This window comes from Archocentrus centrarchus, chromosome 8 (assembly GCF_007364275.1).
Source record: "Archocentrus centrarchus isolate MPI-CPG fArcCen1 chromosome 8, fArcCen1, whole genome shotgun sequence".
Classification (NCBI taxonomy): Eukaryota; Metazoa; Chordata; class Actinopteri; order Cichliformes; family Cichlidae; genus Archocentrus; species Archocentrus centrarchus.
Window position 1 is genome coordinate 311,049 of NC_044353.1, and position 108,635 is coordinate 419,683.

Sequence of the window (108,635 nt, forward strand, 5' to 3'; positions counted from 1 at the left end):
GCAAACATCCAAACGTACAGGAATTATGGCTGTAAATCAGCTCATGTGACAAAAATGGACCTGAATGAAATGAAATGTGCGGCCCCCTCAGCCTGGTTTTGTTGGAGCCCTTTTCCTGATGATGCTGATGGGGGATCATCTCAGGGTGAATGGCGGTTGGGTAAATAAAACTTGACAGAACTAAGAAAACATGGCAATCTGAAGCTGATGAGATGAAACCAAAAGCAGACGTGTGAATGTCAGATAACCTACACATCACTTCCTGTTCACATCCACCTTAGAGGTCACAGTCTGATTCCCATTTCTCCTTCATAAAGAACTTCCAACTCTGTGACCACCCTAACATGAACAGAAGAGATGCGAGGACAGCTGATCTGGTGACCTGGTGGATGTTATGAGGTTAACCACTTCAGGCCACCTGAGGACTGTACTGAATCAACTTCAGCACCAGGTAAGTGCTGAGCTGCATCCCCTTCAGTCTGCATATCTGCTGCTTATCGGTGTTGTGTCATGGTCCTGGGCTGTTTTCCCAGTGTTTTGTATTTTTTCTGTTGTTATATCTCTAGTTGTGTTTCTTTCCTTACGGTTTAGATTCTCAGTTTGTTATAGTTTTTAATTCTGCTTTAAGTTATAGCTATTGCATTCCATTCCTGCCTTCCTTTGTTCTTCCTGCGTCTCTGTGTTCCCGCATCTGTCTGTTTCTGTCTTTGTCCCTTGTCTCTTGTGTATTCTGTTCCTTGTTTTGTCAAGTCTGTGTTTGTGTCTTGTTTGGTCACTTCCTGTTCTATTTTGACAGTCCCTTGTTCCCTGTGCTTTGTGTTCAGTTTTGCTTCTTTTGTGTCATTAGTCTCATTTGGTTCACCTGTTGTTCCTTGCTGTCTCCACTCTCCCCGATTACCTTGTGTGTATTTAAACCATCAGTTCTTCTCCGTTCCTTGTTGTGTCATAGTCTATGTTTACTGCATTTGGGTCCAACACTGCCAGCCACACATCCTAACCCTGACATGTTGAGGATACAATCATTTTCTTTGTCGATCAGTCCCTTTCTCATCTAGAGAACAATAGGGATGAGAATTGTGTTCTTTAATTCATCCAGTGCTTTAAATACAATACACCTATCACTGCTAAAGGAGAAGATGAAAGGAGCTGGAATCATCCCGGACATTCTCACCACCAAACTGCACACCCTGGGCCTCCCCCCTCTCACATGTTCCTGGATAAAGGACTTCTTAACCAACCAGCCCCAGACTGTGAGACTTGGCCCCCATCTCTCCTCCACCCGCACACTGAGCACTGGCTCCCCACAGGGCTGTGTGCTGAGCCCCCTCCTGTACTGCCTCTACACCCATGACTGCAGTCCGGCCCACAATAACAACCTCATCGTCAAATTTGCTGAGGACACCACAGTGGTCGGACTCATTTCAAGGGGAGATGAGGCAGCCTACAGAGAGGAGGTCCTGAAGCTGACAGCCTGGTGTTCAGAGAACAACCTGCACTGAACACCATGAAAACCAAAGATCATCATCGACTTCAGGAAGCACAGGACTGACCCAGCCCCCCTCTACATAAACGGCGAGCATGTGGAGAGGGTCCACACCTTCAGGTTTCTTGGTGTCCTCATCTCTGCTGATCTCTCTTGGTCAGATAACATCACACTTCCTTCACTTCCTGAGGGTCCTCAGGAAGAACAACTTGGACTCAAACCTGCTGCTGACCTTCTACTGCTCATCCACTGAGAGCCTGCTGACGTACTGTATCACAGTATGGTACGGCAGCTACACTGAGGCAGACAGGGGGAGGCTTCAGAGGGTAGTCAAGACAGCACAAAGAATGGTTGGCTGCCCTCTCCCCTCCCTGATGGACATCTACACCTCCCGGTGCATCAGCAGAGCCAGGAACATCATCAAGGACAGCTCACACCCGGGCTTTGAACTGTTTGACCTGCTGCTCTCTGGCAGGAGCTACAGGAGCATCAAAGCCATAACAAACAGACTCAGGGACAGTTTCTTCACCAGAGCAATCACCACCCTGAACTCTCACACTCACCCACTGTAACTGTGCAATATTATATTATTCATAGTGAACAATATCTATCACTGCTATATTGTGTAATTCCAATATTCATTCACCAAGTGCAATACTCCCCATCTTCATTATTATATGTATACACTAATTTTTTTACAACATTTTTATACATTCTCTTATTTTCTGTATTTTTAATACATTTTATTTTCTGTATATATTTTTATACATTTTATTTTTCTGCATATTTTTATACATGCTGTTTTGTTTTCAGTATATTTTTTAGATTATATTAGATATTATATTTTTATTTTTATTTTTATTTTAGAAAGTTTGACTTTCTATTGCATGCACTGAACAGAAGTGGCTTTCCAATCTCATTGTACATCCTGTATAATGACAATAAAGGCATTCTATTCTATTCTATAGTTGGTGTGGACCGCCACCTGACTGCATGGATCATCGACTACCTTACTAACAGACTGCATTACGTAAGACTTTATGACTGATGTGGTAGTCTCCAGCCTAGGGGCTGCACAGGGTGCAGTGTTCTCCCCATTCCTTTTCACCTTCTACACATCAGACTTCAGATATAACATGGAGAGTTATCACTTCCAGAAGTTGACAACTCAGTCATTGTTGGGCATCTATCGGAGGGCAATGAACTGAAGTACATGGAGATTATTACCAATTTTATTGAATGGTGTGGAAAGAGCCATCTTCAACTCAGGTCCTTCTGAATGTGCAGGACATTGTTCGGGCCCTTTCTTGACAATGTAGTAGCATCTGCAATCCTCTGGTCTGCTGGGGATGCAAGAGTTCAGAAAAGGACATGAAGAGACTGAACAAACTGTATAGGAGTCCTGGTACTGTCAAGGGCTACTCTCTGGACTCCACTGAGGAGGTGAGAGGAAGAGGTTGGCCAAACTCACATCCATCCTGGTGAATCCCTCTCACCCTCTAAATGACACAGTGAGAGCATCAAGTAGCTCCTACTGTGTCGTTTAGAGGGTGAGAGGGGATGGACAGATTGTATTTCCATCTGAATCTGATACACAGTTCAGCAGATAGCACCTTTGGTCTGAACCCGCCCATTTTTCTTGGGAGCAAAAGTATTGACCATGTGACTGCCAGTTGTGTTTGTTGCCCAGATGTGTCCTGTTCCATTGATTATTCAAACAATTAATAGCACTGAATGGCTATGCTCAGTTTCAGACTTCGGTTTTGCCTGTGCAGACTGTGCAGTTATAGTTAGAGGAGTAACCAACATGAAAAGCAGAGAGGTGTCTGTGGGTGAGAAACAAGCAGCTGTAAAGCTGCAAGAAGATGAAAGATCAATCAGAGCCAGGAACAAACATTAGCCATAGCCAGTATAACAGTTTGGAATGTCCTGAAGAAGAATGTCATCACAGGTGTAATAAGTAACAGATGTGGAACAGGTAGACCAAGGAAACAACAGCAACTGATGACAGAAACATCAAGTGCCCTAAAGAAAGACCCTAAAAATGCTGTTTGTGACATCAGCAACAACCTCCAGAGCGCACGAGTGAAGGTATCACAATCTACTGTTCACAGAAGAAAAGTACAGAGGCTTCACCAGAAGATGCAAACCACTAATTAGCAAGATGAACAGAAGAAGAACGAGCCTCAGAAACTCTCGGACAAAGTTTGATGGACTGATGAGACAAAGATGAACCATTACTATGGAGATGGAAAGGCTAAAGTTTGGAGAAAGAAAGGATCTACTCATGATCCCAAACAGACGAGCTCATCTGTGAAGCACAGTGGAGGAGATGTCATGCTCGGGCTTGCATGGCTTCTTCTGGAATGAGCCCGTTAATCTTCATTGATGATGCCACCACAATGTCAGCAGTACGATGAACTCAGAAGTCTACAGAAACATTTGTCTGTCAGTTCAAAGAAAGATGGAACCAAACTGATTCATCATGCAGAAGGATAATGACCCAAACACACACACAGGAGTTCACGTTTTAAACTGGCCTAGTCAGTCTCCATACTTAAACCTTATAGAGAATTTTAGCTGCTAAAGAGGAGAATGAAGGGAGTAACCCCCCACCCGCCAAAACAAGCAACAACTGAAAGAGGCTGCAGTGAAAGGTTGACTGATGTCAGTGGGTCACGGGCTTTATGCACTTATTGCAAGCAAAGGATTTGCATCTAAATTTGAGTCTTATTCAGTAATCTAGTTTAAGTTTATATGTTCCAATACTGTTGTTCACAAGAAAAATGGCTTCAGACCAAAGGTGCTATGTTCTGAACTGTGTATCAGATCCAGATTGAAACACCTGAAAATAAAAGCTGAGACATCGATCTTTTGTCTCATATACATTTTTTGATGTCTGACTCAAATGTTTTCAGTCGGCAGGAAAAATAGCCACACTGTTCCAATACTTTTGCAGCGGAATTCATTTTTTAAATTTTATATTATTTATATATCGCTAAATCACAACAGTCACCTCAAGGGATAGTGTACATGTTTTTTTAAAAATTCCTCACTCACCCTGTGGGCGGTCTTTGTTCTTCAAGCTCGGATCCTCTACCAGAGGCCTGGGAGCTTGAGGGTCCTGCACAGTACACTTGGTTATGGCGTTCCATGTATGTCCTGCCTGCTAGCACCTTTCACCCTGCTGTTATGTGCTGGATTGTCTCAGGGGCATCTCTGCACAGCCTGCACCTGGGGTCTTACCTTGTGTGGTAGACCCCAGCCTCTATCAATCTTGTGCTTAGAGCTTGTTCCTGTACTGCCATGATTAGTCCCTCTGAGGGAGGTCTGGGAAGGGGTGAAAACCATCACAGGCCACAAAACAAAGACCAGAGCTGTGGGGGGAACAGTGGAGAGGGCGAATGAACTGAACAACTTTTTTAACACGTTCAATCAGCCCCACACTCCCCCTCACACTAAAGGAGGTGATTCAAAATATGAGACCTGTAAACTCTCCCACAGACTGTGTTCCATCTCGCCTTTTTAGAGAGGCTTTTGATTCAGTGGGACCAACTATACTGGCTCTAATTAACAGTTCTCTTGCATCTGGTTGTGTTCCAGCTGCCTTTAAACATGCAGTTGTGCAGCCTCTAATCAAGAAGAAGAACCTTGACCCTGATGTTCTTTCGAACTACAGACCTATATCTAAATTACCATTTTTATCCAAGGTCCTTGAAAAAGTTGTTTTTAAGCAACTTCAAGCATTTTTAAGTGGACATGGAATGTGGGAAAAGTTTCAGTCAGGTTTTAGAATGCGTCACAGCACAGAGACGGCTCTTTTAAGAGTTTTTAACGATCTGCTTTTAACTGTTGACTCTGGTAGCCCCGCAGTTTTAGTACTTCTAGATCTGTCAGCTGCCTTGACACTGTGGACCACGAGATCCTTCTGTCCCGCCTAGAACATGAAATTGGCATTAAAGGCACAGTTCTGACTTGGTTCAGATCTTATCTTACTGACAGGAGTTTCTCTGTCCATCTAGGAGACTGTTTTTCTACTGCAGCAAAGCTTTCTTGTGGAGTGCCTCAAGGGTCCATTCTGGGCCCAATTCTTTTCTCATTGTATATGTTGCCTCTAGGGTCAATTTTTAGGAAACACAATATTTCTTTTCACTGTTTTGCTGATGACATCCAGGTGTATATGCCCGTCAAACTGAACAGCAGAGATCCATGGGAACCCCTGCTGAACTGTCTAAGTGACATTAAGTCCTGGATGAGAAACAATTTCCTAAATCTTAATGAAAGCAAAACCGAGGTCATATGCTTTGGTAAATTTGAAACAGCAACTCCTCTGGCACTCCGAGTCATTTGGCTCCTCACTGTCGTGATGCTGTAAAAAATCTGGGTGTCATTTTAGATAGTAGTTTTAAAATGGAGAAGCAAATAAGTGCTGTTACTAAAATCAGTTTTTACCAACTTAGAGTCATTGCCAAGGTAAAACCTTATCTCCCGCAACAGGACCTGGAAAAAGTTATTCATGCTTTTATTACTCCCCGCCTGGACTACTGTAATTCCCTGTATTTTGGCATAGATCAATCATCTGTGCGCCGCCTGCAGGTAGTCCAGAATGCGGCAGCTCGTCTTTTAACTGGTATAAAAAAGCATGAACACATTACCCCGGTCCTGTCATCCCTTCACTGGCTCCCTGTCCATTTAAGAATCAATTTTAAGATTTTATTGCTTACTTTTAAAGCCTTAAACGGACTGGCACCTTTGTATCTGTCTGAGCTGCTTCACTGTCACACCCCTGTAAGAGCTCTGAGGTCATCGAACCAGCTGCTCTCACAGAGGCCTAAAACCAGACTAAAACAGAGAGGTGATCGAGCTTTTGCAGCAGCAGCACCAAAGCTATGGAATGATCTACCTCTCCATATCCGCACAGCTCAGAAGATACACACATTTAAATCTTTATTAAAAACACATTTTTTTCCCTTGGCATTTGACTGCAGTGCTACCTCCTTTTAGACGATTGCTTCATGGCATTTTATGGTATTTGTTTTAAATGTTTTTAGTTGTTTTATGTTATTTATTGTCTTTTAATGTTTTTATTTTGTTTATTTATTTTTATTTATTTATGTATTATTATATATATATATTTTATTTTATTTTTTATTTATTTATTTATTTATTTTTATTTAGTATAGTCCTTGGGGTTATAGTTCTTGTACAGCACTTTGGTCAATGTCGTTGTTTTAAATGTGCTTTATAAATAAACTTGACTTGACTTGACTTGACTCACTGCAGCCATTTCGCTCCTTCTTCCTGCACCTCCTCTACAACATAGAGTCCTCCGAGCATTACTGGGGACCAGGTCAGGAGTCAGCTGAGGAAGCTTCGTTCCAGGAAAGCAGTGGGTCCGGACAATGTGTGCCCCTGATTGCTGAAGACCTGAGCTGCTGAACTGGGTGAACCACTCCAACGCATCTTCAACCTCAGTCTGCAACTGGGGAGAGTGCCCACCCTCTGGAAGACATCCTGCATTGTTCCGGTACCGAAGAAGGACCGACCTAGCGAGCTTAATGTCTTCCGAATGGTGGCACTCACCCCACATCTGATGAAGATGTTGAACCGCCTGTTCCTCAGCCTCCTCAGATCCCCAGGTGCAACACAGCCAGGACAATCTGCAGTTTGCATACCAGGAAAGTGGAGGATGCCATCCTCTACCTGCTGCACCGAGCACACTCTCATCTGGATAAGGGACGTGGCATGGTGAGGATCCTCTTCTTGGATTTTTCAAGTGCCTTTAACACCATCCAGCCCCTTATGCCTCAGGATAAACTGAACAGGATGATTGTGGACCCCTGCCTGGTCGCTTGGCTCTCCAGCTACCTCACCAACAGGCCGCGGTATGTCAGGCCGAAGGACACCATGTCTGACACTGTGATCAGCAACACCGGAGCACCCCAGGGGATGGTGCTGGCACCCTTCAGACTTCTGCTACAACTCTGAGCTGTGTCACATCCAGAAGGTTGCTGATGACACAGCCATTATGGGGTGTATCAGGGATGACAGAGAGGAGGAGTATATGAGCCTGGTCGGGGACTCTGTTGTCTGATGCCACAGGAACCACCTGCAGCTCAACACCTCAAAGACCAAGGAGCTGGTCATTGACTTTAGGAAGTCCAGACCAAGGTCACAACCAGTTCTTATTGAGAGGGTTGAGGTGGAGGCTGTAGACTCCTACAAGTACCTTGGACTGTGGTTAGACAGCAAGCTGGACTGGACATGCATCACAGAACATCTGTACAGGAAGGGGCAGAGCAGGTTGTACTTACTGAGGAGGCTGCGGTCTTTTAACATCTGCAGGAAACTCCTGGAGATATTTTATTAGTCCATCATAGCAAGTGTCCTGTTTTACACCGTGGTGTGCTGTGGGGGCAGCACATTCAGGAAGAACAAACTGATCAGGCAGGGCGGCTATATGGACGGCGTGAAACAGGACTCTCTGGTGATGGTGGCCTATGAGGACTATGGACAAACTACTGGCCATTATGGAGGATGCCAGTCACCCTATGCACAGTGTCATCAGCAACCACAGGACCCTGTTCAGTGACAGACTGCTTCTTCCCAAGCGTAGGACTAACAGACTGAAAAACTCCTTTGTCCCTCATGCCATCAGACTGTAAAAATCCTCTCTGGGGGGGAGGAGGGGTAACAGAAGGACAAAGGGAGGAGAGGTGCAGCAGCCTCAGCCTTTCCACAACACAACATAAAGAAATACTTGTCTGTTTTATTATTTATTTATTTATCCATATGTTTGCTTATTGTGATTTCTGCTGTGTTTGTGTGCCTCTGTTACCTGTAAAAGCTGCTACTGGAACTTTAAGGGATCAATAAAGTTTTATCTAATCTAATCTAATCTGTGCTGTCAGTCCAGCTTTGTCCAGTCATTGGTAGGATTTTTCTATATCAATATAATTAAAAATTTGGAACCAAAAATATTCGCATCCAACCTGTACAAACTCACAAAGACAAGCTTCCCCTCCTATCCTAAATTCCACATATAGATACAAATGGGATGCTGCTGAAAACAGCTGTACAGACATTCTGTACTCTGCTCATGATGCATATTAGGCTTAGCTAACTCACCTGTAATGTACCATCATCATCAGTGCTGTTTATACTCACAGACATGACTGATTCTGAAGCCCCTCCACTGTCAGTCTCTCTATCATCAGTATGTATCATGTATGTCAGCTGCATGTGCACTAATATGTTTCATTCTGATGAATGAGTTCATGTTTATAGAGAAATCATAAAACTGAAAAGTTTAACAGAAAATATTAAAAATATTTAAAAAATCAGATGTTTAACCCTCTAACACCCAGCAATGGCCGCTGATTGACCTGTTACCTGCCCTTACTTACCATGAACAGCTGGTTAACACCAAGCGTATCACCACTAAGACGTCAGATCAAACATACCTTGAATTACCATAATTATGTGACCATTTGTCCTATTGGAAAAATTCAAATGGTTTCTGAAAGCTTGGAAATTGCACTTCACACCCTATATAGGGTTATTACTGTAATTGTTGCTGGGGGTCCACAAACTGCAGGACATTTGAAGCACAAGGGTTAAACAGATCTTTTTGAATATTTTCTAATTTGTAACTTTATGCTGCTGCATCAAATTGATCATACTACCTCTGCGCACTGTAAATACCAAATCCTTATTTATTTTATTTTATTTATACTTCTTATTTCTATCTTGTATTTATTATTTTGGCACCTAGAGAGTGGCTCCAACAAAATTTCATTGTATTGTGCAATCACAATAAAGATATCTTATTTTAAGATAAATGAGCAGAAATTCATCTTTAATATTAAGATTTAATGACAAATTGTAAATGATTCAGGGTTCAGTGTGTTGTTGACATGTTTTTAGCATGTTGTTAGCATGTACCTTCTTCTTCCCACCTCCCGGCACATGAGTGACGTTCTCCAGAGAGCCAACTTTGGACTGAATAGCTTTAAAGTCCACCTTCTCTGACTTAATCTCCACCCTCCCTCCACCTGAGGAGCAGAGCAAACAGATCAGCCTGATCTTCTGATCAGAACTATCCTCTTTTTTATTAATTGATTCACTGATTGAGCAGCTCTCTGCTGGAACCACAGCTCTGAATACAGAATAAAACTTTAGATTTTATGAACACTGACCTCCCCAGGTGTGTCATGTTACCTGGTTTGTGGTGAATGTTGTCTTTAGAGCCACACTTTGACATCACGTTACTGAGATCCAGCTTCTTGTTGATGATCTGAACCTGCAGACAGACAGGTGAGTGTCAGGATCTACCTGTGAGTCATGTTTTCTGCACAGCAGGACAGAGAGACAGGTTTGTGTTACCTTGCCCCCTCCAGGTGAGTGCTTGAGGTTCTCCGTGGACCCGACCTTGGACTTCACGTTGCTGAGGTCGGGCATGGGGTGAGAAGGTAGGGGGGGCGTTCGTCCACGAGCAGACCCGGGAGACCTGGGGGGGGTCCGGACCACTGCCACCTGTAGAACAGCACCAGCAGAACCAGTTTAACCAGCAGTGCCAGTCACTATAAGAACCAGTGATCCAATTACAAACCAGTACAACCTGCAGGAACCAGTGAGAATACTCAGAACCAGGACTACGTCCAGGTTGGTGTTAGGCTTCCCCATCGGATCGTAGCACAAACCCGTGGTTAAAGTTCTGCAGTGATGTACAGTTCAGATGTACTTTTACTCAAAGCTGACTCATTTCAGCTCCACTTTTTATTCCTGGACTCCATCAGAGAGCTTTGCATGATTCATAGCTCAAAATAATCTTTCTTTATCTCACACTGGGCCTTGATTCAGCCCCTCATCTTCCTGTGTGAGATGTATTAGCTCCTCCCTTTAAGACAGCTTTCTTCTGATTGGCTGCCCCTCACAAACAGAAGGCTTGAATAGCAGGTGGGAGAAACAGTTCAAGGGTGTTACCAGGTGCTACCACACTGTAAACCCAAATTTTCTTTTACATAATAAGTCAAGCTATTATTACTAATCTTTTCATTATTTTGCAAAAGGCGGGACCATTACTAAACAAAATGTGAACTGTAAACTACTCAAAACGAGTATTTGCTGTACTAATGGTTCTGAGTGGAGACAACTCTCATTTACATGTTTTTACCAGTTTTGGGACGGGGCTTGTCAGTGCACACCTGACTGGTGAGCCAGTAGGTAGCAGTAATGCACCTTTAAGTTGTTTGCCAACTCGAAGAAGAAGTTTCTTCTGACTGTTGTCTGCATGTGAAGAAGTGGGGGAAATCAGCGTTAGCGTCTTATGGTAAGTGCACAAATTTGAATCCGTTATCATAATAGTTGTATTCGCTGGGTAAAATAACATTTTCGGGGTGCTCATGTTAACTGTAATCTTTCACTGCAGTGTCAACTGCGTCATTTTGCCCAACATTATAGCTAGTCTATCATATTTGTTAATCTTTTGGGACTGAATGGATTAGTAGTTAATGCCTGCAGCGTACAAAAGGCGACTTGCCTCGCACAGATAGCTAATGCTATCAGCAATTGGTAACGTTAGCTTTCTGTTGCGTAAAAAATAATTTACCACATGCTTTATTTTTTTGTAACTTATACAGTGAACACGCAAAGCAAGGGCTGTTGCTGTGTTAGCTCGTTCAATTCTGTTTTTTTCTACCACCACATTTGATTTGTGCGGATGCCGCGAGGGGGCAAGAGGATGTTTTTTTTTTTTTCTTTTGCATTCCCTCGCAAAAGTTGAAACGTGACGTCGCGCGTAAGCTCTAGCTCCTCATCTCCCTACTGGAGGGCAAAAAAAAACTCCTCACCAACGATGACTGCCGTTACTTTTAGCTGTCATGTTGTCAACATGACGCGCTAAATGTACGCGTGATATATAAAAGAAAAAGGAACGCAGTGTTTTGCTATTAATTATCAACACTGACAACTAGAAAACAAGGTCCAAGGGTATTATATTTCACAAGTCAGTAAAAAGTTTTGATTTAAAAAAATACTCAGGCAGAGGGAAGTAGGTCAATTATGCTAGCTTGACTTTGACAACCTTAACATGTAGATGTGTTGCGGAATTCGGCGAGTTTCGGTTCAATTAAAACAAGTATATAAGGTGACTCACACACCCACTCTGACAGATCATTAGTAGAGCAGGTTTTTTAATTAGCTAGTCAACCACATCATTTCAGGTGACCACTTATTAATCATTGCAAAATAAACATCAAGCCTGAAAACATAAACGGACTGAATGTTCTGTTCTTTGTGTGAGAAACGTGTTTTTGGTGTTGAATCTGGTTCTATTCCCCAAAGTATTGCGAAGTAAATGGTAAATAGACTAGTTCTTATATAGCGCTTTTCTACTCAGTCAGAGCACTCAAAGCGCTTACACAACATGTTTACATTTACCCATGCACTCACATTCATACAAGCACTTCCATGTTTAAACTAAGCTAAGTGCTTTTTTAATTAACTAGCATTCACACACATTCATACTCCGACAGGATGGTCGGAGAGCAACTTGGGGTTAAGTATCTTGCCCAAGGATACATTGGCATGTAGCCTGGAGTAGCCAGGAATCGAACCGCTGACCTTCCGATCAGTAGGTAACCTGCTCTACCTACTGAGCTACAGCCACCCCATGCAATAGAAATAAAAATTGACCCATGTCTCCTCACAGGCTCTCTAGATTTGGTCGTTACTTGAACAAATTTATGTTTCAGTCTAATTTTTTTTCTACAATACAGGTTATGGAGATTCTATTTCTATTTACTGTTCTAACTGTACTAAAACTGTGGTTTTTTTTTTTTTTTTAACTTGGAATTAAACACTAAAACATATTTTCTGTTTTACAGGTGGCTATCCAACATGCTGTGGAGCTGTAAATATTGTGAGGTACGCATAACTATTCTGTATTGTCATTTGCTCTCCAGTTGTACAGCACACTAATTTCTTTTTCTGTTTTTTTAAGATTTGTTTGGAATTCAAAAGGATTGTGGGAAAAGACCTGCTGCAGGAATTGTATTCTGCTCTTGATGATCACACTACCCGTCTTATTGAAATTTTTAGAGCCAAGAGGGGCAACGTGGGTGACCGTCTGGCACAGCTTTTGCAGCAAATGCAGGTAATACCGGGAGAAGAAAACAAAGCACAAATTGTCTGTGTCTATGAGAGACTTTTTCTTTTAACGTATTCTCTATCCATTTTCTGTCTTACAGTCACTGGATCCCACTGAAAAAAGAACAGTCATACTAAGAGGGCTTCCTCATCTACTCGGAGACAATCCCACTGAGTTCTTCAAATCTAGTTTTGTAAGTATTCATTTTGTTTGTAATGAGCAGCTTTTATAATTTGATATTTATTGTATAATTTGCACAAACCAAAATTGACAAGCAGTCTATAGTAAGTACAATACATAAACGAGCTTATTATTCTGGATAGACTTCTACAACACCTTTTCTGCATCCACTATACTGCAAGTTCTAATCAAAATATTCAGTTATTAGAATAGAAATAATATGTTGGAGTTTTACCAGAGCACAGAATCTGCCGGTCAAAGATAGAAGTCTGCGTCTGAAAGTCTAGCTGTAAGCTCGTTTTTGTAATACTTGTTTTTCTGCTTCATGACATTGTCAGTGTCATAATGCAGTTTAGATATTATTGTAACCTTTTTCCTGTAGCAACATATCCCTGTTTTTTTTTTTTTTTTTTCCCCCTTTACATTGTGTGTTTTCATTTTTTGGACCCCTGATAGTGCATGAGAGACGTTGGAATGAAGGAAAGGGTCTGTAAGGATTTATTTGAACAGGACAGGAGCCTTTTTAGAGTTTTATTTTAATAACATGATCCTGTGTAATGTTTATATGACTTCTTAAGCACTCACTTGATCTGAAAATCTAATACCAATTACCATTTCTCTCAAATAAACCAACCTGTGCGGAAAGGTGGATGAAGTGAGTGAGCAGTTTGCCCACTGTCTGCTGAATAGGATATACAATCTCAAGTAACCCTGACTAACCCTGTGTTTATGTGCAGTGATGACTGTGATGGTCCCGTATTAAATAATATTATGTATAAACAAGTAATTTAAAAGTTTTCCAGTGTCAGTCAAATAGTGACCGAATGGACCAAGAAGATCCCTCAAATATTCCGTAAACCAATATTGATTTTGCAATGTTTAATGTTAGAAAATTTGAAACGCTTGACCAAGTAGTAGCTATCATGTCAGCATAAATTGCATTTCATATAATTCTTGTTCTATCATTCTTCATGGCACTCTGTTGTAGTTCAGTAATTTTATTCACTAGTAATAGTTGTATTTCTGGCAATCATCTTTTGTTTAATTTTAGGATGGTGATGAGTCCTTTGGCCAAATGGACGTTGGGATGTTGTTGGTGAATCCTGAAGGTGTCTCTCCCCCAACATCAGATCTTCACCCGGCGAGCCTGAAAATTGTCATTGAGGGTGAAGTTGTTGTGGAAAAGCTGAAGAACCTGCCAGAAGCTGTGGGTCTCCTTTTTGGGCTCACATATGGACTCCACCTAAACTACCCAAAGAAAATCAGAAATACCCTCCTGTTCATTCAACAGGTATTTTTTCATTTGGGAAGTACTGAGTTGAAGCCGAGAATTCAGACACTGAAAAATCAACTACTTGTGTAAGTGGTGCAGGGTTTTTATTTTTGGTTAGATGGAAAAAGTTATTTTTTTCTCATTCTTATTTAGCAGCAAGAAGTTTGTTTTTAATGCTGAAGTTAAGTTTGTAGCTATCTTTCTTGCTCCAGCCTCTGACGGGGACGGTCGCATTCTATCTCTCTCCCTGCCCTCCCTATCTTTCCTGCTTGCTGCTTGCTGTGAGAGCGTCTCTTGCACACTGTTCGAATAAGAATAAGATTAATATGGATTTGGCAAACTGGGCCTTCAAGACCATGGATCGAATTTTTTCCACTATGAGATCTGGGAAAGGGGAGCCTGCGTGTCCGAGTGGAACAGACCCGGTTGGATACGTCATCGACTCTTGGAGCTCGTGGAGACCTGTGTGCTTCTCGGCCCTAGAGGTGGAAGACGTGGAAGACGCTTACATATTTGGCTATCTGGTAGCGGTATCTTTTCTGTTTGGGCTTGGAGGATACCTGATTTACTGTGAAATTAAGAAAACCTGGACGGCAGTTCGACATCTGCAGAGGCTGCCGACCCAGGTGGATGGGCTGACCAGAATGGTACAGACTCAGCCTCAAAGCCTGATGAACCTGAGCCGTAGACTTGGGGAGTAGCAGGTGAGAGGGGTTCGATCTGGAGATAAGGTACAGTTCTGCTCAGTGAGGACGGTAACTAATGAATTGGATTATTGGATTTATTGAATGGTTTCCCAGTGAGACTGAAGGCTGTTGAAAAAACAAGCAGCCTGTTCCAAAACAACATCTGCATTATCAGAATTCGGCTCCCTAGCCGGCCTTGGCTGGCAATCATATCTCTCCAGAACTATGTGTGAAGGCCGCTATCCCCCTCAGCCCTCTCTGTGATTTGTGAAGCTGGATCTGGTGTACCAAGGCTGCTGATGAACTTCCATCACTATCAGCAAACTGTTTGCCTGGGAGCTGGCATCTGGGCTCCACAATGCCCCCACCCTCTCGTCTCCGTCTGCGTCCCCTCCTGACCCTGACCCTACCCACCATACTGCTATCCCGGCTTTATATGTGCAATATGCTTTTTGCTGAGGTGTTTTTTGGAACCTCGTAAGGTGTTCTTTATGAACACAGTATGAGATGATTTTTTGAACCTAACTATCCCAATGTATCTCTTTCTGTCTCTCTGCTAAAGGTAGCGCCGTTGAGAAACGGTTGCATGTCCTCAGACATCTGTCCCCCCCCCTGTCTGTGTTATGTTTTTGTTTTGGATGGATGTTCTGTTAACTGCAATTTCCCCGTTTGTGGGACTAATAAAGGCATTCTTGATTCTTGATTCTTGATTCTTGATTCTTGAAAATACAAACATAATTCATTAAAATGTGAACAATTGTTGTAATGTATGGGTTGGTGAAGTTTACAGACTGAAAAACTGTCATACAGAAACTTTTCTGTTCATTATTACTTGTTTTAATTGTTATGTGCCACCATGCTAGTTAATTTATTTTAGTCTAATCATTAAGGATTCAAAATAAAAGAGCTATACAAAGTAGGGATGCTCATTCTTCTTAGGCAATTTACCTGTTTCTGTCGAAGCCATTCAAAGGTTCCATGCTAGGCTTTTGACAAGATTAATGAATGATAAATGCTACCTCAGTTCATAATGTTATGCAAGCATGTTCCCCTTTGTACAAGATTTAAAATTTTTAAATTTCACACTGATTCCAAAGTAAAGCACTTTAAACTGATTTAGTTTTGTATTAATGTTTAAAATGTTACACACATTGAAATGTTTACGCATATTTACATGTTTAAAATGTTACTGTTGCACTATTTTACAATAAATTTATGAAAAATAAATTGAATTGTCATTTTTATGTGGAGAACAACAGGTAATATACAATTTTTGTGAAATATAAATTAAACAAATTGATTATGATTACAATTTCCATTTAATAATTCTAACTGATAAACATGAGTAATGATTACTGATACACATGATCAGTGGTTAAGTTAATTACTCGTAAGCATTAGTTTTAAAACATTGAATTCTTTAGTAATGTATTATCTTGGACACAAGACTTTATGTAAAGAGAGCTTGATTTTTTTAGTTTTTGATTTTGTAAAAACTAGATATCCCAGTGCAATCACTTACCACGTGCGGCTTTAGTAATGATTACTAATTTGGGTTTACAGTGCATAGGGGCTAGACAGGAAATCAGAATACTAAAATAATACATTGGCTTGGTGGCGCTGTCACTTGGTGTTGGCTCTCACTGCGATATTGTATCACTTTCTGTTCCGGAGCGTGAAGCTAGAGACACCTGTGACCATAGTCAAATGTCTTCCAGGGGCTAGAACAGGCGACATTCATGGAAATTTGAAACTGCTGGCTAAGGCTAATCGTAGAATTGTTAAGATCGTTATTCAGGTCGGCAGTAATGACACCCAGTTACATCAATAGGAGGTCACTAAAATTAATATTGACTCGGTGTGTAACTTTGCAAAAACAATGTCGGACTCTGTAGTTTTCTCTGGGCCCCTCCCCAATCAGACCAGGAGCGACATGTTTAGCTATATGTTCTCCTTGAATCGCTGGCTGTCTGAGTGGTGTCCAAAAAACGACGTGAGCTTCATAGATAATTGGCAAAGTTTCTGGGGAAAACCTGGTCTTGTTAGGAGAGACGGCATCCATCCCACTTTGGATGGAGCAGCTCTCATTTCTAGAAATCTGGCCAAATTTATTAACCCTAAAACCTGACTACCCAGGGTTGAGACCAGGAAGCAGAGTTGCAGTCTTACACGCCTCTCTGCAGCTTCTTTCCTCCTGCCATCCCCCCAAAACCCCATCCCCACAGAGTCGGTGCCTGCTCCCAGACCACCAAAAAACAAAGCTAAAATCAACAAAAAACTATTCAAGCATAAAAATTCAAAAACAAGAAATAATACAACTTCATCAACTGCACCAAATAATAAAACAATTAAATATGGATTATTAAACATTAGGGCTCTGTCTTCCAAGTCCATGTTAGTAAATGATTTAATAATTGATCAACATATTGATTTATTCTGCCTTACAGAAACCTGGTTACAGCAGGATGAATACGTTAGTTTAAATGAATCAACACCCCCGAGTCACAGTAACTGTCAGAATGCTCGAAGCACAGGTCGAGGAGGAGGAGTAGCAGCAATCTTCAATTCCAGCTTATTAATTAATCAAAGTCCCAGACAAAGTTTTAATTCTTTTGAAAAGGATTCTATCTGATTTCTCAGACTTTTTATCTGATTTAGTGCTCAGTTCAGATAAAATAATTATAGTGGGTGATTTTGACATCCATGTAGATGCTGAAAATGACAGCCTCAACACTGCATTTAATCTATTATTAGATTCAATTGGCTTCTCAAAATGTAAAGGAGCCCATCCACCACTTTAATCATACTCTGGATCTTGTCCTGACATATGGGATAGAAACTGAAGACTTAACAGTATTCCCTGAAAGCCCCCTCCTGTCTGATCATTTCTTAGTAACATTTACTTTAATGGATTACACAGCAGTGGGGAATAAGTTTTATTACAGTAGAAGTCTTTCTGAAAGTGCTGTAACTAAGTTTAAGGATCTAATTCCTTCATTGTTATGCTCTTCAGTGCCAACACAGTGCAGAGCAGCTACCTAAACTCTGCTCCCAGTGAGGTCGATTATCTCGTCAATAGTTTTACATCCTCACTGCGTACGACTTTGGATACTGTGGCTCCTCTGAAAAGGAAAGCTTCAAAGTGCCTGACTTCATGGTATAATTGTTAAAAGGGAGTTTTTCCTTCCCACTGTCACCAAGTGCTGCTCATAGGGGTTGTTTTGACTGTTGGGTTTTCTCTATATTATTGTAGGGTCTTTACCCACAATACAAAGCACCTTGAGGCGACTGTTTGTTGTGATTTGGTGCTATATAAATAAAATTGAATTGAACTGAATTGAATTAAAATACTAATGAGAAATGAATCCAAAATAAAAAATTATAAAAAATAGAATAACAAAATAGAAAATACTGGGTTTGATTGTAGAATTTTCTCTGTATTATTGTACCGTTTTTACCTTACAGTATAAAGCACCTCAAGGCATCTTTGTTGTGATTTGGTGCTAAATAAATAAAAATGAATTGAATCTTAAGACTTTTAAAAGGACTGAAAGAAGAATTCATACTCTAAGTAAAATGTTAATGCTTTCATTTCCTAGTTTATTTATTTTAATGCTTTAGTTGGTTATTATTTTTGAGATTTTGAAAAATAGATTTTTTTGGGTTCGATTCCATCTTGGCCCAGGTCCCTCCCTCTCTCTCTGTGTGGAGTCTGCATGTTCTCCCCATGTCTGTGTAGGTTTTCTCCGGGTACTCCGGTTTGCTCCCACAGTCCAGGTTAGGTGAATTGGGATTGGTTTAAGACGGTATCAGAAGATTTGAAATCTGTTTGTGACTCTTTTAATCTTACTCAGTTGATCAACTTACCCACACGGCCAAACCCTAAAAGCCCTGAGAAGTCCACCTTGATTGACCTGATCTTGACTAATGTTCCTCATAAATTCTCATCTTTGGGTGTCTTTTGCAATGACTTAAGTGATCACTGTGTTGTTGATGTCACTAGAGATACCAGAATACCCAAAGTTAAGCCTCGTGTAATTTATAAGAGGAGCTTGAAGCATTTTAATGAGCAAGCATATCATCATGATTTGTCTGCTGTTGACTGGATGAAAATACATCTGATCCCTGATGTAGAAACAGCTTGGACATTCTTTAGGTGTTGTCTTATGGAAATTGTAAATAAGCATGCCCCTTTCAGAAGACTCAGGGTTAAGGGGCGAGAGAATCCCTGGTTTTCCCCGGGATTAGCAGACATTATTCACGAGCATAATCTGGCCTGGGCCAAGGCTAGAGAAACTGGCTCCATCAGTGATTGGTCTGTTTTCAGACAACTAAGAAACAGATGCTCTTCTTTAATCAAGAAAGCCAAATCAGAATATTATTTGTCAGTCACCACTGAGAATTTAAATAATCCTCAGAAATTTTGGAAAGTCATAAATTCCCTTTCAGTCAGCAAGGACTCCCAGACTCTACCTTCCTTCGTTCTAATGGATTCTGTTCCTGTCTATGACACGATGGAAATGCTGAATTGTTTCAACAAGCATTTTATTTCTTCTGGCTTCTTATTTGACTCGGTTAGAGCTAATTAAATTCGATTTTATTTATATAGCACCAAATCACAACAGTCACCTCAAGGCGCTTTATATTGTAGGCAAAGACCCTACAATATTTACAGAGAAAACCCAAAAATCGAAAAAAAAAAACCCTATGAGCAAGCACCTGGTGACAGTGGGAAGAAACCTCCGGCAGAACCAGGCTCAGGGAGGGGCAGTCAGTTGGGGCTAGCAACCAGCAACCTTCTACCTCTGACTGTCAGTCTCTTTCTGATACTTCTGACCTTTGGCTGTACCAAGTAATTTTACACTGCTGTACTGCTAGTTTTACTGCAGCAAAGTGTGTAGACTTCATCACTACAAAAACAGTTTTCTTGTGTCTGCGCATTGAATCACCTCTCTCAAGTGTTCTCACCTTCTTCACCTCTCTGTTGGGAGTGGACGATCGGCTGGCAGGAGAACGACTTCCTGGACTGTTGACGCCATCTACGGACTCTGATAGACAGACAGACAGACACAGGTTAATGGGTCAGACTGGTTAAGCTGGTGTGATTGGTTAGACTGGTTCAGTGTACCTGTGCTCTTGGCTGAGATCATCTTGGCTGCTCTGGCACCTCCTGCTGTCCTGGAGGCCTGAAACACAAAAACCGGTGAGACGGGTGAAGACCGATACACTTGAGATCTGTATGACAAAGTCAGTTCAACATCATCAGGAAGTCTTTTGAATGGCCTTCAATAAACCAGAATCTGTAATGACTGGTTCAACTTTAGAACTCAGCCCAGGTTTTCTGAATCTAAATGGGGTGGAGTTAGCAGCAGATATGGACAGGCATAGAGCTGCATGTTCTTCAATATAAATTTGAACTGATGTGAGGACACAATAATAAAGACCGAAAGATATCCACCCAGAAAGAAAGCTGGAAGCAGTATGCTAATAAATGCATCTGACATATATATTATTAATACAATCTTCAATGAAGCACGGGCTGATCTGACTGTGTTTAGGGTTATTAGGGTTATTGTGGCGTCTAAGATTGTTTTTACTCTTTTAGCTACTTCAGCCTTGCTGACTGAATCTAAACGGCTCAAAGTGATCAATAAGATTAATAAGTGTCACACTTCAGGCTGACTTCTGAGAACTGACGGTCTTTATCTTCAGATCTGAGGTTGAGGGGTCTTCCACCAATGGTGAGACAAACTGATTGGTCAGTAGGCAGAGCTTTTGCATGAATTGCTCAGGAGTAGGTCAGACACTCATGGCTGGTTACCATGGTGCTTAAGAGCAAGGTTTGTAAACTGTGATATTCAAGGTAAAATTTTCCATTGTCTGAATATTTCCCAACCCTGAGTTCCCATACCTCATTATCATGTTAATGAGGTGCCAACCTCTAGGAATGCCTGACTATTGATCCGGGGCGAGTGTGCAGATTTACCTTCATTGATTCTTCAGAAGCTTCCTTCACAGTCGCTTTTTCTGTAGGAGAAGAAATAAAGGTTTCCGTAAGACCTGAAAAAAATGTTAATGACTACTAATAACAATTGGAAAAATGGTGTCTGTAAATAAGAACGATCAGTTTTCATTGATCAGTATTTCAGGTGACTGAAGTGAGTCGGACTGCTGCATCCTTCTCTGCTTTCCCTCAGGCAGCTGTTGCCTTCAGCTTGCCGATGTTTGCGCCTTGGCTGTCGTGCAGGTGTCTCAGACTTTCCTTTCTAACTTCCTGCTTGATAAATCAGCCTCCTCATCCACCACGTACGATTTTTAGTTATCATTTTAATTCTTTTTTCTTTTAGGCACCATGGTGGTGTCGTGGTTAGCACTGCTGCCTCACAGCTAGATGGACAGCTAGAAGGGTCTGGGTTTGAATCCACCTTTGCTTGGGCCTTTCTGTGTGGAGTTTGCATGTTCTCCCCGGGTACTCCAGTTTCCTCCCACAGTCCAAAGACATGTAGTTAGTGGGGTTAGGTTAATTGGTGATTCTAAATTGCCCATAGATGTGAATGGTTGTCTGTCTCTCTGTGTTAGCCCTGTGACAGGTTGGTGACCTGTACAGGGTGTACCCTGCCTCTCGCCCTATAACAGCTGGGATAGGTTCCAGCTCCCCCACAACCCTGAACAGGATAAGCAGAAGAGGATGTATGGAATTCTTTTTAAAAGTTGGAATTTTTCATTTGGAAAAAAAAACGAAATTTCTAGGTTCTGCCACATGTTTAAGTCAATGAGTAAACATGTAAAATAATCCAGATTACGATGTTTGCTATAAGTGAGCAGCCTCAGCTCATTGCCACCTGTTTTGTTTTTTATATTCTCATTGCAGGCTCTACTTCCTGCATCTCACATCATGCAGGATATCCTGAATTTTAACATGGCGGTTACAGGTGCACTCATGTGTTCCACCAATCAATGTTCACTTAGGGGACGTGGCCACTTTTCTTTCAGGAAACTTTTTACCCAGCTATCCAACTAGAGTGGAGTGTCAGAGCAAATATGACATTGACCAGCTGTCAGATTGTCTCAAATTAAATTCATAAAATACCCTCAACAAGCAAAGAAAAACTGTGGGTCTTCAGATGAGCTGCACTCTGATACATATATATTCTCACCTCATGCATGTTTGCATCATAGCAACAAAAGAGTCTGGACCAATCACAGCACTCTTCAAGTCCTTCCTCTGTGGGTGGAGCTAAAAGAGAGGGATTCACTTCCTGTAGGTACAATGATGTGACACCATCAGGTAACCATAAGGTGCTTACGGTTACCTGATGGTGTCACATAATTGATAAGAGGTGACAATTTAAATAAAGTTTGACCAGGTGAGTCTTCCATGAATTTCTCCTCAAACCCAAGCTTCCCTCGCCTTTAGGTATTGATCACATATTAGTGATCGATTTTTACCAACCTTCCATCATGTTCTGCGCTTCATGGGCGGGGCCATCTTTGAGGGAGGCAGAGTCTCCATCCATCGTCACTCCTACAGAGGAGCAAGAGGACAAAGTGGAGAAGAGAGATGAAGAAAAGCAGAGGAGTCAGTGAGCATGCTCAGAGAGTAAATCCTCCATGATGATGATGCAGCAGCAAAAACATTAAAGTCTGATTCTGTTCAGTCTGCAGCTACGCCTGAACCTGCTCTTCCTCCTCCTCCTCCTCCTCTTCCTCCCAGAGTTCATTTTCCTCCGTTAGTCTGCGGGCTAACAGCAGCCTGCGGGCTGATCCGGTCATCGAAAACCCGCAGCAGCCGCTCCGAACCTCCGAGAATCAACAATCAGGAGGATGAAGAGATTGAAGAAGAGGAGAATGGTAGCGTCCGGCTCTTACCTCGTGGCTGTTGATGTTGCTGCTGCTGTCGGTCCGTCTGCTGCTCCACCCTGCGCCGCTCTGACAGGGAGGGGTAGCGGGCTGCTGCATGCCGGGAGGAAGCTGCTGTTACCAAGGCAACCCGCTGCATCCCGTGGCAGGGACGACGGAGGATAGAAAGTCTCGTGTTCTCATGCCAGGTGTCGCATGATGATGGTAATGAAGTCTGTGTCCTCCGCGTTTATTTTATTATGAATAAAGCGAAGTTGTCGGAGGAGCAGCAGATTTATTTATGAATGCATTTGTACACGTTTGTGTATAAATACATTCATAAACAAACAAACAAAAGCAGACATTATTATTTTAGCTGTGGATTGTTTAAATAAACTATCCATTCCCTTCATATCAGAGAGAGCCCTGCTATGCATCCATCACCTGAATCACAGCATGCAGGAAGCAAATATACATAAAGCTTCTTGCTGTCTTAAGGAGCTCTGACTGCACCACAGTAACAATAACCACAGCTGTTTCACAGACATCCAATAACATTAAGGTGAACTCAACAATAACCTGATATTTGATCAATTTGATCTCCAGAGTTTCCTCAGTGTGTAGGTGTGTTCGAACAGATGAGTTCCTGACCTGCTGACAGATGTGTAACCAATGCAAGTTTTAGAGATAAAACTAAGATGTTAACGTGATCAGCTTCTCACCTGCGGTACGCTGACAAACACCTGTTCACAGGATTTTCAGGTAAAGACTGAAAACATCTATTCACAGGTGTTGCAGCTGTCACTCTACAAGCCTCAGGTGTGATGGTCTGGTTTCCTCCTGGTGAACCTGTGGCAGGTGAGGTTTCAAATGTTCCTGAGTTTTTTTCTCCAGCTACAGATCACGTGATGTTTCCTGTTTGTAATGTTCTGAAACTCTGAAATTCATCGGCTGTACAAGTGTGTGTTTCCTATTCTCTGAGGACTACCACAGGTGAGCTGAGCAAAGGTTACTCTTCATGTAAGAAGCAGAAGTAAATGAAGAAAATGGTTGTCCATCTGTTGTACCTCCAGCTTGCAGTGAAACGGTTCAAGGCCGAGTGTGAAGCGGCTGCTATGGTAGTTTGGGTATCTGACTAGGATGGCTCCTGGGCGCCTCTTGGATGAGGTGTTCCTGGCATGTCCTACTGGGAGAAGGCCCCAGGGCAGACCCAGGACATGCTGGAGAGACAAGTGGAAGAAGATGGATGGATGGATCTGTTGTACCTTTGTGTTTCCTGTGTTTTCTTCAGCTTCAGCTTCTCACCTGTAGAATAACCTGCTGATGACTCACAGTCACCTGTGGGGAAAGAAAATGTGAGAAAACAGCACAGCATTGGCTCCTGTACAGCAGATGGAAGCAAGAGAATCTAATTTTTATTAGATCATTTTTATTTCTCTCACCTATTTGTGAGGAGCTCCCAAAGACTCCGGTTTGTTGATCCTATAATGTTCATTGATCTGCCAGCTCTCACCATATCCACCAGGGGTCAGAACAGGTAAGCTTTTTGTGACAATAAAAAAAAAAAACTTGTTATTTGTAGGTTTTAATTCAATTCAATTCAATTCAGTTTTATTTCTATAGCACCAAATCACAACAATCGTTTCAAGGTGCTTTCTACAGTAAGTTCTGCTTTTGTATTTGTTTGTGTGTGTGTGTTTGTTTGTCTGTGTGTGTGTGTGTGTTTGTTTGTCTGTGTGTTCGTTTGTTTGTCTTTAGCTTCGGTCCCATTGGTCCCCTCAGTCCCTTCGTTCCCTTTAGTGCCCTCAGCTTCCTCCTCAGCTTCGGTCTCCTCAGCTTTAAGCCCCTTCAGCTCCCTTAGTGTCCCCAGTCTCACTCAGCCTCTTAGTCCCTTCAGCCTTAGCTCCACCAGTTGTAGTCTCTTTAGTCCCTCCGGTTCCCTCAGTGCCCTTGGCCCTTTCAGTCTGCTCTGTGGTCCTGTCAGTTAGCGCTGCATTCTTTTCACTTTGCCGCCGCCGCCGGGATCACGGTCAGCCTCCTGCCTCGCATCGCCGCTGCCGCTGGCATTGTGGTCGACCCCCAGAACTGTTTTGGTTTGTGCCGTGAACTTTTGGCTTTTTGGCTTCATTCCATCTATTCTCATGGGCAACGTAAGATCTTTACCCAACAAGATGGAAGAGCTGACAGCGCTAACCAGACTGCAGTGGGAGTACCAGCAGAGCAGCCTCCTGCTGTTCACGGAGACTTGGCTCACGGACCACACACCGGACTCCGTCGTAACATTGGAGGGCTTTCAGCTGGTGAGAGCGGACCGGAGCATGAGGGAGAGTGGTAAGAGGAGAGGTGGGGGACTGGCGATGTACGTTAATGAGAGATGGTGTAACCCAGGACACATCACTGTGAAGGAGCAGTGCTGTACCAAAGACATTGAAATGTTAGCGGTTAGCGTTCGGCCATACCACCTGGCCCGGGATTTTTCACGTTATTGTGTTAATTGTTTACATCCCGCCCTCGGCCGACGCTACAGCAGCCTGTGAGGACATAAACACCACCGTCTCTCAGTTACAGATGGCACATCCGCAGTCCCTGATTATCATCTCTGGGGACTTCAACCATGCCTCACCTTCTTCCACTCTCCCTAACTTGACTCAATATGTTGACTGCCACACGAGGGACAATAAAACTATAGACCTGCTGTTTGCCAACACAAAGGAGGCTTACAGCTCATCACCTCTACCCCCGCTTGGCCACTCAGACCACAACCTGGTCATTCTTCACCCCACCTACACCCCCATTGTGAAGAGGAAACCCCGACCAAGAAGACAATAAGACTGTGGTCTGAGGACTGCAGTGAGGCCCTGAGAGACTGTTTTGAATGTACAGACTGGCAGGAACTCTGCAGGCCTCACGGTGAGGACATTGACGCCCTCACCCACTGCATCACAGACTACATGAACTTCTGTGTGGAGAACACTGTGCCAACCAAGAAGGTACGGTGCTTCTCCAACAATAAACCGTGGGTGACCCCAGAGCTGAAGGCCCTGCTGAACGAGAAGAAGAGGGCCTTCAGGTCTGGAGACAAGGAGGAACTGAGGAGAGTGCAAAAGGATGTGAAGGGAGAAGTGTAAATAAGCTGCACACTAGACATACCATAAATATAACAATTCAAATAGAAATATAGCATCAAGTTGCATATTGCAGAATTAATCTTCACAACAAGGTGAAGGTGTTGAAATAACTCTGTACAGCAGACAGAAATAAGACTGCATAGTAGAGAGACAACAAAATCACATGCCAATGATTTACTGGAAAAGAATGTGTGTTTTGGTCTGATGTTTTATGTCTACAGGACCCAGATGAGGCCGTTAACAGGCGACAGTGAAGGGCACAGAAGAAGGAACTGATAAGTATGCTGCATGCTTGCATATTTCAATAACTGTGTAACTGTGTCAAGTCTGTGTATAAAAGTTGAACTAAGATAGAGAGCGGGGTCAGACTTGTGTGAAGCTGCACTGACTGCATCAGGCAGCTCCGACAATTCTGAACCAGATTAATTTGTAAACTGTTTGAAGTGGCTTTATTAAACTTAATAATTGGACTCCTTATTCTGATTGTCTTATGTCATTCCTGTTCGATGAAATGAACACGCAGAAACCTAAAGGCTTAAACAACAGCAGCACACACACTCTTCTTCTTATTTTAATTCCTTCAATTGGTGACGCCCGACGTGATCGAACAGTAATGTTTTTGATTTTCAGATGTTTTTATTTGTTTTTTGAGTTTCTTGGGAATAAGGAGTGAATTTGGCCACTGATAATCCCCGCTTCGAGGTTCCTTGTGACAGTGCTGACTTCCAGACTCTATCAGTGACCAGGAGATCTCCACCTAAAGGTTGGCAGAGACATTTTCTAAATATCTGCATATTGAATTGTATCAAATTATGGTCACTGGTGGTATGACAGGAGGAAGGTGTAATTCGAGCCATTTCATACAGGTGTAAAAGTTTAAGAGAAAAAAAAAAGAGTTTAAAAGAGTTAAAGAAAAAGAGTTGAAAAGAATAAAAGAGTTTAAAGAAAAATAGGCAAAACGAATAGCAGGTGATGAGTCTGGGTGGGATACTGGCCAACCCACTGAAAATACCTATTCATGGGGTTTTCAGGTTTAGAGGGCCTTTGGTTTTTCTGAAGTGAACTGGCCATTTGTCTTTTACCAATGTCCTCCTGGTAGAAGGGTTAACCAATCGCGCGTCAGATTATCACTCCCGGTAGCGTAGACGAGAGTAACAGTTTATCGTTATATGGTTCTTTGATAAGAATTTTCACTTCAGAAATCCATAAAAGCAACTAAAACCCTTTAAAAGCCTCAAGAGATTTTTATAATAAAACATAAAAGAGAATAAAGAAAAAGTAAAAGAATACAGAGAAATGAAGAAACAAGAGATAAAGAGAAAAAAAAGTTTTGTAATAAAAATAAAAAAAATCCTAAAAAAGAAAAATATAAATGGTACCCTTGTTAACATTGTTTTTGTTGTTGCAGTTTGGACTGACTGACTGACAAAATGACTGATGACACTGGGTGTAGAAAAGGGGCTCCGATTAAAGAGGGTGAAACTTCAAAATAACCGGTGATATAAAATTATTTTAGAGTAAACCTACAAGCACAGATATTAAGCTGAAAGCTAAGTTTAAAGGAGAAATCTCTCCATCTTAATCAGGTAAAAGTTGATCTTGGGGTCAGAAATTCACAAAGCTATACCAAAATTAGGTCACTTGGGAAAGAAAAATCTATAATAATAATTAATTTTGAAAAAAAAAAATCTGATGGATGCTTGAATGTGTGTCTGTGTGTGTAAGGAGGCCTCCACGTGTCTGTCTGTGTGACTGAGTACTGCTGTGTATTTGTATTGTCATGTGTGTTTCAGAGAGAAATAGGAAATAAGGACAAAATATTTTGAGGTGAATTTCTTTGCAGAGTATGGTGTCATTTGTTGTTTAAAAAGGAACAGAGTTTAGAGGAATAGGACAATTTTCCAGTGGTCAATATTAGCTGTTTTGTCATAACTGTGTGTGTAGGAAAGAAAAAGGAAAAAAGGAAAAGAAAATGGTGCCAAGGTTTTAGCATTGCTGTGTGTGTGTGTGTGTGCATTTTTATCTCAAGGATGTGTGCGCGTGAATCTAAGTGAGAGTCAGAGACAGAAGTCGTGCGTGTGGATGAGAGCTATAGCTCTAAGTTTTTTCTCTTCTTTTCTTTCCTTTAATTTGGATAGATCTGGTTGAAGATAAGGGTATGCTGGTCAAAAATTCTCGGAAGGAAGGTTTCGCTTCCGATACATATGAGAGATAAAGCCAACCACAGATGGATAAAAAGAAAAAAAAAAAAAAGGAAAATCATAAAAAAGGGAGTCAGGAGTTTATTGCTTTAAAAATAAATAATGAATAAACAAACCCAGTAAAATAGATGCCTTGAAAATCTCAGTTGAAGTATTTTTTGCAAATTATTAGAGGTCATTTTTCCAGAAGATTGTTGTTAAATTTCAAGAAACATGAGAAGCTCAGTTTTAGTAAAACCTCAAAAGAAACGTTAGAAAAAAATTGTGCATGTAAAGACTTTGTGAAACAGCTGAATTTGAGACCCAAAACAAAGTGCCAAACTTTGAGCTGCCGCTCTGCTACAAAGCAAAATACAGAGAACTAAAAACTTATTTGTTTGCCCATGTAGGATAGAATACAAGTTTTGATTTACTGTTTTGTGCATTTACATTTATTTGGTAAATTTGTTTAAAGCTAAGATTTAGAGAAAAGCAGAGAACATTTGAATTTTGAATGTCTGACCAATTTGATATTGAATCAAGCATTAAAGGAAAAAATCTCAGAAGTTAATAATACAAACATCAGTATGCCCTTTAGATAAATAAGCTAAATTAAGGTAAATCTTGAGACAAACAGAGTTTGTCTCAAAAGGAGGGATATGAACTAGGAGAAAAGTAAAGATTTAACTAATGAAAATCTCTCAGTTTTATTCTAACAGGAGCCTGAACAACAACACCGGCGCTGCAGGAGACTGAACAGCTGCTAATAAAGAAACTGGTGCAAATCGAGGTGTTCAAGCTCATCCTAAGATCTCCAGAGCAGACTGACAGCTCCATAAACTCATATAAAAAAGGCTCCTGGTGCTCAATGAGGAGGCCAACCATCACACAAACAGGTGACCTGAGAGTCCTTGACCGATGATCTTTGTGCACAAGTCTGAGCCCAGAAAGAGGGTCATCAATAGGAGACCTTTTTTGACGTGAGGATTGATAACAACAGGTTGCAATCAGTCACAGGGTCTCAGTGAAGAACCAGAGCACATTAGAGGGTCAAAGGTCAAAGAACTCCCAGGCAGAAAGCAATTGATTTCAAGATTTTAATTACAGTTATGCTAACCCGCTACAGGGGCCAGAATTTTGTGGTTTTAAGAGTATAATTTGTTTAATGCTTCCTCCAACACTAACAATTGTTTTCTTATAAATTCCCATGAGGCCTCAGGGGGACACGCCCTGAATTCAGTTAGACCAAAGATGACAAACCTGCAGTGAGCTGCATGTAGGTCAACAATGGTGTTGTGAGTATGACCTCTGACCCTAAAAGTATCTATGTTTTGACTAAAGACTGTCCATAACATTTTTATTTTTATTTTTATTTTTGTTTGTGGTGAAAATCCCACTGCAGGGGTTTTAGATTTAAAGCACAGAATTACACAAAGTGGAAAAACATAGTTAAAGCCTTTATTTCCTGCTGAACTAGTAACAACTGCTGATGTTGTTTTAGGTCAAGGTTATGCATTTTTCCCCTTCACAATTTAGCAACTTGAGGTTTATGAAGCCAAATTTTTCTGCAATAATTATGCTTTCTTTGGGCTACAGGACCCTTAAAGAATAAATATAATTTTGAGTCCGGTAGAATACTTTTGAAATGATTTTGATTGTTAATCCTTCTAAGATATTTTATTTCCTCAGATTTTCATGCCAAAGGAGTCAGAATTGAACAGTAATTTTACAGGTACAGACAAAGTTATCCAAGAGCTGTTTAAAACTAGAGAACTTTAAAATGATTAGTTTTAGATATTTTGAGAATCATCCCATGTTTTGTTTTTTGTTTTCTTGTGTTCTTTTTGTTCCACTCTAGCTTACATAGAAGGTGTGTCCAATTTAATTTTCTGATGAGTTTGAGACCAAAATGCAAAAGTTAACTTTACAATTGGATGAAAAATGAGACAGCTGACACTGAGCTTATAAAAAAAACACAAACACTTGCAATGAAGAAGCAGCTTACACACACACACACACTCACTCACACACACACACTCACGCACACACACTCACTCACTCACACTCACCCACTCATAGACAGACAGAAGCTCATATTACCTTTTGCTTAATCTGACATTTAACTCTAGGTGCATTAAATCAGGTTCACTTTTGGTGGATTGAATCCACTTACTTAGTAAATTAGCAACTAGTAGCATATGAAAATTGTAAGGTCATTTTTCTCAGGCTGATTAACAAATAAAAGATTTATAACTAAAAGCCATTGAATAAATAGATCTTTAGAATATTTATGGGCATTTTGATGTCCTGTCTTAGTTTGTGCAAATTTAATTATTGACCCACAGACCTGCAGGTATTTTGTTTTAACTGACAGGGAGAAATTGGAACTTCTTTCATTGGACTTTTTCCACAGGTACCTGAGATCATACCTGAGACATTATGAGCCTTTAACAGGAACTACCAGGATGATGGCCAGATGTGAACAGCTGTGTCTAAAGAGGTGCAGGAATGCATCTCAGGGACGAGTGCTGATTACTGTGGTCTGAACATCATGGCTTTGGTGAATATGAGCAGCTGTGCTGAAGGCTGAAAGAAGGCTGCATATATAACTATTACCTGTGCACTGATCAGTGATTATTTCTTTATGTTTGCAGTAAGATTTTCATCATGGAACTGGATTTGATCCTGAAGGGATGCAATCCACATTTTAATGAATTTGAGGAAAATTATTAGATAGTGACTGTTTCATGTTACTGTTTGTCATGTGGGCCAATTAATATGCTCTTCTTATACAGGACGTCTGTGTTTGTAGTCCAGTCCAACTTGTTATTGAGATGAACACCCAGGTACTTGTAAGAGACCACTGTCTCAATGTCCTTTCCTTGGATGTTCACCGGTGCTGTAGGGGGTGGCTTCCTCCTGAAGTCTATAACCATCTCCTTTGTCTTGCTGCCGTTGATTTGCAGTGTGTTGTTCTCACACCAGCCAACAAAGTCACTGATGACCCCCCTGTATTCCTGGTCGTTCCCATCTGATACACATCTGATGATGGCCGTATCATCTGAGAACTTCTGTAGGTGGCAATGGTCTGAACTGTACCTGAAATCTGAGGTGTACAGACTGAACAGAAAGGGTGAGAGGACAGTGCCCTGTGGCGCCCCCGTGCTGCAGACTACTACATCAGACACACAGTCATGGCACCTCACATACTGTGGTCTGTTGGTGAGGTAGTTGATGATCCATGCCGTTAGCTGACTGTCCACTCCGGCTCCCTCCATCTTCCCTCTCAACAGTGCAGGCTGGATGGTGTTGAAAGCACTGGAGAAGTCAAAGAACATGACCCTCACAGTGTTCCCCACCTGCTCTAGGTGAGAGAGGGATCTGCTGCAGCAGGTAGATGGCGGCATCGTCCACCCCGATGCCGGGCTGGTAGGCGAACTGCAGGGGTCCAGCACTGAGCTCACCAGTGGGCGGAGGTGGTGCAGGATGAGCCTCTCCATGGTCTTCATCAGGTGAAAAGTCAGGGCCACAGGTCTGTAGTGGTTAGACTCCCTGGGCTGTGCGATCTTTGGCACTGGAACTATGCAGGAAGTCTTCCACAGTTCAGGAACCCTCTCCAGATTCAGGCTCAGGTTGAAGATGTGTAGGACCACCTGACAGAGCTGGTCTGCACAGTCCCTGAGCAGTCTGGAGCTGATTCCATCTGGACCCGCTGCCTTCCTGATCTTCGTCTTCCTGAGCTGACTTCTCACCTGATCAGCTGTGAGGTGGATGTGAGGCTGGGTTGGGGGTGGGTGATGGGGCTTGGCTCCGCTGTGGGTGCGGGTGAGGAGAGTGCAGGCAATGATGGCATTGCACCAGGAGAGAGGGGGGTCAGCATAGGGAAGGGGGCAGATGGGAGCTAAGGGGTGGGGGAGGTGGTCAACGACCCAGAGTCAAATCTATTGAAAAACAGATTCAAGTTGTTAGCCACCCCCGGTCAGCAGACACTGTGGCTCCTCCATTGTCCTCAAAGTGGCCAGAGATTTTTTCATGTTTCTCCAGACTTCTCGGACTTTATTATGTCGGAGCTGTTCCTCCATCTTCCTCCTGAAGCTCTCTTTGCCTCTCCGGATCTTGTATTTTACAATCCTTTGCACTCTCCTCAGTTTGCCTCCTTGTTCCAGACCTGAAGGCCCTCTTCTTCTCGTTCAGCAGGGCCTTCAGCTCTGGGGTCACCCACGGTTTATTGTTGGAGAAGCACCGTACCTTCTTGGTTGGCACAGTGTTCTCCACACAGAAGTTCATGTAGTCTGTGATGCAGTGGGTGAGGGCGTCGATGTCCTCACCGTGAGGCCTGCAGAGTTCCTGCCAGTCTGTACATTCAAAACAGTCTCTCAGGGCCTCACTGCAGTCCTCAGACCACAGTCTTATTGTCTTCTTGGTCGGGGTTTCCTCTTCACCATGGGGGTGTAGGTGGGGTGAAGAATGACCAGGTGTGGTCTGAGTGGCCAAGCGGCGGTAGAGGTGATGAGCTGTAAGCCTCCTTTGTGTTAGCAAACAGCAGGTCTATAGTTTTATTGTCCCTCGTGTGGCAGTCAACATATTGGTCAAGTTAGGGAGAGTGGAAGAAGGTGAGGCATGGTGAAGTCCCCAAGATGATAATCAGGGACTGCGGATGTGCCATCTGTAACTGAGAGACGGTGGTGTTTATGTCCTCACAGGCTGCTGTAGCGTCGGCCGAGGGCGGGATGTAAACAATTAACACAATAACGTGAAAAATCCCGGGCCAGGTGGTATGGCCGAACGCTAACCGCTAACATTTCAATGTCTTTGGTACAGCGCTGCTCCTTCACAGTGATGTGTCCTGGGTTACACCATCTCTCATTAACGTACATCGCCAGTCCCCCACCTCTCCTCTTACCACTCTCCCTCATGCTCCGGTCCGCTCTCACCAGTTGAAAGCCCTCCAATGTTAAGAGGGAGTCCGGTGTGTGGTCCGTGAGCCAAGTCTCCATGAACAGCAGGAGGCTGCTCTGCTGGTACTCCCACTGCAGTCTGGTTAGCGCTGTCAGCTCTTCCATCTTGTTGGGTAAAGATCTTACGTTGCCCATGAGAATAGATGGAATGCTCGGTTTGTACCATCTCCTCCTCTCCGGTACTTCGCTCCAGCTCTGCATCCCTCCTCCGACGCTGTAATTCCTTCGGAATCTCGGGTCGCTCCTCCGGAGGTACCCTCCTGTTGCACAGGGCTAACAGCTGATCCCGGCTGTAAACAATAGAGTGGCTCACCGGTTCTCCAGATGAAGTGGTGAAGAGTCCCAAAAGAGTATAAGGAATGCCACTACTCTAATGAAACTTTGCAGGTCCATGGCGGGTTTGATATCTAATATAACTACGAAACTAAGAGTCTGAAAGAAAAACTTAAAACTCAAGAAAAACACACAAGAAAGGAAGTAAACTGGGAGCTGCAGTAACAGGCTGCCTACCGTGGCCCCCCCCCCCTTCTCCAGCCGTACAAATCCGAGGCCTCTATGAGAGATAGTCAGCAATCAAGGACAGAGCAGAAGAGTGACACCACCCTGAGCAGCTTCTCACTCAGCAGAGGTGGTTGGATGGTATTCAATTCAATTCAATTCAATTCAATTTTATTTATATAGCGCCAAATCACAACAAACTGTCGCCTCAAGGCGCTTTTAAAGGCACTAAATCAAAAAACATGATTCTCACCATGCCACCAGTATCACCCAGGTGAGAGTGAGCACACTGCAACAGGTAAGTAACTGCATCATCCACCCCCACATGAGGCTGGTAAGCAAACTCAAGAGGGAGCATGTTTTACCTGCAAGGTAAGGCAGGCCAGAACCAGTCTCTCCAGCACCTTCATTACATGTGACGTCAAGGCAACTGGTCTGAAATCATTAAGGCCTGAAGGGGTGGCTTTCTTTGGTACCGGAAATAAACATGGTATCTTCCACAGCACTTGTACCTTTTCCTGCAGCAGACTCAGGTTGAATAGATACTGCAGGGTGCCAGAAAGCTGGGCAGCACAGGACTTCACAGGACTGATGCGATCAGGGCCTGCAGCTTTGCCTGGATGTAGTCACTCCGGCTGTCTCTTCACCTGGCCAGCCGTTACACTTAGGCCCAATTTACACGACACCGTTTCCACTGGAAACAGGGTCGTTTTGATGTGTTTCAGCCTCCCTTGAAACGGTGTTATGTAAACGGGGCCTCAAGCCCAGCATGGAGGAGGAGGGGTGGTGGTGGTGGTGGATTGTTTGATGGCTGAGGAGGTGTTATGATTGGTGCTGTGTGAGGAGGGTCAACAGGGTGTCCAGTACTGAACATGTTGAAAAACTGATTCAGCACATTGGCTCTGTCCAGGCTGCCCCCCTGCTGCTGATCATCTTTTGGATGGAGGTCTGTGATCAGCTTCATCCTCCTCCACACTTTGATGTTATTCAGCTGGAGTTTGGTCTCCAGCTTATCCCTGTATACAGCTTTACACCTTCTCAGCCATGCCTTCAGTTCACACTGTATCCTTCTCAGCTCGTCCTTGTTTCCAGACATGATACCCATCCCAGCCACCTTCTCTCACTGAGGGCAACTTGAGACTGGAACAGAGTCCAGGCCATGCGTTGAGGTGAGCCCGACTATATCTAACTGGTATGTCTCAAACCTCAAGCACTAGCTCAGGCACCTTCCCACCAGACAGGTACATTCCATGTCTCAGTTGCCAGTCTCGATAGCAGGAGATAGGTCCGCCAGGGCTCTCCGCTCTTGGCTGCTGGCCAGTGCACATTGCCCCCGACCCCTATGGCACCTGGCCTAGTATGAGCTACAATGTTCTTAAAGCGCGTGTGCGCACACACACACACCTGATTTCAGTCTGAATAAATGTCTTCATTTTGAACTTTGTGTAAAATCATGTGCTGTGAGTTGACCTGATTCTGTTAGGTCACATGCTGTAAATGCCTCAATCTCTTTCAGAGCTAGTCTCAGCTAATTTATTGAACTGACCACTTTCATCACCTTCCTCACTGCCCACCACCCTCGACCCACTACAGTTTGCATACCGGCCAGACAGATCCACAGATGACGCCATATCCTTCCTCCTCCACAAGACCCTTTCACACATAGACACTGGTAAGGGGAACTATGTGAGAGTGCTGTTTGGTAGATTACAGCTCAGCATTCAACACCATAGTTCCCTCCAGGCTGGTCTCTAAGCTGCTGGACCTGGGCCTGGGCCCATCCCTGTGCAGGTGGGTTCACAGCTTCCTGACCAGCAGACCACAGTGGTACGAGTGGGTCACCTCACCTCATCCTCCCTCACCCTCAACACTGGATCCCCCCAAGGCTGTGTGCTCAGCCCTCTGCTGTACTCACTGTACACCCATGACTGCGAGGCCACGTCAGAGTCCAACGTCATCATCAAGTTTGCTGACGACACTGCTGTTGTGGGACTAATCTCTCACAACGAGGAGACAGCCTACAGGAGAGAGGTCTCCCGCCTGGAGAACTGGTGCCAGGAGAACCACCTCCTGCTCAACATCAGCAAAACAAAGGAACTGATCGTGACTTCAGCAGGAAGCAGCAGAGGGACTACCATCCACTTGTCATCAGTGGTGCTGAGGTGGAAAGAGTGGACACTTTCAAATACCTGGGAGTGACCATCTCACAGGACCTGTCCTGGACTCATCACATAAACATCACTGTGAAGAAGGCCAGACAGCGTCTCTACCTCCTCAGGCGGCTGAGAGACTTCAAGCTCCCACTCAAGGTGCTCAGGAACTTTTACACCTGCACCATCGAGAGCATCATGCGTGGGAGCATCACCACCTGGATGGGAAACTGCACCAAGCAGGACTTCATGGCCCTAAAAGGGTGGTTCGTTCAGCTGAACGGACCATCAGAACCACCCTCCCAACCTGCAGGACATTTACACCAAGCAGTGCAGGCTGAGGGCCATGAAGATCCTAAAACAGCCCAGCCACCCCGGACACTCTCTCTTCTCCCTGCTCCCATCAGGCCGGCGTTACCGCTGCCTGAGGGCTAAGACTGAAAGGTTGAAGAAGAGTTTTTACCCACAAGCCATCCGTCTGCTCAACTCTGAGCCCTAACTGGACCATTATTGCACAATGTAAATATTATAATTTATAAAAGTGTGTATAGTGTATAGTATATAGAGTATAGTGTATATTGTGAATTACTTTTTTTAATTTTTATTCTTCTTATTTATATGTGTGTGTATATATGGTTGCAGGTACAAAATACATTTCACTGTGCATTGTACTGTGTATAACTGTGCATGTGACAAATAAACACTATCTTAATCTCTTAATCTCTTAATGTCAGGGTAAGAGAAGATCCTGGGTATGTTGAGCGTCAGGTGTGTGCTCACCTGTCAGCTGAAGAGACAAATGTCCTGAGGGGGAGGTGTTTATTTCAGAGTTAGACTTTACACTTCAACAGGTGGAGGCACAAACCATAGATTATAATCTCAGATTAGATACAGAGCACAACTTCATCAAGCTTCTTCCAGGTAATAATGCCACTGATCAGACTAATGGATCAATATCAATCACTCTCACATGCACGCATCACATGCATGCGTACATGCACGCGCGCACACACACCACACACACACACACACACACACACACACACCACACACACACACACACACACACACACTCAGTAATGAAGATAAGAGGAGCAGTTTGTGTTTCATCCTGAGAGTTTCCTGCCACACACATACAGACAAGTACCAACTACTCTATGTATGGTTACTGTGGTTACTGTTACTATGGTTAACAGTATCAGTGACAGTCTGATCAAAAAATTGACCGTGCAAACTTGCAATACAACAGTTACAATTAGAGATCACACACAAACCCCCACACACCACACACGCACAGACTCAGACTCTCACCCACACACACAGATTCAAGATAAACTCCTGGATTTGTTGCTGAGTTTCTTGCTGACGGCATGCTCACACCAACATGAAGCAAACGTTCTCGTGATGTGATGATAAAGATGCCGTCTGATGGTAACTGTTGCCAGTGACATGACCACATATCTGTTCTCAAAGTCGGTTTGACTCCGCCTCCTGCTGTCGGCTGTTATGAGGCTGTGTGAAGGTGCGACCCCTGTGTTTGGGGTGAACACGGCGCTAACGTGAATGTTCTGGTCTATAGGCCCTTTGTAGGCAGAGCCTGAACATTTAAAACGTGACAAACTGATGCGTTAAAGTGACAGCAAACTGTCCTGATGTCTCAGAGATCACAGGAGCTCACACTTCCACAGTTAATTATTATCTCTGGAAGCCTTTTCAATCTGCAGCTTGTCTCGTCTTCATGTCCCTTCAATGAAGGCTGGAGCTGGGAAAGCTGAGAGGCGAGGAGCTCTTAATGCTCATTTTTGAATAAACTTTTTGTTTTTTAACAACTGACCAGCATCCACATCAAGCTGCTCTGAGGTCGGTCACACATGTGAACAGATGCACAGATATATGTGGAAACCAATGCAGCAGCATGTAAAGAAATCACTGATTTATGTCTTTGAGCTTTCCCTGTTTTATCAACACAAAAATTTAGAGTTTAGTAAGAAGAAACTTTTAATACCTCCTTCAGGACGTTATTTTATTCCAGGTAAACGTCCTAGAAAATTTCTGGTCTTGTTTTAAATTTGTATCTTATTTATAAATGTCTGAGTGTGATTAAACTTAATGTGGAGCAGCAGGTTTGATCTTCGATGAGATAATCCAGTTGCACAGGTGGAAATAAATCAGAGGTCATCTTCAAAATCTTCATCAGTGAGTTACAGCCCTCCTTGGTGGCAGCTGCTCTCTGCAAAGTTTTAACTGCAAGTTTCAACCCAAATTGCATCAATAATGTCTGAAAGATTCAGTCAGCCAATCAGTTTCCCACTGTATGTGTGTGTGTGTGTGAGAAGAGCAGAAAGCTGGTGATCAGTAATACATACAGTAACAGCTAATAAATAAAACACCAATCAATATATATATATATAAATATAAATAAACATATTGGTTATAGAATACAGTCACACTGCCTGATAGGAAGACAGGAAGCAAACTCATTTGCTGAGTCCAGTGATTGGTCAGAAGGTGAATGGGGTGGGGCCAGAAAAAGCCCACTCTGTCTGCTGAATGACTGGCATTACAGATCTATGTCTTGTTCAATGATTGGCTGTTCTGATTTGATCCACTGAGCCTCATGAAGCATAAGATATCTGATTGGCCAACAGGAAACACATTTCAGACTGTGACTGGGTGACTTCAAGTCTGTCAAAGGTCAGAGGTTTGAGGACTGTTTGATGCTGTGGAAGGACACCCTGCTTGGGGAGGTAGGCAGGGAGGTGGCACGCACAGCCCGGCTCCTGATCGAATGACGATCCTGCCAGCGAATCCAACGCTTCCTGACTGCTGAACGCACCTGGACACATGAACAGGTAAATAGAACAATCATAATGCTCGTGTAAGCATGATTCAAAAAAGATGTGAAGAGAATCCAAGAGGAACCCTGAGGAACACAAGTTACCTCGCTGTTCAGGAAGCAGTAAAACACAGAGACGAAAAAGCCCTGTGGGGACACGGAGAGTCAAGAAGTTAGCTAACAGAGGCTAATGGTCTCACCACTCTGCAGCCATCTTGGAACACCTCCAGGCAGTTACTTGGACAGTTATTCTCTCCATATATTCAAATATGTAGACTGCTTTTTTGGATTTGCATAATATTTCTAAAATTAGAAACATCTTTTCTCAGAGTGCTGCTGAAAAGCTAATTCATGCATTTATCACTTCTAGGCTGGACTATTGTAATTCATTATTATCAGGCTGTCCTAAAAGCTCCCTGAAAAGCCTTCAGCTGATTCAAAATGCTGCAGCTAGAGTACTGACAGGGACTAGAAAGAGAGAGCAAATTGGCTCCCTGTTAAATCTAGAATAGAATTTAAAGTCCTTCTCCTCACCTACAAGGTCTTGAATAATCAGGCACCATCTTACCTCAGAGACCTCATAGTCCCATATCACCCCAATAGAGCACTTCACTCTCAGACTGCTGGCTTACTTGTGGTTCCTCGGATACTTAAGAGTAGAATGGGAGGCAGAGCCTTCAGCTTTCAGGCCCCTCTTCTGTGGAACCAGCTCCCAGTTTGAAGAACGACATCCCCTGTATTTTTGAAATTAGGCTTTATGATAGAGGATAAAAAATAACCTTTATGATAAAGCTTATAGTTAGAGCTGGATCAGGTGACCCTAAACCCTCCCTTAGTTATGCTGCACTAGGCCTAATCTGCTGGGGGTTCCCATGATGCATTGAGTGTTTCATTCACCTCTTTTTATTCTTTTTATACTCCACTCTGCATTTAATCATTTGTTGTTATTAATCTCTGGAGGGTGTGTTATTTGGCACTATATAAACAAAATTTAATTTAACCATTCTGAAAGACTGTCAAAGCTAACTTCAGTGGAATTTAAACACTGCATATACAGAAGCTTCAGTTTAAGGCATTTTACCCTGTAGGTTTAACTAATACCTCCATCTCCACTGGGTTAGCAGCATAGGTTTCAGGTTAGGATCTTTTGGATGCAGTCTCTGGGACTTTAGTCTGAGACTAGCTTTGTCCCATACTAAAATGTGTTGAAGCCTTACAAACGAGACTTACAAAGACTTACAGATTTATCTGATCAGCCCCAGAGCACCCTTGGACTGGCATTGGTGTTGGAATATTGAAGTTGAAGTGCTGCCTGGCTCCACTCTGAGTACACCACTGTGGGCCCTTGAGCAAGGCCCTTAACCCCCCAGTTGCTCCCCAGGTGCTTTCTAGCTGCCCCCTGCTCCGCATGTTGTGATGTGTGTGTGCTGCATGCGTGATGGGTTAAATAGAAATCAAATTTTACTACATACATGTGCATGTGACAGTAAAAAGTTTATTTTGACAGCCCCTTGTTCCCTGCGCTTTGTTTGGTTTTGTTTCCTTTGTGTCATTAGCTTTATTTGATTCATCTGTTGTTCCCTGCTGTCTCTGCTTTTCCTAATTTCCTTGTGTGTATTTAAACCCTCAGTTTTTCACTGTCCTTTGTTACGTCATTGCCTGTGTACCCTGCCCACTGTGTGCACATCCCCTTTTCAGTTCAATGTTATTTATATAGCACAAAATCACAACAAACAGTCAGCTCAAGTCACTTTAACGTTGTAAGGTAAAGACCCTACAATAATTACACAGAAAACCCAACAATCAAAACGACCCCCTGTGAGCAAGCATTTGGTGACAGTGGGAAGGAAAAACTCCCTTTTAACAGGAAGAAACTTCCAGCAGAACCAGGCTCAGGGAGGGGCAGTCATCTGCAGGAATTAGTGTTTCAGCATCTCTCTGAGACAGGATGTTTCTAATTTTAGAAATATTGCACAACGCAATAATCCAGTCCTAAATATGTGTTTAATACATGTAATGAAGGACATTTCATGGACAAAAATGACTCCAAGATTTCTCAAAGTGTTATTGGAGGCCAAGGTAATGCCATCCAGACTAAGTATCTGGTTAGACACCATGTTTCTAAGGTTTGTAGGGTCGAGCACAAGAACTTCAGTTTAATCTATGTTATTATCTAATTTAGAAGCAGGAAATTAGGGGTCATCCAGGCCTTTATGTCTTGAAGACATTCCTGCAGTTTAACTAATTGGTGTGTCATCTGGCTTCATGCATAGATAAAGCTGAGTATCGTCTGCATAAAAATGAAAATTTATGCAATGTTTTCTAATAATACTCCATCCATCTATCCGCTTCCACTCATCCTGTTCAGGGTCGCGGGGGGGCTGGGGCCTATCCCAGCTGTCATAGAGCGAGAGGCAGGGTACACCCTGAACAGGTTGCCAGCCTGTCACAGGGCTAACACAGAGAGACAAACAACCTTTCACACTCACATTCACAGCTATGGGCAATTTAGAGTAGCCAATTAACCTAACCGTAGTAAGTGCATGTCTTTGGAATGTGGGAGGAAACTGGAGTACCCGGAGGAAACCCACGCAAGCACGGGGAGAACATGCAAACTCCACACAGAGAGCGGGAGAGGCCTGGGCCAAGGTGGAATTGAACCCAGGCCTTCCAGATGGTATTCTAACTGTGAGGCAGCAGTGCTAACCACTGCGCCACTGTGGTGATAATAATAATAATAATAATAATAATAATAATAATAATAATAATAATAATAATAATAATAATAATAATAATAATAATAATAATAATAATAATAATAATAATAATGTAAACAAAATTGGTCCTAGCACAGAACCCTGTGGAACTCCATAATTAACCTTAGTGTGTGAAGAGGACTCCCCATTTACATGAACAAACTGGAATCTGTTAGATAAATATGATTCAAACCACTGCAGTGCAGTACCTTTAATACCTATAGTATGCTCTAATCTCTGTAATAAAATGTTATGGACAACAGTATCAAAAGCTGCACTGAGGTCCAACAGGACAAGAATAGAGATGAGTCCACTGTCAGAGGCTGTAAGAAGATCATTTGTGACCTTCACCAATGCTGTTTCTGTACTGTGATGAATTCTGAAACCTGACTGAAACTCTTCAAATAAACCATAATTTTTTTCTCTAATGCAGTGGTTCTGAAATCCAGGCCTCATGGCCCAGTGTCCTTCAGGTTTTAGATGTGTCTCTGATCCAACACACCTGACTCAAATGGTTGAATTACCTCCTCAGTATGCAGTCAAGTTCTCCAGAGTCCTGCTAATGACTTCTATATTTGACTTCTATATGTTGAAGCAGAGACACATATAAAACCTGCAGGACACTGGGCCACGAGGCCTGGATTTGAGAACCACCGCTCTAATGTTTAAAATTTATTTGTAAAGACATCCATGAAGTCGCTACTAGTTAACGTGAAAGGAATACTCGGCTCTACAGAGCTCTGACTCTTTGTCAGCCTGGCTACAGTGCTGAAAAGAAACCCGGGGTTGTTCTTATTTTCTTCAATTAATGATGAGTAGTAAGATGTCCTAGCTTTACGGAGGGCTTTTATATAGAGCAACAAACTCTTTTTCCAGGCTAAATGAGCATCTTCTAATTTAGTGAGACGCCATTCCCTCTCCAGCTTTCGGGTTATCTGCTTTAAGCTGTGCATTTGCGAATTATACCACGGAGTCAGGCACTTCTGATTTGAAGCTTTCCTTTTCAGAGGAGCCACAGTATCCAAAGTTATACGCAGTGAGGATGTAAAATTATTGACGAGATAATCGACCTCACTGGGAACAGAGTTTAGGTAGCTGCTCTGTACTGTGTTGGCACTGAAGAGCATAATAATGAAGGAATTAGATCCTTAAACTTAGTTACAGCACTTTCAGAAAGACTTCTACTGTAATAAAACTTATTCCCCACTGCTGTGTAATCCATTAAAGTAAATGTAAATGTTACTAAGAAATGATCAGACAGGAGGGGGCTTTCAGGGAATACTGTTAAGTCTTAAGGGCCCTTGAGCCTGACTGTTAAGGCTGCTTTACATTTTGAGAGAAGCCAATTGAATCTAACAATAGATTAAATGCAGTGTTGAGGCTGTCATTTTCAGCATCTACATGGATGTTAAAATCACCCACTATAATTATTTTATCTGAACTGAACACGGCAGCACGGTGGCGTAGTGGTTAGCACTGCTGCCTCACAGTTAGAATACCATCTGGAAGGCCTGGGTTCGATTCCACCTTGGCCCAGGCCTCTCCCTCTCTCTGTGTGTAGTTTGCATGTTCTCCCCGTGCTTGCGTGGGTTTCCTCCGGGTACTCCGGTTTCCTCCCACATTCCAAAGACATGCACTTACTGGGTTTAGGTTAATTGGCTACTCTAAATTGCCCATAGGTGTGAATGAGAGCATGAATGTGAGTGTGAAAGGTTGTTTGTCTCTCTGTGTTGGCCCTGCGACAGGCTGGCGACCTGTACAGGGTGTACCCTGCCTCTCGCCCTATGACAGCTGGGATAGGCTCCAGCCCGCCCCGTGACCCTGAACAGGATAAGTGGATGGATGGATGGATGAACTGAGCACTAAATCAGATAAAAAGTCTGAGAAATCGTACAGAAACTCTGAGTAAGGACCAGGTGGACGATAGATAATAACAAATAAAACAGGTTTTTGAATTTCTCAATTGGGGTGGACAAGACTAAGAGTCAGGCTTTCAAAAGAATTAAATCTTTGTCTGGGTCTTTGATTAATTAATAAGCTGGAATTGAAGATTGCTGCTACTCCTCCTCCTCGACCTGTGCTTCGAGCATTCTGACAGTTACTGTGACTCGGGGGTGTTGATTCATTTAAACTAACATATTCATTCTGCTGTAACCAGGTTTCTGTAAGGCAGAATAAATCAATACGTTGATCAATTATTAAATCATTTACTAGCAGGGACCTGGAAGAGAGAGCCCTAATGTTTAATAATCCACATTTAATTGTTTTATTCTTTGGTGCAGTTGACGATGCTATATTATTTATTATTTTTGAATTTTTATGTTTAAATAATTTTTTTTGCTAATTTTAGGTTTGTTTTTTAGTGGTCTGGGAACAGGCACTGTGTATATGGGGATGGGGTTTTGGGGGGATGGCAGGAGGAGAGAAGCTGCAGAGAGGCGTGTAAGACTGCAACTCTGCTTCCTGGTCTCAACCCTGGGTAGTCAGGTTTTAGGGTTAATAAATTTGGCCAGATTTCTAGAAACGAGAGCTGCTCTACCCAAAGTGGGATGGATGCCGTCTCTCCTAACAAGACCAGGTTTTCCCCAGAAACTTTGCCAATTATCTATGAAGCCCACATCGTTTTTTTTTTTGTTTTTTTTTTTGTTTTCCACACGTGTCACATTATGGGTTAATGCCAACCCTAGATTTTGTATTTTGGACTTTGTTAAAGCAGCATTAGAACTGCCTTCAAGTTTAGTTTGTCTCTTGCATCCTGCATTTGGGTACACCCCTGCCAGCCATACAGCCACATATGAGAGTCTGTCTCCTGAATCCAAACTGGGAGCTGGTTCCACAGAAGAGGGGCCTGAAAGCTGAAGGCTCTGCCTCCCATTCTACTCTTAACTATCCTAGGAACCACAAGCAAGCCAGCAGTCTGAGAGTGAAGTGCTCTATTGGGATGATACAGGACTATAAGGTCTTTGAGATAAGATGGGGCCTGATTATTCAAGACTGTGTATGTGAGGAGAAGGATTTTAAATTCTATTCTAGATTTAACAGGGAGCCAATGAAGAGAAGCCAATATGGGAGAAATCTGCTCTTTCTAGTCCCTGTCAGTACTCTAGCTGCAGCATTTTGAATCAGCTGAAGGCTTTTCAGGGAGCTTTTAGGACACCCTGATAATAATGAATTATAATAGTCCAGCCTAGAAGCAAAATGTTCAAATATTCATCAAGTCCAGATGCTGAGGATGTAGAACCTACAAGAACTGTGTTTCCATCAATGTTCTGACTAATTACTAAGCCAAAGGTTCAGTTTAAATCTGTAGCAGCTTAGTTTAATCCAGATTAAATCTTTAATGATTATTTTAAGAACAGTTTGCAAGCTGCTATGCACGAAGAAAGCTTAGACATTTTAGTTGTGGACTAGCCTTAAATCTCATCTGTGGAACTGGTCTGTTGCATCTTGATCCTACTGTCTAAAGGTTTAAGGTCAACAATGTACTGTAAGTAGATGCTATGCTAATGCTAAGTAATGGATGAATGGTTTGACTTCCAGTGAAGGAAGCTGATCCTGATCTGACTGCAGAATCACTGAGGGTGGAGCTGAAGTCTGGATTTCTATCCAGGTCCTTTTAGAAAAATAAATCTCATTTTATTTTTTCCTTTTGCTTTCCTCCATCAGCTCTAAGCTTTCAGTGATCCACACTGAGGCATTACAACACTCTGATAAGTGATTCAATCTGTGTGGTTTAATCTGCTTTTAGTCAGAGTGGATCATTTCAGTCTGTCTGAGCCTTTGTTAGTGCTGTGAATCTCAGTCTGGAGGAGATTTCAGTCTGTGAACCTGGAAGGATTCAAGGATGGAGTTGAAATAGATGAAGACAATTTGAGCAACTTCGTCTTCTCCTCCGGGGTTCACGAAGAAAAGCATGTAGGTGATTCCTAACAGAGGCAGCAGTACCAGAGTTGCCTTCACCGCCTTCCTGTAGCAACAGAACACAGCAGGAAGTCAGAAAGGAAACAACATGATTACCCACAGGAGGCCATCTTTACTTTCAGTGAACAGGGAATGTACAGGTGCTACCAAGTGAGAAAAACAACACAAACCTTAAAAGCTGGAAACCTGAGAGCATTTTGGTTTGAATCTCCAAGCAGACTGTTTATGTAATCACATAACCATGAGCAGAGGTAAAACAAAGAGTAAAGAAACATCCAGTTTACATCACAGAGGAGCTTCTGAATGTTTAACTCTAATATGAAGCCACCCACACCTTAAATCGAGTCCTCAGTTCAGTGGTTTCTGTGCAAAGACAGTTTACTGCAGGAGCTCATTTTCCAGTCTATGTTCAGCTAACTCCTTTAACAGACTGAATAATCTGTACCTTTATCTGACAGCTACTGCTTCCTGCCAGGTACCTGCACCGTGCTTTCACCTGTCTGTAAGAGGGACACTAGAGGCCTGTAAGGAAATAGGTGATTTATTTTAATCAGAATCAATCAGGCACAAATTCCTGATTCAGATGTTTGAACGGTCTGAAATAAGCCTGCCTGGCCGTCACATTCTCACCTGTTGTGAAGGTGGATGCTCTGTTCCTACCTGTACTGGATGGTCTCTGAGGTTGTTGATGCCCTCAGTTTGGTCATCAGGATCCGGACGATGTTGAACAGGAAGACAAAGTTAATCTGAGGAGAAGGGGTTTATAGTTGGTGACATTCACAGAACACAGCTGAAGTAAAGCAAGCCACTAACACTTCCTCGACCAGCAAGCAGGTGAATACCTGCTTTGTTAGGTGTCATAGGATCAAGCGGTAGCTGCTTACTCTGGGTCTGGAGCTCTGCTAGCTTTGTGTCAGCAGATTACCTCTGCAGGTGTTTCAGGCACATTTGTGACCTTTCTCATGGTAAATCTGAAGTGTGTGCAAATCTCTGAGAAACTGAAGAGATGATGCTTGTGTCCAAAACATCAGCATCAAATCTTTGCCAGGATTAAAGGATAAGCACACCACGTTTTTATTTTTTTCCTGGCTTTTGTGTTACTCAGATTATGTATTATTTCAATAAAGATGATTTACATTTATTTTAACCATTTCACATTTTTTTACAAGCAATTTTGTTTGTCTGAATTGCCATTTGCTACAAAAATGTAAAAACCCTGCCCACATGCTGATGATGTATTCAACTGTGGATGCTGGACTATATCATCTTCAAGTTTCTTGTGTTTTTGCAATATCTATTGCGATATATATCCTTCTTCCTGCTCTTGTCGGAGACGGTCGCACTATCTCTCTCTCCCTGCCCTCCCCATCTCTCCGCTTGCTGCTTGCTGTGAGAGCGTCTTTTACACACTGTCCGAATAAGAACAAGATTGAAACATGGATCTGGCAAACTGGGCATTCTCCATCATTGATCGAATTTTTTCCACTATGAGACCCGGGACAGGGGAGCCTGTGTGTCCGAGTGGAACAGACCCGGTTGGATACGTCATCGACTCTTGGAGCTCGTGGAGACCTGTGTGCTTCTCAGCCCTTGGAGTGGAAGACGTGGAAGACGCATATATATTCGGCTTTTTGGTTGCGGTATCTTCTCTGTTTGGGCTCGGTGGATACCTGCTTTACTGGCAAATTAAGAAAATCTGGACAGCGGTTCGACATCTGCAGAGGCTGCCGACCCAGGTGGAAGGGCTGAGCAGAGCCGTACAAACTCAGACTCAAAGCCTGGTGGACCTGAGCCGCAAGATTAGCGAGCTCGCAGGCGAGAGGGGTTAGATCAGGAGATATAGTTCGGTTCTGCACAGTGAGGACGGCAATCAACGAATTTGGAATATTGGATTTTCGAATGGTTTCCCAGTAAGACTGAAGGCTGTTGGAAAAACAAGCAGCCTGTTCCAAAACAATATTTGTTATCAGGAATTCGGCTCCCCTGCCGGCCTTGGGTTGGCAACCATATCTCTCTCCAGGGCTCTGTGTGCGGCTGCTCTTCCCCCACTCCGCGTTGTGATTTGTGAAGCTGGGTCTGGTGTATCACGGCCGCTGATGAAATTCCACCACTATCAGCAAACTGTTTTGGCTGGATCCTGGCATCTGGCTCCACAATGCCCCCACCTCTCGTCTCCGTCTGCATCCCCTCCTGACCTGACCTCACCTACCGCCGCTGTCCTAGCTTTACATGTGCAAATGCTTTGCTAAGGTGGTTTTTTTTGGACCCTGGTATAGTGCTCTTTTTGAGCACTGTACCAGATGACTTTTTTTTAACCTAACTTCCCCATGATGTGTTGTTTTCCCCTCCTGCCAAAGGTAGCGCTGCAAGTCGGCTGCATGACCCGAGGACACATATCCCCCTATGTGTGTTGTGTTTTTGTGTATTCTTGGATGGTGTTCTGTAACTGCAATTTCCAATGTGTGAACTTGTTCACCCACATGGCAATAAAACTTCATTCATTTATATTTGATTACACCCATTCAAAAATGGAAAGGTGGGGGCACATGTTGTGCTGCTTGGAATTGCAACAAGTCAAAGCTAAAGGACAATTTTGGAGTGTTTGAGTTCCCAAATCGAGACCCAGATCGCTGTTTACCTCATAATGCCGGGTGTGGAGCATCCACATATATTTACTCTGGAGGATGCTGTGAAACTTTGGGAAAGGAGTCTGATATGGATTGATGAGTGAGAGCCGCTCACTTCTGTCCGATGACAGTGATGCTAAGGGTAGTTGTTGAGGATTTTCCGGACTTCTGTAAGTAATTGTTACCGTTAGCCATTGTTACTAAAACTGTCATTAGTGGGCAGAAAAAAAAACTGCTTCTACTCATCAACTGATGAGCCACATCATCAAAAATAACATTGTTCCTAGGGGTGATTTACAATACATTTATGCAAATGCAGTACATTGGTAATGTGCTTATCCTTTAAGGTGGACTGGCTGTATTTGAGGTGGACTGACTGTGTTCCTACCAGCAGGACCAGGATCATGGGGCCTTGGTAAATATAGTCTGTATAAACTCCCGCCCTCTTTCCAAACCAGCACCTGTCAAGCAAAACACAACCACTAGTTACATGACTCCTCATTTTTAATAGTGCAGCCATTTTATTTACCAGAACACAATCTGATCACATGACTTACTTCTCATTATCATAGTACAGCTTCCCGAAAGCCCAAGCCACAATGATGGGGAATGGAATACCTGCAGAAAGAAAGGCAGTGAGACAGGTGAGCAGAGAGAGCGATAGGCAGACAGACAGGTGGAAAGGTTAACAGGCAGACCAACCCCAGCCAATGCAAATAAACATCCACTTCCTGAGTTTGTCCGTGGAGTAGGTGAGAACAACAGCTGTGTGGAGGTAACACCCTTCACCGAACATCCAGAAGAAGTTGGTCACATGGAAGTAGTTATAACCTGCCGTCACCAGCCTGCACCACACCTGAAGGGGAGTGGGGTGGGGTGGGTGGGGGCAAAGTCAGTGTCATAGCCAGCATCTCTGTGTGTGTGTGTGTGTGTGTGTGTGTGTGTGTTTGTGTGTGTGTGGGGGGGGGGGGGGGGGGGGGTCACCTGGTTGCTCTCTGTAACGGCGGGATTCATTGTTAACTGGACAATGAACCAGGTGGCATTCCTCAGGATGAAGGCTGAGATCAGATTCCAGTGGATGATGTTCCTCAGACAGCGAATACTCCTAACACAAAAATCCTCTTCAGTATTCAGAGTGAACTACCTGACTATTCTTCAAAGACCTCCACAGTTTCTGTTTCAGATGGCTCTATGGTTGTGTCAGTCTGGATGAATGCTATAAACCATTAGTTCCCAACCCCTGGACCCCGGACTGGGACCGGTCCTTGGGTCATTTGGTACCAGGTTGTACTTAAAGAATAAATAACTTTTATTTCACTTTTGCTTATTGTCTGAGTCTGAACCATGTTTTGTTTTGAAAAATGGGGGATTCTCTCCATTACATCTGTCTATGACTCCGTTTTGACATTTGTCAAGACGCTTGTCTTGGTCATGTGATAGTCACCGATAAAATTAAACCCACAAGCTTCACTAGTTCTGGTCTAACGAAATAGGTTGTTGACTTACATAATGTTCATTTGAATATTTGAGTGCTGAACAAGACTAGAAAAGTGCCATATAAGAACTAGTCCATTTACAATTTATATCTAGCAACAGCAGGGACAGCAGTGAGGCGGACCCAGCCATCAAGCTGACTCTCTCCGGCGCTCGACACCGTGGCTTTGCAGCCACTCTCCATGTGAAATCAAAGTTTGTATTGGTGTGTGCCGGCTGATAGTGAGCTCAAACCCAGCCAACCCACAAGCTAGCAAAAATGAGTTGCAGAGAAATAAGCTCAGGGCTCACACTGATTCAGTGTTATGGTTGACATTAGACGCCAACCTGGGCCACTTGAATCCAACTGAGGGGATTTCTGTTTTTGTGTATCTTATTTTGAATGCATGTTTAAACATTATCATGGCAACCAGAGGGTGATGTGGGCAGAGAGGATCTTATGAGGATGCTGCTGATAGAGTTGCATATGAATACACAGTGGATTCACATTTATTATTATACTTAGAAAATATCACACGTTTGATTATTGTCGTATTGTTTATTTTGATATATTTATCCACCACACCTTAGAGGCCAGTCCGTAGAAATATTGTCTAACACTAAACTGGTCCGTGGCTCAAAAAAGGTTGGGGACCACTGCTATAAACCACATTAGACATTTTCAGTGCATTGTCAGCAAACTGCTTCTAAATCATTACTGCCATCTTCTGATATTAGTATATTACATCCTAACAGGCACTCATAGAAACAAGGTAAAATACATATTTTAACACAAGATGCTGTCCTATAAATGATCAGATTAATTTTTATATTCAACAATTCTGATCATCCTTACACTGTACACACAAAGATGCAATTGAAGGCCAGACTCTCCTCTTTAATTCATGGGCTTTAAAACTTGTAAAGATTTAATGAATGCAGCCATTTTCATTCTCTTAATTTTTGTAAATAATGGGATATTTGGGTGACACTTTGATATCCAGTTCAGCCTGTTATCTCATTATTTCATGACAAATGAAGAAGATCAAAGGTCTGGAGTTGGTGTCAAGTGTTTGATTTGCCTTTGGTTCATCAGAACTCATTATGGGCTTCAAAGAGGAGTAGAGCTGCATGAAGGAGGTTGCCATTAGACTGAAAAAACAAGCCTCTAAGAGAGGGAGAACGGTAACATGAGGAGAGAACATGAAAAGGTGTGGCTGTCCATGGGAGACGACAGACTGAGGATGGTCCCATCATCCTTTCCTTTCTCACAACTTCCAGTCAGGTGAAGATGATTCTCCAGGAGGACGATGCCTCATTTTTAAGTGTAGCACAGAGAGAATAATCACAGTGCAAATCCAGAAGGTTCAAAGCATTCATCAGACTCAGGAACAGAAAAAGTAAAGTTTTAAAAAGGGCCAAGAAGCTCTGACACAGCATTCTTTGGGGACACTCAATACTCTGAACTTCAGTCATCTGCTGAGGGTTTCATTTCTAATGAAACAAAACTGTTCAGACTGTCAGTGTCCTCATGGACCTGACTGTATCGAAGCTAAATACTAGATGTTAACTGAGCTTTGTTTAACAATGCTGATGTATTGCACACAAAACACAGCTGGAAAGAAACTGAATGTTTTCAAGTGGGAAAAAAGACATAATCACCCAGAAACTCTAATCTTTCCTCCCCCACAACTGGACATCACCTGATCTGTGTAGGTTCTCAGTCATCCAGGTCATGGCATTCTCAAGTCCTTAAAAAGAAGGCAATGGAACTTCTTTTTGGTTCACGAAGAGATTTTGCCTCTCCAACACGCTTCTTCAGTACTTAAGGTTGAAGTGCTTTTGGAAGTGGTCCTGAGGGTTGTTGAGCCACTATTGATCATGTTAATTGTCACATGAGTCAAGGTGTGAAACAAGGCATGGGTCATTGCCATCAATGGGGCAAAAGTGTGAAACCTCTATGAGACATTGTCCCACCGCACCATGTGACCTACTGAGGTCACCTGAGGTAAGGTGCAGCGTTAATTTCGTCGACGAAATATTTTCGTCATAGTCTTTGCCAACGACCCTTTTTCCATGACGAAAACGAGACGATTACTAAATTAAAACCACCTGAAAGGATAAAAAACAATGAAGATTTGTCAAGACGAAACCATTTCCAAAAGTGTAAATTGATTTTCTTGCGAAATTAATGACGATTAATTTCATTATCCTTTTTATCCTTTCAGGTGGTTTTAATTTAGTAATCCTCTCGTTTTCGTCATGGAAAAAGGGTCGTTGGCAAAGACTATGACGAAAATATTTCGTCGACGAAATTAACACTGGTAAGGTGTGAGTGGGGGTTGAATGTCCTGGGGAGGGATCCCAAGACTGCATTGTAGGTGGCTGTTAGCTGGTATCTTAAGCTAGGTGAGTCTGTTTTCAGCAGTGTTCATTCATAGTGGACATAGATGGCTTCTTTTATTCCTCTAAATCCATCTGTCTTCTCAGTCCAAAATGTGAACACTGACATTCTCAAAGAGTGACTTTTGACCTTTAGGTGCAGATGTATAGCTGAGTCTTGTCCTGTCGAGGTAGCTCTTCTATGTTAAGGATTAAGGAGGTCCTTCCACCACCCAACTATAGCCTCAGTTGAAGTCAGCAGCACCCCACCCACACTATGGACCATGTGAGTAAAGCACTACAGTACTTTCACCTCCTGAGTCACAGTTTGAAATTCTTTTTCCACGATCTCACCAAACTCGTCCCACACCTGAGTTTTTGCTTTGGCCATCGCCTGATCCATGTTCCACTTGCCCTACCGGTACCTGTCAGCTGTCTCCAGAGTACCAAAGGCTAACCAAGCCTAGGACTCCTCCTTCAGCTTGATGGCTCCCTTTACCTCCGGTGACCACCATCTTGTTCAGGGATTACCACAACAGCAGGCACCAACCACCTTGTAGCCACAGCTCTGAGCAGCACCCTCAACAATGGAGGTGCAGAACATGGTTCACCCAGAATCAATGTCTTCTGCCTCCCTGGGAAAGCTGTTAAAGTTCTGGAGTTGAAGATTTCGCAGACTGGTGCCTCTGCCAGGCATTCCCATTGCACCCTCACTATACGTTTAGGCATGCTGGGTCTTTCCAGCATCCTCCCACGCTGCCGGCAGGCAGGCCATTCCTGCACACAGATGCTGCAGTAGTTTGTGCGCTTCGGCTTACGTGGCCAGACAAGGACCCGCCCACACTCATACGTAAAGGAGCAGTTCAGAGAAATGTGGGCCCATTCTTAAGCGTTTCGCCAATTCATTGGGAACTGCACAAGCACTAGCACGTGAACCGGCTCCTCGGCGGTGGGAAAGTAGCAACACTGGATTTGGTGTTGTCTTACGGACTTAGAGTCTGCATCACAGAGATACGTAACTGTGGTATATTGGACCATTTTCCTGTTTTATTTACAGCAGTGGTCCCCAGCTCTGAGATAAATCGAGTATCCTCTGCATGTCATGTGCGCATGGTTAACTCTTCATGTGCTGCAGATTTTACAACTTCTTTTAAAAACTCTGACAAAAGAAATTTGGACTTTTGCTTGAGCTTGAGTACTGAGGACTTTACTAACTGTTTTATGTCTACTTTCACTGCTGTACTGGACTGTATTGCCCCTTTTACAACCAAACGCACTAAACCTTCCTCCCAGCGCTGGCTGGATGAGACAACCAGCGCTTTTAGACATGAGTGCAGACGCGCTGAGAGAAGGTGGAAAAAGGATAAGCTCCATGTCTTCTTAGAGATCCTGCGTAACTGTTTGTTGAAATATCAGAAAGCAGTCAAATACGCAAAGTCTGCTTACTTCTCTAACATTGTTTCAAGTAACAGTCACAGGCCTCATTTTCTTTTTAATGTTTTTAATTCACTAGCTGATCCCCGCTGTAATGAAACCAAGTGAACGTCTGTCCTGCACTGTGCAAAAACTTTAAGAAAGTTTTTGTGGAAAAAAATTTCTGCTCTCAGACCTTCATCACCTCAGGCTGAAACAGACTCATCTGCACCTCCTCCCAGCAGAGCTGTCTTTGAGCAGTTTGAGCCTGTCAGACTCTCCACATTAAAGAAGGTGATTCAAAATATGAGACCTGTAAACTCTCCCACAGACTGTGTTCCCTCTCGCCTTTTTAGAGAGGCTTTTGATTCAGTGGGACCAACTATCCTCGCTCTGATTAATAGTTCTCTTGCATCTGGTTGTGTTCCAGCTGCCTTTAAACATGCAGTTGTACAGCCTCTAATCAAGAAGAAGAACCTTGACCTTGACTGTTTTTCTACCACACAAAGCTTTCTTGTGGAGTGCCTCAAGGGTCCATTCTGGGCCCAATTCTTTTCTCACTGTATATGTTGCCTCTAGGATCGATTTTTAGGAAACACAATATTTCTTTTCACTGTTTTGCTGATGACATCCAGGTGTATATGCCCATCAAAGTGAACAGCAGAGATCCATGGGAACCCCTGCTGAACTGTCTCAGTGACATTAAGTCCTGGATGAGAAACAATTTCCTAAATCTTAATGAAAGCAAAACCGAGGTTATATGCTTTGGTAAATTTGACCCCTCAAGCAACTCCTCTGGCACTCAGTCATTTGGCTCCTCACTGTCGTGATGCTGTGAAAAATCTGGGTGTTATTTTTGATAGCAGTTTTAAAATGGATAAGCAAATAAGTGCTGTTACCGAAATTAGTTTTTATCAACTCAGAGTCATTGCCAAGGTAAAACCTTATCTCCCGTAGCAGGACCTGGAAAAAGTTATTTATGCTTTTATTACTTCCCGCCTGGACTTCTGTAATTCCCTGTATTTTGGCATAGATCAATCATCTGTGCGCCACCTGCAGGTAGTCAAGAATGCGGCAGCACGTGTTTTAACTGGTATAATGAAGCATGAACACATTACCCCGGTCCTGTCATCCTTTCACTGGCTCCCTGTCTGTTTTAGAATCGATTTTAAGATTTTATTGCCTACTTTTAAAGCCTTAAACGGACTGGCACCTTTGTATCTGTCTGAGCTGTTTCACAGTCACACCCCTGTAAGAGCTTTGAGGTAATCTAACCCGCTGCTCTTGCAGAGGCCTAAAACTAGACTAAAACAGAGGTGATTGAGCTTTTGCAGCAGCAGCATCAAAGCTATGGAACGATCTACCTCCCCATATACGCACAGCTCAGACAAGACACACATTAAAATCTTTACTAAAAACACATTTCTTTTCCTTGGCATTTGGCTGCAGTGCTACCTCCTTTTAGTCGATTGCTTTTTATGGTATTTTTATGGTATTTGTTTTAAATGTTTTTATTTATTTTATGTTATTTATTGTCTTTTAATGTTTTTTATTTATTAATTTTTATTTGTATTCATTTTATTTTATTTCATTTTTTTGAGTATAGTCCTTGAGGTTATAGATCTTGTGCAGCACTTTGGTCAACGTCGTTGTTTTAAATGTGCTATAAATAAACTTGTCTTGACTTGACTTGACTTGACTTGACTTGACTTGACTTGACTTGACTTGACTTCTGTCTGAGCTTGGAGGATACCCGATTTACTGGGACATTAAGAAAATCTGGGCAGCAGTTTGGTGTCTGCAGAGTCAGCAGAACCAGATGGATGGGCTATGCCGAGCTGTTCAGACTCAGAGCCTGTTGGACCTGAGCCCCAAGCTGGATGTGTAGTCCAGCTGTGAACGTGCTCGCAGGCGAAAGGGATAAGATCTGGAGATAAAGTTTGTTTCTGTATAGCAAAGAAGACTGTAACTGCAATTTGGACCATCGGATTTTACTGTATGGGTTCCGCAGTGGAACTGAAGGCTGTTGAAAAAATAACGAGCAGCCTGCTCCAAAACAACATCTGCAGTATCAGGAATTCGCCCCCCCAAAAAAAGCTCTATTTGTGATATGTGTGATCTGGATTTGGCGTTCCAGGCCTGCTGACGTCCATTATCAGCGAACTGTTTTGGCTGGGAGCCGGGCTCTGGCTCCATGATGCCCTGACCCGCTCATCTTCGGTGGCACCCCCCCACCCCTACCCAACCTGTATTGCTATCTGGGCTTTAAATGTGCAATATGCTTAGCTAAGGTGTTTTTTTGGACCCTGTTGAACTGTTTTTAACCTAACTACCCTGTTGTGTGTTTGTTTCCTTTCTCTTCTTAAAGGTAGAGCTGCATAAAGGCTGCATGACCTCAGACACCTGTTTTCCCTGTTTGTTTTGTTGATTGTGTTTCTTGGATGAGCGTTCTGGAACGTAATTTCATTGTATCTCTTGACATATAATGACAATAAATTCTTTTTGATTCTGTCTTTGTGAGGAAGCTCATCAGCATAATTAACACTCACCCTCTGTAACCTGAACAATCCAGGTGTCCTCACAGCAAACCAAATGTGTGAAATGGCTTCAGACAGGTGTACAGACAGACAGGTTACCTGAGCCTCATGAAGAGTGTGAAGGCGAGCAGCAGTGCTCCCAGAGAGATGCAGTGACCCATGTAGTTGATGATGACGGCCACCTGATAGTGAACTTTACTCTTCCTCTGAAAGAGGAAGGAGAGAAGGAAGAATGATCCATCAGATCAAGGCAAGGTAAAGTTTATTTTTATAACCAAAGTGCCCAAAGTGCTGTATAGATCATCAAAAACATGCAATAGTCATTAAAACAATCAGAAATACAATAAAAACTGGTAAAACCCTAGGTTAAATGACAGATATATAAAAACTGTGATAAAGCCAGAATACTCCACTCAACTAGTCTCAAATGCAAGTGAATATAAGTATGTCTTTAGAAGTACTTTAAAATGATTAAGTGAATGTGCTTCTCTTATACGAGAAGGAAAGTCATTCCAAAGCTTAAAGGCTCTATCACCTTTGCTTTTCAACTTGGATCTAGGTGTACTCCATAATTCAATTCAGTTCAATTTTATTTATATAGCTCCAAATCACAACAAACAGTTGCCTCATGGTGCTTTATATTGTGGGTAAAGACCCTACAATAATAAAGAGAAAACTCAACAGTTAAAATGACCACTTATGAGCAGCACTTGGTGACAGTGAGAAGGAAAAACTCCCTTTTAACAGGAAGAAACCTCCGTCAGATCCAGGCTCAGGGAGGGGCAGTCATAAGGTGAATGAAAAGAAACAGTGCATTATGGGAACCCCCCAGCAGCCTAGGCCTATAGCAGTGATTCTCAAATCCAGGCCTCGTGGCCCAGTGTCCTGCAGGTTTTAGATGTGTCCCTGATCCAACACACCTGAATCAAATATAGACGTCATTAGCAGGACTCTGGAGAACTTGACTGCATACTGAGGAGGTAATTCAGCCATTTGATTCAGGTGTGTTGGATCAGGGACACATCTAAAACCTGCAGGACACTGGGCCACGAGGCCTGGATTTGAGAATCACTGGCCTATAGCAGCATAACTAAGGGGTGGTTCAGTGTCATCTGATCCAGCCTTAACTATAAGCTTGACCAAAAAGAAAGCTTTAAGCCTAATATTAAAAATAGAGAGGGTGTCTGTCTCCTGATTCCAAGCTGGGAGCTGGTTCCACAGAAGAGGGGCCTGAAAGCTGAAGGCTCTGCCTCCCATTCTACTCTTAAGTATCCTAGGAACCACAAGTAAGCCAGCAGTCTGAGAGCGAAGTGCTCTATTTGAGTGATATGGGACTATAAGGTCTTTGAGATAAGATGGGGCCTGATTATTCAAGACCTTGTTCAGCCTTAACTGATGGTCTGTAGACGTCAGGGCCCTAGACGGAATATAGGGTCTCAAAAGATCCCTTAAGTAGCCAGGTGCAAGACCATTAAGACTCTTAAAAAAGTAGTAAATTTTTAAATTGGATCTGAAAATAGACTGGGAGCCAAAGTAAGGAGGCCAATATAGGTATAATATGATCACACCTTTAATTGCTTGGCAACAGCCGCGCTTCTGCATTTTGGACCATTTGCAAGTTGCGAAATAATAGCTGATCACAGCCAACATAGAAAGAATTACAGTAGTTGAGATGAGAAGTAATGAAGGCATGAATTACTCAAAGTACTGTGGCGGGAGGTAGGCCTTTATTTTACTAAGGAGCCTTAAATGAAACAAATTCAACTGAACTACATATCTAATCTGCTTATCAAAAGTACTATCAAAGATAATGCCAAGGTTCCTTGCAATAGGATGGCAATAAGAAGATAAAAGGCCAACTGCACTATCATAGCCATCTAAAAGGTGGGTCAAATAAGATCATTTCTGTTTTCCTTTTATTTAGTTTGAGAAAACTCAGGTCTATGATTCCATTGACTAAAACTGAATTTAACAGCTTCACGTTTTGATGTGAAAATGGATCAAAAATTTATGCTGAGTCGAGCAGATTACAACTCTGTTTACAAATGTTTACAAACGTTCAGCAAGCTGGTGAAGACACCAGTGCTGCAGCTATGGATTATTGACTGTAAATAATTTACATAGCCACCATGACATCACCTAGGTGGTTTTGAAGATCTGAAAATCTTGAGCATTTTCATCATCTTATGAGCGAGGGATAGATCTGACTGAGGAATTGAGTGATGCTGTATTCTCATACTTGTCAATCACTGCGTAGCACCGCCTTGCTTCCTGCCCTGCTTTCTGCCTTGCTTCCTGGTCCAGTCCTGACTCTAACGGGACCAAAATATCCAAAATGAACTTGATGTTCTATTCAATCCAACTTAAAACCAGCAACTGAGACTATAAACTCAGAGATCAGCTGAGCAGGAGGCTCATTTTCCCACAGGCGTCTACACAATCAGACTTCAGAGGAGTCGCCACCTGATGGACACTGAAAATAATTCAAGTTTCAACATTGGCTTCCCTTTTCAGCTACAGAAGCTCATCTTTATTAACAGCCTTCGTTTTGATGTGTAGTGTATATAATGATGATCAATTTAATCATTTAATTTTTCTGTTATTGCATCATCAGAACCACAGCGACAACAAAGAAATCACATCTGTCTGAGTGATGTTTCCCTTGCAATGTGTTAGGGATTATTTTTTACTCAGTGAATAAAGGACAAATGTTTAAAGTAAACTCCAATAAATTAATTAATAAACAGTGGATCAACCAAATAATAAACAATTAAATAATACATTAGACAGAGAGCAACAGATCAGAAAGTACTGACTTCTTTGTTTCAGTGCATCTATCTCGAGGACCGGCCACAGAACGTACAATTAGAACATCACCAACATAACCATGTTCTGTCATTAATCTGGACAAGCTTTCTCTGTATTGATTAAATTAGAATATTAGGAAGAAGATGTGCCTATGACTGAGAGGAATCTGGGTCATGAAAAAAACAGCTTGAACAAGACTGAGTGACGAAGGTCAACTCGTAGTGCCCAGAGATTGTTTATGTTTAGATAAGAGAAGGCTGTGAGTATAAAAATGTTTTGGTTAGACAGGAACACGGGCTCAGAGAGAGAGAGAGAGTGCACACTCTTACTCTGAGTCCCCACATGGCCATGTGTGTATATTTTCTGACTCTTTGAGACAATAAATGTCTTACTTTTTTAACTAAAGTGTTTCAGGTGTCTTCCTTCATAAAAAACCTGTTTACCTGTCAAATGCGTTGTTGTAATTTTGGTTATCAAAAGCGATGCTAAACATGTAAACAAAACAAGTGTTTGTGCTCTGATAATGAAGAGTTATGTAAATTTCATCCTCAGCTTTGTTTGTCTGCAAACTCTCTCTCTCTCTCTCTCACTCACACACACACACACACACACAAATCCTTATTAGTTATGGTCTGTGACTGGCCAGCAGCCAGCTCTGCTGGCCAATCACAGAAGAGGAGGAAATGGTGACAGATTGTCTCAGTGGGAGTTGCACACATGCATGCAAGCATGCACACAAACACACACAAACCCCATGACATAACATATGGACATACAGACACACACATGTTTGTCTTTCTGTCTTTGTGAGGACCTGGGTCACATGCTGACTACTTCACAGGACCTGGACCTGGTTCTCACCTGGACCTTCAAAGAACTCCGCCCAAAGGGGACCACACACACACACACACACAGGCTCCAGATGGTTCTCACTCTCTGAGGACTTGTTCACACTGACGTTTGATCACTCATCTATGTTCTCACACTTGTGACTGATTGGTTCAGCTTGTTCAGTGTTTGTGTGTGTGCGCACATTTCAGCAGGAAACATGTTAAAACAGAACAAAGGTTAAAACTCAATACTGCCAGGAATGAAATCCTGTTTAAAAACTTGACCTGCTGCTGTGCTTCCAGAACTTCTTGCCAACTGATGACACACCTGAGCTGTGTATGAGGCAGTGTTTCTGGCCATCCAAGTAAGTTCAGGTGTTTTCAGGCTTCTCAGCTCAATGGTAATTGGTGCTCTGGAGCAGGTTATGTTTCAATTTAGAGATCCAGAGGTTTGAAATCACATGCTACTGACCATTCAGTTGTCTGAACAATGATGCCATCATTCTTGAGATTGCTGAGCTCAGAGTGTAGCAAGTCGGATGTCTGAAGTATTCAAATAGTGTTGCCTCATTCAAATATTACCTAGGCTGAAAACTAAAGTAGATAGAAGTCTCTGGAGCTTGAAAAAGGCGACTGGACTTCTTTTTGTTTCTTGAAGACGTTTCACCTCTCACCCGAAAGGCTTCTTCAGTTCTCAACCAAATGGTGGAGAGACCCAGGTATTTAAACCCCTGTGGGCGTAGTCCCCTGGAGGTGGTTATGACCCTCTATTGATCATGTGCGTGAACACATGTGCCCAGGTGTGAAGGGGGCGTGGGTCATATTTAATCAGTGGTTTCAGTTGAAACCAATTTAGGACTCCGCTCCATTGTTTCCTGTGGCCTATTGAGGTCACTGGAACAAAGGTGTGAATGGGGGTTGAGACGTCTGGGAAGGGAGCTCAGGACAGCACTGTAAGCGGGGGAAAGTTGGTGACGTAATCCACCTCCTCTGTTCAATGATGGTTGTTCACAGTGGACATAGATGGCTTCTTTCACTCCTCTTTCAAACCATCTGTTTTCCCTGTCCAAAATGTGAACATTGGCATCCTCAAAAGAGTGCCCTTTTTCCTTCAGATGCAGATGTACTGCTGAATCTTGTCCTGTCGAGGTGGCTCTTCTATGTTGTGCCATTCGTTTGTGAAGAGGCTGTTTGGTTTCACCAATGTAGAGGTCCGAGCACTCTTCACTGCACTGAACAGCATACACTACATCGCTGATCTTGTGTTTGGCGGGTTTGTCCTTGGGATGAACCAGTTTTTGTCTTAGGGTGTGACTTGGTTTGAAGTATACTGAGATGTCATGCTTGGAGAAAATTCTTCTGAGTTTCTCTGACAAGCCTGCCACATATGGGATGACAATGTTGTTCCTCTTGTCCTTCCTATTCTCTGTAGTTTGTGTTTGGCCTTCATTCCTGTGCATCTTAGCTGATTTGATGAAGGCCCAGTTGGGGTAACCGCATGTTTTGAGGGCTTTCTCAATGTGTGTGTGTTCCTTATGCTTCCCTTTTGTCTTAGAGGGAACACTTTCCGCACGGTGTTGTAGGGTCCTGATCACCCCAAGTTTGTGTTCCAGAGGGTGGTGGGAGTCAAAGAGGAGATACTGGTCTGTGTGTGTGGGCTTCCGGTAAACTTCAATGTTGAGGCTTCCATCTTCCTCAATAAGCACCGCACAGTCCAGGAATGGTAACTTGTTATCTCTGGTGTCCTCCCTGGTAAAACGTATGTATTTATCCACTGAGTTAATGTGACGAGTGAAGGCTTCTACTTCTTGGGTTTTGATTTTGACCCAGGTGTCATCTACATATCTGTACCAGTGGCTAGGTGCCATCCCTTTGAAAGAACCAAGAGCTTTACTTTCCACTTCCTCCATGTAAAGGTTGGCTACAATGGGAGACACTGGGGAGCCCATGGCACATCCATGCTTCTGTCTGTAGAATCCATCATTGTATTTAAAATATGTTGTGGTAAGGCAGAGATCTAAAAGTGCACAAATCTGATCTGGGGTGAAGCTGGTTCTGTTCAGTAAGGAATCGTCTTCCTGTAGTCGTCTTCTGACGGTCTCCACTGCCTCAGTTGTGGGTATGCAAGTGAAAAGTGAAACCACATCAAAGGACACCATGGTTTCATCTGGATCCAGTACAAGATTCTGGACCTTGTTAGTAAAGTCTGTAGAGTTTTCAATGTGGTGGGGTGTGATGCCAACAAGCGGTGATAAGATGGTGGCGAGGTGTTTGGAAATGTTGTAGGTAACCGAGTTTATACTGCTGATAATGGGTCGAAGTGGGACTCCTTCTTTGTGGATCTTTGGGAGTCCATAAATGCATGGAGTGGCTTCTCCAGGGTACAGGCGGTAGTAAGTGGGGCGGTCAATGGCTTTTTCCTTTTCAAGTTGTTGCAGGCAGCAAACAACTTTTTTCTTGTAGTTGCTTGTGGGATCACGTCTCAAGACCTCATAAGTATTGTTGTCACTGAGGAGTGTAGTAATTTTGTTGTGGTAATCCGATGAATTCAGCACAACCGTGCACCTCCCCTTGTCGGCTGGCAGTATGGTGATGTTTTGATCCTTGCTTAGGGCTGTGATGGCCTTCTTCTCCTGAATGGTGAGGTTGGATGGAGGAAGTCTTGCACTGGAGAGAGTGCCTAAAACTTTCATCCTGATCTGTTCTGCTTCAGGATGAGAAAGTTTGTTATTTCTTATTGCGGTTTCTGTTGCTGTGATGAGGTCTACTATAGGAAGCTGTTGTGGGGCTATGGCAAAGTTGAGTCCTTTGGCTAGCACATTTTCTTCTGGTTTGGTGAGGACCCTGTCTGATAGGTTCTTCACCCACTTTCCTTGGTTTCCATTGCTTATCGTGTCATCCTGTTTGTTAACAGATGAATGGTATGCCTTGGTTTGCAGAGTTTGAAATTTACGTAGTTGTCTTTCCTGAAGCAGAACAGATCAGGATGAAAGTTTCAGCCACTCTCTCCAGTGCAAGACTTCCTCCATCCAACCTCACCATTCAGGAGAAGAAGGCCATCACAGCCCTAAGCAAGGATCAAAACATCACCATACTGCCAGCCGACAAGGGGAGGTGCACGGTTGTGCTGAATTCATCAGATTACCACAACAAAATTACTACACTCCTCAGTGACAACAATACTTATGAGGTCTTGAGACGTGATCCCACAAGCAACTACAAGAAAAAAGTTGTTTGCTGCCTGCAACAACTTGAAAAGGAAAAAGCCATTGACCGCCCCACTTACTACCGCCTGTACCCTGGAGAAGCCACTCCATGCATTTATGGACTCCCAAAGATCCACAAAGAAGGAGTCCCACTTCGACCCATTATCAGCAGTATAAACTCGGTTACCTACAACATTTCCAAACACCTCGCCACCATCTTATCACCGCTTGTTGGCATCACACCCCACCACATTGAAAACTCTACAGACTTTACTAACAAGGTCCAGAATCTTGTACTGGATCCAGATGAAACCATGGTGTCCTTTGATGTGGTTTCACTTTTCACTTGCATACCCACAACTGAGGCAGTGGAGACCGTCAGAAGACGACTACAGGAAGACGATTCCTTACTGAACAGAACCAGCTTCACCCCAGATCAGATTTGTGCACTTTTAGATCTCTGCCTTACCACAACATATTTTAAATACAATGATGGATTCTACAGACAGAAGCATGGATGTGCCATGGGCTCCCCAGTGTCTCCCATTGTAGCCAACCTTTACATGGAGGAAGTGGAAAGTAAAGCTCTTGGTTCTTTCAAAGGGATGGCACCTAGCCACTGGTACAGATATGTAGATGACACCTGGGTCAAAATCAAAACCCAAGAAGTGGAAGCCTTCACTCGTCACATTAACTCAGTGGATAAATACATACGTTTTACCAGGGAGGACACCAGAGATAACAAGTTACCATTCCTGGACTGTGCGGTGCTTATCGAGGAAGATGGAAGCCTCAACATTGAAGTTTACCGGAAGCCCACACACACAGACCAGTATCTCCTCTTTGACTCCCACCACCCTCTGGAACACAAACTTGGGGTGATCAGGACCCTACAACACCGTGCGGAAAGTGTTCCCTCTAAGGCAGAAGGGAAGCATAAGGAACACACACACATTAAGAAAGCCCTCAAAACATGCGGTTACCCCAACTGGGCCTTCATCAAATCAGCTAAGATGCACAGGAATGAAGGCCAAACACAAACTACAGAGAATGGGAAGGACAAGAGGAACAACATTGTCATCCCATATGTGGCAGGCTTGTCAGAGAAACTCAGAAGAATTTTCTCCAAGCATGACATCTCAGTATACTTCAAACCAAGTCACACCCTAAGACAAAAACTGGTTCATCCCAAGGACAAACCCGCCAAACACAAGATCAGCGATGTAGTGTATGCTGTTCAGTGCAGTGAAGAGTGCTCGGACCTCTACATTGGTGAAACCAAACAGCCTCTTCACAAACGAATGGCACAACATAGAAGAGCCACCTCGACAGGACAAGATTCAGCAGTACATCTGCATCTGAAGGAAAAAGGGCACTCTTTTGAGGATGCCAATGTTCACATTTTGGACAGGGAAAACAGATGGTTTGAAAGAGGAGTGAAAGAAGCCATCTATGTCCACTGTGAACAACCATCATTGAACAGAGGAGGTGGATTACGTCACCAACTTTCCCCCGCTTACAGTGCTGTCCTGAGCTCCCTTCCCAGATGTCTCAACCCCCATTCACACCTTTGTTCCAGTGACCTCAATAGGCCACAGGAAACAATGGAGCGGAGTCCTAAATTGGCTTCAACTGAAACCACTGATTAAATATGACCCACGCCCCCTTCACACCTGGGCACATGTGTTCACGCACATGATCAATAGAGGGTCATAACCACCTCCAGGGGACTACGCCCACAGGGGTTTAAATACCTGGGTCTCTCCACCATTTGGTTGAGAACTGAAGAAGCCTTTCGGGTGAGAGGTGAAACGTCTTCAAGAAACAAAAAGAAGTCCAGTCGCCTTTTTCAAGCTCCAGAGACTACTATGACCTGGATGACTGAGAATCTACACAGACATAAAGTAGATAGAACTTTAGCAACAGTGGCTCCCCGGCTCTGGAAGGCTCTCCCTCTGTGCGTGAGAGCTGTGGATTTGGAGGTGTCTTTTAAAAAACAGCTAAAAACTCACATTAGGTTAGTTTTTTTTTCCTTCCAGTTTTGCTCTGCTGTTGTGAAGCACTTTGTTATATTTGTCTTGAGAGGTGCTATATAAATAAAATTTTACTTTACTTCTCCTGTCCCTCCTGCACTTTCCTGCTCTGTGTGTCAGATGTTTAGTTACTCCTCGGCCTCCTTTAGCAGTAACGATACTTGTAATAAATGTAGCCTTTGTGTAGCTTTTCAGGCCACTCTCAGTGAATTGGAGACTTGGTTTTTCATGATGAGAAATCTGGTAGCTAGCTAGGCCTCTGCAGTTGGTGTGGATCATGGTAGCTTAGCCTTCGTTAGCTCCCCCCAGCAGATCCTGAGCAGCAGGGAAACAGGCCGGCTGGGTGGCTGTGAGGAGGAAGCGTAGTCCTAAACAGAAGCCCCTGGTACATCACCAACCCATTCACGTCTCTAACCATGTTTCCCCACTCAGTGACATACCCACATTCACACATGACTATCCAGGGTTGAGACCAGGAAGCAGAGTTGCAGTCTTACACGCCTCTCTCTTCTCTCCTACTGCCATCCTCTCAAAACCCCATCCCTATAGAGATGGTGCCTGCTCCCAGACCACCAAATAGCAGCAAAAAACTATTTAAGCATAAACATTTAAGAAGAAAAAATAATACAGCTTCATCAACTACACCAAAGAGTAAAACAGTTGAATGTGGATTATTAAACATTAGGTCTTTCTCTTCCAATTCCATTTTAATAAATGATTTAATAATTGATCAAAATATTGATTTATTCTGCCTTACAGAAACCTGGTTACAGCAGGATGAATATGTTAGTTTAAACGAATCAACACCCCCGAGTCACAGTATCTGTCAGGATCCTCTGAAGTACAGGTCGAGGAGGAGGTGTAGCAGCAATCTTCAATTCCAGCTTATTAACTAATCAAAGACCGAGACAAAGTTTTAATTCTTTTGAAAGCCTGACTCTTACTCTTGCTCACCCTCATTGGGAAACTCAAAAACCTGTTTTATTTTTATTATCTATCATGCTGTCTTGACTACCCTCTGAAGCCTCCCCCTGTCTGCCTCAGTGCAGCTGCCGTACCATACTGTGATACAGTACGTCAGCAGGCTCTCAATGGATGAGCGGTAGAAGGTCAGCTGCAGGTTTGAGTCCAAGTTGTTCTTCCTGAGGACCCTCAGGAAGTGAAGTCACAGCCTTATTGATAACAGCTGTGATGTTATCTGACCAAGAAACATCAGCAGAGATGAGGACACCAAGAAACCTGAAGGTGTGGACCCTCTCCACACGCTCGCTGTTGATGTAGAGGGGGGCTGGGTCAGTCCTGTGTTTCCTGAAATCAATGATGATCTCTTTGATTTTCATGGTGTTCAGTGCAGGTTGTTCTCTGAACACCAGGCTGTCAGCTTCAGGACCTCCTCTCTGTAGGCTGCCTCATCTCTCCGGTTGGTTAAGAAGTCCTTTATCCAGGAACATTGACAGGGAGGAAGCCCAGGGTATGCAGTTTGGTGGTGAGAATGTCCGGGATGAGTGAAAGCTGAGCTGTAATCCACAAAGAGCATGTTAGCGTAGCTCTGCTGCTGCTCCAAGTGGCTTAACACAGAGTGGAGAGCTACAGTGATGATCGTTTCTTAGTGACATTTACATTTACTCTAATAGATTACACAGCAGTGGAGAATATGTTTTTAGGTTTTTAAGGTACTGCACTGCAGTGGTTTGAATCATATTTATCTAATAGACTCCAATTTGTTCATGTAAATGGGGAGTCTTCTTCACACACTAAGGTTAATTATGGAGTTCCACAGAGTTCTGTGCTAGGACCAATTTTATTGAAACTATACATGCTTCCCTGAGGTAGTATTATTAGAAAGCATTGCATCAATTTTCATTGTCATGCAGATGATACTCAGCTTTATCTATCCATCAGTGTTAATTTCGTTGCCGAAATACTTTTGTCATAGGTTTTGCCAATGACCCTTTTTTTCATGACGAAAACTAGACGATTACTAAATTAAAACCACCTAAAAGGATAAAAACGATGACGATTAGTCAAGACAAAACCATTTTCAAAAGTGTCAATTAATTTCGTCATCGTTTTTATCCTTTTAGGTGGTTTTAATTTAGTAATCGTCTAGTTTTCGTCATGAAAAAAAGGGTCATTGGCAAAACCTATGACAAAAGTATTTCGGCAACAAAATTAACACTGCTATCCATGAAGCCAGATAACACACATCAATTAGTTAAACTGCAGAATTGTCTTAAAGACATTAAGGCCTGGATGACCTCTAATTTCCTGCTTCTAAATTCAGATAAAACTGAAGTTATTGTACTCAACCCCACAAACATTAGAAACAGATACTTACTCTGGAGCCATTTTTGACCAGGATATGTCCTTCAATGCACATATTTAAGATAATATTTAAGACTGGTTTATTTCATTTATGCAATATTTCTAAAATTAGAAACATCATGTCGGTGCGGCCCTTGTTCCACCAACCGGGTGCCAGTGCCAGTATTTGAACCATTCAGCGGTTTTTTCCACCGTGAACACACTCAGTGCTCGGCCAAAAAACAGGTTCAACTTGGGCCCCACAAGCTAGCTGGTCTCATTGCAAGTGGAAGAAGGACGTAACTCTGCCATCTCAACATTAATTTTTCTACCGCCATTTCACTGCATGGTGTGTATTACATGAGAAATGCAATGCAATTTTCCCAGCTGTGAATTAGGTTGGGCTCTAAGGCTGAACTTGCTGCTTTGTATCCATTCATATCACAGGTAAAAGGACGCAAAGTGCGCCCTTGTTGTGTTGCTCGTAATCGTTGTCTGTGTTTACCTCATGCCACACACAGCTGCTGCTGTAGTTTGGTTTGCAGTGTAAAATGTGTTCGCAGCACAAGAAACGGGAGTGTGCTCTCCTACATTTGTCCCTTTTGGCTTCCATGTCCAGGCAAGGACCCACCCACACTCATACTTAAAGGATCTGTTCACAAAGTGCAGTGGAAATGGAGACCCGTTCTTCGCGGGTTCATTGAAACCGACACCAGCACTGGCACGAGCACCAGCACCTCAGCAGTGGAAATGTAGTAAGGGTGATGCTGAAAAGCTAATTCATGCATTTATTACTTCTAGGCTGGATTATTGCAATTCATTATTATTGGGCTCTCCCAAAAGCTCCCTGAAAAGCCTTCAGCTGATCCAAAATGCTGCAGCTAGAGTACTGACAGGGACTAGAAAGAGAGAGCAGATTTCTCCCATATTGGCTTCTCTTCATTGGCTCCCTGTTAAATCTAGAATAGAACTTAAAATCCTTCTCCTCACCTACAAGGTCTTGAATTATCAGGCCTCATCGTATCTCAAAGACCTTATAGTCCTGTATCACCCCAACATAGCACTTCACTCTCAGACTGCTGGCTTACTTGTGGTTCCTAGGATACTTAAGAGTAGAATGGGAGGCAGAGCCTTCAGCTTTCAGGCCCCTCTTCTGTGGACAGACAAGTTGTACAAAGTAGTCTGAGGTCATCGTACAGTCAGAACCCATCTTTGCCCTCTGGCTCTGTGATCCATTATTGATGAGAGTATCAGAGAAAGCCATTATCACCCAACATATGTGTGAATATGCACACACACACACACACACACACGTCTTTTCCTGTCCCCTGTGCTTTGGGACATGTGTGTCCTCAGTCTGATATGTGTTTGTCTTTAAGGTGGAACAGAACATCAAGTCCAGTTTTTAAGGTGGAAGTTATTTTTCTTCTTTCAGCTGTCACTGTTTTAGTTTAAGTCCACAGACTGAAAAATAATGACAGGAAGATGGGCAGTGCTGCTGTGATGTCAATCATTGGTCACTGAAGCTTTGAGTTGAATTTTTTCTCCATTGTTATGTTTTTAAAGTGAATGTGATGAGTGAGACCCTAAACCCTCCCCTTTGACTCTAAAATTATCATGTTTGATTCCATCCATTCTGAAACCAGCTACTGAGACCATGAACTCATTTCCTCATAAACTTCTATAATCAGTCAACCTGTAAAATGGGAACGATGTCCAGAGGGGCCAAAATAATATTCCTTAATGTGGGCAGTTGTTCCTGTCTGCAAATCAGATCATAGACATGGTTGTGCTGTGTTTCTGGTGCATTACTGAAAGGTTAGATTAGCTATTGAGGCTAATGTGAGTTGTTTACACATAAATAGAAAAACATTCATAAATCTATGAAACAGAAAAAGAATTCTTCAACCTGACATTCATTCACTTATCAGTCACATTAACCAGAGATTAAAGATGAATAAAAATGTTGATCAGGTGATTGGTGGATCTCACCAGGATGATGATCTCGGTGCACTGGCTGTAGTTTCCTCGAGGAGCCCAGCTGCCATTCACCTGACACTCTCTGTACACCCGGTCTGAACACACAAACATCAACCCTTGAGTTACTTTCAGTACAAGTAACACACGAGTCACATGGCGTAAACCTGTCCTTAATAAAGAGATGACCAGTCAGCACAGAGCTGCAGGTGAAAAAAAGGTAAGAAGCTGATGTTGCCTGTGCTCACAAAGTAATAATGACAAATTTTGACCTGATGAACTCAGGTGTGTGAGAGCCATAAAAGCCATTATTAAAAGTTTAAAGTCAATCTCAAATCTATCAGGTAATCTTTTGGGGGCCATTGCTGAGAAAGCCTTTTCACACACAGTCTGGTCCATGTAACCGTGTCAACCAGACCACACAAAGTTTTTATTAGCCAGCAAACCCTTTATTCAAATCAAATGATGCATAATGATTCCAGATTTAAAAGTACGACCCAGCCTTCTCACTGATGGAGGGTTTAATAAAACCCAAAACATCCTGAGGCAAAAGCAGACATAATCACTTTACTTTGTTCTTGAGATTTTACAGGTCTGAGCATCACATCATTTTAAAATAAAAATAAACAGTAAAAAGTATCTGATGAGGTCGTTAACCTGTGCCATCAAACTGCTTGCACATGAACATAAACTCATGAACATAAACTCAGTCTTTTGGCTTTGATCCTCTTATGTCAATAAAACATATCATGCTGCAGCATCCTTCCTGTCTGTGGATCAGAGATTTCCTCTGTTCTCGCTGCTGTGGATTCAAACATCAACATGATGCTCACACTGATTTGGGCCGTGGTCCATCAGTTTGAAAAAAATAGATTTTCGGAGTGACGCGGTCTGTCTGAGACAAGCTGCAGAGCAGAAGTGGCCTTTAAATTAGGGACAGTAGTTATCCACTCTGTGACCTCCACACACCAGCTCATGGATCAGGTTCTCAAAAGGTCAGAAACAGAACTGGATCTCCTCAAACATCAATATCAGAATCAATCAGCATCACAGAGAACTGATCAGTCTGAAGGAAACACAAATCAACTTGACTAAAGTGTAACCATGGCAACAACTGAGCTGCCATCAGATTCTCAATGCCCCTCCACCCCCCACCCCTTTATCCTTGGTTTACATCAGGCTGATTACCTGATGAAATCAATACAGTTAATGAGCAATGACTAAGTGATGGCTTATTAGCCTGTTACCCAATCACAGGCCTGAGGTTGGACTACATCGTAGGAGAGAAGGCGAGAGTTCTTCTGTTTTTGAAGAAATGATGACGATGAAGATGCAGTGAAACATGAGCTCCAGCTGGTCAAACACACACACACACACACACACACACACACACACACACACACACACAGAGATGACTCACACTATTAAGTCAGATCAACAACTAAACCTCTAATTAAACAAGATATTTATACCACCCACACACACACACACAGAGTAGATGCAATAAAGACAGTTAGCACAGAATAAGGAGTCAGCTCCTCCTCTTGAGGTGGAGGCTGTGTACGTCAGTGAGAACAGAGTGTAGAGATGTGATTGGGTGACACTTAATTGGCAGCTTCTAATTGGTTGCAGATAGAGACGCACTGAAGATAGAGACATACAGAGTATATACTGTGACTACCACACCCCCTGGAGAAGAGAACATTCAGGTTAATGAAACACCCTTAGTGGCTAAAACAACTTGTTATTAAACAGCATGTTATTAAACAACATAATGTAATTCAAAACAACAGTATGTTGTTAACCAACAACAGTGTGTTATTAAAAAAGAATAAGTCTTAAAGAACAGTGTGTTGTTAAACAACAGCATGTTGTTAAAAAAGAACAGCATGTTATTTAAAAACAACAGCGTGTTATTAAAAACATGTTGTTAAACAACAACAGCGTTATTAAACAACCACAGTGTGTTATTAAACAACAATGTGTTATTAAACAACAACAGTGTGTTATTAAAAACGTGTTGTTAAACAGCAAGTTGTTAAAAAGAACAGCGTTTTATTAAACAACACAGTGTTAATAAACAACAGCGTGTCTTTAAAAAACAACAGTATGTTTTTAACAGTGATGGTTACAAAATAAAATAAATGAAAGAAGCTGAAATTACAGTTCTTAAAAATACATGCAAAACGTTACAAACATACAAGACTTACAAAGATTATAAACAAAGTCCAAAAGTCTCTGATATTTAGGAATTTGGGAAAATAAAATGATCTTTTATCACTTTTCATGGTTGGACATTAAAATGAAAGATATTCACATATTGTTAAAACAGAATTTTTTTAATGTTTTATCTCAAGCTCTGGCTGTGAAGTGTGTAAATGTCACTGAACGTGACATTTACGAGGTGGATCTGAGTTTTAAGGTGTGTTTGGAGTTAAGAACCTGATTCAAGTCAACAACAGTTTAAAACATGGATTTTACAGCTCCACTTCCTCCCACTTCACAACAAAGACAACATTTCCCATTTAAAGGGGCTGCCATCTCACATTTTTGGAGCCACAGTCTGGACAGTAGTGACTTTGGGTGGAGTCACCTGCTGGAATTATCCTGAACACAGATCAGGATAATTTTACTGACTCATTAAATTAAGGTGAATATTTTAAAAGACACATCCCAACGTAACATCTAACAGCACTCTGTAACTTCTGTGTTACCTAGATTAGCAGTTAGCATACTGTGTTAGAGGCTTGTTGTTAGCTAGTTGTGTTTGTGTTTGACGAATTAGCTAGTTTTTGGTCTCCTCATTTTGCATCAATGGCATCAACACTCCACAGAGGCCCAGAGTTGCTGTAAATATCAGAATAATCTGGAAATTAAATGTTGTACTTTTAACATATTGCTGAGGATGATACAGAAAAACTGAAGATGTCTAGGACTCTTTGTGAGGTCTCATTATTTGTTCCTGGTTTGTTTGTATTTGTATTCCTGCATTACTGCAGAATTACATTACTGTTTACTGCGAAAAACTTGATGTTGTTCAGTCATGGTCATGGAAAGTAAAGCTGGACCTCCTCTTTCTCCCTACACCTAGCTGCAGTTCCCGATCTGAGATATGCAAGTTTCTCTATGACTGCAGCTGCCAATCAAAGCTAACATCATGACGTTGCACTCCAATTTTACAGCATCTAGTAATTTAAATCAAACCTATGAGAAAGCTTTTTTTGTTTTATGTTGACTCCTAACCCATCCACTAACATGAAAGGAAAAGGGTTTATGACCTATCCTGCAGCCAGACACCAGGGGGGGAATACAGACATTTTGGCTTCACTTCAGGAAGCTGTTAGGTTGTCGATGTTTTCTACAATCATTGGTTCTAGTTCACAGTCTTTAAATTAAAAAGGAACACGTGAGCAGATGTGGTACTCTGGTACATACTGGTGGTGTTGTAGTGGATCCCGTTGAACTGCTCAGGACAAGGTCTGGAGACCAGCTCTCCTGCTGCACTACGAGGCCAACAGGTTCCTATACCATCCACAGACAGGTCACAGTACACACCTGTACAGAGAAAGCGACAGGTGAGAGAGAGATGCAACCAGGCAAAGACAGTGCAGAGGACTTGTTGAGACACACTCACCTTTGTTAAATACACATTAAACGTCCCACAACTACTTCACAGGAAACTCCTTTCAAGATTCATGCTGGAGTATTAAAAAAAACAGGTCCTGAGGTACTTCATGATAAAGAACTGCAGTTACTCCTGTACTGCTACATTATGATGAAGAACTGTAGTTACTCCTGTACCACCGACTGGCTTACCAGGAGCATAACTCCTCCATATGTGTCAAGAACTGGGTAGTTCTTGGCACTTAAGTTTTTGTCCTTGCTAGTGCACAGTGTGCTGAAAAAGTCTCATAAGTTTGGCCATGAATAGCAGAAAGCACATGGTTTAAAAGTCTTTCCTTTGAGGTCATCTCCTGTGAATGCAATCAGAGTCAGAATTGACTTTCAGGGAACCAACCAAACATAGCCACAGAGCTGTCACAAGGAGACAGCCTCAAAGGGGACCGCAGACCAGTTTGATCACACCTCATATTTCAAGGGTTGACTCCTATCTGCAGTAAAGATGGTCTACTCAAAGGTATAGTTAAATTAATACTGGGTACTTCTATTTAGGCCAATCTGAGGCATATAGAAACCTTCATGAAGTCCTGTGTATTTAAGGTAACCTTAGAAAATCATGGGTACTTACTCCTCTGTATTTATGGGTATTGAAGTATACTGCTGTTATGAGTACTCCAGTTTTGTGAAGTTATTCTTAGGAACCTAGTGGTTCCTGTTTAGTCTGGATAGTTTTTAGGTATTAAGAGTAAATAGTTAAGGCAGTCTAATGATTTTAAAGATAGTAATATCTTTATGCATATCTTTTAAAAAGAAAAACTAGAAGAACTTTTTGCATAGACAGCACTTACTTGGGTAGTGCTGACTGGTTAAAGTACCTGTGCACTGGTGGTACTTATAACCTTCACAGTCATTGGTCAGATTATATTGGTGATATTCTCAGGAGGAGTTTCTGGTTTGTCCAGGGAAATGTAGTGCACATCTATGGCTGGGAAACAACAGCAACTTTATCTCTATAGTCAAACCTCTACTGTCTGAAAATAATGCACAGGTATACAGTACCAGTCAAAAGTTTGGATGAATGGGTAACTATGTCCAAACGTTTGATGGTACTGTACTTCAGAGTACAACCATGGTGAAAAGCATAGTGCCTCATCCTGTTCGTGGGCTGTTGTTTATCAAAGGTCAAAGGTGAAGTCTCTTATACACACCTGAGGAGTTACTGATGGCGAATGTCTGGTTTAGTAGGGCCAGGGTCCTTGCTGACAGACATAAATGGAGACGAAGGTATCAGGAAACAGCACTCTGGTTTGACTGAGCATGTACTGAGGAAATCCTGAGACAGGAAGTTACCTGTGAAGTTGGTCGACAGCAGGATCAAAGTTTCGCAGGACAACTTGGCCGGAGAAACTCGTCCACTCATCACCACGCACACAAAGACAATCTGAAACCAGAGCTTCATTTTAGATGGATCACATAACCAGCAGTCCTCTGAGTTCAGCACCAACAGCTGTCAGTTTATAACTAACCAGCAGTACTATGGCTAATTGGCCATCCCACCATTTTAAAGCAATTTCTATATATTGCTTTTATTTTCTGATGGGATTACTGGTCGGTATCATATGACAGTAGAGCTCATTTTAAGTAGTCTGTGAACTGTTTTCAACTAATGGAAATAACTGTCATGCAGAGTTCAGGGTTGTTGAATAGATTATAGAGAGGGAGGTGTTGTTATTAATTTTGAAATCCATCATAATGGTGAGCTGCTGAATGAAGGAAGCTCTTCACAGAATAGAGTCAGTCCTTTGAGCTTTCCAGACTGAAAGAGGCAACAAGGGAAAACAACACCTTCAACAACATGTCAGAAAACATATTCAGATTATACCCAGCTTTATCTATCCATGAAGCCAGATGACACACATTAATTAATTAAACTGCAGGAATGTCTTAAAGACATTAAGGCCTGGATGGCCTCTAAGTTCCTGCTTCTAAATTCAGATAAAACTGAAGTTCTTGTACTCGGCCCCACAAATCTTAGAAACATGGTGTCTAACCAGATACTTACTCTGGATGGCATTACTTTGGCCTCCAGTAACACTGTGAGAAATCTTGGAGTCATTTTTGACCAGGATATGTCCTTCAATGCACATATTAAACAAATATATAGGACTGGTTTTTTGCATTTATGCAATATTTCTAAAATTAGAAACATCCTTTCACAGAGTGATGCTGAAAAGATAATTCATGTTGTTATCAAGTTGTCCTTAAAGCTCCCTGAAAAGCCTTCAGCTGATCCAAAATGCTGCAGCTAGAGTACTGACAGGGACTAGAAAGAGAGAGCAGATTTCTCCCATATTGGCTTCTCTTCATTGGCTCCCTGTTAAATCTAGAATAGAATTTAAAATCCTTCTCCTCACCTACAAGGTCTTGAATAATCAGGCCCCATCTTATCTCAGAGACCTCATAGTACCATATCACCCCAATAGAGCACTTCGCTCTCAGACTGCTGGCTTACTTGTGGTTTCTCGGATACTTAAGAGTAGAATGGGAGGCAGAGCCTTCAGCTTTCAGGCGCCTCTTCTGTGGAACCAGCTTCCAGCTTGGATTCAGGAGACAGACACCCTCTCTATTTGAATCCTAGTTCCCCAGTGTTTTCTGGTGTATAGTGTCTAGTTTGTGTCTTTGTTTCTTTGTCTTCATTCCTGTTTTATTTTTAGTCTTCTGTTCCCCATGTGTTGTCAGCTTTACTTCCTTTGTGTTATTAGGATGATTGTGTTCACCTGTGTTCCCAGCTGTGCCCACTCCCCTCATCAGCCCTTTAGTATTTAAGCCCTGAGTTTCCTCTGCTTGTATTGCATCGAGCTGCTGGTCATTCATGGCTCATTCAGGTGTTTTCTTCCTTGTTACCGGTTGGTGTCTGCCTATGTTTTGGCAGTAGAATGCGCTGAAATTCCTGAGCTCTGTTTTCATTAGTGGACATGCCTCCACTGGGTTAAATGAAAAACTGACTCTGGTGTTCTCAGAGCATTTTGTCAGCTCCTTCTTTCACGTGCCTTCCACTATAGCAGGGATCCTCAAATCCAGGCGTTGAGGTCCGGTGTCCTGCAGGTTTTAGATGTCTCTGCTTCAACACACCTGAGTCAAATATAGAAGTCATTAGCAGGACTCTGGAGAACTTGACTGCATACTGAGGAGGTAATTCAGCAATTTATTCAGGTGCGTTGGATCATGGACACAGCTAAAACCTGCAGGTCACCGGACCTCAAGGCCTGGATTTGAGGATCCCTGCACTATAGGATCCTCTCTGTTTGGATTTATAACTTGTATTAATAAAGGAAAGCAGCAGACAGGCAGGTAGACGGGTTGTTTGTGCAGACTCTTTTATATTCATGTTTGATATTAGACAGCATATCCTCAGAGGAAAAAAAGTTAAAAATGAATCAGGTAATAAAACTGGAGCTCAGAGGGAATCTCAGCAAATCCCTGTTTGCAGCCTGATCTCAATATTCAGCTTCAGTAGGCCAGACGGTTAGTTCATCACAGGACAGCTCCCACCTGCCTGCAGCTCCTCTCTGACTTTAACTCCAACATTCACTCAGCAATTAGCTCAGTAATCGATGATCAATCAGCTGCTCAGTCTGCAATGATGTGTTGTCTGTTAATTATTCACTAATGTCACCAATTCATGATTCACTCAGCGTGACTTAAATGTGTTTGGCATTCAGCACTGAGAGGCTGACACACACACACACACACACACACACACACACACACACAGTAAATGTGTCGTCCGCAGAGATTTACTGTTGTGTCTCTGAGCTAAAATTAGATGGCGAGCTGAGTGCAGTATGCACTCTGTCTTCTAGGCGTGAATGTTTGGATCTTGGCAGCGTTCTCAGCAGTGGGAGGAGTTACGTCAACGTCCTGCAGCTGCTGCAGAAACTGTCCTCTTTATCTCCACCCATTCTGCCTCAGGAGATCGGTCTAGTCTGCATTAATCCAAGTCTGAAACTGCCTCCATTCAAACTGAAAATGCAATAGATTCAGTCCTGTCTGTGTCGCTGTGCTGCAGACTGAGCAGAAGCTGCTGAAGGGATGTTAATGTTCAGGAGGGACTTCAAGAACTCTGCTGACCTTAGCTCAGGAGGTAGAGCAGGTCATCTACTAATCTGAAGGTTGATGGTTTGATTCCTGGCTCCTCCAGTCTGCATGCCAAAGTATCCTTGGGCAAGATAGTGAATACTGATGAGTTCATTGGAATGTGAATATTAGATATGTAGAAAAAAAGGTGAATGAGACGTGTTGTAGGAAGTGCTTTGAATAGGAAAGCACAATGTAAGAACCAGTCTACTTATTCCAGTGGTCACCAAAAGGTCAACACCTGAACAAACACCTATAGAGCTGAGAACATTCCATTATGGTCTCAGTAAAGACAGCAGGAGTTCATGCTGGTCCCAGTAAATTTTCAGACTCACTAACTGGACCTTTAGTGTAAATAGGTTTCCAGGGGAATCATTTGAGCCCATCATCCCAGATCAGAGGGTTATCAGCTCTCAGGAAGCTGGGGACAAGACTTGTATTTCTGAATTTTTTTGATTGGCCGAGTAGCTTTTACAGGCTTGTTTCCATAAGAAACAAGCCTGTAAAATCAGTTTATTTACTTTCAGGTCCACCTCAGAAAATTATACCTCCCACTACAGACCACTTCAGCAAGACGCTGATGCTGGTCAGCGAGCTGGAAGGTGAATGAATATTCATTACTTTTTGTTGGTTATTTCATGGTTTGCAGTGTGTGGGTGTGTGTGTGTGTGTAAATACACTTGTAATCAGACTAATCTGAATAATCTCTTCTGCAGTGTAGACACAAAGGAAACTTTTAGACATTTTGTTTTGTTTTGGTGGAAATGAGGCACTGAACCTGCAGCTGCACTCTGATTGGCTGCTGCAGTGAAAGGCACAGTGATGTTTTCACGGTGTGTTAACACTTCTGACACAAAGGTTGGCAAAGGTTAAAAAAATCAATTCAATTTAATTTCAATGAGCACCAAATCACAATTCTATTCTATTCTATTTTATTCTTGCTTTGGGTTCGACTTGTGTGATCAGTGTTGATGATGCAGACCTCACAGAGAGCACAGCCCTGCTGGAGTTTCTGTGGGTGGATGTGGACAGAGGGAGACGTCTCAGAGACTAACAGGAACAAACTGTCTGGGTGTGATACTGCCTGCAGACTGACCTCAGAACAGATCAGGTGGAAAATACTGTGGCAGACACCTGTGTGTGCGAACTGATTGGCTCAGAGGTAATGGTGGTGGGTCCATATGCCTATGGTATGGAGCCTTTGTGTGCTCAGTGTGTCTGTAGAATTGTATATTCAGAGAATAACACATTGTGTTGTTGCTGCTCTGACATTCATGCTGTCGTACACAGCCCAGGAGTAACCTGTGGTTTCCTCTGTGTGTTCACATGAAAGAGCCGGTGTGGCAGCATCTGACCAATTATTAAGTGTTTTGGCAGCAGCTAATTTTACAAAAAAAAATAAATAAAAAATTAAGTGGTCCAGACCTTTGACCACCTGAGAACATTTGGAGCATCAGGAACCCCAGAACAGGAGAAAGCAGACTGCTGAAATACTCTAGAATCCAGCTAGGATCCTCTATCAGACAGAACGGGACAACATTCCCAAAGTCCAGCAACTGCTCTCCTCAGTTCCCACATGTTTATGGACTATTGTTAAAACAGAGGAGATGCTGTACAGCAGGAAGCACAGACCTGTAACAACTTTTAGAGATTGTGTGTTCCTGCCATCAAATTCAAAATGAGCTCAGATTTTTCTTACACTGGAATATTTCCTCAGTTTAAACATCTGAAATGCTGTTTGTGAATAAAATCTGGGTTTGTGAGACTCGCAGATCATTCCATTCAGTTTTTATTTACATTTTACAAAGCAGCGCAACTTTTTCTAACTGACCATTGTCCATCACACAGCAATGAAGGTCAGTGAGTCACAGACAGCTGGATGTCTACATGATTTTCAGCTGTGACTCATGAGGTCGACACATTTAACTTTAGGTTTTACTCACTTTTGATTTTTGTTCAGATATCAAGAGTTCAGGAAATGTTACAGTTTCACATCATGAACTGAAGGGTCAGAGGAAGGAAAAAAAGAGAGCAAAGAGAGACAAAACAAGGGACTGAAGAGAGGAGGCACAAACTGATGACATGCAGCAGTGGTGTATGGGGAGTGGAGAAGAAGTCCTCCTATAGCTGTATAACTAAGCCATGGCTCAGGGTCACCTGATCCAGCAGTATAAGTAGAGATTCCTATACTTTTAGACCTCCCTCTCCCAACCCCCTCCTCCAGCTTATCTGAGGGAAACACTGAGGCATTCCTAAACCACCCGAGAGGCATAATTTCTCCAGCATGTCCTGGGTCTGCCTCAGGCTCACCTCCAAGAAACTGAACCACCTCAACTGTCTCCTCTGGATGTGGAAGAGTACTCTGAGATCCTCCTGATTGACTGGTAGAGCGTTGGTCAGACTGGTTTTAGGGACACCTTAAATTCTATTTTGGATTTAACAGGGAGCCAATGAAGAGAAGCCAATATGGGAGAAATCTGCTCTCTCTTTCTAATCTGAAGGCTTTTCAGGGAGCTTTTAGGACAGCCCGATAATAATGAATTACAATAGTCCAGCCTATAAGTAATAAATGAATGAATTATCTTTTCAGCATCACTCTGAGAAAGGATGTTTCTAATTTTAGAGAACTTACAGAAGCGTGTGCAACACCAGAAACATGAAATCTGTCCACACTGAGGAAAACAACTCTAACTTTAAGACTCAGAGACTCAGAGGAACAGAGGGCAGTGAAGGCAGCACAGTAGCTCCTCATTGACCTAGTGTCTCAATCAGTGATTGATTGGTGATCAATGATAAATGATCAGCCACAGAAAGAGATATTCAAATTCAACAAATATTTCATTAAGACAAACAACTATGCAGCTTCTTCTGTGAAACTGCTCTGAGCTTTGCTTTAAGTGAGCGCCTCTGCTGTTGCATTCAGGACAATAATGAGTATATAACAAGCTCTCCCTCTGCTGTGTGTAAGTCTGATTAGATGTCTTCTTGTTGTTGAGCTCCTTTGATTTGAGTCTTGATCCGGCTCTCTACACTTTGGTATGAAATATTTTGTGTGGATGACTAGTTTGAGTCAGACTGTAAAGCTGGAGGAGAAAAGGGGAAATATAAAGAATCAGAGACTCATTATGAGCTCATCATCAATCTACATCAGCACAAAGAACTTCATTTCAGTCTCAAGGAAACCTGTCACCCACTGACACAATATAAAAACCTTGAAGTAAAAAACAGCAAAAGCATTTCCTGCTGCGGATGCACATGAATGATAGAGTGCAGGATCTGAAAGAGCTCACAGCCTCAACAAAGCTGAGGCTGTGTTTAATTTTATAGAATAGAATAGAACTTTATTGTCATTATACATACAATGAAATTAATCATTATACAACAAATTATATAACGACATTCCATCATAATATAACAAAATTGCGTTCAAAACAACCATCCAGAGAAGAACAGACAAGACTAATATCATCAGGTGAACAATCTGATTGGCAAAACACTCAGAGCGTATTAGAATACCCGCCACAAGCTTCCATCAACCTTCCGGACTGTTAATTTGAAAAAACAAACTTGAGTTATTCTTAAACCAGTTTAAATGGAACCTTTGCAATACTGTCACCAGCAGAGGATGCTGTCCTTTCTCACTAACCTGTAGGCTAAGACATCATGGATGTCTACATGCAGATGCAGCATCAGGGTTATGAGATGTGCTGCTATAATATAAAAATATAACGTGATCTATAATCTTTAATGTGACTGCGTGTTAAGTTTGTGTAGGTTCTTGGTCATCCAGGTCATAGTAGTCTCTGGAGTTTGAAAAAAGGCGACTGGACTTCTTTTTGTTTCTTGAAGATGTTTCTCCTCTCATCTGAAAGGCTTCTTCAGTTCTCAAACCAAAAGGTGGAGAGACCCAGGTATTTAAACCCCCGTGGATGTAGTCCCCTGGAAGTGGTTGTGACCCTCTATTGTTCATGTGCATAATCACATGTGCCAAGGTATGAAAGGAAGCGTGGGTAATTTCAAACAGTATTTTTTTTTTTGGGACTTTGCTCTATTGTATCATGTGACCCATTGAGGCCACTGGAACAAAGGTGTAAATGGGGTTGAGACGTCTGGGGAGGGAGCTCAGGACAGCACTGTAAGTGGGGGAAAGTTGGTGACATAATCTACCTCCTCTGTTCAATGATGGTTGTTCACAGTGGACATAGATGCTTCTTTTACTCCTCTTTCAAATCATCTGTCTTCCCTGTCCAAAATGTGAACATTGGCATCGTCAAAAGAGTGACCTTTGATCTTCAGATGCAGATGTACAGCTGAGTCTTGTCCATGTTGTGTGTTTGTGAAGAGGCTGTTTGGGTTCTCCAGTGTAGAGGTCCGAGCACTCTTCACTGCACTGAACAGCAGACACTACATTGCTGATCTTGTGTTTGGGGGGTTTGTCCTTGGGATGAACAAGTTTTTGCTTTAGGGTGTGACTTGGTTTGAAGGATACTGGGATGTCATGCTTGGAGAAAATTCTTCTGAGTTTCTCTGACAAGCCTGACACATAAGGGATGACAATGTTGTTTCGCTTATCATTCTTATTATCCCAAGTTTGAGTTTGACCTTCTTTCCTTTGTGTCTTGCTTGATTTGATGAAAACCCAGTTGGAATAACCACATGTTTTGATGGCTTTCTTTACATGTGTGAGGTTCCTTTAGTTTCCCTTCTGCCTCAGAGGGGACGCTTTCTGCCCGGTGTTGATCACCTCAAGTTTATGTTCCAGAGGGTGGTGGGAGTCAAAGAGGAGATACTGGTCCATGTGTGTGGGTTTCTGGTACACTTCAATGTTGAGGCTTCCATCTTCCTCAATAAGCACTGCACAGTCCAGGAACAGTAACCTATTATCCCTAGTGTCCTCCCTGGTAAACTTTATGTATTTATCCATGCATATAAAATGCATAACATAAGTTTAAAGCAGGCTTAGGCTATAAAAAGATTTCCCAAGCTTTGAACATCTCATGGAGCACTGTTCAATCCATTATCCGGAAATGGAAAGAGTACGGCACAACTGTAAGACTGCAAGACAAGGCCGTCCACCTAAATTTACAGGCCGAACAAGGAGAGCACTGATCAGAGATGCAGCCAAGAGGCCCATGGTGACTCTGGACCAAATGCAGAGATCCACAGCTCAGGTGGGGGAATCTGTCCACAGGACAACTATTAGTCGTGCACCGCACAAATGTGGTCTTTATGGAAGAGTGGCAAGAAGAAAGCCATTAAAAAATCCCATTTGCAGTTTGCCAGCAAACATGTGGAACAAGGTGCTTTGGCCAGATGAGACCAAAATTGAACTTTTTGGCCAAAATGCAAAATGCTATGTGTGGCGGAGAATTAACACTGCACATCACTCTGAACACACCATGCCCACTGTCAAATATGGTGGTGGCAGCATCATGCTCTGGGTCTGCTTCTCTTCAGCAGGGACAGGGAAGTTGGTCAGAGTTGATGGGAAGATGGATGGAGCCAAATACAGGGCAATCTTGGAGGAAAACCTGTTGGAGTCTGCAAAAGACTTGAGACTGGGGCAGAGGTTCACCTTCCAGCAGGACAACGACCCTAAACATAAAGCCAGGGCTACAATGGAATGGTTTAAAACCAAACATATTCATGTGTTAGTATGGCCCAGTCAAAGTCCAGACCTAAACCCAATCGAGAATTTGTGGCAAGATCTGAAAACTGCTGTTCACAAACGCTCTCCATCTAATCTGACTGAGCTTGAGCTGTTTTGCAAAGAAGAATGGGCAAAAATTTCAGTCACTAGATGTGCAAAGCTGGTGGAGACATACCCTAAAAGACTTGCAGCTGTAATTGCAGCAAAAGGTGGTTCCACAAAGTATTGACTCAGGGGATCTGAATACTTTTGCACACCGCACATTTCAGTTTTGTATTTGTAAAAAATGTTTTGAATCATGTATAATTTTCTTTCCATTTCACAATTGTATACCACTTTGTGTTGGTCTTTAACATTAAATTCCAGTGAAATATATTTACGTTTGTGGTTGTAATGTGACACAATATGGAAAAGTTCAAGGGGTATGAATACTTTTGCGAGCCACTGTATATACATTGTAAAAAATAAAATAAGAATATGAATATACACATAATAAGAATATACACATAATAATGAAGATGGTGAGTATTGCACTTGGTGGATGAAAATTGAATATGGCGCAATTTAGGGGCAATATAAGTATTGCACAGGTTGTTGCACAGTTACAGTGTTAGAGTTCAGGGTGGTGATTGCTCTGGTGAAGAAACTGTTCCTGAGTCTGTTTGTTCTGGCTTTGATGCTCCTGTAGCTCCTCCCAGAGGGCAGCAGGTCAAACAGGTCAAAGCCAGGGTGTGAGCTGTCCTTGATGATGTTCCTGGCTCTGCTGATGCAGCAGGAGGTGTAGATGTCCATCAGGGAGGGGAGAGGGCAGCCAACGATTCTTTGTGCTGTCTTGACTACCCTCTGAAGCCTCCCCCTGTCTGCTTCAGTGCAGCTGACCTTCAGGAAGTGAATTTGCTGTTGAGCCTTCTTGATAACAGCTGTGATGTTATCTGACCAAGAGAGATCAGCAGAGATGAGGACACCAAGAAACATGGGACTCATCTCTGTGCTTGTCCTGTTAGAATTTAGTGCAGCTTTGATACTGATGATACTCAGATTTATGTGCCTTTGAAATGCAAGGAAGCCAAATCTGTACAGGCTCCTACTGACTGTCTTGATGATATTAAAGCATGGATGTGTCTAAACTTACTGAATTTTAATGAAAAAAAGACAGAGGTGATTGTCTTTGGTCCCACTGTCCCGGGTGGGTCTTGCCCCGTGGACGTGGGTTCATTATTGCAATATGTAAAGCCATCTGTCACACATTTGGGTTTTATTATGGACAAGAGCTTCAAATTGGAGGATCAGATCAGGGCAGGGTTGAGATCTAGCTTATTTCATCTGAGGCAACTGGCAAAAATAAAAAATGTTCTTGAAGAAGCATTTTGAAGTAGTGATCCATGCTTTTACTACAACTAGAGTGGATTACTGCAGTGCTTTATATGTTGGTGTTAGCCAGTCTGCTCTAGCCCGTCTGCAGCTGGTTCAGAATGGTGCTGCACGTCTTTTGACCAGATTGCGGAAGAGAGAGCACATTACTCCTGTTTTATCCTCACTGCACTGGCTGCCCGTGTGTTTTAGAGTTCATTTTAAAATCCTTTTATTTGTTTTTAAGTCATTACATGGCCTTGCCCCACCTTATCTTTCCGAGTTGCTGCATCTACATACTCCTTCCCGGTCACTCAGATCAGCTGATCAGCTGTACCTTGATGTGCCGAGGACACAGTGGAGGCTCAGAGGAGACAGAGCCTTTGCTGTGGCAGCTCCTAAACTCTGGAATGCTCTGCCATTAGACATTAAACAGGCCTCTTCATTGGCCAAGTTTCAGTATGCTCTTAAGACACACATTTCATTTGGCCTTTGATTAGTATGAGCTGCTGTCTATTGAATTTATTACTTTTTATTTCATTTAATTTTTAGGGTAAGATTATGCTTTTTTCATTGGTTTTAATTGTGTGTATTATTTATTTATTCTTAGGATAATCTTTGGTCAGTGGTTGCTGTTTTAAAAGTGCTTTATAAATAAACTTGGCTTGGATTGGCTGTTGACCATAACATTTTATTACAGAGATTAGAGCAGGGGTGTCAAACTCCAGGCCTCAAGGGCCAGTGTCCTGCAGATGTGTCTCTGCTTCAACACACCTGAGTCAAAGACAGAAGTCATTAGCAGGACTCTGGAGAACTCGCCTGCATACTGAGGAGGTAATTCAGTCATTTCATTCAGGTGTGTTGGATCAGGGACACATCTAAAACCTGCAGGACACTGTCCCTCGAGGCCTGGAGTTTGACACCCGTGGATTAGAACATACCATAAGTATTAAAGGTACTGTGCTGCGGTGGTTTGAATCATATTTATCTATTATACTCCAATTTTTTCATGTAAATGGGGAGTCTTCTTCACACACTAAGGTTAATTATGGAGTTCCACAGGGTTCTGTGCTAGGACCAATTTTATTTACATCATACATGCTTCCCTTAGGACAGGGGTGGGCAACTCCAGGCCTTGAGGGACGGTGTCCTGCAGGTTTTAGATGTGTTCCTGATCCAACACACCTGAATCGCATATAGAAGTCATTAGCAGGACTTGACTGCATACTGAGGAGGTAATTCAGCCATTTGATTCAGGTGTGTTGGATCAGGGTAACATCTAAATCCTGCAGGACACCGTCCCTCAAGGCCTGAAGTTGCCCACCCCTGACTTAGGAAGTATTATTAGAAAGCATCGCATACATTTCCTATGCAGATGATACTCAGCTTTATCTATCCATGAAGCCAGATGACACACATCAATTAGCTTTATGATCAAGCTTATAGTTAGGGCTGGATCAGGTGACGCTGAACCCTCCCTTAGTTATGCTGCTATAGGCCTAGGCTGCTGGGGGGTTCCTATGATGCAGTGAGTGTTGCTTTTTATTCAACTCTTTTTACTCTGTTTATATCCCCACTCTGGATTTAATCATTAGTTATTATTCATCTCTGTCTCTCTTCCACAGTGTGGCAGATGGCTGCCCCTCCCTGAGCCTGGTTCTGCTGGAGGTTTCTTCCTGTTAAAAGGGAGTTTTTCTTTCCCAAGTGCTGCTCATAGGGGGTCGTTTTGACTGCTGGGTTTTCTTTGTAATTATTGTAGGGTTTAACCCTAACCTTACAGTATAAAGTGCCCTGAGGCAGCGGCTGTTGGTGTAATATAAATAAAATTGAATTGAATTGACTATGGCTGCAACGATTCCTTGAGTAACTTGAATACTTCGATTATAAAAAAAATACTCAATACAAATTTGTCTCCATGTCATGGCGATGTGTAGTTGTAGGCAGAGCATATGTTCAGCGAGGCGCGCAGGATCGAATTGTACAGAGGTGAAGGGATGGAGATTTACTCAACCACGCTGTGGCACCTGCAGAAAGATGTCGCTCTGTCCACGCTGTCCAAAGACCTGACAGACATGGACAAGAACTGTCCTGAGGTAAGAACCACACCTGTTGGTGAGAAGCACTTTACCTTGCAACATAAAGCACCTTGTGAAAACTGTTGTGATTTGGCTCTATATAAATAAAATTGAATTGAATTGAATAAAAGTCAGACGACAGATGAAAGTTAATTTCTCTGTGCATCACTTTCATGGAAACATGTTTAAATAAATAAAAAGAAGATTAATCCTCCAATCAAAATGAGGCAGGAGGTGCTACCACATAAATAAAGATGGAATTTATCACATGTGAGTCATGTGTTTCTGCTCTGTGGGAGTTCAGACTGCACGCAGTCTGTTTTATGGGAATAAATCTGCTGCTTTCTCTTATTTTTCTGTTCAGCTTTTCCACATGTTATATTTAACATGCTTCATACTCTTCATTCAGAACAACACAGTAACACAAAGCGGCACCCGGCCTCCTGCTCTGAACCAAGGGAGTCACTGCAGTAGGTAAGTAAGTAAAAATGTATTTGTATAGCACATTTCAGTGGCAAGGCAATTCAAAGTGCTTTACATCATAAGATCATCAAACAAATATTCAGTAAAATCATTAAAAGCATTAAAAACATAAATCAAGTACACAGCAAATCATCAAAACATCAGAATCATCACACCAAATCATAAAAAACCATCAAGCAGATACACATGATAATCATAATCATGTTTAGAGCAGCTTTCACCCGGATTTGTTTGCGGACTACTAATCAACAGCAGCTCTAAACAGGTGGGCTTTCAGCCTTGATTTAAAGGAATTTAGTGTTTCGGCTGTTTTGCAGTTTTCTGGGAGTTTGTTCCAAATTAAAGGTGCATAAAACCTGAAAGCTGCTGCTCCATGTTTGTTTCTGATTCTGGGGATACAAAGTAGACTGGAACCAGAAGACCTGAGTGTTCTGGAAGGTTGATATGACGATAGTAAGTCTTTAATGTATTGTGATGCTAAACCATTCAGCGATTTATAAACTTATACAAGTATTTTAAAGTCTATTCTCTGAGCTACAGGTAGCCAGTGTAAGGACTTTAAAACAGGGGTGCTGTGCTCTATTTTTCTAGTCTTGGTGAGAACATGAGCAGCAGCATTTTGGATTATCTGCAGCTGTCTGATTGATTTTTTTTTTTTTGGCAAACCTTGCAGGCATCTTACCAATATTAGTCTGCTCTACAAACACTTAAACCATCTTTACATGGAGGCTGCGGCAGCAGCAGATTAGCCATGTATCTGACACGCTCTGTCTCAGCTGAAGCTCTCCGGGTGTTTTCCAGCCTGCATGCAGCTGTTGGAGAGACACAAAGGAATTACTGCTTTCCTCCCATCAAACGCTGACAGACAAGAGCCCAGAAACCCAGCCGAGCAGAACATCAGACTGACATCTGAAACCAGCCAAACCAACTGCTGACAGAAATGGAACGTCCACATCCATGAAGCATATTCATGAAGCTCAAACATCTGAACTTTACATATCTACCAATGCTTCCTGAAATCAGCTGTAAAGTTCAGTCTGATTTGTGTATCACACACTGTTTATTTTAATTTAGCAGTTCAGGCATCATTAAATCCAACATCTAACCATGAACATTACTAACAGAACATCAGTAAGAAGGCAACAAAAGGAACAAAGGGAGTTATGAATGATAAGCAATCACAGGATAACATCTGGCACTTGTCAGTAACTGCCAATTAAGGGACGATTCCGTCTTTTACGGGACTGGTGGCAACCCTACATATTATACAAAAAACAGGTTGAACCAACTGTGTCTAGCAAACTGGCAGGTTCTTCTAAATCTGCCTCCGTGACTTCAGGGGCAGCTGGTTTATAAGACCATTCAAGCCTGTTTTTTCTTAATTTTCAGTACATTGTAAAATCCTCTAGCTGCTGGGTCTCTCCACTCTTGTCTGTCTAAAATGTTCCTGCCTACATCCCCAGCCAACCATAAAGGAGCAGCTGAATAAGAAACCAATCACAGAGCAGAGAGCTGTGGTAACGAGCTCAGCCAATGGCTGTGAGCCTCAGATGGAACCGGAGGAAAGGGGAGTGTATGGCAGCAGGTGACAGCTTTGGAGAGGAGTAAAGAGTTTTTGCTGATCCTTATGAAGAAATTACATATCACTGGGCACTTTTAAGTGGTTATATAAAAATAACCAGCTTTTCTAGTGGGTATACGGCGTATACCAGCGTATCACGTAGACTACAACACTGATTGAGGCCTTCCCAAACCACCTAAGACATGTGTAGAGGATGTGGAGGAGTAGTGGCTCTTCTTTGAGTTCAGACATCCTTCAGAGGAAGCTCATTTCCGCTGCTTGTATCCTCAGTCTCATTGTTTTAGTCTATACCCATGTGTGTAAAGTCACAGCATTGCTCTGACACTCAGCTCTCTCTTTACAGCAAATAAACCGATATAACATCCACTGCTGAAGGTCAGTGATGAAGCCAGGAGAACAGCATTGGCACAAAGTGTCACATTCTGCTGCAGCAGTCAAAGCAGAGGACCCCAATGCAAGACTCTCGAGGCTTGAACTATGTTTAACAAACTTTATTAAATAACTCAAAATACCCAAAGTTGGATGGGAGCCAGCTACAGAAGAAAACGCAAAAACTCAAAATACAAAGCAGACAGCAGTAGCCAACATTCAGAGCTAGGCAGTCGAGCACGCAACAAAGGGCCAAGACAAAAACAGACAATGAATATACAAGGGCTAATGAGGGGAGTGACCCCTCACTGGGATCGCGGCTGAACATAATTTCAGAGACAAACCAAGGGGAAGCAAAATGAAACATTAAGTGCAGGGAACATGAGACTGTCAAAATAAAACAGGAAGTTAATTAAACATGACTAAACACAAACAACACAGGGAAAACAGACACAAGGCAAGGGAGGGACACTAAGGGAAAACACAGGGAGAACTAAACTCTAAAGCTATGGGAGAGGGAACCTAAACAACAGACACACACACACACACACACACACACACACAAGGAAACAATGGGATGGAAACTAAACACAGATAAGGGCCAAGCCACGGGGACAAAATAGACACAGGAACACAAACACGGGAAAGACCAGAACAAAGGGAAACCATGAAATGAAAATAAGGCCAGATGTTTGCTAATGTCAAAGTCATGTTTATTTATATAGCACAATTAAAACAATAAAGTTTACCAAAGTGCTGCACATTAAAAATATGTTGCCCCAAGAACTTCACTTAAACCCAGAAAAACATTAAACACTAAACATTAAAAGACAATAAATAAGATAAAAGATAAAATAAAATAAATAAAAACAGACCATAAAAACAATCCTCTAAATGGATGTTACACTGCAGCCAAATGCCAAGGAGAATAAATGTGTTTTAGTAAAGATTTAAATGTGTATAATGTCTGAGCTGTGTGGATATGGACAGGTAGATTATTCCATAGTTTCAGTGCTGCTGCTGCAAAAGCTCGATCACCTCTATTTTAATCTAGTTTTAGGCTTCTGTAATAGCTGCTTAGATGACCTCAGTGTTATGATCTTGGGGTTTGACCCAGCGCTTTCTATTTTGTACTTCTGAGTTTTGTTATTAAGAGTAAGACTTTCTGTCTTCATCGCTGGCCCCACGGCTGACCCCTAGAACTGCTTTGTCTCCACAGCTGTCCACCAGGCCGGCCCCCTGATTTACTTTGCCTCTATGATGGGCCTCAGCCCCTAATTCTGGTTCCATGGCCTAGGTGGCCTCCTGAACTGCTTATTTTGGACTCTGTTGTTCCCTTGTTGTTTTGTTTTTTCTCATTTTTGACACTGTTAAAGAGACTCAACATTAAAGCGGTTTTGTAGTTCAGTTCTGTCTCATGCATACAGCCTGACTGTGACACTCAGAGCTCTTACAGGTGAGTGGCTGTGAAGCAGCTCAGACAGATACGAAGGCGCCAGTTTGTTTAAACCTTTAAAAGTAAGCCATAAAATCTTAAAATCAATTCTAAAACAGACAGGGAGCCAAAGAAAGGATGAAAAGACCAGGCTAATGTGTTTACACTTTTTTTATATCACTTAAAAGTGTGATGATTGATGATTGATCAATACCAGAATACAAGGAATTACAGCAGTCCAGGTGGAAAGTGTTAAAAGCATGAATAACTTTTTCCAGGTCTTTTTTGCAGGAGATAGGTTTTACCTTAGCAATGCTCTGAGTTTTGGTAATAGCACTTATTTGCTTACCATGCTATCAAAAATCATAGGTTCTCTCCAGGTTCTCTGGCTCTGAGCTTAATTGGTAAATCTAAATTACTGTAGGTGAATGTTTGTCTCTGTGTTACACCTGAGATGAACTGCTGACCTGTCCCCGTGACAGATGGGAAGGGCTCCACCCCCTGGAACCCTGAACGGGATAAGTGGAAGAAAATGGGAAGCCTGCTGTGGTCAGTTAATTCATCCTCTTCAAGTCCTGACAGGAGGTCACATCTATGTGTTACACACATTTTCATCCCTGATCACATCTGAGGTCACAGCTGAACACCACTACACAATATAGTACTCCCAATATAGTACTCCCAGTCCTCTTAGTACTTTCAACTCTCTCAGTACTCAGACAGACATTCAGGTGGCTCTTGTACTTCCTGACTGGCTGCTTGGGTAGGTGTTTTCAGTTTTGGTGTTCAGATAGATTTGACTTTTGTTATTCTGTTAGCACGAGAAAGCAGACATGTACCTACAAACTGGATGGTGTGTGTCTCTTTGGAGCCAGCAGTGGGAAAACAGAGACCTGATGCTTTAATGCTCTCAGTGATCAGTTTACATGAGAATAGATGAGCTTATTTAACTCAGCACTTCTCAAACTTTTTTAGTGTTTCCACTTCAGAAGCAGGAAACAATTTTTTAACAACAATAAAAAGTATGAAAACTCAATATTCATGAAGTGTCAGCAGAGCCTTATCTGATTATTTTCCTACAAAACTCAGATTCTTTAAGCTTAGCATGACTTGGTACTCTTCTCTCGGCAAAAAAATAGATAAAAAAATTATTCATTGATTAAATGTTATTTTATTTTATTTGATAACTCAACGCATTTATGTATCACAGAGAAAACTTTCTGTTTATAGATTTAAAATGTTTGAATTTGTCTAATTTAACTCACGTTTTTCTGGATTTTGTCAAAGAATAACCTTCAAACATCACATGAGCACAGAGAGCCGTTTCCTCTGGCTGCATAACATCATGCCTGGAGAAACTTCCTGCATCTTGTTGTTGGTCTTTCTACCTGCACTGCTGAGAAATGGGCTGTCTGAGCTGCACAGGTTCTTTCTTTGTAAACTGAAATCAATTTTGAGCTGAACAGATGGTATATTTCACACACAGGAGGTTAAAACACTGCAATCTTTACTCTGTCCATCACCCGATTAATAACTCAGAGCGTCTCATTCAATGGCAAACTGCTCCTTTAAACGTTGCTCTCCTCCTCCGTGTCCCTGTGGGGGAGTCATGATTAACACCTCCAGCCCACCTCCTCCTGTTACAGCCTCAAATTTCAGTGGACACACAGCAGGAGGCTTTTATTGTGAAGGAGCACAATGCTGACCAATCAGAGCACAGCTATGAGAAAGTTAACCCTCGATGCGCCAGTGGGCAAGCAATCACATGAATCACTGAGGCTTGAGAGCAACTTTCCCTCTGAGGGATTCTGGAGGTGATGACATCATCAGAAAGTCACGCCAAATTCATTTAATTTCAACTTTATTTATATAGCGCCAAATCACAACAACAGTTGCCTCCAGGTGTTTTAATCTGAGCATACATGATTGGACTCACTCGCTTCCTGTAGTTTTCATTTATCCTCCTCACACAGTGAGGAGGAGGATGTTGAAAAAGAGTGAGGTGGAGGAGTGATGGATGGAGGACAGAGACAGAAAACAGGCCACCTCAAGTACTGCTGTCACTCCATCCTCTCTCGCTTGCCTTCTGCTTTCATTATTGGTGCTCTGGACCACACACACACACACACACACACACACACACACACAGACTCACACACATTTTCTCTCTCTCTCTCTCTCTCTCTCTCTCTCTCTCTCTCTCTCACACACACACACACACACACACACACACACACACACACACACAGGGAAGTGAAGTGTGTTTTCTATAATTAGCTGGATATACACTGAAGAGAAGCCAAACTTCCACCAGCTACTTCCAACTCTGAAGTGTGTGTGGTGTGTGTGTGTGTGAGATTAAACACATCAAATACAGAATACACTCAGATTCCACGTTAATGTTACAGACTGAACTCTCTGAGGTGCTTCAGTCCCAGGTGACCCAGCTGCTGCACTCAACTTCTGATCTTTTATATTTATTATCTTCAGATATTCGTTCATATGAAATAAGAAGAAATAAGAAATTTGTCTGCTCCCTTATTTCCAAAGACATCGCTGCAGAAGATAGATCTACACCAGATGCTGCTCGTGATCCTCTTTAGCTGGGGTTGGGCCGAGAACTGGGAGTATGCTGAGTATGCAGATGATACTCAGCTTTATCTATCAATGAAGCCAGATGACACACATCAATTAGTTAAACTGCAGGAATGTCTTAAAGATATTAAGGCCTGGATGACCTCTAATTTCCTGCTTCTAAATTCAGATAAAACTGAAATTCTTGTTCTCGGCCCCACAAATCTTAGAAACATGGTGTCTAACCAGATACTTACTCTGGATGGCATTACTTTGGCCTCCAAGAACACTGTGAGAAATCTTGGAGTCATTTTTGACCAGGATATGTCCTTCAATGCACATATTAAACAAATATGTAGGACCGCTTTTTTGCATTTGCGCAATATTTCTAAAATTAGAAACATCCTTTCTCAGAGTGATGCTGAAAAGCTCATTCATGCATTTATTACTTCTAGGCTGGATTATTGTAATTCATTATTATCAGGCTGTCCTAAAAGCTTTCTGAAAAGCCTTCAGCTGATCCAAAATGCTGCAGCTAGAGTACTGACAGGGACTAGAAAGAGAGAGCATATTTCTCCCATATTGGCTTCTCTTCATTGGCTCCCTGTTAAATCTAGAATAGAATTTAAAATTCTTCTCCTCACATACAAGGTCTTGAATAATCAGGCACCATCTTATCTCAAAGACCTCATAGTACCATATCACCCCAACAGAGCACTTCGCTCTCAGACTGCTGGCTTACTTGTGGTTCCTAGGATACTTAAGAGTAGAATGGGAGGCAGAGCCTTCAGCTTTCAGGCCCCTCTTCTGTGGAACCAGCTTCCAGCTTGGATTCGGGAGACAGACACCCTCTCTATTTTTAAGATTAGGCTTAAAACTTTCCTTTATGATAAAGCTTATAGTTAGGGCTGGATCAGGTGACCCTGAACCATCCCTTAGTTATGCTGCTATAGGCCTAGTCTGCTGGGGGGTTCACATAATGCACTGTTTCTCATTCACCTTATTTACTTTGTTTATACTCCACTCTGCATTTAATCATTAATTGATATTAATCTCTGGCTCTCTTCCACAGCATGTCTTTCTCTCCCCTCAGCCCAACCGGTCGCGGCAGATGACTGCCCCTCCCTGAGCCTGGTTCTGCTGGAGGTTTCTTCCTGTTAAAAGGGAGTTTTTCCTTTCCACTGTCACCAAGTGCTGCTCATAGGGGGTCGTTTTGACTGTTGGGTTTTCTCTGTATTATTGTAGGGTCTTTACCCACAATACAAAGCGCCTTGAGGCGACAGTTTGTTGTGATTTGGCGCTATATAAATAAAATTGAATTGAATTGAATTGAATTGAATTGCTGTCTGATCTCTTGTTTTGAGTTGGGAATTCTTCACCGTAACCTGTGAACCTCACCCAGATTTAAATGGTTTCCATTTGATTTGTTGTTGTTTATGTGAAAATTGGTTAAACATCAAAAAAATTCATCGATGAAGTGGGTGGATTCAAACCAACACTGGTTGTCGCTGAGACTGACTAAACCAACGAGAGTGAACGTCACTCTCACCAAATAGCTGAAGGGAAAGAATCTCTCTGAGTGTCGACTCAGCTCAGGATCAGGACTGTTTTACAGCGAGTAATCAAATCACGCAGCAGCACATTAATGACTAACCTCCTGCTGTGGATGGATCATCTCAGACCTTCTCTCTGTTCTATCTTCTTCCTGTCTTATGATGGTGCCTGTTCTGCCCATTGGGAATGTAATATGCTGTTTAGTCTTCTGTCTTTGTTTGTGTCCAAAGCTTCAGGTTTTTAGAAATCCTTCAGTTAGAACATGGTGTACCATCTTTAGATGGAAACAAGCTAATGGTTAACTCATCTATACCTCATAGATCCTCACTGCTGGATGTAGCAGATGGGAGAACAGCCATACTGATTGTTTATTGGACCATTTCCAACCTCAGTTTGTTTGACTGATCTGAAACTGAAGCAGCATTTGGACCTGGAAATGAACAATGTCAGACTTAGTGAGGGGATCCAGATCATTTCCATAAGCAGGCTCACCGTCTGCTTCAGAAACTCACTGCAGACAACCACATGGCTCCTTTGAGATAAATCAGAGATATAACAATTGGGGAAGGAGCTAATGTCAAACATTTCAGGAAATCAACTACATGAGTCATCAGCAGAGAGGAAAATATCCCCATCAGGTACAAAAACACTGCTGGATGATTTCAGAATGATGTGAGGAATTACTACTTATTGTAACCCAAGGTGTTCCCCAGGGTACTAGTCTAGGACCTAATCTCTGTCATGTCATGATCTTGTGATGTACAGTGCCACCTATATTGCCAGAGTAGAATAGAATATAACAGCATACCATTATTGTCATAATACAGAACGTACAATGAACTTGGAGGGCCACTCCTGTTCAGTGCCATGCAATAGAAAGTCAAACTTTCTAAAATATGAAATAGAACTTCTAAAAATATACAGAAAATAAAACAGAATGTATAAAAATATATACATATAAATAAAAAGAAATAAAAATAAAAAATAAAAAGTATATACATATAGTAATGAAGATGGTGAGTATTGCACTTGGTGAATGAATATTGGATATTACACAATATAGGAGTGATAGATATTGTCCAGCATGAATAATATAATATTGCACAGAGAGCTTACTTGTGGTTCCTAGGATACTGATCCAACACACCTGAATCGCATATAGAAGTCATTAGCAGGACTCTGGAGAACTTGACTGCAGACTGAGGAGGTAATTCAGCCATTTGATTCAGGTGTGTTGGATCAGGGTAACATCTAAATCCTGCAGGACACCGGCCCTCAAGGCCTGAAGTTGCCCACCCCTGACTTAGGAAGTATTATTAGAAAGCATCGCATACATTTCCTATGCAGATGATACTCAGCTTCATCTATCCATGAAGCCAGATGACACACATCAATTAGTTAAACTGCAGGAATGTCTTGAAGACATTAAGGCCTGGATGACCTCTAATTTCCTGCTTCTAAATTCAGATGACAGTGAAGTTCTTCTGCTCGGCCCCACAAAGCTTAGAAACATAGTGTCAAACCAGATACTTGGAAATACTTTGGCCTCGAGTAACACTGTGAGAAATCTTGGAGTCATTTTTGACAAGGATATGTCCTTCAATACACATATTAAACAAATATGTAGGACCGCTTTTTTGCATTTGCACATCCATCCATTCACTTCTCCTTATCCTGTTTGGGGTCGTGGAGTGCTGGAGCCTATCCCAGCTGACATAGGGCGAGAGGCAGGGTACACCCTGTATAGGTCGCCAGCCTGTCACAGGGCCAACACAGAGAGACAGATAACACATATGAGCAATTTAAAGTTTCCAGTTAACCTAACCCCAGTAAGTGCATGTCTTTGGACTGTGGGAGGAAACTGGAGTACCCGGAAAAAACCCACACCAGACACGGGGAGAACATGCAAACTCCACACAGAGAGAAGCAGGAGTGCTAACCACCATGCCACCGTGCTGCCTGTTTGTACAGCCAGTGTCATCAATATTAATAATGGTGATAAGACCAAATGAAAGTATTCTTTTTATTCTTGGTTAGAGATTACAACAAGCCTCATTTGTTAACTTCATGTTCAGGTCACCGCAACACCGCAGCTCTTTTTGTCATATACATGCAGTAAAATTTGGTCTCTGCATTTAACCCATCACACATGGAGTATGTAGCATGCACAGCACAACGTGGAGCAGGGGGCAGCCAGAAAGTGCCCGGGAGCAACCTGGTGGGGAAAGGGCCTTGCTCAGGGAACCACAGTGATGCCAGCACAAGGAATCCCCAACAGAGCACTTCACTCTCAGACTGCTGGCTTACTTGTGGTTCCTCGGATACTTAAGAGTAGAATGGGAGGCAGAGCCTTCAGCTTTCAGGCCCCTCTTCTGTGGAACCAGCTTCCAGCTTGGATTCAGGAGACAGACACCCTCTCTATTTTTAAGATTAGGCTTAAAACTTTCCTTTATGATCAAGCTTATAGTTAGGGCTGGATCAGGTGACCCTAAACCCTCGCTTAGTTATGCTGCTATAGGCCTAGTCTGCTGGGGGTTTCCCATAATGCACTGTTTCATTTCATTCACTTTATTTACTTTGTTTATACTCCACTCTGTATTTAATCATTAATTGTTATTAATGTCTGGCCCTCTTCCACAGCATGTCTTTTGTCCTGTCTCTCGATTTGGTGCTAAATAAAAAAAAAATGAATTGAACTGAATTGAATTGAATAGATGTGGGTGTTGCACAGTTACAGTGGGTGAGTGTGAGAGTTCAGGATGGTGATTGCTCTGGTGAAGAAACTGTTCTGGAGTCTGTTTGTTCTGGCTTTGATGCTCCTGTAGCGCCTGCCAGAGGGCAGCAGGTCAAACAGGTCAAAGCCAGGGTGTGAGCTGTCCTTGATCATGTTCCTGGATCTGCTGATGCAGCGGGAGGTGTAGATGTCCATCAGGGAGGGGAGAGGGCAGCCAACGATTCTTTGTGCTGTCTTGACTACCCTCTGAAGCCTGACCCTGTCTGCCTCAGTGCAGCTGCCGTACCATACTGTGATACAGTACGTCAGCAGGCTCTCAATGGATGAGCGGTAGAAGGTCAGCAGCAGGTTTGAGTCCAAGTTGTTCTTCCTGAGGACCCTCAGGAAGTGAAGTCTCTGCTGAGCCTTCTTGATAACAGCTGTGATGTTATCTGACCAAGAGAGATCCGCAGAGATGAGGACACCAAGAAACCTGTAGGCGTGGACCCTCTCCACACGCTCCCCGTTGATGTAGAGGGGGGCTGGATCAGTCCTGTGTTTCTTGAAGTTGATGATGATCTCTTTGGTTTTCATGGTGTTCAGTACCAGGTTGTTCTCTGAACACCAGGCTGTCAGCTTCAGGACCTCCTCTCTGTAGGCTGCCTCATCTCCCCTTGAGATGAGTCCGACCACTGTGGTGTCATCAGCAAATTTGACGATGAGGTTGTTATTGTGGGCCGGACTGCAGTCATGGTTGTAGAGGCAGTACAGGAGGGGGCTCAGCACACAGCCCTGTGGGGAGCCAGTGCTCAGTGTGTGGGTGGAGGAGCGATGGGGGCCAAGTCTCACAGTCTGGGGCCGGTTGGTTAAGAAGTCCTTGATCCAGGAACATGTGAGAGGGGGGAGGCCCAGGGTGTGCAGTTTGGTGGTGAGAATGTCCGGGATGATTGTGTTGAACGCTGAGCTGTAATCCACAAAGAGCATGCGAGCGTAGCTCTGCTGCTGCTCCAAGTGGCTCAACACAGAGTGGAGAGCTACAGCGATGGCGTCCTCTGTGGATCTGTTTGCACGATATGCAAACTGATGGGTGTCGAAAGTGGGTGGGGGGAGGGTCCTTGATGTGCTGGAGAACCAGCCTCTCAAAGCACTTCATCATTACCGATGTGAGGACCACAGGGGGGTAATCATTTAGGCTGGTGATGGATGACCTTTTGGGCACGGGGATGATTGTGGCTGTTTTTAGGTGGGGGTGGGGGGTGGGGGGGTGACTGCTGGGCCCAGGGAGAGGTTGAAAATCCTGGTGAGAATCAGGGTGCGCTGGTGGGCACACGCTCTGATCACCTTGCCAGGTACTCCGTCTGGTCCGGCAGCCTTCCTGGGGTTCAGTGCCAGGAGCACGCGCCGTACCTCATGCTCCTGGACAGTGAGTGGGGTGGAGCCTGGTGGGGGGGGACAGGGCCGGCGCAGATGGGACTCTATTCTCCTCCTGTAGTCCACCTTGGCTTTTTTAATTGTTCTTTTCAGGTCAGCTTGAGCAGCACTGTACAGAGCTCTGTCACCTGACCTGAAGGCAGCATCTCTGCTTCTAAGTACAAGCACTGAGGACCAATCACTGATGATTTTCACTCTGTTACAGCACACATTAAGCACCAGGTGAAAACTGAAGCAGGATTTTCATCCATCTTCAGAGGGCAGAAACAGACTTCCTGTGCTGGATTCATGGAGCGCTAAGATTCATTACAAACCTTAAAGCTCCACTGGAAGGTCTGCTTTGTCCTACCATAATACTGCTATATTCTGGTCTCCCACCATCTGACCTGTACATCAGAGAAGTGTGAGAGGTTACTGTCTTCAGTCCAAAGATTTCTGATGTGTGTCGTCCCTAAACTTTGTTCTGAGTTTAGAAAGAAAGCATTACATGAACTAGTCCATTTGCACACACACACACACACACACACACACACACACACACACACACACACACACACACACACACACACACACACACACACACACACACACACACTTTATTACTGTGACTGCATATTTAGATGTTTCTGCTGTGAATGAGTCTTGATCAGAGCAAACAGCTGTTCCATGCAGCCCTCTAGATGTTTCCAGCTGCTAAGAGAGACTGACCTGTAGCTGACCCTCACCCACAAACCTCTGCTTAACCCTTTTTAATTTCTCCTCGACCTTTGTGATTAGATGGACCTGATATGTATATTAACTAAGCTTCCTCTTTGAACAGGAAGTTGTATTTTGTTACATGGTTGTTACATACTTTTATGGAAAAAATGTGCTCAGATATGGACAATGGGATTATTTTATAGCATAACACAACAAAAACAACATGACTTAACAAAGTATAAAATACTATTGAGCAGAATGAAGTATAAGGTGCAGCAAAACCAAAATGTAATGTCCCCATATGTGGACGCAGGGAGATTAATGTGGAACCACAGACTGCTTGTGGGGAATGAGAATCACTAGAGGGATCAGTTCACCTCCTGTGAGCACAGCACTCACCTGTGTCAGGTAAGTGATTTTACAGTCAGCCTCACACTGAGCATGCTCCCAACATGTCCTGTTCTTATAATTTTATAAACTCTCAGCTTCTTAAAGAAGCGCCACTGTTTTTACGGAGTGCGATTTTCAAAATAAAAGCCTCTATAACAAATGGAAAATGTGGGTTCTCAAGAATACTTTTATTTTGATAACCTTTTATTAAAAAAATATTATTTTTTTGAAACTCTTTCACAATATGATTTCAAACATGCACTTTAAAGTTGTTGTAAATACTCAGAGTGCACCCGCAGCACGGACCTGCACACACGCGCACACGCAGGCACCCTTACCTGACTCAGTAGTTTCCGGTCCATCTCCATAACTCATTCACGCGCGGGCGCTCTGGCATGCGACGTCCTGCAGTTCACAGCTGTGTTCCGCGCGCTCGAGTTCGGTTTAAATCCCAGAACATGTTGGTCCGAGCCAGGCCGGACCGAGCTCAGAGATCCGCGTCAGGGGAGGCGGATTCCGGCCGAACCGAGCAGAGAGTAGATGTGCCCTGGTCCGGAGCGAGAGCTGATATGAACGCGGGTCCTCACTGAGGGACCGGAGGAGCGCGAGCTGCCGGTGAGGAGGCTGCTGCAGAGCGCGAGCCAATCAGAGGAGAGAGAGAGAGAGAGAAAAAGAGCGAGGGAAGGAGGGGAGAGAGAGTGAGATGGAGTGTGTGTGTGTGTGTGTGTGTGTGTGTGTGTGTGTGTGTGTGTGTGTGTGTGTGTGTGTGTGTGTGTGTGTGCTGGGGGCGGGTGTCACCACTGCAAATGACCAATAAAGCCATCAAACATTCCGTTCACGGATCGATAATCGATAAGCAGTAACAAGAATTAGAAGCCTCACACTCAGATGGGGGGTACAAGAAATCAGAAATCCAGATCTCATATTTTTAAGCACATGCTGCACGTCATGCTGAGATATGCTAAGTTTTGAGCTTTTCTGAATGATTTTCTTATTTCTCAGAAATTTAACCTTTTTTTGTCACTGAAACCTGGCTCAAACCAGCAGATTGCTGGTGTGAAATTGGTGGGTGTGGAATTTTGTCCATCCAATTGCAAATTCTTGAATGCCCTGAGGTGCTCAGGGCATGCTGGGAGAATAGCTGTGGTTTACTTAAACCAATAGGTGTGGTTAACTTATATTGTGTTCCATTTACTTCCAGTTTGTTTCATTCGTTTGAATTACTGTCACCCATAATTGTAATTGTATAAAATCCAGTCTTCTATATTGTTATCTATTGACTTACTAAATTTTTCCCACTGAATTCCTAAATAGGTTCTCAAATATAATATATACTGTATATAAAATGAGTGAAAAAGCAGCCAATGTCCAAAGAAGAACTTTGAAAGAGCTTCGGAAAGCTGTACTAATCAATCAATATTGATAGCATCGATATTGGGATGAATCCATCCACCCTGCAACGTGGTTCATCGTCTGCTGAAATAAGAAGACCATCCTTGAAACAGGTGTTGTCTGAATGAAACCTGCATGAATTATTCATGATGCTGAGCTTTTATTTTGTAGGTCCTCTGTTATTCCTCCAGCTGTTGGTGAGTTCTGCTCTCCTTTTTTTTCTTTTGGTGTAACCTCTGATGAAGCCTCAGGCCACCTGCAGGAAATAATCCCCGCCCTGGCTGTTTATTAATCTTAATGACCAACTTAATGAGGTCAAAGATTAGTCTTTCGCTGGAGCTGATGAGCAGAGCTGCTGTCAGAGCTTAACGAATCCGCTCCAATACTTTCACCTGAACAGCATCCTGTCAGCAGGGCCTGCTCTACCTGTGGGGCACAGACTCACCTGTTGTCACTGTGACCCAACAACAACTCTCAATGCAGGAAATACCCAAACCAGGAGGTTGCACAGTGCACAGCCTCTAGCAAGTACACACAGCTGAAGGCTCAGACAAAGCTGAGTCACTAGTGATGAATAAATGGAGAGCTGCAGGGATGGTGGATGACCCGCTTTGGTTCCCCTGATAATGAAACAAAACTTTTTTGTTTAGGAAATAATGTCCACAGGTTTGACACCAGTTTGATTTCAACAACAGTAAAAAAAACGACATCACAGTCACATGACTTGAAGCTCCTGTTCTCACTCAAACACCTTTGAGAATATTTAACATGAAAAGTTCATCTTTTTTTTTTTGGAACTCTTTATTTAGGTTTGCACAATTAACATTACCAGAGACAAGTGATTAAACACAAAAAACAAACACACAAACCAAAGTAAAAAACAAACAAACAAAAACCCCCACAGATTTTCTTTTATTGGAGCCCGTTTCCAAAACTTTCTCTTACCTATATATCTTAAAGACAGAGGTATACTTTAACCATGTTCCAAAAGATGTTTTTATTTGTAAAGATGCAGTCATTTTTTCCATCATATCTTTTTTAGTCTCTGTTTCCACTCAGTTACAGTTGGTGATTTCACATTCTTCCAATTCACTGTTATGATTTTCTTGGCAATTAATAAAACACGTAGAATATATCTTTGGTAAGCATTGAAAACATCATCCGGCATAAAACCGAGCAAGTAAAACAGAACATTTGAAGGGATTTACCTTTTTACAATTTTCTCCATCTCTTCCTTAACATTTTTCCAGTACGAAAAAATGACTGGACAGTCCCAAAAAATACACTGCTCAAAAAAATAAAGGGAACACTTAAACAACTCAATATAACTCCAAGTAAATCAAACTTCTGTGAAATCAAACTGTCCACTTAGGAAGCAACACTGATTGACAATCAATTTCACATGCTGTTGTGCAAATGGAATAGACAACAGGTGGAAATTATTGGCAATTAGCAAGACACACTCAATAAAGGAGTGGTTCTGCAGGTGGGGACCACAGACCACTTCTCAGTACCTATGCTTTCTGGCTGATGTTTTGGTCACTTTTGCATGTTGGTACTGCTTTCACACTCGTGGTAGCATGAGACGGACTCTACAACCCACACAAGTGGCTCAGGTAGTGCAGCTCATCCAGGATGGCACATCAATGTGAGCTGTGGCAAGAAGGTTTTCTGTGTCTGTCAGCGTAGTGTCCAGAGGCTGGAGGTGCTACCACGAGACAGGCCAGGACACCAGGAGACATGGAGAAGGCTGTAGGAGGGCAACAACCCAGCAGCAGGACCGCTACCTCTGCCTTTGTGCAAGGAGGAACAGGAGGAGCACTGCCAGAGCCCTGCAAAATGACCTCCAGCAGGCCACAAATGTGCATGTGTCTGCAAAACGGTTAGAAACCGACTCCATGAGGATGGTATGAGGGCCTGACGTCCACAGATGGGGGTTGTGCTCACAGCCCAACACCGTGCAGGATGCTTGGCATTTGCCAGACAACACCAGGATTGGCAAATTCGCCACTGGCGCCCTGTGCTCTTCACAGATGAAAGCAGGTTCACACTGAGCACATGTGACAGACGTGACAGAGTCTGGAGACGCTATGGAGAGCAATCTGCTGCCTGCAACATCCTTCAGCATGACCGGTTTGGCAGTGGGTCAGTAATGGTGTGGGGTGGCATTTCTTTGGAAGGCCGCACAGCCCTCCATGTGCTCACCAGAGGTAGCATGACTGCCATTAGGTACAGAGATGAGATCCTCAGACCCCTTGTGAGACCATATGCTGGTGCGGTTGGCCCTGGGTTCCTCCTAATGCAGGACAATGCTAGACCTCATGTGGCTGGAGTGTGTCAGCAGTTCCTGCAAGATGAAGGCATTGAAGCTTTGGACTGACAACCCCTTTCCCCTGACCTGAATCCGATCGAGCACATCCGGGACATCATCTCTCACTCCATCCACCAACGTCACGTTGCACCACAATCTGTCCAGGAGTTGGCGGATGCTTTGGTCCAGGTCTGGGAGGAGATCCCTCAGGAGACCATCCGCCACCTCATCAGGAGCATGCCCAGGCATTGTAGGGAGGTCATACAGGCACGTGGAGGCCACACACAATACTGAGCCTCATTTTGACTTGTTTTAAGGACATTACATCAAAGTTGGATCAGCCCCTTTAATTTTTGTGTGACTCCAAATCCAGGCCTCCACTGGTTAATAAATTTGATTTCATTGATTTTTGTGTGATTTTTTTTTTTTTTTTTTTTTTTGTCAGCACATTAAAATTTGTACAGAACAAAGTATTCAATGAGAATATTTCATTCATTCAGATCTAGGATGTGTTATTTGAGTGTTCCCTTTATTTTTTTGAGCTGTGTATAAGTGTGATCACCTATTTTACTGCATTGCCTCCAGCATATAGCTGCTGAGGAACCCTTTACAAATTCTGAGATAGTCAGACGGATATGAAAGTATCGGATTTTGAGCTTCCAGTTGAATTCTTTCCACTGCTGACTATTTATTCTTTTGTGACTGCTATCGCAGAGTTTAACCCACAATTCATCTTCTATTATTGTATTAGATTCTAATTCCCACTTTTCCTTGACATTATTGGTGTTTGTAAGTCTTTTATAGAAATGGAAGATGTTTTCTCACTGTCATGGTCCTGGGCTGGTGGTTTTAGGTTCTAGTTGTATAGTTCTGTTTTAGTATGGTTTCTGTGTTTCTGTCTTCCTGTGCTTATGTGTTGTCTCTAGGTGTTTAGTCTCTGTGTACAATGTTAGGTTTCTTCCTGTTTTATTTTGGTAGGTTCTTGGTCTGTGTGCTTTGGGTTTCGTTTTGTTTCCTGTATTTCCCTCCCAGCTTTTTTGCATTTGTCCATTACCTTTTGTGAGTATATATAGTCTTGTGTTTTCTGTGTCTGTTGTCGCGTCATTGGTTGTTCGCTGCTGTCTTGCATGTTCGTCCGTTCAGTAAGCCCAGTTAGTTTCACGTCTCTCCCCTGTTAGGTGTACGCTGGGGAGAGCTCCTGTATTTCTGTGTGGTTGCGTAAATAAAGCTTTTGAGTGACTTACACAGAGTTCTGCGTTTTGGGGTCCTCCTTCCTGCCTGCACAGCGGTGAGCTGTGACACTCACTGGGAGACATTTTCCCAGAATTTTAATAAAATATTCTTCTATACCATTTGGACTGTAATGTAATGTGATGCCTAATCTGTAAATATCTATAAATGTCTTTTGACGGGAGGTCAAATTGTTCTTGAAGTTGTGCGAAGGACTTGTGCTTCTTCAAATAGTTGATTAAAAATAATGAGGCCCTTATCTGCCCATCTGTGATGATAGCCTCGGACCATGACTCTGAGGAGTTCCTCAATTTAACACATAATTCTGTGTTTGTATTTCACTTGGATGGGTGTTCTGGAATGCAAATTTCATTATATGTTTACATATAATGACAATAAAGTCTTCTTGAATCTTCTTGATTCTAATTATATAATTTGCTTAACACAGGAGTGAGGTCATTAGCAAAAACTTTATAGTATTCTCCTGCAAACCCATCCATTCTGGCTGACTTGTTACTTTTTAGCTAACAAGTTTTACTTTTTACTCTTTCACCTCTTTTTCTGTAATTGGTTTTACTAGCATCGAGGCTTCCTCGGCTGTCAGTTTTTCTAATTGAACAAGAAATTATGTGTTTTTTCTTTTTTTGATTCCAGAACTTGACCTTTATACATGTTCATAATATTTAGAAAACGTGTCTGAAATTGCTGTAGGAGAAGTTCCAACATCATTGGAATGGTGTTGTCTAATTTTAGGAACTGTACGACTGGTTTGTGCTTTTTGTAATTGAAATGATAATAATCTATTGGCTTTATTTCCAAATTCGTAGTATTTCTTATCAATGAACCCAAGGGCACCCTCTGCCTTGTATGTCAATAGCTGATCTAATTTTGTTCTGTTTCTTTGAGTTTATCAGGTATTTCTTGTTTTCCACCTTGATTGTGTTCATTTTCTAATCTCTTAATTTCATTTTCTAATTCTAATTGTTTTTAAGTCTGTCTTCAACTTTGATCCTATAGATATTATTTTACCCCTTATTGCAGATTTTCTGCATCCCACAAAATAGAAGGTGAGACAATTCCATTGTCATTTAAAGCAAAATATTCAAGTATCGCTGGCCTTATTTCTTCTCTTATGCCAATATCTGCCAGTAATGACACATTAATTCTCCAGTACTTCATACACAGCTCCAATCCCAAGTCAAGTGCCACTGTAACTGGGCTATGGTCTGAGATGGTCATTGGTTCATTCACACATTTTTTAAAAACTTGGTATACATCTTTTTTTAAACTAAAAAATGATCTAACTGTAAGTCCCCTGTACTTGTGACGTAAAGGTGAAGTCTCTCTCACTTGGATGCAGGTGGCGCCATGCATCTGTCAATCCTAACTCCTTTATCATATTTGATTTTTAGACATTCTAGATTGGGGTTTAGAAGATGTTGGTAATTTATCTAATCTATTATTCAGCAAACAGTTCAAGTCTGACACCCATCAAAAATATACCTTCCTGGTTATCTGCAAACAAATGGGCAAGCCTTTTGAAAAAGTGTGGACTGTCTTCATTCAGCGTGTAAGTATTCAAAATTGTTATTTTGAGTCCCACAATTGTCCCTGTGACCATAATATAGCGACCCTCTTCATCCTGATGAATCTTTTCACAGTGGAAATGTACAGATCTGTCATGGTCCTGGGCCATGTGCCCAGCATTTTGTGTATAGTTCTTTTGGTTTCTGTTTTCATTGAGCTCCTGTTTTGATTTCCAGTTTGTATATGGTTTCAATTCAATTCAATTTTCAATTCAATTTTATTTATATAGCGCCAAATCACAACAAACAGTCGTCTCAAGGCACTTTGTATTGTGGGTAAAGACCCTACAATAATACAGAGAAAACCCAACAGTCTAAACGACCCCCTATGGGCAGCACTTGGTGACAGTGGGAAGGAAAAACTCCCCTTTAACAGGAAGAAACCTCCAGCAGAACCAGGCTCAGGGAGGGGCAGTCATCTGCCGCGGCCGGTTGGGCTGAGGGGAGAGAAAAGACATGCTGTCGAAGAGAGCCAGAGATTAATAATAAATTAATGATTAAATGCAGAGTGGAGTATAAACAAAGTAAATAAGGTGAATGAAAAGAAACAGAGTGCATTATGGGAACCCCCCAGCAGACTAGGCCTATAGCAGCATAAATAAGGGAGGGTTCAGGGTCACCTGATCCAGCCCTAACTATAAGCTTTATCATAAAGGAAAGTTTTAAGCCTAATTTTAAAAATATAGAGGGTTTCTATCTCCCGAATCCAAGCTGGGAGCTGGTTCCACAGAAGAGGTGCCTGAAAGCTGAATTAGCTTTTCAGCATCACTCTGAGAAAGGATGTTTCTAATTTTAGAAATATTGCGCAAATGCAAAAAAGCGGTCCTACATATTTGTTTAATATGTGCATTGAAGGACATATCCTGGTCAAAAATGACTCCAAGATTTCTCACAGTGTTACTGGAGGCCAAAGTAATGCCATCCAGAGTAAGTATCTGGTTAGACACCATGTTTCTAAGATTTGTGGGGCCGAGAACAAGAATTTCAGTTTTATCTGAATTTAGAAGCAGGAAATTAGAGGTCATCCAGGCCTTAATGTCTTTAAGACATTCCTGCGGTTTAATTAATTGATGTGTGTCATCTGGCTTCATGGATAGGTAAAGCTGAGTATCATCTGCATAACAATGAAAATTGATGCAGTGCTTTCTAATAATACTGCCTAAGGGAAGCATGTATAATGTAAATAAAATTGGTCCTAGCACAGAACCCTGTGGAACTCCATAATTAACCTTAGTGTGTGAAGAAGACTCCCCATTTACATGAACAAATTGTAGTCTATGAGATAAATGTGATTCAAACCACTGCAGTGCAGTACCTTTAATACCTATAGCAAGCTCTAATCTCTGTAATAAAATGTTATGGTCAACAGTATCAAAAGCTGCACTGCGGTCCAACAGGACAAGTACCGTATTTTTCGGACTATACGTCGCTCCGGAGTATAGGTCGCACCAGCCAAAAAATGCATAATAAAGAAGAAAAAAACATATATAGGTCGCACTGGACTATAAGTCGCACTTTTTTTGGGGGGGGGGGGGGGGGGGGTTGATAGAATCCGAGACCCAGAGCAGAAATTCCATCTTGAACGGCAATTTAAAATAATAATGGATTAAAGAACAGGACGAACACGGTTACGCCTACGTTATGCTAACGTAGCACATTCAGCTACATGACGCACAACGAACACGTGTTCGGTATGTTAACGTAACATTAAGTTATTCAGATAACCATAGCATAAAGAACATACTAACAAGTTAACCAAACCATCAATCCATTGAATTCTTCATCCTCGGTGTCACTTCTAAACAACTCCGTACACTCCGTAGACGAAGCGCCGCTTCCTCTTCTGTGTCGCGTTAGTCAGACTCGTCGTCAGCTGCAGTTCCAATTATTCCAGCCTTTCTGAATCCCAACAGGATGGTTTGTCACTGAAGCCCATGTTTTCTTGATCCATCCAATGACTTCCAGGAAAGTTGGGTGGCGCATTCTCCCAGTTGCCGTTAAGCTGTGCTCTCCGTCCATCATCCACTGCGCCCACAGGTTACGCAAGACTGCCTTAACCCCTTAACTGGCAAGGGCCCGGTGACGGGCCGTTTGTAGTCCCTTTTATATGGCAGGCTAGACCCTCCCATTTTTATTGACACGTCATTCGGCCAATCATGTAACTGGCTGCACCAAATCACCTGACAAAGCTACGTGACGCCCTCTGAGTATTATTGGCTCTGGGAAACCCATTTCTTAACATGATTGGCCGAATGAGGTGTCAGTCAAAATGGGCGGGTCTAGCCTGCCATATAAATGCACTTCATTCGGCCCGCGGACCAGACGCAGCCGATTAATAGGCTATGAAATGGGTTGTTCAGAGCCAATAATGACCAGAAGGCGTTATGTAGTTTTTGTCAGGTGATTTTTTTGCTGCCAGTTAAGGGGTTAAAGCTGCAGTTCACGGAGATGTCAAGTGGCTGGAATATTTTGGTTCATGTGTTATAAATGTCACATATACGTCGCTCCGGAGTATAGGTCGCACCCCCAGCCAAACTATGAAAAAAGTGCGACTTATACTCCGGAAAATACGGTACAGAGATGAGTCCACTGTCAGAGGCTCTAAGAAGATCATTTGTAACCTTCACTAATGCTGTTTCTGTACTGTGATGAATTCTGAAACCTGACTGAAACTCTTCAAATAAACCGTTCCTCTGCAGATGATCAGTTAGCTGTTTTACAACTACTCTTTCAAGAATCTTTGAGAGAAAAGGAAGGTTGGAGATTGGCCTATAATTAGCTAAGACAGCTGGGTCAAGTGATGGCTTTTTAAGTAGAGGTTTAATTACAGCCATTTTGAAGGTCTGTGGTACATAGCCAACTAATAAAGACTGATTGATCATTTTTAAGATTGAAGCATCAATAATTGGAAAGACTTCTTTGAACAGTCTAGTAGGAATGGGATCTAATAAACATGTTGCTGGTTTGGAGGAAGTAACTATTGAAGTTAACTCAGAAAGATCAACTGGAGCAAAAGAGTCTAAACAAATACCAGCAGTGCTGAAAGCAGCCGAACATGAAGAATAATCTTTGAGAGGGTTATGAATAATCCATCCATCCATCCATTTTCTTCCGCTTATCCGGGGCCGGGTCGCGGGGGCAGAAGCCTAAGCAGAGAAGCCCAGGCTTCCCTCTCCCCAGCCACCTCCTCCAGCTCATCCGGAGGGACCCCAAGGCGTTCCCAGGCCAGCCGAGATACATAATCTCTCCAGCGTGTCCTGGGTCTACCACGGGGCCTCTTCCCGGTGGGACATGCCCGGAACACCTCACCCAGGAGGCGGCCAGGAGGCATCCTAATCAGATGCCCGAGCCACCTCAACTGGCTCCTTTCGATGTGGAGGAGCAGCGGCTCTACTCTGAGCCCCTCCCGGATGGCCGCACTCCTCA

General features: G+C 42.6%; 2 protein-coding genes across 2 annotated transcripts in view; both read right to left on the reverse strand.

Annotated features, from left to right (window-relative positions):
* The window catches only part of maptb (microtubule-associated protein tau b), a 24,792-nt gene extending 2,022 nt beyond the window's left edge, over window positions 1–22,770 (reverse strand). Inside the window, exons 1-8 of the mRNA XM_030735374.1 lie at window positions 22,641–22,770; window positions 22,225–22,296; window positions 20,758–20,798; window positions 19,900–19,957; window positions 19,740–19,819; window positions 9,869–10,018; window positions 9,704–9,785; window positions 9,428–9,537 (exon numbers count right to left, since the gene is read on the reverse strand). Of these exons, the coding sequence (XP_030591234.1) occupies window positions 9,428–9,537; window positions 9,704–9,785; window positions 9,869–10,018; window positions 19,740–19,819; window positions 19,900–19,957; window positions 20,758–20,798; window positions 22,225–22,296; window positions 22,641–22,770 (723 nt within the window). The remainder of the gene's footprint in view (window positions 1–9,427; window positions 9,538–9,703; window positions 9,786–9,868; window positions 10,019–19,739; window positions 19,820–19,899; window positions 19,958–20,757; window positions 20,799–22,224; window positions 22,297–22,640) is intronic.
* A 13,820-nt stretch (window positions 22,771–36,590) lies between these two features.
* crhr1 (corticotropin releasing hormone receptor 1) lies at window positions 36,591–99,224 on the reverse strand. The gene is made up of 14 exons (XM_030735655.1): window positions 99,029–99,224; window positions 73,599–73,689; window positions 73,457–73,507; window positions 72,063–72,182; window positions 68,643–68,725; window positions 55,569–55,675; window positions 48,649–48,769; window positions 48,367–48,520; window positions 48,222–48,282; window positions 48,053–48,125; window positions 45,698–45,783; window positions 44,945–45,083; window positions 38,466–38,507; window positions 36,591–38,360 (listed from the first exon to the last, which is right to left on the reverse strand). Exons 1-14 carry the CDS (start codon window positions 99,056–99,058, stop codon window positions 38,220–38,222), a joined length of 1,299 nt encoding a protein of 432 aa, XP_030591515.1. The 5' UTR covers window positions 99,059–99,224; the 3' UTR covers window positions 36,591–38,219.
* Between the last annotated feature and the right edge of the window lie 9,411 nt (window positions 99,225–108,635).

Excerpts from the sequence above, each read along its gene's own strand:
- crhr1 (XM_030735655.1), bottom strand. The coding sequence starts at position 99,058 with ATGGAGATGGACCGGAAACTACTGAGTCAG. Across the intron at positions 48,126-48,221 it reads CTGTACTATGATAATGAGAA|GTGCTGGTTTGGAAAGAGGG; the intron begins GTAAGTCATGTG and ends TTTGCTTGACAG. Across the intron at positions 38,361-38,465 it reads ACTGCTTCCTGAACAGCGAG|GTGCGTTCAGCAGTCAGGAA; the intron begins GTAACTTGTGTT and ends TCATGTGTCCAG.